The following is a 144,179-nucleotide window of genomic DNA, read 5'->3' on the forward strand; positions in this document are numbered from 1 at the left end:
ACAACCCTTGAAAATCAAATATTTCCTAAGGTAGCGGTTTCTGGAAAGTACAAGTTGTGATGCATGGATGGATATTAACCGTCGATCTCCTTGATGGGTAGTTTGGGAAAACCACCCTCGGGAGAACTCTTTAGCATAAATTCTATGTAATTTATGTTTTCGGGATTCTGTAGATCTAGACATCAAGAATATGAGCCTTTATTACTATGGCGTCTATATGAGGTATAATCTCTTCTGTATCACAAAGAGATAGAAATCATTTTGCAACCGAATTAACTTATCTCGGACCCTTCTACGTCACCATGCTTTTGAGAAATCACAAATGTGAATTTTACAAGGAAATCTCGACGTTTCCCACTAAAATTCACGATATCCTCAAGGCTTTTTACATTCTCAACGTTGGATTACAAAACCCATTTATTATATATCATGATTTGCGTCCATCCAATATATCTATGCCTTCAAGTTTCGACTCAAGGTCAGTGAGCTCATGTGGAAGTGAATTATCAGACGTGTTTTAACATCTAGTGTGCCTATACTGCATCTCCTTTCTGTGGAGTTTTTCCTAACCGTTTGCATGGAAATCACTCCCATCCATTGTTGACAATTTTTTATTTTGCGCTATCAAGGTTCATATCTCAAATGTAACTCTCTGATTAATAAGCACCCATGTTCTCATTATTGTTTCAAACGTCCTATCAGCTTCTTGGAAAAAGCACTGAGTGGTTGTGCAATATCATTATGTAGATGCATCGATCTCTATAATCTTTTATCCCGGGGAATGTGTATCATGGGAAGAATTGTGACGTTGATGCAAGAAAACTTGTGCGCAACAAATTTATATTCATCACTTGTTCTTTGTACTAACATAAAAATGATTGTTGTGACGTGCCTTGACATTGGACATGCCTACATCTACTCTTTTCATCACTAGTTCCTTGTACTAACATAAAAATGATTGTTGTGACGTGCCTTGACATTGGACATGCCTACATCTACTCTTTTATCTCACTCTAGTAATTTATAGTGTTCAAGCTTAGTGGCCCAATGAGTGTTTAGAATCCCAAAAGAAATGATTAGCTTTTCACTGTGATAGTTGAGAAAATGTCCTTGTGTTCCTCGTCCAATCATGGAGCATGAATTTTATGTCTAGCAAATACCCTGCCTGTTTCATTTTCCCGATAATATTTCCAAAAATTCATATATTTTCTCTATGCAATTTATCTCTTACAACTACGTCCCAGAGTCTTTTAAATTTTCCTCTCTGTCATCAAATTCCTCACCATTTCAGTATAATTCCACTTTCCAAATGTTGCATAAATGTTTGACACTAGCACATAATGTTCATAATTCTTTAAGTCCAACTCAAACACACATTCTTGAAGTAGTATGGTTGTTTACCTATGGAATCCCAATCCTTGAATTGTGAGGTTTCAAAGTCAACATGTGAATTAATCCTTGAGCCTAGAAACTTTTAAATGGATTCCCCTTCTTTAACATGAAGCTTGAGAGCTAAAGATTGCTTACAAAGAGCCAAGTTGGTCTCAAGTTCAAAAGCCAAGTTGGTCTCAAGTTCAAATCTAGATTACCCTCTGAAACAACATGAAAAAATAAAGTGAATCGATTGTTGGAATTAAAAGAAGAGTGTTGAGAAATAGCAACAAGAAATTCAATTTTAATTTGTCCTTGAATTAAATTAAGAATTAAAATCAAATTCTATTCTCATAGCAACTTGTAAATAGTTAATTCAGTTTAATTAATTTAATTAGCTAAGGAAATTTGAGTTGGAAGTCTTTCTGAAGTCATGCATATGTTCTCCCTAAGTTTTAGGGGTCCAGGATGAGTTTAATTATGAGTTGTAATTAGATAACTCAATTTACAGAGGTATGTTCAGTTAAATTAGTTCCAAACTATTTGTGGAACTAATAGAAAGTTAACAGCCAATTGGTGGACTAGTGCATCCACAAGTGTTACTCTAGACGTTGAGTCCGAGAAAGACCAGTTGAGACTAGAGTGCAGGGACATTGTACTATTAGTTATGTGATTTACTGAGTTGTAAATATCATTCATGCAATCAGATAAGGACCTATTTCTTGATTGCGCAATTTTAGAAGCATGAATTCCCTTTAAATATGGGCTATTCATCCTAGGAATTATACAAGAGGTTAGGGGCTTGGAGAGACACTGAATAGGCTAAGGATTTGGCTTAAGCTAGCTTGTGAGCTAAGAGTGTTGAACATACTTGTGTGGAATTGTTCCAGTGAGAACAAGTTGTGTATCTTTACTCATATTTCTGATTTAATGTAATATAGATAGGAGGGGTTTTGAGTAGTGGCTTTCCCCAGATACATCGTGTTATGTTCCATTGATTGATCTTCTTCTTGTTCATATTGTTTCCATTGATCTATTGGCTTTAGCTTATTGAAATTAGAAGTAGATTCTTGTCCTGTGCTTTAGTACATTGCATGAGCTTGTGAATCTTCAGGATTTTCTACATGTTATCAGAGCTGAGAACATTATACTAGAGGAGATTTTGAAGTTTTGAGTTTTGGGTTACAGGTGAAATTCCAATTTACAATAAATACTTCAGGATCGATAGATGGCGTTCTACAGTTTGCGGCTTGAGTATGTCTTGGAAGGCAGCTTGAATTTTATAGCCTGGAGAGACAAAATGGAGGTTGTACTAGAGGATAATGGCTTGAAGGAATACATTGATCAAGAAATTCCTAAGCCAGCAACATTGGATGCATAAAAATTTGGCTGAATGGAAGAAGTGTTTGGGGAAGGCGAGGTGGATAATCCCTGAGGAAGTTCGAGACCACATTGTCTCGAGTCTCCATGGCAAGGAAACTTTGTATGCTATGTGGAAAGCATTAACAAACTTGTATGAAAACATCAGTGACCAAAGGAAATTGGCACTGAAGGACAAACTTCGAAAAATCAAAATGGAGAAAAGTGAGACGATTCCAAAATACTCGACCAACTTCACTCAATGTCATGATAAAATTGGAAGTGTTGGAATCACGGTCGCCGCAGATGATATGGTGAGTCTTGCTCTTTTATGACTCCCAAATAGTTGGCATAGTTATCAAGACTTTGTCAATGGTCAGGAGAAGCTACTGGATTGGGAATGACTGTGATCAGATCTGATGCAGGAGGAGATCAAGAGAAACACTAGAGATGGATCTACATCAAAGACTGATGTTGAAGAGAACTCTACCTTAGCGATTAAGGTGAAGAAGGGGAAAGGGAAAGCTTCTCATTCCAAATCGGATTCTTATCATGGAGGTAAGAATAAAGACATGATGAAAGTTAAGTGCTTTCATTGTCATGAGCTAGGCCATTTTACTACAAATTGTCCACTCAAGAAGTCCAAGAAGAAGTCCTTAGGAGGAGTGGTGGGTGAGGCTTTGGCCTCTCAATTCGAATTGGAATTTTCCCTCATTGCATGCATGGTGTCATCAAATATGGGAAGTGTATTGTACTTAGACAGTGGAGCTTCATTCCACATGACTAGTGACAAAGAGTTATTCAGTGACCTGGAGGAGAAAGATCTCTAGATGCATATCGAGATGGGTAATGACGAGAAGTATAGTGTTAAAGGATTGGGTATGATTACTTTTCAGAGGGAGCATGGGGCTCCACTCACCTTGAAAATGTTATGTATGTGCTTGGGCTGAAGAAGAACTTGGTATCCATTTCCATGCTTGAGGATAGAGGCTATCATGTGGTCTTCTTGAAAGGAAAGGCGGTCCTTCGACACATAGACACAGATCAAGTAAAGAAGATAGGGATTCAGGTAAAGAATCTCTATAAGTTGGAGGTAGAGGAGTGTGTTGCTTTGAGTACAAAAGCATAAAGGGTGCAGAACCAAGACATTGGTGAGTTGTGGCACAGACGATTAGGCCACTTGCATCATGCGGCTTTGAAGATATTGCAGCATATCTCTACCGGTCTTCCCAAAGGTATGCTTGAGAAGGTTGATACATGCAAGGGATGTACATTGGGAAAATACACGAAGTCTTCCTTTTACAATAGAGATAGTTGAGCAGAGACTATTCTAGAGCGAGTCCATTAAGATGTGTGTGGACCATTCTCGACAGCATCCATGGCCAAACACAATAATTATGTTATATTTGTTGATGAATTTTCTCGCAAATGCTGGATATTTTTCATGCAGAAAAAGCATCAAACCTTCACAAAGTTTTATGAGTTTATAGTATTGGTGGAGAAAGAGTTGAGCAAGAATCTTAAATCTCTACAGAGTGATAACGGTCATGAGTATGTCTCAAATGAGTTTAAGAACTTCTGTGCAGCGGAAGGGATTAAATGAGAGTTGACGACACACCATAACCCTCAACATAATGGGGTGGCCGAGAGGAAGAACAGTAGTAGGGGCAGTGAGGGCGATGTTGCATGATTAGGACCTACCACTACACTTGTGGGTTGTGGCATGAAACACAATGTTTTATGTTCAGAACCATAGCCCACATCAGATACTTGAGATGAAGACACCAGAGGAGGCTTATTCCAGAAAGAGGCCAGATGTTGGTCACTTCAGGATTTTTGGGTCATTAGTATATTGCCATGTGACCAAAGATGCACGGAAGAAGCTTGAGATGATAGTAGAGTTGGGGATATTTGTGGGGTACACTGATACACCTCACAACTATTGGGTGTACTTATCGATGAATAGGATGACAATGGTTCATAGGGATGTTAGATTCGATGAGGAGAAGGCCATGTGAGTTTCCCTTAAGAGGGATCTTGAGCTACATATGGATGAGGAGCTTTTAGCTCGTAAGGTTGATGAGCCTCAGATTGATGTGGAGCAGCCACATGTAGAGGATCCGGGAGTGGAGACATCCACTCAGGTAGAGTCTTCTAAAGAGGGAAGAAAGTGCACCAAAAAGGTTGATAGATGGTTGGATGATGCACAGGAGAATGTGGGAGCACCCACTTCTCAACGCAAACAGAGGAGATCACCTAAGAGGTACACTAGATACATGGATCTTATGGGTGAATGTGTTGTGATAGAGCCATATTCCTTTAAGGGAGCAGTGCAACAACTAGTTTGGGTTGATGCCATGGTGGAAGAGTAATCTCCATAGTTCGTAATAGTGTTTGGGATGTGGTCCTGAGACCAGAGGACAAGTCAGTGGTGAGCGCTCGTTGGCTTTACAAGGTAAAGCAAGTTGCAGATGGTAGTGTGGAGAAGCATAAGGCTAGATTTGTGGCTCGTGGCTTTTCACAAGTAGAGGGGATTGACTATGATGAGACTTTTGCTCCTGTTGTAAGGTACTCATCGATTAGATCTATATTGGCACTATCAGCACAGATGGGTTGGATGATACATCAGATGGATGTAAAGGTAACCTTCCTTAATGGCATGATTGAGGAAGAGGTGTACATAGAGCAGCCTGAAGGTTTTGAGACCTTTGACCATTTGTCACATGTGTGCCGACTCAAGAGAGCATTATATCAACTAAGGAAAACACTCCATGCTTGGTACACTAGGATAGATAACTACTTTACCAGGTCGGGCTTCATGAAGAGTGAAGCGAATGCAAACATGTATCACATAGTGGTGGAAGGTAAATTGTTGATTATTTTACTTTATGTTGATGATCTCATACTAATATGTGATTATCAGCTGATCAAGTCTTGCAAGGAGTACCTTGCAAGAGAGTTTGAGTTGAAGGACATGGGGCTCATGCATTACTTTCTTGGCATGGAGGTATGGCAGGTAGATGGGGAGTTGTTTGTGTCTCAGGGAAAGTATGCCAACGAGATACGCAAGAGATTTTGCATAGAGAGCAACAAACCCATGGAGACTCCTCTAGTAGGTAATTGGAGGAAGGAGGATGCTACCTCAGGGGAAGTAGTGGAAGCTACTATTTACAAGTAGCTTGTGGGTTCACTCATGTAATTGGTGAGCACACAATTGGATATGTGCTATGCATTTAACCAGCTTAGTCTAGCAATGGTTAGGCCTACCAAGATGTATTAAAAGGTAGAAAAGCATGTGTTGAGATAATTCATGGGCACTTCTTAGCGTGGATTATGGTATAGACGGACAAAGGGAGTGAAGCTTCAAGGCTTCACCGATGGAGATTGGGTAGAGAGTCCATTCGGCTGGAAAAGCACATTAGGAGGGATCTTCAGTATTGGGTTAGTGGCAATTTCATGGTACAGTAGAAAACAAATATCGCTTGCATTCAGTTCGGTAGAGGCAAAGTACATGGCTACAATTCAGGCAGCATGTGAGGCCATCTGGATGAGGAAGATCTTGGTTGGTTTGTTTGGTCAATAGATGGATCCAACTGTGATTCACTATGATAATAAGAGTTGTGTCAAACTCTCTAAAAATCTAATTTTTCATGATCGGTCCAAGCATATTAATATCCAATATCATCATCTTAGAGATTGTATAATGAGGCAGATTATGTTATTAGAATACATTCCCACAGATGAGAAAGACGCTGACATTTTGACAAAGGAATTGTCAAGATGTAAATTCTAGTTTCACAAAGACATAATCAAGGTTGCTAATCCCTTTCTTGTTGAGAAGGAGTGTTGAGAAATGGCAACAAGAAATTCCAGTTTAATTTTTCCTTGAATTAAACTGAGAATTAAAATCGAATTCTATTCTCATAGCAACTTGTAAATAGTTAATTAAGTTTAATTAATTTAATTAGCTTAGGAAATTCAAGTTGGAAGTATTTTTGAAGCCATGTATATGCTGTCCCTAAGTTTTGGGGGTCTAGGATGAGTTTAATTGTGAGTTGCAATTAGATAACTTATTTTATTGAGTTATGCTCAGTTAAATTACTTCCAAACTGTTTGTGGAACCAATAGAGAATTAAAAGTCAGTTGGTGCACTAGTGCATCCAAAGTGTTACTCTAGTTAACTAAAGATTCCCTCATCAAAAACTCACGCATGTCGATTTTGAGAAAGACCCAATTGAGACTAGAGTGTAGGGTAGTGTACTATCAGTTGTGTGATTTACTGAGTTGTAAATATCATGCACGCAATCAGAGAAGGACCTATGTTTGGATTGTGCAGTTTTGGAGACATGAATTCCCTTTAAATATAGGTAATTCATCCTAGGAATTACGCAAGAGATTAGGGGCTTGGACAACTGTTGAATAGGCTACGGATTTTGCTTGAGCTAGCTTGTGAGCTAAGAGTGTTGAGAATACTTGCGCGAAATTGTTCTAGTGAGAACAAGCTTTGTATCTTCACTCATATTTTTTATTTAATGCAATACAGATAGGAGGGGTTTTGAGGAGTGGCTTTCCCCAGATACATATTGTGTTATGTGCCATTGATTTATATTCTTCTTGTTCATATTGTTTTCATCAATCTATTGGATTCCGCTGGTTGAAAGTAGAAGTAGATTCTTGCCCTGTGCTTTAGTAGATTGCATGAGCTTGTGAATCTATAGGATTTTCTACAAAGAAGAGATGTTCTCCTCGAACGGATCACTAACACCATTGGTATTGATCCAAATTGGATAATTATATTATTTTTCACCCATAAAAATGCATTTGGAGTGGAAAAAGTGGAGGAAACAACGCACGGGACATTTTTTACTAGCGGGACCCAGTTTGGCGAATCGAGGTCTAAAACTTTCGGAGAACACTTTGAAGATTCAAATAATGTTTTTTTGGGGTGAAACTTTGTTGCTTCAAGGAAGCATGTTTTCATGTTATTCTATACACATGGACCTTTCCAATGACATAATAAGTGTGTCAATCGGAGTTTGTCTACAAAAGTTATGCCACCCACAAGTTGACCTTCCTGTTTTCATTCCTATAGTTCAGGAAGACGTTGTGTTAGTGCTCATTATTTATGGAAAGGGTCTAGTTACGTGTCTGTAATGTAAAAGACTATAGAAGAGTCTATTTTTTAACTTTAATTAAGAGTTGATGTAGTCAAACTTAACCACTAGTAGGCTATCGGGTTGTGTTATAACTGGGCCATTAGGAGGAAGAGGCATATTGTTCTTTCAACAGCATTTTGTTTTATAGTTGAGCAAAGATAGCCAAGAGAGATAAGAGGAAGGGCACACAAAGAGGATATGTGCATTGTAGCAACCCACAGGCTACAAGCATTACTTCTTTGTACGTGTAGCCATATTTTCAAACAGAGAAGAGAGTGAATTGACCTCACCTTCTAGCTGGGTTTTTTCCCGAAAGAGTTTCTCAGAGAGCATATCTCGTGTCTTATGTGTGTGTGAAATTATCTTGTCATTCTCTACTTTTCTACATAATTTATATTTGCATGCTTGCACTAATTATAGTTAAACCCACAGATCTTAAAGTTTAATAAACTATACTAGTGTAAAATTTTAGTATTTTAATATATTATTATTAGATTTGTTGTGACACACTGTCTAGTGGAATATCCATGAAAGTTTACAGATCATGTATACATTGCTCTGGAAAATCTATCCACTTGTTCATGCGTGTGTTCTTAAAATTATAAAGACAATGCCCATGTCTTTCACTATTGCTTGGATCTAATCTTCAATCATTTCCAACAGAGTATTGAGCCAAAATTCACATGACATGGTGAATAATAACCCTTTTTTCAGATGGTGAATAATAACCCTAAAATATATGAGCTGTAAATTCACATGATCTCAAAAAGTACATGAAAATTCACCTTAGACGAACTGTCATTGGCTTTTTACGCAGTAAATTCTAACTTTCATATATGAGTTTCAGTGATATATATATATATAGAGCTGCCATTGACTCAGGGTTTCAAGCCAATGTTTTGCTTCTCCTTATTTTAAAAACTCGCTCAGTCAATCACGCATTATGTTGACCCTTGTGAGATGCTCCTTGTATGGGCGCAGATCGACAACCTTTTAAACAAATTAAATTTATGCCATATTTATTTAGCGATTAGATAAGTTCATATTCATATACATGAACGCCCCAAACACTTCCGATATGTTGTAAGATATTTTTTGATTTTTCTTTCGACTTAACAATCCCGTGAATGCATTGTTCACATCTAGAACATGATTTCCATTGTATCGGTGAACTTATACTCAATAGGGCTGGATATATGACTTTCTCCATCTCAATTAAATTCAAAAATGATTTGAATGTTTTACCCGAAAAATTATTTGGCAATTATGAATGCTCTCTCATCCTCGAAAGTGAACGGATTGCGTGAGGCTTGTCCGAATGGTCCTGGCCATCACTTTTTCCTGTCCATTGAACAAGATAGGGAGAAATATGGTCATTTTATTGACCTCAAACCAGTCATCCGTTGTAGCCTCACTTATAGATCCAAAAAGAACACGTGAGGAACATCTTTGTGTTTTTACACCATGAATCAAGTGCCTTTGACCATTAGGAATAATCAATATAAATAATTAGCTAATAACAATTGCATGCATATATAAATTCTTACAACATATTTCGCTTCACCCGTGTTTAGATATACCACGAAACTGATGTAGATTCACATTTCCTAATTGATATAGTTTGGCGATAATCTAAAATTGAAAATTGTATTCCAATGAAATCGTTGGACTGTTTCAACTTGGCCATCCATTATGTAGCCATATAATTCTTTGATTCCCCACATCTAGGATGGGCCAATCTAGGCATTACTCCACAAATGAGGTAGTGTATCGGTTGTAGATGCTTCCAAAAGAGACCACTGGACATAGAAAATCTGCCTTATAAGTATTAACCTTCATTGTAATTCCCAAAATATATACATGCGCTTTGTGAAATTAATTTCCCGCATGGATTTGGTAAATCCATTTATAATATATAAGAATTCATGCCTTCATTTTTCTTCGACGCATTGAGTAATACCATTTCTCTCATTGTACGACCCTCCCTTTGGCGCCTTGCATGTGCACTGATGCTAAATAGAATATGGTTGTCCTTGGCTTGATGATTTGAAGGCCAAGGGCTTATAACCCCAATGCCTTAACTTCATTTACAAAGCAATAAAACACAGCGCCATCATTCCATGAGTTTCAGTGGAAAAACCATCATTAGTTCATTTGGCCAATGTTGGGTACAACACCATGCTCGCTATTGATTTGCACCTAAGCATGGTTTATCCAACAATAGAGCAAGTTGGGGTTTCATATGTCTGGTACCCCTACTTGCTTATTTCTAGTGCTTGCTTCAAATTTGCAATTTGCACCTAAGTTTGGTCTGTCTGTTGCCTCTCTCTGCTTGGTTCTGGTGCTTTCTTCCAATTTCTTAAGAGGAGTAACAAAAGTAATAGGGTTGGGTACCCTTTCCACAAGAGAAATAAAATTTCCTAAGAGGAGTAACAAAAGTAATAGGGTTGGGAACCCTTTCCACAAGAGAAATAACATGGTTGGGCGACTGTGAAAACTGGCCATACTAAACAAGAATTATGGAAGGAAGGTATTGAAGTGGGCTAGATCTTCCACTTTCACCCTTTCCACTGCTACAAATGCTTGCTTTGATGTTGGTTCTAGAAATGAAAGATATGTTGTGTTAGGTGGTGGTTCTCCAACTAGCATAGGATCTAAGTTTGGATCTTAACCCGAAACATTCAATATAGGATTTGGAACTCAATAAGAAACTTGAAATTCCTCATCAGCTGGTAGATCAACCAGTTTCGATTAAACCTAGGTGGTGTCCCTACCTTTCCTTATGTTACTAGAGAGAAGTAATAGGGTTGGGAAGTTGTGAAAACTGGTCAGGATAACAAATGGGTTCATCTCACTTGCGACATTGATAAGGAACAAGTTGGTCTATTATTTCTGACTAAACATGAATTTCCTATGTCTTTACCCGTCATCTATATTGAACTAGATATGGGATTCCTGTCAAAGGAGTTGTATTATATTGCTTTCCAGAAATTCTAGAGGGTATATAATCAAAAGGTTATGTTACAATAAGATTCAAGTTTAGTCTGAAATAAGAGACCAAACTCATGGCACGACTTTTATATAACATATATATAGTCATCGCAATTTTGAAAATAGATGTAGTTCGTCTCAATTGTGATAATAAACAGTTGGTCTCCTATTTCAGAGTGAATTTCCTATGTCTCTACCCATCATCTATATTGAACTAGACATGGAATTTCTAATAAAGGAGTTGCATTATATTACTCCCTAGAATTTCTAGAGGTTATATGTTACCATAAGATTCAAGTTTAGTCTGAAAAAAGAGAACAAATTTGTGGTGCAAATTTTATATAACATATATTTAATCATTGAAATTTCGACAATAGATGTCATTCGTCTCAATCACGACAGAAAGGTGGTTTTTCTCACTTGTGACAAAATACGTATTTCGTCATAAGTGAGATGCCCTAAAAATAATTCATCACAATTATGACACATGAAAAATATGTCATCTTAATTGTGATGAACATGGGCACCAAAACTAAAAAGAATGACATTTTCCTTGACCTTTGCGACAATATGGTCCAAGGCATCGAACTATGTCATCTTAAATTTAATTTTATATGTAGTAGTGTAAGGGCCATAATGTGGATGTGATTTGAATTTCTAGATTTGAAATAAGGGGTTTCTAAACCATTCATCATCATAAGAGACATGGTTCACATGTGCAACATCTTCTGTATTGATGACTAGTGGATGGAATATCTACTGATGTTGAGACCAAAGTAACTTTAGAAGGTGAATCTAAAGAAACACACTCAGAGAATCCCAAAGATTCTAAATATATTGATCCCATGGATGATGATAGATAAAGAATGGGTACAAAATTGTCCATCATTTTCACATCAGGGGGAGGAATTGCACAAATGTGCCAGAAATCAACTTTTCATCGCTAGTGATGAATCTACCTAACAATAAAAAAGAAAAGGGAAAAAGACGATGTAAAATTGTACAATCTTTAGTAACACTTTCAGTTTTGCAAAAAGTGTTAGAGAAATCCTACAAAATAGTTTTGAAAACATATGCTAAAATTTTTAAGAAAGAACCCAATGGAAATAACATTAATTTTATTGATATCACCTATGGAGTAGTACATAGACTTGAGTCTGTATTGTCCTCCTTCCTGGGAGGGTCCTTTTGTATCCATACACTTCAAATAGTTTATTTCTCTCTCCTTCGGTTGCAAATGGGAAAAGAAGAAGAATGATTGAACTCAATGTGGAGAGCCCAAGAGCTGTGTGATCAGAGTGATTATGATGATAATGATCATATATGTAAGGTGAGGAAAAACCTCTCCACTTATAATAAAATACTAAGATAGATCTAGATCTAGTCAAACAATAATATATTATTAGATAAAATCAATATCTAACCATTATGAGTATTTAATCATATTTGGGAGAGGAAAAGATTAATGAAATGATTAATAATCTTTATTTTCTTAACTAGCTCAAAAATAATGATTAATTCAGTTAATTAAGAAAAGTGGGTGAAATAATTAATAAATAAAATGATTTATTAATTATTTCTATGAGATAAGGTCAAAGTAAGAAATAATTACTAAATAGTGATTTAATAATTATTTTATAGGATAAATGTGTAATGATTAAGGAATAATAAATAAATAATGATTTATTTAATTATTACTGGGCGATATAGTTAAAATGGGTTGTAAATAATTAATAAATAGTGTTTTAATAATTATTTCAAGGGAATGAAGTTAAATGATTATGGAATAATAAACAAATGGTGATGTATTTAGTTATTCTTATGTATGGGTGGAAATAATTTTAATTATTCCCACAAAATGGGTAAATATGAAAAGAACATGAAATTAATTAAATAGATTTCTAGGTTAATTTCAAGTGGGCAAACAAAAATAATTTAGGAAAAATGGTTCTCTAAAGTATTTCCTAAAGTGAAAGCTGGTTTTAATGTGTAAAACCCATACGACATGGCATAGTTTGATCATCCTAATGGAAAATGGCTAGGTGATCACTTTTAAGGTGATAATAAATTCTCCCCAAATGTATGAGTGTTAGGAGCACATCGTATGACCGAAATACATTGTAGGTTCAGTTTAACTAAATATTGAAGGGGGGAAATGGAGAGATAGAGAAAGTTGCTATAATGAAGGGAAAAACCATATGTGGAGGAGGTGAGACCAACTTGTCAAAGAGAAGTCTCCATATGGTGTGTACATTACCTCAATGAGGTAGGGGAGGCGTACCCATACTTGCTGAGATAACTTAGAACAAATAATAATGGTGTGCCCAGTAATGTGGGGTTGAGAAAAATAATATATGATACATGATGTGTTGGTATCAATGGGCCAGCTAATAATACAATGATACAGAGTCCCATATACATGTGCTTAGAATACAAAGGCTAGGACTAATACAATGAATGTGGTTGAACTGAGTACATAGGACCAAATTACCCCAAGCTTATGACAGGGGGAGATAACAATTGAAGAATCCTTGTTGAATAGGAAAGGGTTCTAAAGATCTGAATGAGCAAACTAAACGATGGGTTGCTATGGTGGGATTTACTATCAGAATAAAATGAGCCATTAAAATATACTAGACTACATCAAAGGTTGGATCATGAACTACTAACTGTCAGGCATGTGGGGGGCTACTTGAAGGGCCACCCCCTCATGAGGTCTAGGAACATATCACACACGCTCATTATATGTTGGCACAATCTACTGAATCACTCGACCATCAAGTGTACGATTCTTGATCATGTGATAACGAGCTGGAGTTAAGCACGAGAGAAACAACCAAATCGAAGGGAAATTATGGCTCCCTTTGCTTGATCTAAGGTAACCAATAATGAAAAAACTAGATCCAAGGTACACCTCCCTCTAGGCTACTCTCCTAGAATAAATGGGTTTAAATCAACAAGGGAGATCCCACTAGAGTTGAGGCAATAAGGAGTCATCAAGAAAGGTAAGAGAAACATATTAATGTGATTGATAGATACTGACACTAGAGAGGATTATGGGAATGGTAGAATAGATGGGATTATGACTTCCCTTGTTAGAGTAGAACATGCAAGGTTTACTTAGCTGCAATTGATACGATTCTAGAGGGAATGGTCAATTATTCAGATGGAGGATTTTCAAAGATATGCAAGGACATTTGGAGGTAAAATCTCAGCAATATAGGATGAATGCGACACATGTGGGGACAATATACTATAACAAGAATCAAAGGGGTTCTGAGAAAACTCCATGGAATATAAAGATGACTCATCCCTGATGCTCTGAGAAAGTGTGAGTCAATGATACTATCACATGAAATAGGTCCAAAGGGGACCCATAAAATATGAGTAAAAGATATTTACCCAGATGAATCATGACACATAAGTTCACAAGTGAAAGGACAAAGTGGTGCCATAGTACAAGTGAAAAATATGAAGATATTTGATTTAAACAAGGGAGACTTGACACTTTGTGGAAACAATGGCTTTTAGATGAGGTATAAAATCAGAAAAATTGGATGCCATGGTGTAAAGAGGGCCAACTGGGCCACAAAGATATGCCTTCATGATTCTTGGAAGGATGGTTTTGGGTGGAGAATCAAGGTAAGAAAAGAGTACGAGAATGCACTACTAGAGGAGGTCTAGAGCCATCTCTACCCACCAAGTCAAACAAGGGGTACTGGTAAATGTAGCATCACATAGAGTAGAATGTTTGAATATATGGTATCAACCATCTTCTATATGTGAAGTATAGATGGATCACTGGAGAGGCAGGTAGGACAAACTATTTAAGAAATGAGAGGATAATCGACCTTAATGATACATTTGGGGCCTAGGAAAAGACAAATGTTAATCAAGTGAGGAGATTGGCAATGGGGCCATCATGCCACAACGCATGAGATACTACCTCCAAACATATGGTGATGGGGGTGACTTGTCAATGATGCAAAGGTGGGAATGATGCCCCTAGATGGATGTGGATATGGCATGTTGGAGGTATTCATAATGTTGGATTCCAAACACATCTATGGATTATTTTGGTACATAACATGATTATGCACATTGCTTTTGTTTTCACCATTAATTGCTATGATTATCTTCTTATGGGAAAAAGGGATGGATACAATTGGTGAAAGGAGATGGTGTAGTTCCAATCTCACATGGTACTACATGTATGAGTCAAATGGACTAAACTTATGGGTTCACAAATATGGTGTCAAAATACCAAAGAGTGGCTTCAGATATAATGAGTTGATGCTCACCTAGATGAAGCTGAGGTTGAAAAACAATATTGTCTAAGGGACTGGGTTGTTGATGTAAGTTGTAGAAATGATTAAGTGGATTGTCTCCATGATGATCCTGGAGCAATATGGGACTCTAGAAGTTCTTTAAGATGGGGAATAATAGTGGCCACCAGAGTTGATACTACTAGATGGAATATGAGGGTTGGGGAGAATTTCTTATTTTAGACCCTAAAATGTAGATGCCCCCTTACCCAAACATTGTGTAGTAATGTAATGGCCGCAAGGGGGATGTGGTTCAAATTCTAAGGTTCGAAGTAAGGGGTTATTGAACCATTCATCATCATGGGAGAAATGTTTCACATGAACAACACATTTTAGTGGATACTGATAACAAGTGGATTCAAGGTCCACTGATGTTAAGATCGAAGTACCTTAGGAAAGGGAATCTAAAGAAACACACTCAGACATTCCTAAGGAGTTTGAAGATGTCAATCCCATGGATGATGAAAGTTAAGAATGGTTACATAATTGTCTATCATTTCCACATCAGGAGGAGGAATCATAATAGTTGGTTTAGTAACCTCTGACTTGGTGATAAAGTGGTGCCAAGGGTTGTAGATAGAGGATTTGAAGCTTCACTATGAGTGGCATCCATCTCATGAAAAATAGTAAGGGTATCGTGAAGGTAGTGGAGATGACGACAATGATGGGAATACTTTCCATTTGTATCACACTAATTGCATACATGATTCGTGCATAAAAATTTCTTTTATGAATGATTCAGGTAAGGTGACTTACATCTCATGGACAATAAGGCATCTTTGAATTTTTTCCTTAGAAATCACACCCTTTAAATGAGGAATATTAGGGAAACTTTTAGTGGTATGGCCATGGAGATCGCACAAAGCACATGGAATAGCATTTGGTGCTATAGATGGAGTGGATACCACTTAGGTTTCCTTAAATTTTCCTCTCTTTTTCTAGGCTTGTCCCCCGTCACCAGTTTCTTTCATGACAAGGGTAGATTCCTTTTGAGGTTATAGTGGGACTGAAGTAGTGGTAGGGGTGGTTGGAATTGGTTATATCAGCATCAAGGCCACATAAGGTTTGAGTTGATCTGGAGGGGTGTTTTGAGGAGGATCAATGTACTATACTAGCATCTCGAAGGTAAAATTCAACAAATTCAGAATAGCCATCATGGGGGTAGTGACTATTCCTGAAAAAAGGAATAAAAAATGTATTTGTCCAAATGGACGGTGTCCAAGAGGAAATCCTCGAGAGTCACTAGCTAATTTAGGAGCAACAAATTGTTGTTGAGTTGCCTATTAGGAAGAGGTATCAGGTTGTTGATCGACCTATGACCCTTGAAGTATGCAAACATTGGAAGAGATAGGCTCAATAGAAATAGGCAGTGGGCCATAATATGCCCCAAGAAATGACTAATAATTATAGACACCCAAATAGATTTTGGTTAAGGAAGGCACTAAATTATTACCCACCATCGAAGAAATGACATTATGAGGGGATGTCTTAGGATGAGGATTGTAGTAATTCAATTGATCGACAATGAAAATCTTCCCATTACAAGGGACACTCATGGTACAAAAAATAGAAGAAGTGATCACTTTCATGGCATATATGGAACTATGACTGAGTAAGAGGTTATAATACAGAGTTCCATCAATGACTTCAACATCAATCATTACTTGCTTGTCGACAAAGATGATGGGGAAATTTTGGTATAGATTCATAGGTTGTGAAGGGAAACCATTATATACATGGACAATGATAGTGGATGGAGAAATTTTGGGAGAACTAAGTTGCTTGCAAACTTGGGTAGACATGAAACAGATGGATGTGACTTCATTGGAAATACATTGTTGGACAATGACGTTCTTCATTGGGTCTAGAATCTAGAATGAAACAAAGGGGAAGGTGAGGATGATCTAATTTGTCAAAATCAAAGACAATCATGTGATTGTTTGAAGGGTCCATGATGCCCAAAGCATATAGTAGAGCCTTTATTTGATTTGGGCACATTTGGAGAACATCCAACATTAACATGGCAGCAAGATACTATACCAAGTCATCTACTATGTTGTTATCACCAAAAAATGATCACCTAGCCATTTTCAACTAGGTGGATCGAAACACACAATGTAGGATTAATTTTACCATAGTAAAATCACTTTCACCATGGGAAATAATATAATAAACAATTTTTATTAGATTATTTCTCATTAAAATTAAAAAACCCCATGTGAATAATTGAATAAATCATTATTTATTTAATTTTCTCTAGGAATAATTATTAAATCATTATTTGAAAATTATTCCTTGTCACATTTGGCTAAATCACCTAGGAAAAATAAAATAAATCACTATTTATTTATTAGTCGTTAATTCCATTATTGGAATAATTGTCAAATCACTATTTAATAATTATTTTAGTTTCACGCCATTCTTAACAAAATAATTAATAAATCATTTTATTTGTTCATTATTTCTAAATAAAGATATTTGACCATTTTGAATGTCTTTTCCCTCTCCAAAAAAATATAATAAAGTATTTCTAATGTTTAGATCTTCATTTGGTCAATATTATTTTATTATTTTACATTTTTTAGATCAACCCAATACTTTGTTGTAAATAAGAGAGTTTTCCATTCATTCTTCACCATGATCATTATCAACGTCACCACTATCGTCTTCTTTAAGTTGATCTCCCATTAGAGGTCCGCATACTTTTTGGGTTTTTCACATATTGAGAGAGAGAATCAATCACTGAAGCATTAAGGACATCAAAGGACCTATCCCATGGAGGGGGATTTGTAGACCCTTTTGTAGACCTCCTTCACCAAGTGTTATCAATAAATATTATTATTCATTTAAAAGACTTTCCATATTGGGTTATTAATTGGATTTCTATTGTTGTTTTCTATTCTGGATTGCATACATCTTTTTATTGTAGGTTTTTCTCATTTTATTATTGTAGATTTGAAGTGTAAGAAACCCCAAATTATTGTTAGGGTCACTTGTCACCAGTTACTTAAGTGAAGTGTTTTTGGTACACCCTCCAAGAAATTTAATACTAACATATGCTATAAGTGTGGGTGGCCTAGGAGCTGGTAGTGTTTCGACACTAATCCTTGAAGGAATCTCTATCTTAGGTAGAGGGATTTGTAAGGTACCATTGGGTGACTAAACAAGCTCTGTGAATAATTTTGGTTGCACCTTAGTGGATGAATTCTTATGAGGTGGATCATATTTAAGAGATTGAGTTTGAAGGTTGATTTCCTCGGAATTCATCATGGGAATTTGGTAAGGTCAATTCCTAGTTTTATGGGAGGGGGAAACATAAGGATTTTGGTCATCCTGGATGGCCACATATCCTTGGTTAGGGAAAGGATTCCTAAGCACTTTTGGCCACATAGAGGGAGGGGAAAATGAAGGCATAGGCTACTTCCCTCTAGAGGAAACTTTTGATCTTCCCATGATTTGTACATTTAAGGGAGAATGGGAGACTCATGCATATAGTGTCCATAGTTATTACAACATGCACAAGGTTTGTTCACGTGAAGGGCCTTGTTCTACTTGGTCTGTGTGCCCTATTAATGGGTTGCATTATTATATTGATCACCTTTATTGGTATTAGGCTAATGGCCTTTTTTTCCTTGGTTTCCCTTAGATTGTTGACTTTGGTTACACTTCCTCTTATTATTTCTACTGGGGTTATGAGGAGGGGGAACACCCTGTTGAGCATAAACTTTCCCTTGTGGAGGTGGTGGTTTTTGTGGCAAAGGGGGCTGAGGCATGGGAGGGTGAGGTGTTGCTATCATTAGGGCTAGAGAATTAAGCAGTTCATAAGGATAGTATGGATTCATGGTAACATTTTGGTAACCAAGATGAGTACTCATTAGCCCTAGCATCAATTGATGTTGGTTATAAAATGCATAAGATGTAATCATGCCTTGGTATGAGTTAAATTGCAAAGGGTCGGGGGGAGGATAAGTGCAGGTAAAAGATCCCCCCCAAGATTGGTCATAACCCGTAGATCGTTGTGGACATAGGGAAGGATGTTGGTAAGATATTGATCCAATTACCTAATCTACAGCATGAGATGCCCCTAGTGTAGAAGAAGCACTAGGCCAAGGGAGGCCAAGGAGAATTTTATAGACATAACCTGATTTGGCATAGATTAGATCAAAATTCAAATATTTTTGAATGGCTTCTTCTCATCTTGAGGGAAATAATATGTGAAATCTTTACAAATTGGAGTGAGGAGGGATTAAAAGAACTAATCCATGTAAACTGAGTCTTTCAATTTCAGATTTTTACACAAGCTCCTCCTTCTGCACCATTCTTGAACATTATTTGAAAGGCAGGTGTTATAGGTTTGATGAAATGAGGTCAAAATATAGGTAATGGTATTGTAATAAATAGGTAACTGGAAGTAAGATAATAAGGTACTAGTAAGGGTCACAAAAATATTATGGGATGCACGGGGTTAGTCTACATACCACTTCACAACAAAGTCAGTGAGGGTGTGTTAACAGAGGCACAAAAAAATGGAATCCTCATTATGGATTTGGAGGAACACCAAATGTGAAAAGATTAATCATGGCTAGTGGGTTCCTCTCCATAGTTCCCTTCGAAATTGAGAATATCAGATAGGAACTTCTTTGGCATGGGTGGAAAATTAGGATCATGATAAAGATGGTTGGTGAGCACCAGTATTGTAGCAATAATGCTGCAACTCCTGGGGTTTCCTACTTTACTTGTATCAACCCAGTAGTTCGTAACAAACTTGGAAGAGATGGTGCTGTATGCACAAGTACTACTTCTTACTATAGGCTGTCACTTGGTCAGCTGGCACAAGATCACTAGGAGCTCAAGCCAACTTCTATGAATTCTAGAAGAAGCTTTATATGTGATGAAAGAAAGGAAAACTTACTCTATAGAGGCTATTCTACTTGTAGAAAGAGAAAGAAGATTGAAGTGTGAAGTAAACCTAGCAAACCCTAATTTACCTAATAACCCTACTTTTGAAAAAAAAAGAGGTGAAAATCTAGGAAAGGAGTGCCATTACCTACTGAGGAAGTAACTACACCTATTCAAGCTATTTCTAGAAGGAAATAAGAAAAAAACATCTTTTTGGATTTTTATGTATTTTTAGGTGAAATTGTCATGCATGTAACTTTTCATTTGTGGATGTGGCAGCGATTAGGTGAGGATGGAGGGCGACCTTGGGATTTGCAGAGGTGCAGTGTTGGGTAACGGAAGCCCCGCACAATGGTTAGAGGACACGAAGTCGAACATTTTGGGTAAAGATAGGGTAAATACTCTGCTAAAAGCACGGAGCGCAAATTATAATAGGTTGAGTCAAAGGGTAGTCCGCTCAAAAATAATGTAACAAAACATTAATAGGGTCGGCCCGCATAGGGGTCACGGGCCAAAGAAGGGTATAAATAGAGCGAGGCTCTATGGGTAGAGGGAGTAGAGTTTTGATAATATGAAATGTAATGGGTTCTTGGAAAAGATATTTGGAAATCATCTGTAAGTCTGAGTCGAGGGATTGGGGTAGTAGATAGAGGCTCTACAGCTATGTGCACAGAGGCCTGGAAAGTCCGTAGCTGTGTGCGCAGACCCCTGTAGCTAAGAGCGTAGGGCGGATCTGGATGTATTAAGGACAAAGTCGAAACAAAGATAAGTTTATTCTAGAATTCTGTGTTTCTCTGAACTGTCATAATATCTGTTTGATCTTATCTCCTTATGGTTGGAATGAGTATAAATCTGGGTTTATTTTAATACGTGAATCAATTGTGTTGGTTAAATGTTGGCTTAAAGACCTTGGTAATTGATAACCACATCATCTAATAGAATAATGCACTAATAAGAAAGATATACTCAAGCTGGATCTGTGTGAGTACCGAGCAGTGCGGAGCTATAAACTAGTGTGCGAAACCTCCAAACCATGCCAAGACATCCCTAGGGTGTGGAAACTTGGTTCCAGCACCCTCCCTTGCTACCTCGAGTGAGACCTCAGTCTGCGCTCCGTGGGTTGTTGCCGAAAGGGTCAGTAGCTGTGGGATTTGTTTGGCTAAATGGCTCTTCCAAACCTGGATTAGGCCCATATAAGCCAACAAATGGTTCCGTTGCCAAGACCGAGATCTGCCTAAGGGGTGTCTAATGTGGGAACATTGGAATCCTACAAAAAAGAACTCGAAGATTGGTGGGATCTGAACCTTCATGAGTTCGCGGTTCAGGAAAATAGAAACTCACGGATATTAGAGGAACAATGGTTGGATCGCTATATATTCACGGATATTCACGAAATCTACTTCGTAACATTCCCGATAGAATTGTACGAGTGGATCGCGAAGTTAGCTGATAGTGTGGGAAGGTGCAGATTAGACCAGTTGAGAGTGTGGACTCCGAAACTGGTGCGCAGGCTGGAAGCTACCGAAGATAAACTTGCACACGTAGTAGACCACTGGTTAGATCGGATCATAGGGGGATTTATCACTGAATTCATGATAGATACAATCATAAGTTACAGCGAAGCAGAAAGGTAATTTCTCCAAGGACCGCGGGGTAGATACATCAAATCATTGAATACTTGGATTAAGATGCTGTTGTGCGAAAAAGCTGGGATGGTGACCACAGTCAAGTTATCGACATTTCAGGGTGTAAGGAATGAAGAGCCAAGTTGATTCTAGTTTGTGATAAAATCTGTATGGGACATGCAAGGCATAACGGATGAAAACATTAAAAAGGCCACGCTGGTCAATGCACTACAGGACCATGCGCTAACATGGTACATAAAATACTCAACTGACCATATGAATGAGGGGATAGTAGCGATACAGGATGTGCTTAATAAAGAGTTTGGCCGACCAAAATCTGAAACCTAGTCAGTCATTGGGTTCAAGGAGATAGCAATGTTGCCTGGTGAAACTTGATGGAATATGGACCAGAGATTAAAGAGTATTATTCGCGAAGCTAACATGACTTTGACAGATGAGCAGCATTGCACATGGTCTGTGGCATCCTTGACGCCCCATCCGAGGACAGCGTTGTCACAACATAAGATCTCAACCCAAGCTAAGGCACTGGAAACAACAATGAGGTTACACGCGACCCCAATACCAAACCCAGGGTTGGGAGTGCATCAAATCCATGCACAACTTCAAAACTTGAGCCTGGAAGGGCAAAGTTTGAAGCTAGGAAGAGTGTCCCAACCAGAGGTACGCCCGGAAGTAGGTTGTATTAAATGTAAGAGCCAAGCGCACGACAAGGACCATTGTCTAGTTTTCTCGAACCATCTGGTAGAAGGAGGCTCGATGCCGTTAAAAGTGGAGGTACAATCTGGGTCAAGTTCTCTACCTGTGCTCTGGTGCGCAATTTTCCAGGTAGGAGGAAAGCATGCCACAGAAAGCTGCCACCTATTGCCAAACTTATGACAACCTCAATTACGAATTACGACAACCTCAATTATGACAACCTCAATGGTCCCTGATCCAATTACGAATGGACAACTAGCAAAAGATTCTGTCTATGGGAAGGTTGCAAGGGGTTATCGTCGACATCGATGGTGCCAGCACGCAAACATATTTTGAAGTCATTGAAATCGTGGATGACAGTAACCCATATCCAGCGTTACGAGGGATAGATTGGGCAACAGACATGAATGGAATCATCAACCTTAAGAAACGAAAAATGACCTTCGAAAAGAATGCTCTTTGAGTAGTAATTCCATTGGATCCAGCTAAAGGAAAACTTTATACTAAACCTGTGCGCGACGACGATAGTGAGGGGGAAATAGACTGTATCTATCAGCTCATAGTGTGAGATCAAGTTAGGGTGAATCCAACAGCTAACTGTCGACTCTCATGGGACCATGATAGCTCTTGCACGTCGGATTCGGATGAAGAGGTTTAATGATGGCAAAACCGCCTGCACGAAGTAACCACATTAAATTGCAACAGGATGGTTGTTATGGTAGCCGCAAAACCATCCGCGGAGGAAGCCGAAAAATCGGTTGCCTCGGTGAGACTGAAACCAGGTGCATTGATAATATCTACACTAGCACCCTGAATGATCTTGGCTGTGGCAAAAAGGGTAGTTGTAATCAAGCAAAGAAGAAATCATGAAGGTTGTGGATAGGTGCAGGCACAAGTGGCCAGAAAAACTAAGGGAAGTAGCCTAAATTGACTCTGGCTGCCAGTAATCGACGACAGCATCTGCAGGGACTCAAGGGGCCACCCACATCATGGTTGTCCAATAACACAAACCCTTTGGAATTTTCAAATACAATGGCCTAGATGGGTCTGGAGTAAGTGATGGAAGAAAGCTCAAAGGAAACCAGATAGCTGCAGGCCCCGCGCTGACATCACATCCTAGGTATGGTCGAAAGACCAAAGAGCGATACGTGGGAATGGGATTAGAAGAATGTCACACCGCGCTACTCACAACAGTGTAGCCCCTTTGCACATAAGGTGCTTCAAACCGCTTAGGAATACTACTAAGAACGACCGAGATGTGACCCTGCTGGGAGGCACACATCCTCGAAACGGAAAAATAGCTACCTGAGTGACCAAGCGGTGCTCACAGCCTGGGCTGGCAGGGACATTATGACGATGCACCAACGGTGCGAACACCTGACTAATGGTCGACTCTACAATCTCACCGCCCTGAGTAGTTGAAAGAAGGCGTGGGACTATAGACAAGTCTGTAGGAAGCCGGTATGGCAAAGCACTTCCCTCCCAATTGCAGCAGCATCTGAGGAACTGCACTATTGCGCGGACTAGTCCAGAGATGACCGTTAGCACCACTATTCATGACAAGGATGTTACGGTATGGTAGAAAGGAGTGGGCGGTGGACCTTTAAGGCGAAGGTTCAGAGTTGAATCCGCTAAGATCTGCCGATGGGACGGTAGCCCTATGCTAGAAAAGGAGGGAAGAAAGTTGTTCAAAATCTCGACTATATTTTATGATCGGGGCATGACATGAACATATTGGCACTATACATTAGAGCAGAGTAGTAAGCAATCGATTCCCAGACAACCCATGAGTACCATGGCCAAAACCCAAGCACGCTTCACGGAAGAAATGCAGCTGAATCCGGAAGAGCCAGAGGGTGGGAGTCAGGCGCTGGGGTTTCCAAAATCCCCACGCACACTACGAAAGAAAAAGACTAAGCAAAAAATGGGAACAGTTCGAGCCTTACCATAGTTCACCAAGCAATCTACAGCCGATAAGGGCAAAGGCGTTTCCACCGAAACCAATGAGGATGACGATGCTCTCCAAGAATTGCTTGAACAGATAGATGCACAGGCCGAGGAAGAGGTAGATGCATTCCAACTCCCATCGTTACCTCCATATCTTTCTCCATGGCAAGGGTCAACCAAGGTACCCAAGGACTTGGATGTCACAAAGGCTAAGCTTTAGGCCCCACTTCTTCCTGATGATATAAGGTTTGAAGGCTTGCCGTTGGGGCGCATCCTGAGCCTTAAGTTTGAAGATTGGGATCTGGTCGACTATGATAAGTTCCATGAACTGGCCGAAGACATGTTATTGCCATGGGTATGGCTACTAGGTGTGGAGAAGGTGGGCATCCTCAACCTTAGATGGTTACCTCACTACCACTGTGTGACTATTACCACATTTTTAATTCGGCAACTACTCCATCTAGTACATGATGGATTCCTGTGGTTGGAAGAGTCAATCTCGATCACAGCTGAACTATTTCACCGAATAACACACCTGCCATTGAAAGGAAATGAACCCGGTGACACCGCAGGAACTAGTAACAAGGTAGGACTTGCCGAAACAACAAAAACTCGATATCAGCAGGAAAAAGGTAAGCGTGAATATGTCATAGCTAGCATCAATGACTGAGCCGTCCGAGTGGCTACCCAGCTCCTTGCTTGTAAACTTATGAGGAAATGCCATGCAGACGAAGTACCTACTTCTGTCATTGCACTGGCTAGACAATTTGCCGAAGGGGTTCAATTTAATTGGGCACAGTTCTTGTGCAACGAATTCCTGACCAACTGTCAAGAAGCACAGGACAAAGGTAAGACATTTCACTATGCATGGTTGCTTTTGTCAATCCTCTTGGTTACAGGTGAACTACCATAGGATAGCTAGTTCCCTAGCATTACAGAGGACCTCCCTGAGGCAGTGCGGTATTTGGTGCTAGGCAGTACCAGGGATGCGACAAGGGTTTATGCAATTCGCTCATTTTGGACCTTTATTAAAGGAAGCATAAGGACAAAGATTGGTCGATGACCGCGAATGTCTCCCACGATCTATAATAATTTCCAGAGCACGGCCAAGTTCAAAGCCAACATGCATCAATTGTACATCTGGGTGTGAAAGGATCTAGAACAGTCCTAGGTCACACTCTTATTCATGGCAACAGATGAGGCAATCTATGCAGTTTTGGCAGCATGGCCACTCGAATGGCATGCCCCAAATAAGGCCATCCTTGACCAACTCGTCACGCAACAATAGAAGAAGGACCACCAGTAACAGCCCATGTACCTCGCAGAAAAGACATGATAGGAACAATAGAGGGCCTTGCAGCAACAAGCGTCTAAGAATCTGCTAGCAGAAGAGATCACGACAGAGAAAATATTGGAGTCAGACTAGGAAACAAAGATAGAAGACCATGCAGACCAGGTCAAGCAATCACGCACACAAGACTCACCAACTGCCCGGAAAAAGTCCAAAATAGTGAAGGCTCTAGAGAAAGAATTCACAGTGAGTCCTACCACTACCAGTGCCTTGCCTGCTCTTTGGGCAAGGTCCTCCTCACCGATAATACAACCACAGCTGAGCAGATGGTGCATGCACCCACACCAAATACTGTACAATTGCCAGCCAATGCTATCCATGACAAAGGCACCGGTAACAACCATAGCTGGGAGTTAAATCTGGCTACCCTACCTAGGGGGTCACTCTACCAACTACAGGCCGTAATCACTAATGAACTCTAGGCTAGGGAAAGTCATGCCCTTCACACTTTAAGGGAGCAAAAAGTCGAGTTAGAATAGGTAAATCTTCAGTACGCTGCCTTGGTCGAACGTTATCAGGATGTCGAACAAGCCATGACAGAAGCATGCAGTATGGTTCTAGCGTTAGATATCCCAGTGGACCTTCCAGCTATTACCAAGGTTCAACACATGACCATAGGAGTCCACATGGCCCAAGAGGCGGACGCAAAAGCATAGGGGTAGCTTACTCAACAGATAGCAGAGCTCAGACTCCAGGCGCAACAACCTTTGGTAGACCATGAACAACGTCATGTAGAAATTCAAGCAGGCATAGAAATAATGAGGTGCGTTGTCCGAGAATATTTGGGGCTCTTAGATCAATCGATTGGTATACTTACACCTCTCCAAGAGGACCCCACCATAAAACACATAGAAGCTGAGGCGTGTGCACTGCAACAGGCCTATGATATAGTTCGCGGCGATGCCTGGATGGTCTCTCTCACACAGTGGCTGGATAAAATGCAGGATGCCCAGGCTCTCAAAGCCCAAATGGATTTTGCATGGCAATAAGAGGCAGAGCTTAAAGAACACATTCAACCTTGGCTCAATGAAGTGTTTGCCATTTCTACAATGATTGAGAGCAAGTTAGCACATATGTAGGCAGTATGTGACTCCGAGCAGGCGAATCCAACTGACACAGAGGCATCAGTGACTCAGGTGGAACAGGAACAACGGCTCACCGCATAATTTGTTGAAGAAACACACGTTGTGTAGAAGCTAGTAACCAAACTCCGTGAGAAGATTTCCCCACCAGCCGAGTGACTCAGGACGAGTCACGATGATTGTGTTGGGGGACTGTTGGGTAACGAAAGCCCCGCGCAATGGTTAGAGGATGCGAAGCCGAACATTTTGGGTAAAGATAGGGTAAAGACTCCGCTGAAAGCGCAGAGCATGAATTATAATAGGTTGAGTCAAAGGGTAGTCTGCCCAAAAATAATGTAACAAAACATAAATAGGGTCGGCCCACGCAGGGGTTGTGGGCCAAAGAAGAGTATAAATAGAGAGAGGCTTTATGGGTAGAGGGAGTAGAGTTTTGATAATATGAAATGTAATGGGTTCTTGAAAAAGATATTTGGAAAGCATCTGTAAGTACGAGTCGAGGGATTGGGGTAGTAGGTAGAGGCTCTGTAGCTATGTTTGCAGAGGCTTGGAAAGTCCAAAACTGTGTGCGTGGACCCCTGCAGATGAGTGCGCAGGGCGGATCCGGATGTATTAAGGAAAAAGTCGAAATAAAGATAAGTTTCTTCTAGAATTCTGTGTTTCTTCTGAACTGTCATAATATCTATTTAATCTTATCTAATTATGGTTGGAATGAGTATAAATCTGGGTTTATTTTAATACGTGAATCAATTGTGTTGGTTAAATGTTTGCTTAAAGACCTTGGTAATTGATAACCACATCATCTAATAGAATAGCGCACTAATAAGAAAGATATACTCAAGCTGGATCTGTGTGAGTACCGAGTAGCGCAGAGCTGTGAACCAGTGTGTGTAACCTCTAGACCACACCAAGACATCCCTATGGTGTGGAAACCTGGTTCTAGCACCCTCCCCTGCTACCTCGAGTGAGACCTCATTCCGCGCTCTGCGGGCTGTTGCTGAAAGGGTCGGTAGCTGTAGGATTTGTTTGGCTAAATAACTCTTCCAAACCTGGGTCAGGCCCATATAAGCCAACATGTAGGAAGGTGTGGAGGGGTCCTAGGAGACCTCTGGAAACCTTCTGGAGGCTTTCCTTGCAATCAGACTTCAAAAGTCAGTTATAGGAAATTCTACGGGAGGCTACAGGGGATCTACAAGAGGATCTACAGGAAGATGCCAAGGACTATTTTAGAGGTTTTAAAGGTGGAAAAATGGTGGGAAAGGGTAGTTGAAGACTAGAGGGATATGTTAAGGTGTCTCAAGTTCATCAAGGAGGATTAGGAAATAAAATGATGGTTGGATTTGTTCAAGAGTCGTGAGGAAAGTTTATGAGAAGAACACAGAAAATTAGGGCAAATTTGTGAAGGGCTGTGAATGACTTGTGAAACATCTACAAAAAGAGATGGCGATGGCTTATTTATTGACTTATTATGAGCAGAGATGTACTGCAAGAGAGTTGCAAATCAAACCCTGAAATTGAGAAAGACAAGAACTAACTGTACCAAAAAGCAAAACTATATCTCATGTTAACCTAAATTCTGATCTAGGAAAATAAAATGCTTAAAGTGCTATATGAAAAGGAAAGCATGGAAAGAGATTTATTGTAGAAACAAAAATGAGTATGGAAAAATGGATCTGAAGCAAAGCATTAAACTCTAAATCAAACTATAACACTAGAAATTGCATGGAAGAAGCAAAACTGTGTTTTGGTGGCAGCCAGAGTGTCTTGACCTCAGCTCATGGTCCCCAAGGGAGGAAAGGAGGTCAAGGCTCTGTTGATGGCCTTTTTGTATCCTTCTCCTATCACTATTTAACCTACTTCAGCAAACTGAAATGGAAACAACTATGTAAATCACCAAAAAGCAACCTATTTTACTAAGGAAGAAATCTATCTAACAACAACTAATTCATGAACTACAACAAGACATATAAATAAAAAACAAGAGGTGTTGGGCAGCTTGGGTTGGGCCCTAACCCAAGAGCTTCAGCACCCTATAATAACTCAGTGTTGGCTCAGAAAAGGTTTCATATTCGTTATCAAAATAATAGTCACATTACATGAAACTGTTCACAAAAGTAAGCTTGAAATGAGCTAAGCAAGAGCTGCAACAAAAGTGTGAAAATTTGAATAACATCCAATAACCTAATGAGGCCCTAAGCCTCTCTATTTATACAACTAGAGCCCCCAACAACTCTCCTAAAATCAAGGAGGCTTGGCTCCCAAGACTTGAGATAGACAACAATTATTCTTCACTTGCTTGGCTGCCCCTTTGATGCATTGATGTGGTTGCTTTTGCTCCGAGCCTTCTGAAGGAAGATTTGAAGTAGGGAGTCATAAATTAGGGGGGAACCCCCCTACAAATCCTCTCCCTTGTTTTCCTCGAATATTGGCTGCTAAATGCTCATTAAACCTTTGAATCTGTCTCAAAATTGACCAAAACTCTACATAAAGCACACATTAGACTTCATGGCATAATGACTAACCCAACTCACTCTATTAGCATAAATATAATAAAAAACATGCAATAAACTAATGAGAATGGTGGATTAAGCTAAGTTAGGAGGCCAAATGAGCCCATATAATTACCCATTTATGGGGCTCATCATCACCCTCTATTGAATGTGTTGCTCATCCTCTAAGAAACTAGTCCATCTCCTCATCTTTGATGGCCCTGATGGTATCCCTGACATCCCATGCTTCTGATGTGAGATCCTTTTCCTTATCATGGAATCCAGCCTTTCTGTCCACTTCATCCCACTATTGTCTTTCTTCTTCCTCTTTTGTGTCCTCTAATAGTCCTAGCAGCAGTGGAGGACTCAATTTAAGGCCAATCCAATTGACCTTCAAAATTTTCATAGAGTGCTTGTATAGTGGCACCCTCCTCAGTGCTTATTTCATCCTATTTGGGGAGTGATACTCCATGATCTGTAGGCTGTGTGGCTGTGTGTTCCACCTTCTCATACAAGCATGAATGCAATCATCTGCAAGCAATATTTCCTCAAAATGTGCAATAACCTGGGCCTGATCAGTGATGTACTTAGGGGCACTTTGAGGATCATTTGCAAGTAGCTGGTGTGTGCTAATGAGAGACATGGGGTCTTCTGGCTCAGCTCAGATCATTAAGGGTTCATTTTTTTCTTTTTCCATCAACTTTTTGATTTCTATTTCCCTTTTATCCTCATGATTCATCCATGATTCCATGGCCATCAACTGCAAGTCCCCTAGACTAGCATTGGGGTCCCATAGGTTCATATTAGTGAGGGCCAAGTTATGCAAATAAAACTCTACTACCTTTGCCTTGTCTTCTGCTGAACTTTGGTCACATAGGTCTGTAAACTATTTATAATCCTGAAAAGGCATGGTGCCTCTCCGTGCCAAGGTCTTGATCTGAAACTGTAGCCACTGGTCTTTGAGGTATACTCCATATGTTTTGATGGTTGCCTGCACTGTAGTGCCTCCGTAGAGCAGCTGGCCATGCATGCCAATTGTGTGTCCTTTTCTTGCAGCTGTTTTCTTAGCATTTCATTTTCTGCTTCCAAGTGAGATCTTCTGATTGCTTCTGTATGTCTTATAGTGCTTAACTCCTTACCCATTTCTCTTAGCTTGTTCTCCATGTGGCCAATTTCCTCCACCCCTTTTGGACTTGGAGATTTGCATCCATCTATGGTTCCTTACCCTTTCTTTTTCCAGTTCAAAGAAAAGTGGGACTGAAAATTTCTGTGGAATAATTTTTCCCCATTCAAGAAGGTTGTAATAAGAGCCTAAACTAGGTTGGGGGTCAGGTTCTGGTGTCTCTGTTGTTTCATCCTTCCCCTTGGTGTTATAGACATTTTTGTGCCTTACAGCATGAAGCATGAAATGTCAATAATCTAAGGGATCCAAAGTCCCTAAACATGTTGTTCCTACCCCTAGAGGAACAAGGTCAGCAAACCACAGCACTGAATATCAGTTCTCCACCTGAAAACACTCAAAAACAAGCTAATTCTGGATCATGTCAACTGCTCCACTGAGCATCTGCGCTGAATGTCAACTGCTCCAATGTGTACCTGCGCTGAATGTCATCTGTAAAGAAGGCTACCTGCGCTGGGCGAGTTTGGCCAAGTTGCACAGTCATTCCTCAAGGTGTCAATGCCCAGGAAGCTTCCAAAATGACACTTGGATCAAGGAATTCGCCTAGTGATGAGTAAGAGGGTCTAGATCTCCAAGTGGAAGCAAGAACCTCCAAGTGGACTCAGGAACTGAAGAATAACTGAAGTGGGAGAGGACACTAGTCAGCTTCATGCCAGCCTCAAGCTGACTCATCATTTCTCCAAAACTCCTATATATAGAGCTCTCTCATGAGGTCTAGGGAGGCTGTAATCTTGTGAATGTAAGGAAGTGTTGTTGGTTTGAGTATAGAACTATTGGGTGATTTGCTTGAAGGAGGTGAAGAGGAGATTTCTTTCTGCTGGGAGGTGTTGCTGGATTGGGCCTCTTATGGTTGTAACACTCTCAGAACTTTACTTCTTCCATTAATAAAGCATTTGAGGTTCTTCTATATGCATGTGTCTCAATGGCGTTTTGATACCTGTATATTTGATTTATTCTAATCCTTGAATCAATTATGAATGTATGCTTCTTGTAGTTTCCCTCTCTTGTGATTTTGCAGGATCTTGGTGTAGCTGGGCCAGTGAAAGAGCAAGGAGCTGGGAGCAAGCAGCAAAGAGAGAAGATTGGATCAATCATTAGCAGAAGATAACGGTTAGTGGATCTCTTTCTCCCCTCTTTCTCCCCTCTCTTACATCTCATAAAGAAGTAATCTTGAATAGCTTTGCATTCGGTTTTTGCTGAGGTACTATCACCCTTAGAGTGGGATAGGGTCATTCCGTATTGGATACTTTTCCCAACAACAAATTGGCGACTCCGCTGGGGATCGTATCTTGTTGGTTGTTTGTGTTTTTTGCTATTCATTTCATAAACACAGGGAGTACCGAATCGAACTGCATTTGGATCTTTCAAATGCAAAGTAGAGGGCAGCTACTCTAGCTCAGTTTCTGGGCAAGTTTATGATTTGAAGAGCTGATCCACAAGGACTCTGAATAGCTCTTAGTGATAGCTTTTCATCCCTTAGTGTGTACTTGACTGATAGCTTCTGATTTGGCCAAAAACTGTGAATTTTGAGCAATCTGTGACCCGGAAACTGAGAAAAACGCAAGTTTGTCTCTTCAGTGCAGGCACTGTGAAGGCAGTCTGCATTTCAGCGCAGTTCCCGAAGGGGCTACCTGCGCTAAAGGTCAAACTGCTAGTGTACTACCTGCGCTGAACCAGTTTTGCCTAGTGCTACTGGGTTCCCTCCTGTTTATTGCCCTGTTTTCACCCTTGTTTTTGCAGCCTGTTACCAGTCAATGTACCTATCTGAAACCAACTTTCCTTGTCACTATTCCGCCTCAGTTGTATAAAGAAACTGTGTTTGTTCTTCGTGTATTTCTTATATCATTTACAGTTTCCCATAACGAAAGTGAACTAGTCTTGATGTGGCCTCTTAGATCTAGACTTGTGATAAGTGTCATTTTGATCTCAAGAGTTAGTTTATTTGCTGTTCATAGTTGATTGAGCTTTTGCTTTTGTCATATGGTTTGAATTTATATATTTCTAGTGTCGAAACAAGTAAATCTTAAGGTGTCTTTTGATTTTGGACAAGCTTGTTTGCTTTCACTTGAAATTGAATTCAAAATTATACAACAGCTTTCTTTTTGTATTACACCAACATTAAGAAAGAGAAAAGAAATACCTACATTGTGCATGTGCATTATGACAGTTTGCATGTTGATTTAGGAAAAAGTGCATTAGTGTGTGCTCTATGATCTGTGTGAAAAGATGTTGTCTTTCTTTTCCCTCAGTAGTTAAGATTTTCAAAGTTGAAAGATTGAAAAGCTTGCTTATCATCTTAGACTGCATTTAGGAGTGTTACTATACATCTCGTGGTGATCCATAAAGGCAAACTGCTAAACAAGATCAACCTTAAAATAAATTGAATTTACAAAACAACGCATTGAAACATAACGCAAACACATAGAGGTCTAAGCTAGAGACGTGTTCCGGCGTCGTTAAACGTAGTGACTGTCGATCTCAAAGAAGGTGGGTGATTCCTCCTAAGAGTCGGTGGCACTAATACGGACTTGTTCTCCCACGTACCGTCGCGTATATATTGGGAGACCCCTATAGGCATATATCTTTTATCCTTAGGAAGCCGTGTCGGCCGCGCTACTGATCGCAATGCAGTGAACACAGCATTCACGAAGATCGACGACCCGTACCGTAAAACGTATTCTGTGGTTTTGCGAAAGGTTTGGCACACCCTCTGCCCAGATCTCCAGAGCAGTTTCTTTTGGCCTTTTTCAAACTCTATAACTGAAAAAGTCCATCCGAGCATTTGTCACTTCGGGCTCGTTAAAACATCGAAGGGGACTAGAGTCATCTTTAGCTTTTTCTCGACTCTTTAAAACTGAAAAAGCAAGTTGTGTCTAAAGCGTCGTTAACAATTTATTTTAAACGGAACAATCACCCTTTATTCCTGCGTTGATCTTCGAAGTTAGTCTACCTTCATCACAAAGTTCTTGTCGAATCGCTAGAAAATCTTTTGGATAGACTCAATATGTCTGAACAACCGTCGACATCTAGGACTGTGTCGTCCGACACAGCAGCAGCAGAGCCTCCTGTTGCTACTCCACCGATGTACGCCGGTATACCATCTGAGCCGGCAAGTTATCAACAACAAGCCAGAGTCCCATCAGGGACGACGACATGGTTAGTTCCTATTTCTTCATCCAGATTATCATCTGGTATTTCTTATGTTGAAACTCAACAAATTGATCCAATGTGTCTTCAAAGGCCAATTTACCCTTTAAGTACTGGATTTCCACCATATGGAGGGCAGTATGCTCTTTCATTGTTCCCTCCGAGAGAACAACCATATGGGAGTTTACAACAAAGTTCAGGTCAAACTGGAATTACAGCCAGCGGTTGGGTACCGATACTGCCTCAACAACCAGGAGTTGTATATTCAACGCAACCAGTACACCCTGTGTCGAATATTCCCACCATACCTGCTATAGTGAATGCGTCACAAGTACAAGCTCTACCTGTTGTATGTCGACCACAAGCTTCTCAGGTTGCAATATAACAGCATCTTGTCTCAATGACTCAATCACAACCTCAGGTTAGTGCCTCCTTATCTGGAGTGACTCAGGCTCAAACAAGTACTGTGACTCCTCATCTTGGTCAATCATCCAGTATTGGTCAACAACAAATGGTCCAATGACCAGAGCTGGTTCAATCTCAACAAATTCCATTCCAGCAATCATATCAAGGACCTGAGCAACAAGTCTTTGTAAGTAATGGGCAACCATACTATAATGGTTATGCCCATAAATCTTGTCAAAGTTGTCAGCATTATGCTGGTCTACAAAGACCCATTGCTCAGGCGATACCATCTTATCCTGGATATGCTTCACCTAACCTGAACCAACAGTTGCCCTTTGTAGCGACTCTAGAACTACCAGATCTAAACCGGCTGACGAATGATCCAATTGCTTATGCCCCTTGGTGGCCAGCGATTCCGCATAAACTTCCGTCAGACATTCCTAAATTTAATGGAAATCCAGGTGAAGATCCGTCGAATCATGTGATGACATTCCATCTATGGTGTTCATCAAACACCCTGAATGATGATTCGATACGACTTCGCCTCTTTCAGAGGACGTTAACGGGTCCAGCGGCAAAATGGTACATTGAATTGCCTAGAGCTTCGTTCGACAACTTCAGTACCTTAGCCACAACCTTTTTAACCCATTTTCAATTACCAATAAGGTATGAAACGGGAATAGAACTCCTTACCAACTTCAAACAGACGACTGCCACCCACATATCTGATCATATACATGAGTGGCGACGTCGTCGTAGGATGGTAAAAACGTACGTTCCCGATCAGCTATTAGCTGAATGGTTTATCAGGTCATTACTTCCTGCCATCACGGAAGATGTGGCAAAGGGGGGAGTCGTAACGGAAGAGCAGGTTATCGCTCGTGCGCAATATCTGGACTTGGTTTATACTCAGTCCGGCACGCTCTACGACAAAATACCTGACGCCCCTAGACTGGAATTCTCAATTCCTCCTCCTCCTAAATCAAACAATGACTCTCACACCGGCGATGGCGTGATTAGAAAACACAAAATTTCTAGTCAAAATGCAAATGAAGAACTTCTTGCCTCAGAAGTAAATGCCATGTCGACCGACAAGGGCAAACAACTGAAGTAGCCAGGGGGCAAGAAGAAAAAGAAAGGGAGAAAAAGGAAACCCCCGGCAGGGTGTCATATATGCGATGAGGATCATTGGACGAAAGATTGTCCACATATAGCTGAAGTTAAGAAACTCTTTAAGAGTTCAAAAACCCCAGCAGTATTGACTGATCCGTTTCCCAACCCAGGTCAAAACCTGGTTGCTAATCAAAATGCTTCCCGATCCCAAGTGCTTATGTTGTCTGTCTCGAAGCAGCAAAATGATGCTTTGACAAGGAATAAAGATTACGGGAATCCACGGCTGTCGAATAACAAGGCTAATGAGCAACCTAGTAGTTCGACAACAACTTTAACCGAAGTTGTGCCACCCATCGTTCCTGAGCTAATGATAAAGTCGAAAAAGGGAGCAGTACACAAATCGACATCTAATCCTTGTGTGAAAATAACACGGATAGAGGACCTGGCCCAATCGCCATCCGCTATGTCGACTCTTGAAGTACCGCAAAATTGCCCCTTCCAAGAGCAAGCTTTGTTATCAGCAATATGTGGGATTGACTCAATGGATTCCAATCTTGTGGCCTTTGATCATAAAGGATATGACCCTCAGTTACCAGCTCAACTAGCTTTCCTTATTCAAGTGAAAGCCCTCAACAAAATTGTTCAACGAACAATTATTGATGAGGGGGCATCTACATGTCTTATGTCGATGAGTTGCTGGAAAAATTTAGGCTCACCACCCTTGTTGAAATCGTCAACGACGTTAAAAGCATTTGATGGACGATCATATGCTCCATATGGGATTTTAAGTAACTTGCAAATTGAACTGGGGGGAAAAACAGTAGAAGTTGATGTTGAAGTAATCGATGGAAACCTCGATTACAACATCCTACTGGGAAGGCCCTGGATATATGCCATGGCCGCAGTTGTGTCGACCTACTTCAGGAAGATTGCATTTCCTTTCCAAGGAGGAATTACAATTGTCAACCAACAAACATTTCTCCCCAACAGTTCACAAGTTACGGGAAGCATTCCAATGATCCATGGAAGGAATCATTCGCTCCAAAATATCGGAGTAGGTCTCCTAAAAGACCCTGCCTTAATGGGTACTTTTGCCCTACCGCCTCCGAGTAATCTGGCGGAAATGGCCACAGTGGAATATGAAACCTTCTATTTCTAATGGATCTAAAACTCCGAGGACGGTTCTTATCTTGCGTCAACCTCATTAAAAAATGAAACAAATCCCCTTTCTCAAAGGTAAACCTTCATTCCAACCACCGAGTTGAATGCAATGAAGCTTGGGGGGCATGCACCTCGAGTTGCGTTATTATGCTGGGGGCATGCAAACTTATCATTCGAGCAGTTTTACCGCGGAATTTATGCTCGTTAAAAAATAGAAAAGCGAGATCCGAGCAGTTTTAGCACATAGTTCATGCTCGTTAAAAAATAAACATAAGATTGAGCAGTGTTTTGGCGCATTCGAGCTCTTTAAAAAATGAACCCAGTACCGGTAAATAACCTCTGTGATCGTAAATTTATCAGCCATAAAAGCCTTGGTCGTGTTTGCACCTGCCACCTCCACCGTCATTTGGCCGATCGTTCACCTCCATATGATTGTTTACCCATTTTGAGGAACAGCTGCGAAGAGTGATTTCACCTAGCCATCCTTGTGACACTGCCGTGATTGGAAAATTCCAACCTGTACCTGGAATCTGCTGCTATCCCTGTTTATCACTCATTCCTCAAAATACGAGTCTTCTTTGAGCTCTTTTCTTCTGACTCGTAAAATATGAAAAGTTTGCCGAGTTTTGGCCTTCCAGCTCGTTAAAATGACCGGAAGAGCTATCCCTCCTCTAGATTTTAATCTTTTTGGACCTGAGGGATTATTACACAAAAAGGTCGAGCGCTTGTTTTATTCGGCTCGTTAAAGTTATCGAAAACTCATCCCTTCTGTATTGTTTTATACTTTTTTGGACTTAAGGGATTAGATGACGAAAAAGGAATTTTGGAGTTAACTTTCTGTACCTTTTCAGACTCTCTAAAAATGAAAAGGACCGAGTTTTCCTTGTCATTTGACTCGTTAAAATGATTAAATAGCGACAAACTTGTCTTTAGACGAGAACGAGTTTCCCTATCGCTAGGCTCGTTAAAACATAGCGATGGGCTTGCCCGAAGGGCAGGTTATAGAACAAGCATATGTTATCCTCCTCAAGCTTGACAAAAATAAAGAGGTACTGGTCAGAAATGACTGGGGAAAAATTGGGAGAACCTCAAAGCTTTAATGGTAGCAAGTCGCTCTTGAACATGACACTTTTCCTCCGTATCACATCGGGTTGGGTTGTTTCATTCACCGGTCTCATCACCATGGTCTTCGCCAAACCATCCACATTTGGGGTAATGCTACCGATCCATCGCATCAGTGTCGTTATATGTTCAAGAGATGTTGTTCAGAAAGAGTCGACCGTGTCCCATCCACTACCATACATTATCCTTCATCCACCCATGATCGCCACCCTGAATCATATTTCACAGATTGTTTTCACCTCCGCTAAAATCATTAACTCCGTTCCGTGTCACTGATGTGGGATTCATTAAGGCCCTCCTTTGACGGATCGCTTCTTGTCGACTTCAGCTCATTATCCGAGAAGTTGATCTAGGAACACCCCCCTCAGTACTTTGAAGCTTGCATGCCTCAATGGCAAGTTTCTCACTTCCGGCGACAGGTATACATCAATGACCTTCGACCAGAAGATTTTGCGTGGTGTTCGACGCCAAGTCCTTTATTCACACCACGTGAATTGTACTGCAGTACCTTGAGGGTCATTATCATTATCGGTGATTCCTCTCGCGCTTGTTAACGATTTACATCATTGACCGGTAATCAAGCGATGTCTTTCCATGTTCGACTTCAGCGCAATTCTCACATGGATAGACTTGTACTTAGAGTGAAGATCGAACGAGTTTGAAGACCCCGGATCTAGTTTCATCCATCCGGGCTGCGATATATATTCAGGAAATATAAAGACATTTGACATGTACATCATTGCAGCAGATGATCATCCTACTCAAAGGATGATAATTTCAGCAGAGAATTATCAGTCTATCATCAGACGATCGTCTGTTCTATGTACCAAAATGAATTTATAAAGCTGAGCATGGGAATGCCCGCCTCAGCTAGATCATGAAAGCAGAATGAAAAATAATGTATTGTATTGTATTTTATTACAGGTCACCTCTCAGCGATTGAATGAACTTCGGATCCTCCTGATAAAGCATTTCACCCGATAAACGACCTCATACTTTAGGGGGCAACTGTTATAGACATTTTTGTGCCTTACAGCATGAAGCATGAAATGTCAATAATCTAAGGGATCCAAAGTCCCTAAACATGTTGTTCCTACCCCTAGAGGAACAAGGTCAGCAAACCACAGCACTGAATATCAGTTCTCCACCTGAAAACACTCAAAAACAAGCTAATTCTGGATCATGTCAACTGCTCCACTGAGCATCTGCACTGAATGTCAACTGCTCCACTGTGTACCTGCGTTGAATTTCATCTATAAAGAAGGCTACCTGCGTTGGGCGAGTTTGGCCAAGTGGCACAGTCATTCCTCAAGGTGTCAATGCCCAGGAAGCTTCCAAAATGACACTTGGATCAAGGAATTCGCCTAGTGATGAGTAAGAGGGTCTAGATCTCCAAGTGGAAGCAAGAACCTCCAAGTGGACTCAGGAACTGAAGAATAACTAAAGTGGGAGAGGACACTAGTCAACTTCATGCCAGCCTCAAGCTGACTCATCCTTTCTCCAAAACTCCTATATATAGAGCTCTCTCATGAGGTCTAGGGAGGCTGGAATCTTGTGAATGTAAGGAAGTGCTGTTGGTTTGAGTATAGAACTATTGGGTGATTTGCTTGAAGGAGGTGAAGAGGAGATTTCGTTTTCCTGGGAGGTGTTGCTGGATTGGGCCTCTTATGGTTGTAACACTCTCAGAACTTTACTTCTTCCATTAATAAAGCATTTGAGGTTCTTCTATATGCATGTGTCTCAATGGTGTTTTGATACTTGTATATTTGATTTATTCTAATCCTTGAATCAATTATGAATGTATGCTTCTTGTAGTTTCCCTCTCTTGTGATTTTACAGGATCTTGGTGTAGCTGGGCCAGTGAAAGAGCAAGGAGCTGGGAGCAAGCAGCAAAGAGAGAAGATTGGATCAATCATTAGCGGAAGATAACGGTTAGTGGATCTCTTTCTCCCCTCTTTCTCCCCTCTCTTACATCTCATAAAGAAGTAATCTTGAATAACTTTGCATTCGGTTGTTGCTGAGGTACTATCACCCTTAGAGTGGGATAGGGTCATTCCGTATTGGATACTTTTCCCAACAACACTTGGTCTGCTCTTCTACCCTTTTCTCAAGTTTCTCAATCTCCTGTAGCTTTGTTAGGGTCTCTTGTAGAGCAGTCTGTGCCTCCTGTAGGACTGTTTTTGAGTCCTATAGTTTATTCTTTCCTTCCAAGTGGAAGATCTAGGACTTCCTCCTTTATAAGTAATGGAGGTTTTGGATGGAGATTCTTCCCTTTTAATAGTAGGGGAATCTTCAATGATGATTGGCTCTTTTGAGGATGGCTGTGGCTTCCCTGTTTTTATTCTTGTGCTTTTTCGAGCCCTGAAATACATTGATGGTTGCCTTTTCCTATTTTGTTTGGGTTTAACTGGGGTGTTAAGGGTAGCAAGAATAGCTACTGCTTCCCTTTATAGTATCTTAGGAGACACTTCTATCTTCTTTGCCCCTTTTTCCTCTTCTTTTGTCTTTTCTGCCTCTACTAGCTTTGTTTCCTCTAGCTCTATTTTGGTTTCCTTCTCATCTTGTTTAGTTTCTGCCTTCTGTACTTTAGTCTTTTTCTTCTCTGGTTTAGTCTTTTTCTTTTCTATTTTAGTCTTTTTCTCTTTTGTCCTAGGTTCCTTCTTCTCTGCTTTGGTCTTTTTCTCCTCTGTTTTAGTCTCTTCCTTCCTTGTTTTGGTCTTTTCCTCATCTGTTTTGGTCTTTTGCCTTTGCCTTTTTCTTCTATGTTTTGGTTTCCTCCTCATCTTCCCCTTTTTGTTCTTCCCCCTCACTTTCAAAAGGACTAAGGTCATATGTGAGGGCTTTTATATCATCTTCTCTTGTCATATTTCTGAAGATCTCCCAAGCTATGGGGATTGTGAAGGTGTGGAGGGCTTCTTCCACTAGTAGTTTAATTAGTCCATGGTGAGCCAACTGATCTAGACCTCCTGCCTTCAATTTAATGTTGGAATTTATAAGGGACTATAGGAGAAAATAGGGAATATTGAGTTTTTGGGGTGTGGGAGTATCCATGCCATATCTCAGCTCATGCAGGAGTCTGAAATGGTAACCATAAACTATGCTATACCTCCCTTCACAAGAAATGTACTTGATAATTTGATAACTAACCTCATCCCAAGGGTAAGGTATGATTGTTCTTCTGATTCCATTTTTGTCCTCTACATGATGCTCATTTGGTTGGAAGAAGGTTTTCTTCGCAACTTTATCCAATGGCTTTTCTTCTTTGCTCCAGGGTAGTCCAAGTGGAAGACTGGTAACCCTACTTATAAAATTTGGGGTCATTTCCATGGTGATACCTCTGAAAGTAATAGCGGCATGGGTCTTTGAGTGAGGTACCAAGGAAAGGGCAAACTCTTGAGTCACTTCTTCATCATACCCTCGAATTTTTTTGAAAAATGGCATCCAATTGGCTCTGGTAAAAATGGCTACTACCTCGGGATGTTCATGGAGTATGACTAAATTTAGGGGTTCCTTCCTCATGAATCCCCCTGTCATTATGTTTATAATCTTTTGTAATACCTCAGGTGGAGAAGGAGACAACAATTTTTTGCAAAAACAGGAAACAGATAAAAAACTGTGTTTTTTTTAAGAAACAGGCAGAATTTTTTAATGCAATTCCTCTTCTTTCTCAGGCTTAATTCTTCCTTAAAATTGCATCACTCCTTGTATATATGAATATCCAAGGTGGGTTTGTACCGAGCCTACCTCTTCAAGTCCGAATTTAAGTGAAAACCCCGTGTTCTCTTTAGTGAAACTGCTTACTCGCCCTACTGTAGAAATGGTTGTAGGTTCTCCTGTAGAACCTGTCACTACTCCTATAGAACCCGATAATGCTCTTGTAGAATGCTGATAAGAGGAGAAGGGTTGAAAATGACAGATAAAGGTGGTTTCGAGGCTATGGATGTGGTATGGAGCTTGCTGCAGACACAGGGACGATGATAAAATGAAAACAAAGGTGGTGAATAAGTTCGAGGAGGAGCACTTATGTTTACTCGAGATATTTTTGGCGATGATGTGAGGTGGAAAAAAGGGTACATTGCCATTATTCGGACCGTTGGTCCCCACTATTGTGTCATCATGAGTCCTCATGACTTCTACCCACAATCACTTCCCATCATTTTCATCGGAGTTTATACACCTGCAACTACCTGTCTTTTTGGATTTTTATGTGAGTTGACTAGGCAGATGTGTGTGGGATCTCCGGATGAGCGCAGTTGAACTGGATGAGGGTGACCAGTTAACTGGCCACCTTTCTGGTTTAATCCTAACCATTTCATTTGTTCATGTGGTTTTTGAATTATAAAAATGCAATAGAGGAGAGGGTTAGACACTTATCTGTAGGCCGAATGCTCGTGTTGCGGTGCTGCTAGGTTCTGTTGCTATTGCATGCTCGGATTCCAGTGTTGCATGCATGTATCCCTTATGCTATATGCTTTTTGCTTCTTGATATGTGCTCGTTTATCTTGTATAGGTTCCCTTTAGCTGAATCTTGCTTCGGACATCCTCTACATTCCTGTGGCTGCACCTATTTTGCTGCTGGAGCTTGATTTTAAGGGGATCAACTGCTACAGGAAATCCTACAGGAGCTCCTGTAGCTGCTTCTCCCTCTAAAATTTTTAGCTGATTCTTGTGCTAGGAGCTGTGAGGATGCTACTAAAGATACTGATGGAAATGGAGAGGTATTTGGTAAGCTACAGGTGAGTTGTGGAGGTGTTTTTCTTTTTATTTCCTTATTTTTTTAAAAACTGGTTTCTGTGTTTTTTCTACAGGAAGGAAAGAAATCAATGGAAATGAGGTGGTGTAGGTGTGGGATGGATGGTTAGGATGGTGGATAGTTGTAGGATGGCCTACATGCTCTCCAGGACAGTCCCCAGCTCCTCAAACTATTGTTAAACTCCATTTCGAGCTCTTTGTGATTTCTACAGGAGGCTCCTGTAGAACACATAGGGCCTTCTGTATGATGCATAGTCTTCAGAAAAAAAAAAACATAGGGAGGTGATAAAAAAGTCAGAAATGATGGAGAAGAGTATAGAGGATGTGTAATAGGCTTTGTGGCATGTCCCCTTGCTTCCTGTGGTCCATATGTAACCTGCAATGCATTTTAAAAGTCAATTTTCTCTTCCTTTTTCTCTGGTTTTTTTTCTTTTCTTTTTTTTAAAAGACAACTAGGGTGCCTCTAGGAGGTTTTCACCCTACTTGCCTGCCCTGGGCACCTCCAAGGGAGGGTTTCACCCAGGGATCTTATTCTCTCTCTTTTTTGTCTTTGTCATCTCTGGGCCGCCTCAAAAGAGATTTTCAACCCAATGATGGGACTCAAGCGCTTCATATAGGTTTTCACTTGAGTCCTTATTATTATTATTATTATTTTCGTGAGTGGGTGGAGTGGAGGCTGAGACTTGCTCCACTACCAACACTGTCTTATTCAGATCTTCAATGAACTCTTGCTTGGAGAGGGGCTTCTTGTAAATTTTCAACCTATGCCCATTGACAAGCATGGGGATGGCTTCCTCATCAATGGTTCTAATCAGAACTGAACCATTATCATTGCATTTTTCTACAGTGTAGGGTCCCAACCATCTTGTCCTTAGCTTGCCCTTGAAATATTTATACCTTTAGTCATAGAGCAGCCCCCAATCACCTTCTTGGAATTGCTTCTCCTTGATATTTTTTTCATGCCATATCTTCCTCTGAAGCGGGACTACCTCTGTGTGAAGAAGGGCCTGCAATATTTGTTCATCCAATCCATTGAGTTGAAGTAACCTTTCCCTTTATGCATGGCTAAGGTCTAGGTCCAGCTGAGCTGCCATCCTTAGTGTATTGTATTCAAATTCTATTAATATCAAAGCCTTCTTCCCATAGATCAGTTCATAGGGTGTGAACCTAGTGGTGGTCTTCCATGTGGTGTTGTAGGCCCAGGTGGCCTCAACCTGTCTATCTGCCCAATCTTTTCTACAACTGCTCACTACCTTGGTCAAAATTCCTTCCAAAGCTCTGTTAGTGACTTCCACCTACCCATTTGCTTGTGGATGGTAAGGGGTGGAAGTCTTGTGCTTGATTTTATGATGTGTGAGCAGGTTTTCAATCAAATTGGAAGTGAACTGATTGCCTTGATCTGTAACCAGTTCTCTTGGATACCTGAACTTATAGAATTTGTTCTCTCTTAAAAACTCAGCTACTTTTTATTTTATTGCTACCTTGATTGCCTTTGTCTCTGCTCATTTTGTTAGATAATCGGTGCATGCAATGATGTATTGTTTTTGTTTTGAAGGAGGGTTGATAGGACCCAAAAAGTCCATGCCCCACTTCTCAAATGGCTCAAAAGTCACTTGAGGCTGCATGGGCATCTCATCCTTTGGAGTAGGTTTCCCCATCCTTTGGCACCGATCACATTGGCTGGTATATCTCTTCACATCTTGACGAAGAGTGGGCCAATAGTAACCTACTTGTAAAATTTCGCAGGCATTCCTCTTTGCTGCAAAATTGCCTCCACAAGGCTTGTCATGATAGGTCAGGAGAATGTCAAAAACTTCCTCCTCCCCGACACATCTTCTCAAGATCTGATCTGGGCCAAGTTTGAAGAGATTGCCCCCAATCGAGGTGAAAGGGGCACTTTCCTCACGATATTTCTCTTTTCTTTGGAGGACAGGCGTGCTGGGAACTTTGCTGAAACCAAGTAATTTTCTATATCAACAAACCATGGAGAGAGAGTACTGAGATAGAAAATAGGTGCTCGTCTAGCATTTGATCATCCACCATTCCTTCCTCACCTACAGGCAAATTTACTCTAGACAAAAAGTCAGCAACAACATTTTCCTTACCAGGCTTATCAACAATGGTTAAATCAAACTGCTGCAATAAAAGTAACCATCTAATAATGCAAGCATTTACATCTAGTTTATTCATTAAATACCTAATTGTATCATGATCAGTGTGTACAAAGGTTTGATAGCCTATGATGTAATGTCTGAACTTATTTAAGGAATGCACTACAACTACGAGTTCCTTTTTAGTTACCATGTAGTTTAACTCTGCCTTTGACAAAGTTTTACTTATAAAGTATATGGCATAAGGTAACATTTCATCAACTTTCCCTAAGGCTGCTTCTATTTCTTTGTTCGAGGCATTTGTGTGAATATGGAAAGGTAGGGCCTAGTTTTGGCCTCTCAAACTTGGGGTAGTCACAAGTTTACTTTTCAAGGTATCTAGGGCTTCTTGACAGTTGTCAGTCCATATGAACTCGACGTCTTTTCCCAAAATACCAAACAATGGAGAGGCTAACTTACTAAAATCTTTAATGAATCTTCTGAAATATCCTGCTAAACCTAGGAAACTTCGGACATATCTCACCTTTTGAGGAGGGGGGACCCTTCAGATGATGGCAATTTTTTTGGGGTCCACCTGCAATCCTTGTTGAGATATTGCATGACCTAGCATGGTCCCTTCAGTCATCAAGAATTCACATTTTTCCAGACTGAGGGACAAGTTCATTTCAATACACTTTTCCAAAACTTCTCCCAGGTTAGACAAAGCTTCCTGGAAGTTAGAACCATAAAGAGTAAAATCATCCATATATATTTCCACTGCATGATGAACCAGTTCAGAAAATATACTTAATACTGCTCTCTAGAAAGTGGTGGGAGCATTACACAAACCAAAATGAAGGACCCGATATACAAAGGTACCCCAAGGACAAGTGAAAGTGGTCTTATCTTGGTCTTCTGGGCTGATTTGGATCTGATTGTACCCATTGAACCCATCTAGGAAGGAGAAAAACTTTTTCCCCACCAGACCATCTAACACTTGATCTATGAAAGGCAAAGGAAAATGGTGCTTTTTGGTGGCCTTGTTTAGTTCCCGATAATCGACACATATCCTCCACTTACCATTTTTCTTTGGTACTAGCACCAAAGGAGAGACCCATTCACTATCAGAGATGGGGTAGATGAATCCTGCATCCAGTAACTTTTGCAATCCTTCCTTGAAAATTTCTTTAAGGGCTGAATTCATCCTCCTTTGAGGCCGCTTGACTGGTTTGCAATCTTCCTTAATGTAAATGTGATGAGTACAAACTGAAGGGTGCACTCCCTTCATCTCCTTATAGCTCCAGGCGGAGGCATCTAAATGTTTTATCAATAAGCTACATAGTTCCTTCTCCTGGGAGGTGGATAGGGATGAGTTGATTTTCAAGGTTTTGGCCTGAACTCTATATTCTTAACACAGAGAGAGGTCGAGTCGGCCACACAAAAATCAGCTAAGGGATTGTCTTGGGTTTCTTTCACTAGATCTTCTAATGGAAAAATATTGGGGGGTGATTCTGAATTAAATTTTCAATGATATCATCCTCATCCTGCGATTACCCCCCATGGTAGTTTCTACTGCACATAGTGGTGCAGAATAGACTTCATCCTCATCCTCCTCCTCCAACTAGAGAGGTAGATCATATTCTAGCAAAGGTTGGGTATGAGGGCATAGGATTAGCTGCTTGGACATATGCCTGTTCTTGATTGTCATGTTTCCAGCTCGACAACTGATGTAAGCATAGACAGTGGCCAACCAGGGTCTTCCCAGGATGAGAGGATAACTAGTGAGCTTTTATTTTGGCCGGAGAACCAAGAAATCAACAGGGTACTCCAAAGAATCAATGGAGACCATCACATCCTCCACAATCCCTTCAGGGGTCACAGTGGAGCGGTCTGCTAGCTGCAGTCATGCATGTAACTTTTTATTTGTGGATGTGGTAGCATTGAGGTGATGATGGAGGGCGACCTTTAGATTTTCAGAGGTGTAGAAAGGTGTGGAGGGGTCCTAGGAGGCCTCTGGCAACCTTCTAGAAGCTTTCCTTGCAATCAGACTTCAAAAAGTCACTTACAGGAAATTCTACAGGAGGCTGCAGGGGATCTACAGGAGGATCTTTAGGAAGATGTCGAGGGCTGTTTTAGAGGTTTCAAAGGTGGAAAAATGGTGGGAAAGGATAGTTGAAGACTAGAGGGATGTGTTAAGGTGTCTAAGGTTCATCAAGGGATTAGGCAAGAAAATAATGGTTGGATTTGTTCAAGAGTCGAGAGGAAAGTTTGTGAGAAGAACACAGAAAATTAGGGCAGATTTGTGAAGGGTTGTGAATGACCTATGAAACATGTAGCAAAAGAGATGGTGATGGCTGCTTTATTGACTTATTATGAGCAGAGAGGTACTGCAAGATAGATGCAAATCAAACCCTGAAACTAAGCAAGACAAGGACTAGCTGTACCAACAAATAGAACTATATCTCATGTTAACCTAAATCCTGATCTAGGAAAATAAAACGTTGAACAGTGTTATATGAAAAGGAAAGAATGGAAAGAGATTTATTATAGAAATAGAAATGAGTATGGAAAAATGGATCTGAAGCAAACCATTAACCTCTAAATCAAACTATAACACTAGAAATTGCATGGAGGAAGAAAAATTGTGTTTTTGTGGCAGCCAGAGTGTCTTGACCTCAGCTCATGGTCCCAAAGGGAGGAAAGGAGGTCAAAGCTCTATTGATGGACTTTTTTCGTCTTTCTCCTATCACTATTTAACCTACTTCAGCAAACTTAAATTGAAACAACTATGTAAATCACCAAAAAGCAACCTATTTTACTAAGGAAGAAATCTATCTAACATCAACTAATTCATGAACTGCAATAAGACATATAAATACAAAACAAAAGGTGTTGGGCAGCTTGGGTTGGGCCCTGACCCAAGAGCTTCAACCCCCTGGAAGAACTCAGTGTTGGCTCTGAAAAGGTTTCATCTTCATTATTAAAATAATAGTCACATTACATAAAACTGTTCAAAAAAGTAATCTAGAAATGAGCTGAGCAAGAGCTGCAACAAAAGTACAAAAAATTGACTAAAATCCAACAACCTAATGATGTCCTAAGCCTCTCTATTTATACAATTGGAGCCCCCAACAACTCTCCTTTCAAGGAGGTTTGGCTCCCAAGACTTGAGATAGACTGCAGTTATTCTTCACTTACTCGGCTGCCCCTTTGATGCATTGATGTGGATGCTTGTGCTCCAAGCATTCTGAAGGAATATTCGAAGTAGGGATTCATAAATTAGGGGACACCCCCTACAAATCCTCTCCCTTGTTTTCCTCAAATATTGGTTGCCAAATGCTCATTAAACCTTTGACTTTGTCTCAAAATTGACCAAAAATCTGCATAAAGCACACATTAGACTTCATGGCATAATGACTAACGCAACTCACTCTATTAGCATAAATATAATAAAAAAAATGCAATAAAGTAATGCGAATGGTGGATTAAGCTAAGTTAGGAGGCCAAATGAGCCCATATAATTACCCATTTATGGGGCTCATCAATGGTCATTAATGAGTTGGTTCAAATTAGGGACACTCAAATAGGATATATAGGGATGCAATGGTTGATTAAGAGTAATTCCTTGAGAGGTTCCAATGTTACCTCTAGTAGGGGGACCTTGAGTATTACTAGCATTACAACCAATATTTCCTCTACTATTGGTGGGGATGTTGGGGCCGATATTATTACTAGTGTTGAAAACAAACATATTAGTGGCTCATGGTTGAGATGACTTAGAATTTGAGGAAGAACTAGATGAATCAGAAATAATAGAGTCGAATGGTAGACTAGGGAGAGGGACCTTGACTCAACTAGTACCTATTTATGGATTTCCTAATATAAACTAAGGATGAAGACCAAAAAGTCTCCGTGAAAAATTCCTAGGGGGCACAATGATGTCAATACAAAAAGAATGCTAAAGGTTATAGGAAAAATATGAAGAAAAAGAAAAACATAGAATAGGAAAACACTAGATGAAATGGTGAAAAGTGTATTATAACTATGATGTACTACTACTTTAATTAAATAAAAATCATCCTATACTGATAAAAATGACTCCTGCCCTGATCCAGGAGGATCTCATCAGATCAGTTGCACAGGTTCATGGTCAGTGTACAATTTCATCATCAGCAATTCATTCTAGTGTCGTTCTGTTTTGACAATGTTGATGATGGTTTAGGTTGTTCAGGTGATGTTAATGGTTTTCTTGGTAATGGATTTGTATCTGGTTATCGACAAGTGTTCCTGGATAGTTCCCCTGGGGTTGATCATCAATATGGGTGTTTCGTCCATTGTAGGGGTTCGATATGGCTTGTTGTCATGGTGTTAATGACTAAATGTCATATTGTGACAAAGATGAGCAATTCATTATAGTGTCGTTCAGTTTTGACAATGTTGATTATGGTTCAGGTTATTTAGGTGATGTTAATAGTTTTCTTGGTAATGGCTTTGTATCTAGTTATCGACAAGTGTTCCTCGACAGTTTCACTAGGGTTGATCATCAACATGGGTTTTTCGTCCATTGTAAGGGTTCGATATGGGTTTTCGTCATGGTGTTAATGACTAAATGTCATATTGTGACAAAGATGTTTGTAATGGCCCTAAGCCTAAGTCTAAGTCCTAACACTAAGCTATGGTGTCAAACCCTAGTGCTAAACCTATGACATAAAACATTATTAAAACCCTAAAAACCTAAGTCTCGGACCATACTACAACACATTACAAAATATATTAACACATTAAAACCTAAACCTATGTGTTAAACCCTAAGTTCTAAACCCTCGGCCTATTGCAAAAACATTAAAACATTGAAAAAACAATATCACAGTCTTAACCATGCGGGAGAAGACCGCGGGTGGTGGTAGCATGTGAACAACATTGTGGGAACCGCTAGAGTTTACCAAAGTTCCTAACCACAGTCTTAACTATGGAGGAGACCGCATGCCATGTGAATGGTTAGTGGTTAGCACTGGGAGTTAACTGTTCAGAACAAAGCCTAAACTGTAACTGCGTTGGAGGTTGTGTTATGTGAACACACCATAACCACAAGCCGAAACCACTAGAGCATCGTCAGGCGAGACCGTCGGGGGTAAGAGTGGAGGTGGCAGCCTGTGGTTGGTCACATGTAATGACCACCCTCCTCCGCCCGTTCAACAAGCCACCAAATGTTAAAGATTTAATGTAAAGTTTATAACTAGGTTTTGTTTCATTTTTTTTGTGCAAACTAATTCCACCACCATGCAACCCTATCCTAAGGTGTCATAAAAAGTCCTTTCTGATTCAACTTCAAGCTCTTTTCTGACTCTTGAAACATGGAAAGATTGTTGAGCCCTTGTTTTTTTGAGCTCGTTAATGGTTTCAAAACATCATGTATCCAATAAGTTTTTTACTTTTTCGGACTGGAGGCACTATTTATGAAAAGTACTCCTTGATTGAAATGGTCAAGTGGTTCTCTCAATTATCATTTTCTACCTTTTCGGGCTCGAGAGACACAAATTTATGAAAAGTTACATTTGTAGTTTTCTTTTCCATGTCTTTTTCAAACTCTCTAAATATGAAAAAGACTCCGAGTTTTACCTATGTCAGACTCATTAAACCTTGACGACATTGGACTCGTCACCATGATGAGACCCGAGCTTCTCCTCCCTAGGGCTCGTTAAAATTTCACTGGGTTGTATTTGTCCGAAGGACAAACTTATATTACAAGCATATGTTATCCCCTTCAAGCTTGTGTTTCAAAAATAATCGGGGTACTCGCCAGCAATGGTGGGGGAAAATTTGGAAATATTCTATTGATTACCTATGACAATTTGTTGCTCTTGAACATCGACACTTTTTTGCTTCTCGCCGGGTTTGGGATATCCTCACTTCATCATTGGCCTTCCAAGATTTGGGTTCTTCATTTTTCCTCATTCCATTCGATCCCTGTTGTCTCCATATGACTTTCAATCCCTTGCTACCAAAATATTGCCGCATTCCAGAGTCGTGTCGCCGATATGTTCAAGAGCTTAATCCTTCTGTAGTTTTCACCCTTACATCCTCCTCTGATTCTTTGTTTCATCCATCTTCATCTTGTTCCTTTGTCTTGCATCGTTGATGCGGGAAATATTATGGCCCTCCTGCGATGGATTGCTTCCTATCAACATCAACTTATTATCCAAGAAGTTGATTTGGAGACTCCTTTCAGGTACCTTGGAGCTTGCATGCTTCAATGGCAAGTTCTTTGCATTTGATGATAGGCTTGCATCATTGGTCTTTGATTGGGTGATTTCACAAGTGTTCGACTCCAAATCATTCTTCACACTTTGTGGATTGTACTAGCAGTACCTTGAGAACCATTGACATTACTGGTGGTCTCTCTCGTTCTTGTTAATGGTTCACATCATTGGCCAGTAATCAAGTGATTTTCTAGTATGCTCGACTTCAACACATTTATTCACATATTAGAATTTGCATGATGGAAAGGTCGGGATTCAAGACCCTGGGCTCAGATTACACAAGTCCAGGTTGCGTGGATTATTTATACATGACTCTTTTGATTGGATGGCTACGACCATACTTGTGTTTTCATATGGTATTTTTGATTGGATGGTTGCGTCCATACCATAGACCAGTTCTATTTATCTTTTGGATGGCTGTGCCCATACCTTGACTACATATACTTCTTTCACAATTAGAGATATCAGTTGTAATTGCATCTGTAGGTTCTCTGCGATGGTGTTCCAGTTCATTTATGGTTTTGTAAAGCATTTCACCTCTCCCACTCTCTCATCCTTCATGCTTAAGGGGGCATCTGTTACACAGTATTTTGTCACCGACCCTGCATCCCCTGATCCTAGATAGAGTCGGTCCCTGAATGACATCTACTCTTTGTAATATACCAAAATATGTGTCCAAATCTTCCATATTACTCAAGAAGATTGCCTAAGCTCATTAATCCTAAATTTGACCCCTTTTTACCCATGTTTCAAAATCATCGCAGGTCATCAATATCCTCCATGCGATGATAGCCCAGAATGAACTAACACCTCACGATGTCATCTCTGAGTCTCAGTGTTTGACCCGCGATGACCCAGATATGGTGAATTAGTTCAAACATAATACTTCTGGGTGGTTCAGGAGTTGGTTTTTGGGTCAAAGAAGTTTGCCTCTCCTCATTTGAGATGGTGGTTCTGCCTTTTGAGTAACCTCCCATGAAGATAAGCTTCCTCTCCCCTCATTTTTGGAGGCTCCTCCTCTTATAAAATCATCCTCCACAGCTATGATCAGCTAGTTAGCTAGTTCTTGGTCTGTTAGATTGATAGCTTATAGTTTGGATTGCTGATAGCCTAGCAATAACTTGTGAGGTTTGAGAATAGCCTTTCATGTTGTGGATTGATAGTGTGAAATGGTTTTTTAAGAAGGAAGCCTTGTTTTGATTGCCTTAGTTTCATACTTTTTCTTTTGGGTGAGAGAGAGTCATCAGTCTTTCTGGGAGACCTTTGAAAGTGAACGCTTATGGAGACATACTGATCAGACCCTTCAAGGAAGCTTGCAACGTCAAGGCGTGGTTGTAATATTTACTGTTGTTTATATTAATACAATCAATAGTTATTTCCTATATCATGTATGAAATATATGTTGATAGCTTATGGTTCCTTGACTCTATAACTAGATAGTTCATTATTGTACTCTATTACATGTTTTGTCATTTTCATATGTTGTTTCAGGTGATTCATTCATTAAGGAGAAGAAAGTGATAGTTGAATCGACGTGAAGAAGACTTTATCAAACACCGGTATAAGGTAGGCCTCTTTAATGATAACTATTTAAGGAATTAGCTATTGAGTTTGTCTTGCTATGACTAGACCCACTCTAGGGTTAGAGGGGTTGTCTCTATCCGCAGAGGTAACATGTCTACATCATAGGAGGGCCAGGGCATTATGCCTACAATTGTACAAAACCAATGAGAGCATCATGTTTATATTGTACCCAATTTGATCATGAGATGGAGGACTGCCCTACACTGATAGCGAGGTTGCGCAATAAAAGAGTACTCCAGCCTCCCCCGACTCAGAACCTACAAATTATGAGAACTGAGCACTGCAAAGAGGACCTAAATGTAAACATTGTGCTTCGAAGTGGTATCATGACAGGAGATGACAAAGGTAAGCAGCCTGAAGAAAGTGCGTGGGTTCGCAAGGCTCCTACAAAGGAACTTGAATTTGATTTGGAGTGCGTGAAGGAGACATTCATGGAAGTTAAGAAGAGCTTGACGGAGGCCTCCACTTCAGGTAGTAAGGATCAACTAGAGCCGTATATGGATCCTTCAATGATAACTTCCTTTCTGGGGACATGTATGAAGCTATTGTAGGACAGCAAGGCTGTGAAAAGACTGCAGGAACTTATCACTAGGTGCGCTGGGTCAGGAGAACCACATATAGTCTAGAAGCTCAGGAAAAATACATCATGAACAGGAAGGGAAATGAGATTGACTGTGCAAATCGGGGAGTATGAAATGGATCAAGTAATTTTGGATCTAGGATCGAACACGAATGTACTACCAAAACAGACATGGGAATGTATGGGTAGGCCTGCATTGCAATGGTCCCCTATTCAATTGCAAATGGGGAACAACATAAGATCCTACCAATGGGAAGATTACAGGGGATAATAGTAGACATTGAAGGTGCGAGCGTGTTTACAAAATTTGAAGTGATAAAGATTTTCGATCACAACAATCCTTATCCCACACTACTATGAATAGAATGGGCCACTGATATGAACGGAGTGATAAATCTAAAGAAGTGCAAAATTATTTTTGAGAAAAATTCACTATGCGTAGTGGTTCCTTTAGACCCTGTGGAAGCAGCACACTACACAGAACCTGTGCATGACAATGATAGTGATGACGATCTTGACTATATCTACAAGATAAACACTTGAGAGTAGGATTGGGTGAATCCAACAGTAGATGACAGAATTTCATGGGAGCGTGAAAGCTCCTACACTTCGGATTTGGAAGAAGAAATAGAACGATGGCAGAATCGGTTACACGAGTGTTGTTGGGAAAAGTATCCAATACAGAATGACCCTATCCCACTCTAAGGGTGATAGTACCTCAGCAACAATCAAAGCAAAGCTATTCGAGATTACTTCTTTATGAGATGTAAGAGAGGGGAGAAAGGGATCCACTAACCGTTGTCTTCCGCTAATGATTGATCCAATCTTCTCTCTTTGCTGCTTGCTCCCAGCTCCTTGCTCTTTCACTGGCCCAGCTACACCAAGATCCTGCAAAATGGCAAGAGAGGGAAACTACAAGAAGCATACATTCATAATTGATTCAAGGATTAGAATAAATCAAATACACAAGTATAACAATACACCATTGAGACACATGCATATAGAAGAACCTCAAATGCTTTATTAATGGAAGAAGTAAAGTTCAGGAAGTAATACAACCATAAAAGGCCCAATCCAACTTCACCTCCCAGCAGAAATAAATCTCCTCTTCACCTCCTTCAAGCAAATCACCCAATAGTTCTATACTCAAACCAACAGCACTTCCTTACATTCACCAGATTCCCGCCTCCCTAGACCTCATGAGAGAGCTCTATATATAGGAGTTTTGGAGAAAGGATGAGTCAGCTTGAGGCTGGCATGAAGCTGACTAGTGTCCTCTCCCACTTCAGTTATTCTTCAGTTCTTGAGTCCACTTGGAGGTTCTTGCTTCCACTTGGAGATCTAGACCCTCTTACTCATCACAAGTCGAATTCCCTGATCCAAGTGTCATTTTGGAAGCTTCCTGGGAATTGACACCTTGAGGAATGACTGTGCCACTTGGCCAAACTCGCCCAGCACAGGTAGCCTTCTTTGCAGTTGACATTCAGCGCAGGTACACAGTGGAGCAGTTGACATTCAGCGCAGATGCTCAGTGGAGCAGTTGACATGATCCAGAATTAGCTTGTTTTTGAGTGTTTTCAGGTGGAGAACTGATATTCAGTGCTGTGGTTTGCTGACCTTGTTCCTCTAGGGGTAGGAACAACATGTTTAGGGACTTTGGATCCCTTAGATTATGGACATTTCATGCTTCATGATGTAAGGCACAAAAATGTCTATAACAGTTGCCCCCTAAAGTATGAGGTCGTTTATCGGGTGAAATGCTTTATCAGGAGGATCCGAAGTTCATTCAATCGCTGAGAGGTGACCTGTAATACAATACAATACAATACATTATTTTTCATTCTGCTTTCATGATCTAGCTGAGGCGGGCATTCCCATGCTCAGCTTTATAAATTCATTTTGGTACATAGAACCGACGATTGTCTGATGGTAGACTGATAATTCTCTGCTGAAATTATCATCCTTTGAGTAGGATGATCATCTGCTGTAATGATGTACATGTCAAATGTCTTTATATTTCCTGAATATATATCGCAGCCCGGATGGATGAAACTAGATCCGGGGTCTTCAAACTCGTTCGATCTTCACTCTAAGTACAAGTCGATCCATGTGAGAATTGTGCTGAAGTCGAACATGGAAAGACATCGCTTGATTACCGGTCAATGATGAAAACCGTTAACAAGCGCGAGAGGAATCACCGATAATGATAATGACCCTCAAGGTACTGTAGTACAATTCACGTGGTGTGAATAAAGGACTTGGCGTCGAACACCACGCAAAATCTTCTGGTCGAAGTTCATTGATGTATACCTGTCGCCGGAAGTGAGAAACTTGCCATTAAGGCATGCAAGCTTCAAAGTACTGAGGGGGGTGTTCCTAGATCAACTTCTTGGATAATGAGCTGAAGTCGACAAGAAGCGATCCGTCAAAGGAGGGCCTTAATGAATCCCACATCAGTGACACGGAATGGAGCTAATGATTTTAGTGGAGGTGAAAACAATCTGTGACATATGATTCAGGGTGGCGATCATGGGTGGATGAAGGATAATGTATGGCAGTGGATGGGACACGGTTGACTCTTTCTGAACAACATCTCTTGAACATATAATGACACTGATGCGATGGATCGGTAGCATTACCCCAAGTGTGGATGGTTTGGCGAAGACCATGGTGATGAGACCGGTGAATGAAACAACCCAACCCGATGTGATACGGAGGAAAAGTGTCATGTTCAAGAGCGACCTGCTACCATTAAAGCTTTGAGGTTCTCCCAAATTTTCCCCAGTCATTTCTGACCAGTACCTCTTTATTTTTGTCAAGCTTGAGGAGGATAACATATGCTTGTTCTATAACCTGCCCTTCGGGCAAGCCCATCGCTATGTTTTAACGAGCCTAGCGATAGGGAAACTCGTTCTCGTCTAAAGACAAGTTTGTCGCTATTTAATCATTTTAACGAGTCTAACGACAAGGAAAACTCGGTCCTTTTCATTTTTAGAGAGTCTGAAAAGGTACAGAAAGTTAACTCCAAAATTCCTTTTTCGTCATCTAATCCCTTAAGTCCGAAAAAGTATAAAACAATACAGAAGGGATGAGTTTTCGATAATTTTAACGAGCCGAATAAAACAAGCGCTCGACCTTTTTGTGCAATAATCCCTCAGGTCCAAAAAGATTAAAATCTACGGGAGGGATAGCTCTTCCGGTCCTTTTAACAAGCTGGAAGGCCAAAACTCGGCAAACTTTTCATATTTTACGAGTCAGATGAAAAGAGCTCAAAGAAGACTCGTCTTTTGAGGAACGAGTGATAAACAGGGATAGCAGCAGATTCCAGGTACAGGTTGGAATTCTCCAATCACGGCAGTGTCACAAGGATGGCTAGGTGAAATCACTCTTCGCAGCTGTTCCTCAAAATGGGTAAACAATCATATGGAGGTGAACGATCGGCCAAATGAAATGGAGGTGGCAGGTGCAAACACGACCAAGGCTTTTTATGGCTAATAAATTTACGATCACAATGGTTATTTACCGGGGTATGTTCATTTTTTAATGAGCTTGAATGCTCAACCTTATTTTTATTTTTTAACGAGCATGAACTATGTACTAAAACTGCTCGGATCTCGCTTTTCTATTTTTTAACGAGCATAAATTCCGCGGTAAAACTGCTCGAATATTACCAGTCATAAGATAAGAAATGTCGCCTGTGAGATAGTTATTTTTTATGGAGCTTTATCTCACGAAGCTATGCTCCTAATTTGGCAAATTTTGACCTTTGCCCCACATCCTTTCTTTATGTAAGTTAGGAAACGACTAATCCAAAAAACAGATAAATAACCGCTCTTTGCTTGCACTCCAAAAGGTTTGCATGCCCCCAGGTATAAAATACAATTTCAAGGCTGCCCCTCCTCTCCTCCACCTCTGCTTTTCTCTGGGTGTTCACAGCTACTTGTCGTCTTGCTAGTCTAATGTTAACGATACTTGTCTTCTCGTTATTTTTAAAAGGTCTTATGCGGTACTTGTCTCCCGTCAGCCTGACTTTTGACAGCTCTTTTGCAAGATCGCAAGAGAACAGCTACTTGCGACAAGAGAGCAGCTACTTGCGACAAGAGAAGAACACTACTCAAAGACAAAACATTAATGTTATTGAGGGAGGCTTGCCTCTTTCTGGTTACCCAAAGATTGTTTTGTTAACACCATCAAACGAAAACATTTCTTCGGCACTGTCTACCGAAGTAGACAATGGTGAATGACCTTTGTCAAACAAGTAACCTTGACAAAAGAATCCTGTTCTAGAACAACCCCTCTTCCATCCACGGACGGGGTACGGACTAGTCATATTCTTTCGCGGAAATTCTACCCTATACCCAAGGTTTCCTCTGCCCGAAGCAGACCAGGATGCATGCCCCCTGGGTTCCAGTCCCATCTTTCCGAATCACTCGCACTCATCGGGAAGGAGGACTGGGGGTGGAGACATTTCTTGATTGAATAGACCATTCAGGGTTGGTATTTGAGTATTTGCGATGCGTGATCTCGGAAATGAAAGTTGGTCCACGAGCTTGACCATCCTTCCTTCTTGTGGAAAACACATTACTCTAAAGAGTGAGGAGACTATAGCTCCCATGCAATATATATAGTCTCGTCCAAGGAGTAGGTTATAATCCAAGGGTCCTTGAACGACCATCACGTTCATTTGAACGGTCTTCCCTTTCAATGTAACAGGCACATTGGGGAGGATCCCTAATGGTCGACTGGTTCCTTTATCAAAACCCGAGAGATTTCTTATCTCAGGCAAAAGCGCCGGGGAACCCAGTGCTTCCCAAGCAATAGAGGAAAGGATACTCACAGATGCCCCTTCATCAATGATAGTTCCAACCATTACCATTCTGTAAATTTGGACTATGATTCTGAATGGTATACTGGCTGGCAACCGGGGTCTGCCTAGTTGGTTCCAATCAAAGGACACAACCAGGTTGCTTGGTGGTGGGACCGAATACACGGCCGGATATGACCCTGACGATGTTCCTTCCTGCGATAAAGGAATGGGCGCATTGCCCTGATGCTCATCAGAGTCGGTGTTGATGAAAAGAATCTGGATGGTGTCATCCTTATTCTCTTCAGTGAGGGTGTCATTTGAAGACGAATCTTCATTGACGGTGTCATTTGAAGATGAAACCTCTGAAGGCGGAACTGGGTCAACTGCCGTATCGACCTTTAGACTTTCGTCTGGTCTGGATTCAGTAGGTTCATTTCTAATGACTGACGCTTCAGCTGACCACTTGAGCGGGCCAGCTGTATTTTCAACCAACGAAGGACTTGGCACGCGTTTTTTGTATCTAGGAGGAAGTCTCAACGGTGAAACCGGACGATCTTCCAAAACTCTCTTCACTTCGTCTAAGAAGGGACAACGGTGGATGGCGTGATCGCCTTCACACAGTCTGCAGGGGAATCTTGCTCCCCCTCTTTGTCTTGAACCTTCACTTTCGCTGGTTGACGGTAAGCATTCAACATGGCTATCAGAGGTTGATGCTCCCGAATTGTGCAAACGAGGGGACCAGTCCCTTAGTATCCGGGGAATACAGGGACAATCTCTATGGAAGTGGTCTCCTCTACATATGACACATGGCGATTTAGGCCCGGTCTGTGCTGTGTGTGGATTTTTGTCAGATGTCTTTTGCTTGCCCCCAGTCGCCTTAGGCTCCTTCTTCTTCTTCTCTCTCTTCTTCTTCTCCTTCTTCTCTCTCTTCTTCTTCTCCTTCTTCTCCATGGGAGCTTGGCTTTTGCCGGCTCTACCTTGCGAAGATGAAGGATTGGAGGAAGAGTTATAGGAAGTAGAAGGCTGGTGAGCAGCTCTAGACTGATCTAACTGTTGACTCGACTGTTCAGGAACCATGGTGTTCTGAACTACATTGGTTGAGAATAGCCAAATTGGCAGGCCAATTGTCAGTCCTGGAAGCGACAATGTGGCCATGTGGGGCGCACCAACTTCTCCCCAAGAGGAGAAAGGACTAGGATTTCCATCATGTGGAATTCCTTGGTTGGGGCGTTCCATGTTCTCAACCTACAGATCAACGCAGGAATAGGAGGTGATTATGTTCCGTTTAAAATAAATTTTATAACGACGCTTTAGACACAACTTGCTTTTTCACTTTTTAAGAGTCGAGAAAAAGCTAAAGATGACTCTAGTCTCCTTCGATGTTTTAACGAGCCCGAAGTGACAAATGCTCGGATGGACTTTTTCAGTTATAGAGTTTGAAAAAGGCCAAAAGAAACTGCTCTGGAGATCTAGGCAGAGGGTGTGCCAAACTTTTCGCAAAACCACAGAATACGTTTTACGGTACGAGTGGTCGATCTTCGTGAATGCTGTGTTCACTGCATTGCGATCAGTAGGGCGGCCGACACGGTTTCCTATGGATAAAGGCTTTGTTCCTATAGGGGTCTCCCAATATATACGCGACGGTACGTGGGAGCACAAGTCCGTATTGATACTTATCGCTTCACCGTGGAGGAATCACCCAACCACTCAACGCTAAGATATCACGTTTAACGACGCCGGAACACGTCTCTAGCTTAGACCTCTATGTGTTTGCGTTATGTTTCAATGCATTGTTATGTAAATTCAATTTATTTTAAGGTTGATCTTGTTTAGCAGTTTGCCTTTATGGATCACCACGAGATGTATGATAACACTCCTAAATGCAGTCTAAGATGATAAGAAAGCTTTTCAATCTTTCAACTTTGAAAATCTTAACTACTGAGGGAAAAGAAAGACATCATCTTTTCACACAGATCATAGAGCACACACTAATGCACTTTTTCCTAAATCAACATGCAAGCTGTCAAAATGCACATGCACAATGCAGGTATTTCTTTTCTCTTTCTTAATGTTGGTGCAATACAAAAAGAAAGCTGTTGTATAATTTTGAATTCAATTTCAAGTGAAAGCAAACAAGCTTGTCCAAAATCAAAAGACACCTTAAGATTTACTTGTTTCGACACTAGAAATATATAAATTCAAACCATATGACGAAAGCAAAAGCTCAATCAGATATGAACAGTAAACAAACTAACTCTTAGGATCAAAACGACACTTAACACAGGTCTAGATCTAAGAGGCCACAGCAAGACTAGTTCACTTTCGTTACGGGAAACTGTAAATGATATAAGAAATACACAAAGAACAAATACAGTTTCTTTATACAACCGAGGCGGAATAGTGGCAAGGAAAGTTGGTTTCAGATAGGTACATTGACTGACAACGGGCTGCAAAAACAAGGGTGAAAACAGGGCAATAAACAACAGGGAACCCCAGTAGCACTAGGCAAAACTGGTTTAGCGCAGGTGGTACACTGTCAGTTTGACATTCAGCGCAGGTAGCCCCTTCGGGAACTGCGCTGAAATGCAGACTGCCTTCACAGTGCCTGCACTGAAGAGATAAACTTTCGTTTTTCTCAGTTTCCGGGTCACAGATTGCTAAAAAATTCACAGTTTTTGGCCAAATCAGAAGCTATCAGTCAAGTACACACTAAGGGATGAAAAGGAGGATGAAAAGCTATCACTAAGAGCTATTTAGAGTCCTTGTGGATCAGCTCTTCAAATCATAAACTTGCCCAGAAACTGAGCTAGAATAGCTGCCCTCTACTTTGCATTTGAAAGATCCAAATGCAGTTCGATTCGGTACTCCCAGTGTTTATGAAATGAATAGCAAAAACACAAACAACCAACAAGATACGTTCCCCAGCGGAGTCGCCAATTTGTTGTTGGGAAAAGTATCCAATACGGAATGACCCTATCCCACTCTAAGGGTGATAGTACCTCAGCAACAATCAAAGCAAAGCTATTCGAGATTACTTCTTTATGAGATGTAAGAGAGGGGAGAAAGGGATCCACTAACCGTTGTCTTCCGCTAATGATTGATCCAATCTTCTCTCTTTGTTGCTTGCTCCCAGCTCCTTGCTCTTTCACTGGCCCAGCTACACCAAGATCCTGCAAAATGGCAAGAGAGGGAAACTACAAGAAGCATACATTCATAATTGATTCAAGGATTAGAATAAATCAAATACACAAGTATAACAATACACCATTGAGACACATGCATATAGAAGAACCTCAAATGCTTTATTAATGGAAGAAGTAAAGTTCAGGAAGTAATACAACCATAAAAGGCCCAATCCAGCATCACCTCCCAGCAGAAAAAAATCTCCTCTTCACCTCCTTCAAGCAAATCACCCAATAGTTCTATACTCAAACCAACAGCACTTCCTTACATTCACCAGATTCCCGCCTCCCTAGACCTCATGAGAGAGCTCTATATATAGGAGTTTTCGAGAAAGGATGAGTCAGCTTGAGGCTGGCATGAAGCTGACTAGTGTCCTCTCCCACTTCAGTTATTCTTCAGTTCTTGAGTCCACTTGGAGGTTCTTGCTTCCACTTGGAGATCTAGACCCTCTTACTCATCACAAGTCGAATTCCCTGATCCAAGTGTCATTTTGGAAGCTTCCTGGGCATTGACACCTTGAGGAATGACTGTGCCACTTGGCCAAACTCGCCCAGCGCAGGTAGCCTTCTTTACAGTTGACATTCAGCACAGGTACACAGTGGAGCAGTTGACATTCAGCGCAGATGCTCAGTGGAGCAGTTGACATGATCCAGAATTAGCTTGTTTTTGAGTGTTTTCAGGTGGAGAACTGATATTCAGTGCTGTGGTTTGCTGACCTTGTTTCTCTAGGGGTAGGAACAACATGTTTAGGGACTTTGGATCCCTTAGATTATGGACATTTCATGCTTCATGCTGTAAGGCACAAAAATGTCTATAACAACGAGGTAACCATGCTTAATTGCAACATGCTGATAAGATCATTGTGTTGCATGACAACAAAGGTAAGGGATCTACCAATGTACGATGGGTTGACAACGATGGATGAATTCCTGAACAAATTTGAGAGTGAAGTTCTAGAATAACAGCATTTTGACGCTCTAAAATGGGCATTGCACGCTATGCCCGCAAAGTGGTGGGGTATGCACCAACAGAGTTTTGAGGACTGGCATGAATGTAGAAAGATGATGCACTTACAGTTTGAGGAGCCTTAGATGAGGATGAAAGCCCAGCACGATGGACAAAATAGCTTGTGCGCCCACCTTTCCAGATGGGTATAGGCATATGGTATGCAGCCTGCACAAACACACACCACTCTCACGATCGAAAATAGGAACAACACGCAGAAGCAGGAAGGACAAGTGCGTGAATGACGAATTATGATACAACCTAGTACACTCAAAACCATACACAGGGAAGCCTTTGAAAAGTTGTGTAGAGTGTTGAATAGGGTCCACCATGTAAGATGCATCGACTGGGACCTATGCGTACCAGTGATTGTATGGGCTTATAGGACCATGTGCTAAACTCTGACCGTGCAAGCACTTCCAAAGCTGAAGTATGAAGCAGGGGATGTAATTCCTGTGAGGCATGCAAAGTCAAGTCCATGCGTAACATCACCCGTAGATATAATGATTCGCGCAAACCCGAATGAAGAAATCACACAACTACATGAAGAAGAACATATAAGACTTCAGGAAGGACTTCATCGAGGAAACTTTAGGCTTCACAAACTTGAAAAAGACTGGGTACGACTAAGGGAGAAAAGTGCTTTAATGGACACAGAGGTCCAGGGGCTAGAAAATGAAATAAAGGAAGAATTTCTTATCGATAAACCAAGGATGGCAAGGCAAGGTGCATATGATCATACTGACAAATTGGAGGACTATCACCAAGAACTGGTTAGTCTGTTGCCATGGCTAGGACCGCATATCACCAAACATAGTAACCAGGGTATTGCAATGCAAGTAGTAGAGTGTGCGATGCCGATCCCCACAGTGGGAGATGAGGATTCTCTATGAACCATGCTGGAGGATGGGATGGAGCCCCACACGGATGGTGTGACCATGTTACTAGCTGTAGGAAGAACAGTCTTAGCGCTCTAGGCAGTTTGAAAGGGAGTGCGAGACTATAAAATATTTTTCCTACGAGCTGCGCAATATTGGAGATGCGCGCAGAATCAGAACGTCACAGGGTTCGCAACCGCGCATGGAGGGCTACGCTACCATGTGGGTTGGCTGGGAAGTGATCGTTGGAGTCACTATTCATGATGGGATGTCTGATTTGAGGCTAAATGGAGTGGGCGGTGGGCATTTAAGATGCGAGTTATGGGCAAGATTTGGGAAAATATACCGCCAAGAAAGCATTAATGGCATGAAATTGGGGGGAATGGTCGAATTCAAATTCGAAAGGTGCTATAAAACTCAAAGGGATGGCTAGCGAACAACACTTGGTCATTTAAGAATTGAGCAGTTGAGCAGAGCACAGAGTGTTGAGAGCTGAGTGATAATTGGGCCCCTAAGTTCATGAGAGATAGCATACAGTCTAGAGACGATGATGACCACTAAGGATGGGTTGGGAATTGAAGAGGTAACCGTTGGCGAGGCCACACAGACCCAAATAGTGGGGGATGTCCCAAAAGGCAGCGGGGTGGTGACAAAAATCCCCAAATCACCTTGAACACCATGGCCCAATAAGGATAAACCAGTAGCAGGTCCAGTATGCATGTCCCTGAGGAATCCGCTGCACAAAAAACTATCCATGGAAGAGAAGGGGAAAGTAGTCACAATAGAGGTAGACGAGGAGGAAGAAGACTTGCAGGCCCTAATTGTCGCAACAGAATAAGAAGAAGAAATGGAGGAGGATATCCAACCGTTGCACGCTGCAACAAAACTGCCAACATATGTCCCTCCGTGGAAAGGGAAAAACAAAGTGCCGAAGGACCTGGACAAAACCAAAAGCTCACTCCAGACCCCGCTCCTGCCTGATGGCATTGTATTTGAGGGCACACACCTAGGCCGCGTGCCAACCATGAAATTCGAATACTGGGACCTCGCTGACAGCGAGAAGTTCCCACACCTAGAGATTGGGAACTTAATGAAGCATAACAATGAGGGGGCGGTGATAATGTAAAAGTCGCGAAAATGGCTGCGCAGTGCGGAAAAGGCCAGGTTGCTCCACTTGTTATGGATACCACATTTCCACCGCGAACCCATCACCATATTCGTCATCAGGCAGCTACTCTACTTGGTGCATGATGGGTATCTATGGCTAGAGGAGACTATTCCCATCACGACAGACCTCATTCACCGTATCTCTCAGCTCCCCTGTAAGGGTAAGTACCTCGTGACTATAGCAGGAAAAGGTAGCGATTTGGCTCTCGCAAAAGCCATGGAGGAAAAGTATAAGCTAGAGAAAAAGAAGAGGGGCTACACCATCTCCAGCATCAAGGACAAGGTGGTGCGCATAGAAACTCAACTCCTGACCGGTAAAATTATGCGAAAATGCCACGCTCATGAGGTACTGGCACCAGTGGTTGCACTGGCCGAGCAGTGCGTGGAGGGGGTCCAGTTCAACTAGGCCGAATTCCTCTGCGAGGAATTTTTGACAAACTGTCATGAAGCCCAGGAGCAGGGTAAGACCTTCCACTACGTGTGGTTGCTCTTATCTATATTGCTGGTAGCGGGAGAACTATCAAAGGATAGACAGTTCCCCAACATTGACAGAGAGTTACCAGAGGATGCGAAGTACGCTTCACTCTAGGCCACCAAGGATGCGAAATACATTCGTGACATAAAAAATTTCTGGGTGCTCATGGAGGTGAGCATCTAGATGTGGATCAATAGGAGGCCACGTCTGTCACCTACGGTGCACTATAGTCTACAGAGATTTGCAGACTTCAAAGCTGATATGCACAACATCTATATTAGGGCGCAAAAGGATCCAGCAAATCAGTGGACGAAGCTACCATTTGTAGCAACTGACGACACGATTTTTACTGTCTTAGAGACATGGCCTCCCGAATGGTGCGCTCTAGACCTAGTAGAATTGGAGAAGGCGGTAGCCAAGAAGAAAAAGGACAATGCTAACCTACATGTCACTCAATTATTAGAAAACGCCATAACGAAAAATTAGCAGTTGAGGTAAGGGCAAGGCGTGAAGCGGCATAGAAAGCCATGAAGTAGAAGAAGGCCATAGAAGCAGCAGTAGTAGCATAGGCAGCAGAAGCAACAATAGCACAAGCAGACGAGGGCCAAGCAACGTCCTCAGGGCAGGATGCAGAGAAAACAGAAATGGCAGAAGGGAGCATGAACCCATGGGCCGTGTCCACACAGTTAAAGCAGTCACGCATCGCAGAGAGATCGGGCCCAAGAAAGAAGGTCAAGGCCTCGAAGTTGGCCATTGACCCAATTACCTTAACCGAAGGTGATCTCCATGACATCAGTGAGATAGTTCACGATGTCATTGGAGAAGTGCTTTAGGAATTCATGCAGGATGATCAAACTGTGTTGGGGGCCCATAGGGCGTAGCTGTAGGGGTTATAGGTGTGGCCCCTTAGGAACGTACCCTGTTCACACACGTCGCAGTGGGAACTTCAGCAGCAAAACAAATGTTGCGTGCAAGGATGGAAAACACAATAGTGTTTCTAGAACGAGTGCTAATGTCCTCCAATGCAATGGATCGGTTGTCTCTTAGCATGATGAAAGACCTTGGCCTTAACCTGGTTGCCCTTCCCAGGGAAATGTTGTATCAGTTATAGGATTGGATAATAGCAAAGTTGTGGGCCAAGGAGAGCCACATGATCCAGGTCCTCAACGAGTATAAAATTAACATAGAACAGCTCAACTTGCAACGCGACGAGTTGGTGTTGCAGAATCAACATTTGGTGCACATGGTAGATGATGCTTGCCGACACATCCTGGAGTTAGCCATCGCAATAGATCTACTAGTAGAAGTACAGATCCAAGTTTAGCAAGTGGAGTCCATGACACTGAAGAAGAGATGACAAAGTTTTAGCTTGAGCTAAATCTTTAGATCGTTGAGCTGCATTGAAGGTGCAACCTTCCACTCCCCCAGAAATCAAAGAATAGCACACCAGTGCTATTGCAGTAGGGAAGGAAGAAATTGGAGGTGCAGTGCATGACTATACCGACATGTTGGAACAGGCACTTGAGGTCCTCACAACTTTGCAGGAGGACCCAAACATCCAGCAGCTAGAGACAGAGGCACGTGAACTCCAGCACCAATATGACAGCATCAGAGGAATTGCACAGATAGTAGTCCTCACTTAGTAGCTTGTGTGGATGCAGCAAGACAAGGCATTAAAGGAGCAGGTGGATTTCGTGCACCATAAGGAGGCAGTTCTCAAAGAGTGTGTCCAACCATGGATTTATGAAGCCTTTACAATCATGGCAAATATTGAAGGGAAGCTCACACACATTCAAGGGATGCATGCGGAAATGCAAGACAACACACTGGCCATATAGGTCTCCGAAGAATGGATGCAGCAGGTTCAATAGGTAGCAGCTCAATGCACTGCAGATATTAGGACCGTTTGAGATCAGTTGGAGGGACTCCACGCCAAGATCGTTGCATCAACAAAGTGACTCGAGGATGAGTCATGATGTTTGTGTTGGGGGCCTGTTGGGCATGGAATCCCCCCACAACATGTTTTGGGGCTCAAAGCCCAAGTTTTGAGTGATATTATTGTAAAGCTCTGTGGATTTCAGTCGCAAAATGTATGTTAGAGTCATAGGGCTGTCCACCCTAAGTTTGAATGTAATGTCAACCTACCCATGGTCCGCGAACCATAGGGATTGTATAAATAGAGTGAGGCTCTAAGTTGTAAGAGGGCATATCATCATAGGATCTGATGGATAGAATAAGCTAGTGAAGCATAGAAGAAGAGTCTAAGTGTGTCTTGGGTTGTAGTAGTAGGAAAAGGCTCTGCAGCTGAGTGCACAGAGGCCTAATAGAGTCCGCAGTTGAGTGTGCAGACCCTTGCAGCTGAGTGCGCAGGGTAGAACAAAGTCTATAACCAAAGGAAGAGAGTAACAAAGAGAAGTTTTATCTAAATTCTGTGTATCTGTTCTTGAGTTATTACATGTTTGATCTCATTTGCAAGTATACTGTTTATTTACTACGCGCACTTATATGAATTGAGAATATTGTTAAGTATAACTGAAAGCGTACAAATAAGCTAAGTTAATCAACTAATATCGAGCTACTAAGAACTTGGGTAATAACACTATTTGGGCCCAAAGTAGGACTGCGCATAGACAGCATCTCAGGCTACAAGGTACGGGTAAGAGCGCATAGAGACGTGCACATAGAGTCGAACCACGGACCACTAGAAACCATCATACATCTCCAGGGTGCAGAAACCTGCTTCTAGCACCCTCCCATACTACCTTGAGTGAGACCTCAGTCCACGCTTCGTGGACTGTTGCCGAAAGGGCCAGTAGTACCAAGATTTGTTTGGCTAAATCACCTTTGAACCTGGATCAAGCCCTAACAAGCCAACACTGGTATATTAATCACTTGAATGATAATCTGAATGCGGGAATTGTAGATATCCAAATTGCGCTAAATAAATAATTTAGCTGGCCAAAGTTAGAAGCATAGTCAATCATTGGAGTCAAAGAGATCACAATGCTACCAGGCCAGACTCCTTGGGAGTTGGATCAGGGGTTGAAGTGTACGATTCGTGAAGTGAATATGAAGTTGACAGATGGGCAACACCACGAATGGTTTGTAGCATCGCTAACGCCACATTTGAGGAGTGCACTGTCACAACAGAAGCTAATGAATCAGGTAGAGGCCTTATAGATTGCGATGAGGTTGCATGAAACCCTAATGCAGGATCCCAAATTAGGAGTTCAACAGATCCACGTGTAGTTGAAGAACTTATGCCTTGAAATGCAAAGTTTAAAATAGGACATGACAGCTCAACCAGAAGTGCGCAAAGAGGTGTGGTGCATAAAATGTAAGGGTCAGGGTCATGATAAGGACCACTGCCCAGTGTTGGCAAATTACCTCACGAGAGGAGGACCAATACCATTAAGACCAAAAGTGCAAGTAGGACCTAGCGCGGTTCCTACTTTGTGGTGCACAATTTGTGAAATAGGTGGAAAACACGCTATGGACAATTTCCATTTGTTACAAAATTATACACAAAATTCGCAGCAATTGTTCTATAACTTGTGTAGGTTAGCGGGACACGATGAGCACACTTGTAGAAGCTATGAGTTGATGATGGATAAAACTCCCACCTATAGAGTTCAGGCCAAATCGTGGCCCCTAGACTAGAATGCAGGAGTAGCGTAAACAAGATTTCAGGGGTGCGGACAAGGCCAAGGCGGAGGAGGACCTAGAAGAGGTAGCGGTCAATTGATATGCTAAAATTACGGAGGGCCAGGACATTATGCCCATAATTGTATGAATCTGATGCACCATCATGTTTATATTGCACCTTGTTTGATCATGAGATGGATGATTTTCATACACTGATAGCTAGGATATGCGACAAAGGAGTGCTACTGCCTCCCCCAACTCAAAACCTATAGATGATGAGGTTTGAGCAGCGCAAGGAAGATCAAAATGTGAACATTGTTCTCTAAAGTGGAATCGTGATGGGAGATGACAAAGGCAAATGGCCAGAAGATAGTACTTGGGTTCGCAAAGCCCTGGCGAAAGAAGTGGAGATTAATTTGGAGCATGCTTGAGAAACATTTATGGAAGCTAAGATGAGCTTTGCTGATGCCTCCACTTCAGGAAGCAAAGATAGACCAGAGCCGGAGATGGACGCATTTATGCTTACAACTTTCCTAGAAACATGGATGAAGTTACTCCATGATAATAAGGATGTAAAAGGATTACAAGAACTTATTAACAGATGCATTGGGACCGCGCCAGGAGAACTGCGCATAGTCCAAAAGATTGGAAAGCATAAGACAAGGATAGGAAGAGAAATGAGACTTACCATGAATATTGGAGAATATGAGATGGACCAAGTAATTCTAGATTTAGGATTGGATGTGAATGTTCTACCGAAGTAGAAATGGGAGCAAATGGGGAGACCTACACTGTAGTGGTCTCCTATTCAGTTGCGAATGGCGAACCAACAGAAGATAATACCCATGGGGAGATTGGAGGGAATCACTGTGGATATTGAGGGAGCAAGTGCGCTAGCAGACTTTGAAGTGATAGAGATTGTTGATGATAGAAATACCTACCCCGCACTCTTAGGAAATGATTGGGCCTATAACATGAATGGGGTGATTAATCTAAAGAAGTACAAGATGATTTCTGAGAAGAAGTCACTACGCATAGGTATACCCCTAGACCCTGCTGAAGGATCATGTTATAAAGAGCCGATGCGCAACTATGAAAGTGACAATGACTTGGACTACATATACACGATAACTGCACGAGAGCAAGATTGGGAAAATCCCACCGCGGATGGGTGAATTTCATGGGAATGTGAGAGCTCCTGTACTTCAGATTCTAATGAGGAGATAGAGCGATGGCAGAAGCGGTTACATGACGTAATCACACTTAACTATAATATGATGACAAGATCACTGCACTGCGTATCAAAATAAGTGAGAGATCTGCCTACTCATGATGGGCTAAGTGAGGTAGATGCCTTCTTGGACAAATTTGAAAGGGACATGCTATAAAAACAACGTTTCTAGGCCTTGAACCAAGTACTACGTGCTACGCCCACAATGTGGTGGGGTACGCACAAATGGAGCTTTAAGGATTGATGCAAATGTAGGAGGATGATGCACACACTATTTAGGAAGCCTAGAGTGCGAATGGCAGATAAATACAATGGGTAGGATGGTCCACACGCACATCTAGCTAGGTGGGTGCAGGTATATGGAAAACCACCTATGTGGATGCACATGAACTCCTCGTTGAGAAGTATGGTCAACAAGCATGTGTTGGGGGGACAAATGCGCAAATGGCTCTGTATGTTGGACAGACAGTATGTGGGAAGAAAAATTGTGTAGAAGGTTATCCATGTGGAAGCATTTGACAAGGTATGCAACGCACTCAACAAGGTATGCTATGTGCAGCGAAGTGATTGGAACTTGTACATACCTGCATTATTATGGGCTTATAGGACAACATGCAAGAACCTGATAGGACAGATGCCTTTTCGATTGGTCTATGGAGTAGAAGCTGTAATGCCTATGAAGTATATCATGCATAGTCTGTGCATAGCGGCACTCACAGGTATGACACACCACGAAGCCCTAGAAGTAAGGCTCATGTAGTTGGAAGAGCTCGAAGAAGAACGGTTGGGACTCGATGAAGAGATTTAGTAGGGTGAACTTAGTCTCCAAGAACTCAAAGATGAAAGAGCTCAGTTGAGGGAGAAAAGAACCATGGTGGAAACTAAAGCTGAGAAGCTTGAGGAACGAATAAAGAAGGACGCTCTTGGTAGAAAGATTGTGGTGATAAAGTAGGATGAACTCGAATACATTGACAGACTTGGGGACTACCACCAAGTGTTTATCATTTTGATGCATTGGATGGAACCGTATGTTATTAAGGAGATCACAGATGGTCGCGCGGTGCAGTTGGTGAAGTTAAATCATGAAATCTTCCTAGGAAAGATAAATGGTAGTTGTTTGAAGCCATACACAGGTGGCTTAGCCACCTGACTAGTCGTACGAGGCACAGTCTTAGCGCTCTCGACAGCTGAAAGGAGGTACGGTATTGTGATGCGGGAAAGTGTTCCCTTTGCAGACAGAGGCAACCCCTCTAGCCCTAGAGTGGGTCTAGTCACAAACAAGGACAGATCAACAATAGCTTTCCTTAAACAGTCATAGTTGGAGGCCTACCTCAACCGGTGGTCGATGGAGTTCCGTTGCGCTACTCCAGCTTCCGCTTCCTTCTCCTAAAAAAGTGATCAACCTAAAACAATGTAAAGGAAATACAACAAAGCACGTAACCGGAAAACAATAATGATCTATTTACTCACAAAGTCAAGAAGTCATGAGCTGTCAAGTAAATTACATACAATACATAGGAAAACATCATTGATTGTATTAATAATGAAATAAGAGCAAGCTTACAACCAAAGTCTTGACATCATAAGCCTTCTCAAAGGGATACAGCCAGCATGTTCTTCAAGCATTCACTCTTTGAAGATGGATCTCCCAACATACAAAGTTCTCTCTCACTCATAAGTTTTACACAATGTTAAGGGCACTTCACAACCTTCCACAAACTATTAACAATCCCACACTTGTCACACTCACACCAACTATCTAGCAAACTCACAAACACTAACAACACTGCCCAATCCAGGAATTTACCAACTAGCCAACTATCCAACTATCCAAACTCGCATGCATAGAAATGGTGAGAGTTTAAATAGGAGGAGTCTCCATGAAAGGTGGAAGAGTGAGCTTATCCCCAAGGAAGGTAGCACAAATGACGGAACAACCACACCAGAGGAGGAAAGGAGACATAAACTATGCCAACAACCAAGTTTGGAGTCATCCAGAAGGCTGACTGTTGGAACAAATTTGCCCAATCTGGATCATCGCAGGTGCATAACTAAGCTTTAGCACTAACATCACTAGTGAGCAATGTAGCTAGTCAGATCATTGCTAAAGATAATAAGTAACGTCTTGCTGGAGCATGGAATCGGACCATCGTAGGAATCAAATGTACTTCCGCGCTGGCAGCGCGGCTAGACTGTTCATGAGCGCCCTTCAACGCGTATATTAAGTCCATAGTCATGATGAGGCAGATACCTTAGGAAAAGTGGGTCATTTGGCAACATCAGAGAGAATTTGTTCAATATGAGCATGTTTGACTTGGACACATGACACAGTAGAAGGACTGGGGTGAAGGCAGTGACAAATTACTGTGTAACAGGGACTATAAACTACTCTACCCAAGTGTTACAGGGAAAAGTGTCTACTGATAATTGCTTATCCCACTAAGGTGTGATAGCTACCTTAGAAACAAACACAGTAAAGCTACTTTCGTTTTTCCTTTATAAAGTATAGATAGAGAGGAACAAAGAAGACCAACCTCTATCTTGCGCTAATCTCCTGGTTTGATTCCTCTCTTCCTTGATAGTCTTTCACTACTTGTTCCCTTGCACGCCTAGCTTCACAGAGTACATGTAAGATCACAGTAGCATAGCACTATACAAATACATGGATCTATAATCATAAACAATCTAGGATCAAATGTAAATTGACCAAACAAATGCAGCAAACATAAATGACACAAGAGTATGGAGGAAAACTTGAATAGCTTTTATTGATAAACAAGAAAAAGCCAAGAGGAGTTACAACCAGTTGTTCTGACCCAGCATCAACCTCTCAGCAAGGAAGCCCCTCTTCACCTCATACAAAGCTTAGATCACCCAACAATTTGATGTTTGTCTCAAGAAACCAACAGCAATTCCTTACAATATGCAAAATTCCAGCCTCTAACCTCTGGATCTCTGTGATGAGAGATCTATATATAGATATTTGCAGAGGTGTGAGTCAGCTTTGGGTTTTTGATTAGTGTCTTCTCTCTGATAGTTCTTGATGCCACTTGGAGATATCATTGATCTCTTACTCATCCTTGGGCGATTCTGAGAGGCAAGTGTCCCAGGAGAAGTTTCTAGAAGATTCCATGATCATCCTTCTCGCAAACTGTCTCCGCCACTTGTCTTTTCCCATCCCTCGCACCCCATAGAAGGGCTTTTTGAAATGAAATGCACTTCCCATGTGTACAAGGTGCGATGCATCGCACCCTGGCCATGGAGCAAGTGAAATGATCTAGTTTTGACCAGTTCTGAGTAGTTTTTCATGGAGAACTTCTGGGAGAAGCTGTAATCAGTTGACCTTGTTCCTTTAGGGTTAGAACAACACTTTTGGGGACTTAGGAGCCCTTGGTTTATGGACATTTCATGCTTGGGGTTGTAGTTCCCAAAAATGTCTATAACAGTTGCCCCCTAAAGCATGAGGTCGTTAATATTTTGATGTCGGGTGAAATGCTTTATTATGAGGATCCGAAGTTCTTTCAAGCTGGGAGGAGGCCTGTAATAAGATACAATAAAATACATTATCTTCATAATATTTTCATGATCTAGCTGAGGTGGGAATTCCCATGCTTAGCTTTATAAATTCATTTTCATGTACATAGGACAGACAATCGTCTGAGTGTAGACTGATGATTCTGGTAGAGCCATCATCCCTTTGATTGGATGATTATCTGTGCAACAATGATGTACATTTGATGTCTTTATTTCCCTAAATATATATCGCAGCCCGGATGGATGAAACTAGATCCGAGGTCTTCAATCTCGTTCGATCTTCACTTGAAGTACAAGTCTTTCCATGTGAGAGATGTTCTGGAGTCGAACATGGAAAGACATCGCCTGATTACCAGCCAATGATGTAAGCTGTTAACAGGCGCAAGAGGAATCACCGATAATGATAATGACTCTCAAGTTACTGCAGTACAATTCGCATGGTGTGAATAAAGGACTTGGTGTCGAACACCATGCAAAATCTTTTGGTCAAAGGTCATTGATGTAAACCTGTCGCCGGAAGTGAGAAACTTGCCATTGAGGCATGCAAGCTTCAAAGTACTGAATGGGGTGTTCCTAGATCAACTTCCTGGATAATGAGCTGATGTCGACAAGAAGTGATCCGTCACAGGAGGGCCTTAATGAATCCCACATCAATGACACGGAACGGGCAAATGATTTTAATGGAGGTGAAAACGAGCTGGTGATATAAGGTTCAGGGTGGCAGTCATGAAAGAATGGAGTATAAATGTATTGTAGTGGGTGAGACACAGGTGAATTCTCTGAATGACTTCTCTTGAACATATCGGCGACACTGACGTGATGGATTGGTATCATTAACCCCGAATGTGGATGGTATGATGGGACCATGGTGATGTGACCGGTGAATGAAACAACCCAACCCGACTTGGATGCGGAGTGAAAGTGTCATGTTCAAGAGCGACTTGCTACCAACAAAGTTTCTTCAAGTTTTCTTCCCAATTTTTTCCCCAGTCATTGCTGACCATTACCTCTTTATTTTTATCAAGCTTGAGGAGGATAACATATGCTTGTTCTATAATTTTCCCTTCGGGCAAACCCATTGCTATGTTTTAACGAGCTTAGCGATAGTGAAACTCGTTCTCGTCTATAGACAATTTTGTTGCTATTAAAATTTTAACGAGTTTAACGACAAAGATAACTCGGTCCTTTTCAATTTTAGAGAGTCTGAAAAGGAACGTAAAGGAAACTCCAAAATTCCTTTTTCGTCATCTAATCCCTTAAGTCCGAAAAAGTATAAAACAATACAGAAGGGATGAATTTTCGATACTTTTAATGAGCCGAACAAAACAAGCGTCCGATCTTTTTGTGTAATAATCCCTCAGGTCCAAAAAGATTAAAATTTAGAGGAGGGATAGCACTTTCGGTCCCTTTAACGAGCTGGAGAGGCCAATGGCTCGGTAATCTTTTCATATTTTACGAGTCAATTGAAAAGAGCTTAAAGGAGACTCATCTTTTGAGGAACGAGTGATAAAATGGGTAACAACTGATTCCAGGTAAGGTTTGGAATTTTCCAATCATGGCAGTGTTACAAGGGTGGCTAACATGATCACTCTTCGCAACTGTTCCTCAAGATGGGTAAACAATCAAATGGAGGTGAATGATCGGCCAATGCAAAAGTGGAGGTAAAGGTGCAAACACGACCAAGGCTTTAACGGCTGAAGTATTACATTCACGATGGTTATTCACTGGAAATTGGTTCATTTTTTAATGAGCTTAAACTCTGGAGGAACATGTGCTCATTGCTTATGTTTATTTTTTAACGAGCATGAAGTCTGCGCTAAAACTGCTCGATTAATCCAGTCGTGTGATAAGAATGTCTCATATATAAAAACGCAACTTTTAGAGTTTTGCCCCACATCCTTTCTTTATGCAAGTTAGGAAACGACCAATCCTACGAGTTTAAAGGGTTAGAGGACCTACAAATTTAAAAAAATAAATAGTCGCTCTTCGCTTGCATGCCAAAAGGTTTGCATGCCCCCAGGTATAAAATAGAGTTTTAAGGTTACCCCTTCTTCTTTCCGTTAAAACATTTGTTTTACCGGGAGAGGTCTACCTCTTATAGGTTACCAAAGATTGTTCTATTTACGGGGTAAACAAAACACTTCTTCGGCAATGTTTATCAAAATAAACAAAGGTGGGTGGTGATACTTGCCAACCCACATAACTTTGACAAGAGAATCTTATTCTAGAATAACCCCCTCTTCCAATCACGGACGGGAGTACAGACTAGTCATATTTTCTCGCGGAAACCTACCCTATACCCGAAGTTTTCCTGCCGAAGCAGACCAGGGTGCATGCCCCCTAGGTTTCAGTCATGTCCCCCGGATTACTTGCGCTCATCGGGCGGATGGACTGGAGGTTGAGACATTTCTTGCATGAAAAGACCATTCAGGGATGGTATATGACTATTTTCTCTGTGTGATCTGGGAAACGAAAGCTGGTTTACGAGCTTGACCACTCTTCCTTTGTGCGGAAAACACATTACTCTAAAGGGTGAGGAGACAATCGCTCCCATTCAATAAATATAGTCTCGCCCAAGGAGTAGATTATAATCTAGGGGTCCTTGAACTACCATTACGCTCATTTGAATGGTTTTTCCTCTCAATGTTATGGGTACATTGGGAAGGATCCCTAACTGTCGACTGGTTCCTTTATCAAAGCCTATTAGATTTCTCATCTTAGGCAAAAGCGATGGCGAACCAAGTGCTTTCCAAGCAGTCGAGGAAAGGATACTCACAGAAGCCCCTTCATATATGATGGTACCAGCTATAACCATTCTATATATTTGAACAATGATTCAGAATGGTACACTAGCTGGTAAATGGGGTCTACCTAGTTGATTCTAATCAAAGGAGACAACTATTTTTCCTGGAGGTGGGACCAAATAGACGGCCGGGTATGACTCTGACGAACTTCCTTCCTGCGGTAAAGGAACGGGTAGATTGCCCCCATGTTCGTTGGAGTCTGTGCTTACGAAAAGAATTTGGATGGTGTCATCCTTGTTCTCTTCGGTGACTGTATCATCTGAAGATGGAACCTCTGAAGGCAAGACCGGGTCAACTACTGCCTCGACCTTTTGACTTTCGTCTGGTATGGGTTCAGATGCTTTGTCTTCAATGATAGATGCTTCAGCCGACCACCTGAGCAGGCAAGCCGGATTTTCAACTAGTGACGGATTCGACAAGAGTTTTTTATATCCAGGAGGAAGTCGTAACGGTGAAACTGGACGATCGTCCAAAACTCTTTTAGCCTCATCTAAGAAGGGACAACGATGGACGGCATGATTGCCTTCGTACAGTTTACAAGGAAATCTATATTTTCCTTTTTGTCCTGGGGATTCACTTTCACTAGTCGATGGTGTGTTTTCAACATGATCACCAGAGGTTGACGACACCGGGTTGTGAAAACGAGGAGACCAATCCCTTAAGATCCGAGGGATGCAAGGACAATCTCTATGATAGTGGTCTCCTTTACAAATGACACATGGCGATTTAGGCCTGGTCGGTGCAGTGTGTGGATTTTCGCTAAACGATGCTCGTTTGCCCCCATTCGCTTTTGGCTCCTTCTTCTTCTTCTCTTTCTTCTTCTTTTCCTTCTTCTTCTCAGGTACTTGGCTTTTGGCTTTACCAGCCCCATCAAGCGAAGAGGAAGGAGGAGAGGAAGAATTGGAGGAAGTAGAAGGTTGGTGGGTAACTCTGGAATCGTCTAGTTGCTGACTCGATTGTTTAGGAATTGTGGTGTTCTGAACGACAGAGGTTGAGAAGGGCCATACAGGCAAGCCGATTGTCAGTCCTGGAAGCGACAATGTGGCCATATGGGGTGCACCAACATCTCCCCAAGAGGAGAAGGGACTAGGATTTCCTCCAAGGGGAATTCCTTGGTTGGTGGATTCCATTTCCTCAACCCAAGATCAATGTAGGAAAGGGTAATGAATATTCCATTTAAAATAAATTTTAGACGCTTTGACACAACTTGTTTTTTCAATTTTTAAGAGTCGAGAAAAAACAAAAGATGGCTCTAGTCTCCTTCGATTTTTAATGAGCCTGAAGTGACAAGTGCTCATATGGACCTTTTCTGTTAAAGAGTCTGAAAAGGAACGAAAGGGACTGCTCTAGAAATCTAGGTAGAGGGATTACCAAACCAATCGCAAAACTGCAGAATACTTTTTACGGTACGACAGTCAATCTTCCCGAATGCTGTGTTCAGTGCATTGCGATCGATAGGGCACAGACATGGCTTCCTATGGATAAAGGATTAAGCCTATTGGGGTCTCCCAAAATATACTCGACGGTACGTGGGAGCACAAGTCCGTACTGGCACTTATCGTCTCAAAGTGGAGGAATCACCCAACCATCAGTGAGAACAACAGTTACCAGGCTTTACGACGCCGGAATACGTCTCTAGCCTAGACTTCTAAATGTTGTGCGTTAGGTTCCAAAGCGTTGTTAGATTCATTGAATTTATTTTATAGTTGATCTTGTTTATGAAGTTTTCCTTTCAGGTTCACCGCGAGATGTAGATGTAATTCCTAAGAGCAAAGAGCACACTCTAAATTCACTTTCCTAAATCAACCAATCAGACTGTCTAAATGCAAATGCACATGAATGTATTTGTTTTCGACTTTCTTAGTATATGAATGATAAGAAGAAAGTTGATGCACAAATCTGAATTTCTTTTCAAGCGACAAATATCAACAAGTTTCTTTTCGAAATCAAAAATGGAGACGATCACAACACCTTACGATTTTGAAATGAATACTTGTTTTGACACTAGAAAAATTACAATTCAGACCAAAAAAATAGTAACAGGATAATCGACTATCAACAGAAATCAAACTCTTTCCTATGATTGAAATCGACACTTGCGACAGTTTCAAATCAAAGGACGACAGTACGATTACGCTACTTTTGCAAAGGAGAACTGAAAATGACTCAACAAACACACAAAAACATTTACAGTTCTTTTGTACAAAGGAGGCGGAATAACAGCAAGGAAAAGGGGTTTCAAACAGACATATACTGATCAAAGGCAGCAAAATTCAGGAATAGAACTGGAAAGAATGAATCACAGAAACCAAAACTGCACAAAGCCTAGCCTGATCAGCGCACCTGTAACACAGGGAATTTGAAATGCAGCGCACCTTCCACACTCAGGAAGTGCACTGAATTTCAAATTCTTAGAACAGTACCTGCGCTGGGCCAAAAACGAGACTTTGCTTGGGTTCCGGGTCACAGTTTGCAGTTCAGTTCATGGGTTTTGGCCGAGCAAAAGGTAATCAGTAATTCAACAATCAGGGGTAGATCTAAGGAGGATCTAAGAGCTATCACAAGGGTAATCAGAGAGTTTGTGAATCAGTTGTTTAAATCATAAACAGATCCTAGAGATGGACTGAAGTGGCATTTATCTACTTTGCATTTGCTATGGAAAACGCAGTTCGAATGCTACCTGGCATGACTTCAGACTCCATCTGTAAGTTTATGAAATAGACAACAAGGAAGATAAACAAACAAACTAATTCGTCCCCAGTGGAGTCGCCATTTTGTTACAGGGAAAAGTGTCTACTCAGAACTGCTTATCCCACTAAGGTGTGATAGCTACCTTAGAAACAAGCACAGTAAAGCTACTTTCATTTTTCCTTTATAAAGTATAAATAGAGAGGAACAAAGAAGACCAACCTCTGTCTTGCGCTAATCTCCTGGTTTGATTCCTCTCTTCCTTGATAGTCTTTCGCTACTTGTTCCCTTGCACGCCCAGCTTCACAGAGTACCTGTAAGATCACAGTAGCATAACACTATACAAAGACATGGATCTATAATCATAAACAATATAGGATCAGATGTAAATTGACCATACAAATGCAGCAAACATAAATGACACAAGAGTATGGAGGAAAACTTGAATAGCTTTTATTGATAAACAAGAAAAAGCCAAGAGGAGTTACAACCAGTTGTTCTGACCCAGCATCAACCTCTAAGAAAGGAAGCCCCTCTTCACCTCATACAAAGCTTAGATCACCCAACAATCTGATGTTTGTCTCAAGAAACCAACAACAATTCCTTACAATATGAAAAATTCTAGCCTCTAACCTTTGGATCTCTGGGATGAGAGATCTATATATAGATATTTGCAGAGGTGTGAGTCAGCCCTGGGTTTTTGATTAGTGTCTTCTCTCTGATAGTTCTTGATGCCACTTGGAGATCTCATTGATCTCTTACTCATCCTTGGGCGATTCTGAGAGGAAAGTGTCCCAGGAGAAGTTTCTGGAAGATTCCATGATCATCCACCTCGCAAACTGTCTCCGCCACTTGTCTTTTCCCATCCATCGCACCCCATAGAAGGTCTTTTTGAAATGCAACGCAATTCTTGTGTGTACAAGGTGTGATGCATTGCACCCTGGCCATGGAGCAAGTGAAATGATCCAGTTTTGACTAGTTCTCAGTAGTTTTTCATGGAGAACTTCTGGGAGAAGCTGTAATCAGTTGACCTTGTTCCTTTAGGGTTAGAATAACACTTTTGGGGACTTAGGAGCCCTTGGTTTATGGAGATTTCATGCTTGGGGTTGTAGTGCCCAAAAATGCCTATAACACCAAGAGCAGCGTGATGTCAGTACTGCACATAGAAGCAAGGTTTCATAGGGTTTGTGATAGCACGAGGGTAGTTGCGCTGCTGCACGGGTTGGCTGGAAAGTGACCATTACAGTCACTATTTATAATGTGATGCTTAGCTTGAGACTAAATGGAGTGGATGTAGGCATTTAGGGAAAACGTTTTGGGTTAGATTTGGGAAAATCTACCACCAAAAGAGCATTAATGGACCAAAAGTGGGGGGAACGGTCGAATTCAAATTCAAAAGGTTTTATAAAGTGCAAATGGCTTCCTAGAAAACAACACTTAGCAATTTGAGAATTGAGCTATTGCACACCCAGAGATTCATGAACCTTGATTTATTGGATCTTTTGAAGTCGAAGGCATTGTTTGAGCACTTACCTGAGCCATTGAGAGAATTGTGGAATAACAGTATGGCCGTGCTAGAGGAAGCCCTGGATATTGGAGAGATGACCACTGAGGAGGTTGCACATGCCATAATAGTAGCAGAAGCCCAAAAAATCACCAGGATAGTCGCAAAAATCCCTAAATCACCACGCACACTGAGAACCAAGAAAGATAAGTAGCCTATGGTATAAGTGCGTGTGTCCCCCAGGAATCTGTTAAGGACGAGGCTCACCATGGAAGAAACGGGGAAGGTGATCAATTTGGAAGCTGATGAGGAGGAAGAATACTTTGAAGAAATCCTAGTAGAGGAGGAGGACGAAGAAATGGAGGAAGAAAACCAGGGTGCAGACCCTCTGACCAGGCTACCCATGTATGTTCCTTCAAGGAAGAGGAAGGCAAGGGTGCCCAAGGACCTAGATGAGAGCAAGAGCTCTCTGCAAACTCCGCTGCTCCCCGATGACATCATTTTTGATGGAGCGCACTTAGGATGGGTGTCGGTTCTAAAATTTGAAGACTTGGATCTCACGAACCATGAGAAGTTCCCACATTTGGCAATCACACAGATAATGCACCAAAAGAAAAAAACACCATTGGGAGTCGTAGATTTGGAACCGCACAAGTGGTTGTAAGGAGTAGAGAAAGCAGAATTGTTAAACCTGCTTTGGGTGCTGCATTACCATTGTGCCCCAGTGACGAAGTAGCTACTCTACCTGGTTGATGATGGGTGTTTGTGGCTGGAGGAGCCCATCCCCATCACAGATCATCTAATTCACATAATTACCCGGCTCCCTTGCAAAGGGTAGGATCCAACAAACATATATGAGGGTAAAAGTGATGATTTAGCCATCGTGGAGGCCATGAAGAAGAAGTTCAAGCTAGAGAAGTAAAAGAGAGGGTACGCGATCGCCAATATTAATAACACTGTGTTCAAAGTCGCGATGTAGATATTAGCTAAGAAAGTTATGCGGAAGTGCCACGCAGTGCGCAGAGGGGGTCCAACTTAACTAGGCGATTACTTGTGCAGAGAATTCCTGGAGAATTACCGCGAGGCATAGGAACAGGGGAAAACTTTCCACTATGCATGGCTTCTACTGTCCATAGTGCTGGTGGCTTGGGAATTCCCTGAGGATAGCCAGTTCCCAACAATCGCGTAGGATCTTCCAAAGGAAGCGAAGTATGTTTCAATATGGGCAACTAAAGATGCACTGAGGATCAAAGGCAGCAAAATATTTTGGGTGTTCATGGAGATGAACATCAGAATGGGGATTAACTACAAGCCACAGTTATTGCCCACTGTCTATAACAGTCTGCAGATCTTTGCAGAGTTCAAGGTGGACTTCCATCATGTGTATATCAGAGTGTGGAAATACCCCGCAAAGAAATGGAATGAGATACCTTACCTGGCGATGGACGATTTCATATTCGTCGTGCTTGAGTCGTGGCCACCAGAGTGGTGCGATTTATCCAACTCCGTGGTGGAAACAGAGAAGTTTGCCATACAAAGGAAGAAGGAGGAGGCAAAACTACAGATGGTGTAGTTAGTAGAAAAGTGACAGAACAAAGCAACAACAGCAAAGGCATAGGAGATGTAGGATGCTGCGAAGGCAGCAGAAGAACTGTAGAAGGAAGCAGAGAAGGAGTGCAAGGGCTAGAAGTCACCTTCACGTGAACAGGAGATAGAAATAGAGGAAGGTGGCGTGGAACCATAGACAACATCCACACAGCTAAAGCGACAGTGCCTAAGAGAGCAGGTGAGGCTGCGGAAGAAGTCAAAATCCTCCAAGATTTCTTTCGACCTAATCACCCTCACTGAGGGGGATCTCCATGACATATGGGAGACAGTGCGTGAAGTCACTGCGGAGGCCCTCCAGTAGTTCATAGAGGAAAAACGGATGGAGTTGGGGGCCTACTGGGCACAGAGACAGGAGTTGTAAGTGCGTACTCCTCAGACTGGTACTTTTTGTTAGAAAATTATATATTACGGAGAAATGGAACACATAAAATATTGCAGAAATATAAACACAGAAAACGCACAAAACAAGAGAGACACAGATATACGTGGTTCACCCAGTTTGGGCTACGTCCACCCCGAACAGCTAGTCCTTCCTTTTTATTATCCAGCAAAATGAAGAGACACAACCTACAGCAAATCCGCTGTAATATCCTCTGTTTTCTCTCACAGTCTCACCTCTCTGTTTCTCACTCACACAGAATACACATCTATCACACAGCCTCAAATACAATACCCTCATACAAAGAGAGGGGTTGCCTTCTAGGGTAAAAAACCCTAAACTAAACATAAGTTCTACTGTCAGATCATCCGCCTAATGAATGGCCCAGATTGACTAGAAATTACTATACTTTTACAAGGAAATTTTACAGCTGTTTTTAGCTTCGGGGTAGCGCCCCCGAAACCCCCCGCCAGGGGGGGGCTCCCAAAGGTCGCAGCCCCCCCCCTGGACCCCCCCTGCAGCGAACATTTTATGGGCGGTGTTGCCACCCCCATTTCGAGCTAGGGTCCTATGTGGCGATACCTTTGAATATAGAAGATAATCAGGCTCCACACCCAACACTTTTTCGACCAGCCTCGCAATAGGCATAGCCACGACTGAGGAAAAGTTTTGCGCCCGCATGACCAACATTATAGTGTTGTCAGAGGGGGCATTGGTTATAGAAAATTAGGTAAATAGGCCTATGGTTAGTGCGCTGAAGATCAACGTGGCTGAGCTCCCTCGAGAGATGCTCTATGTTCTGTAGGATGGATTGACTGCAAAACTACGGGCCAGGGAGATTTGCGTGCTCCAGGTGATGAGAGAGTAGCAAATTAATATTGAACAATCGATCCTGCAGCACAAGGAGGTCATGACATAGAATAGACAGATAGTGCAGGTGGTCGAGGAAGCCTACTAGATGGTCCCTGAGTTGGCCAGTCCAGTAGAGGAACCAGTGGAGGTGCACATCTGGAGGCTAGCAGCACGGGTTCACGAGGTGAAAGAAGAGATGGATAAGGTTTAGTTGGAGCTAAACCTTTAGATAGCCAAACTCCAATTGAAGGTGCAACCTTAAGCTCTGCCAGAGGTTAAGGAATGGTGTGCTAGCACCATTAGAGTAGGAATAGCGAAGATCAAGAGTGCAATGAAAGACTGCACCTTGCAAATTGAGGACACGAACATACAAGGTTCTCACTACTCTGCAAGAGGACCTAAACATACAACGATTAGAAATAGAGGTGTGTGAGCTGCAACAGAAGTACAAAGAAGTCAAAGGGACCATGCAGATGGTGCTTACATAGAGGCTCACACGGATGCAATAGGTAAAAGCACTCAAGGAACAGATAGATGCTACGCAACATAAGTCATTTTGAAGGCACACATACAACCATGGATTGATGAGGCATTCATCATTACCACCTTTATTGAAGTAAAGCTCATGCAGATGCAGGGAACACAGGAACAGATTCAAGGAAAGAGTTCAAATACAATGGTTTCTGAACAACGCATCCAGGAAGTGCAGCAGGTAGCCGCTCAGTGCGCTACCGATCTTGCAACAGTTCAAGCATAATTGAGAGGTCTCCACACGAAGATGTTTCCACCAACAGAGTGACTCGAGAGCGAGTCATGATGTTTGTGTTGGGGGCCTGTTAGGTGCGGGATCCCCCAAGGAAAGGTTTGGGGCTTAAAGCCCATATTTTGGCTAAAAATTGTAAATCAGATGTAAATACTGCACATTTTGTGGGCACGAAGCATGAAGTTGTAAATGAGTCATAGGGTTGTCGCCCTTAATTTTGTAATGTAATGTCGGCTTTAGAGATCTACCCATGGTTCGTGGACCATGAGATTTTATAAATAGAGCAAGGCTCTAAGTTCAAAAAGGATGAAGGGAAAAATCTAAGGATGGAGAATTGAGTCATAGTTGAAGTGTAAAGTCGAGTCTTTGGGTCGTAGAGTAGGAGAAGGCTATGCAAATGAGTGCGTAGAGTTCTAGTTGATTGCAACTGAGTGTGCAGACCCCTGTAACTGAGTGCGTAGGGTGAGTTGAGACTGCAACTGTTGAAGCATTAATAAAGAGAAGTTTTACATCAAATCTATGTATTTATTTCTTGTTTTCTATATCGAATGTATTAGGTATAAATTGTATTTCTATTGTCCATATGGTGTGCAAGCATAGATAACTATGTAGGTTAAGTGAATGTGAGTTAAAGTATCTATTTATGTGAGGTTGACTAACCTCTATAAGAGGATAAGTAAGATACACAACGTAACTTGGGGAAATAGCGTAGATTGCTACCATAGCAGCACGAAATCACCTTAGCCCCTGGTTAGGGTTGCACGAAGGACAATTATAGCAGTTCGCGAAGGTATCACAAGTCAGAACAGTGCACAAAGTAAGCTACACGAAGGTAGGCACAGTGGACTAAATCAACCCTTCAGACATCTCAAGGGTGCAGAAACTTGGTTCCAGCATCCCCCCATACGGCTTCGGGTGAGATTTTAGTCCACGCTTTGTGGGCTAATGCCGAAGGGGCCAGTATTATAGGGATTTATTTGACTAATGAACTCTGAACCTGGGTTAGACCCCATCAATCGAACATTACGTTAAGTAGTAAGGTAGAGAAAGTGTATATTTGAGATGTTGGTGAACTATGGCATATAATACTTAGTCATTTGCACCATGGCAACTTTAAAATTATGCAGCAAATAACCACTGGGTTCCCTAAAGGATCTCTTAAGAAACAAGATGTCTGTAAGGGTTGTACCTTGCGGAAGTATGTAAAATCCACATTCCATGATCAAGACAACTAATAAAATGATGTATTGGAGAGAGTCCACTCTGATGCCTATAGACCCTTCTCAATAGCCTCCACTACCACACAAAAATACAATGTTATTTTTATTGATGATTTCTCAAGAAAGTTATAGGTTTTTACTTGTAGATTCAACAACTTATGTGATATACTAAAACATAAGACAAGACTCTACTCTACTCATCAGTGGAAACACAAATTGATTGATGGAAAAACCAAGAAGAAAATGAAGAATTTCAATCACACATAACAAAATATATTTCTAGGGAAAGCAACTACTCAAAATCCTGACTATCTATATTACATTAACAAGAGGATATGAGAAGAAAATACAATTCTTCTTCAACCCTAATAATTCCCGCACAAGTAAAATCTATCTCTTTGCTTCAAAAACTAGCTCAAGCCAACACTTCGCCAAATATACTGTCTACAAAGCCCCTAATTCATTGTATAATTCCTAAGAGAATTAGGCCCTATTTAATTGGGATATTCTCTCTCCATAACTGTGCAATCCATCCATAGGCCCTCAACTAATTGCATGCACCATCTATACAACTCGAAAAATTATACAACTAATAGTACACTATGCCTAAACTCTAATATCAACTCAGTATTCCTCTAAACTGACATGTGTTGTAACATTTTTTGGTTTTGATAAGATAAAATTTTGAAAAAATGTTAAGTTAGGATATGGACATAGTAATAATGAATAAAATGTTTTTGAAAAAAAAACCTTGATGATGATGTCCATATCAAAGAAAATGTTAGGTTAGATGTCCTAAAAAATAGAGACAAAAAGTAAATGTTAGGTTAGAAAGAAAAGAAAACAAATAAACTCTGAAAGTGAGCAAGTCTAAATGCCACTACTATTTTTCTGCAAAATAATGGTTGTGTGTAGCTTGTTTTAAATTCCACAACCCATGACAGTCAAACTGTTTAATCTTGACTGCTTCATGCTTTAAATTTAATATTATAGTTAGAGAATAAAGATCTGGCCAAACTGTTTAATCTTGGTAGATCAGTAGTTAGGTAGAGAATAATAAGGTGCTCATCAGTTTAATCTGAGCCCTTGGAGGTTATAAAGGTAGATTTAGACAGTTTGTTTTTTTAAATAGAAAGAAAGGAAAAGGGTTTGCTAGCTTAAATGAACCCATTAAGTGAAGAAAAAATGATAGGATAAGCAAAGGGTAAGTAGAGAAAGGTTGCAGAATTATGATCATTGTTTGGAAAAAATTTACATTTATCATGTTTTACTATATGTTTCTATTTCCATGAGGCAATTACACAAAGCAAATGAAGGTCTACAAGATCAATTAATTAACTTCCCATTCATCTCCATTCATCCCTATATTCACTACTTTCCCCTTCCCACCTTCATACATTCATATTCATTCATTTTCCATAAAAACCCCTTTTCCCAAGGTCAAAACCCTTTTTGCCTAGGAAAAGTGAAAACTTCATGTTAAATCCCCTTTTACCCGAAAAACCCACAAAATGATGTTTACCCTAAGTATCAATGCATATATGAAAAGCAAATAACTCATAAAAAGAATGATACTTAGTATATTTCCCCTTTCCATGTGTATTTCCCCTTTTTCACTCAGATTTTATATTAACACTAACATAATGTATTAAACCCCTAAAAAGTCCCTTTTCCCGTATATATTAATTCACTTTATTAAAATAGCCCGAAACCTTTAGTTTTATTATTAAACTGTGTATTAAATAAAATATCACGTCGGTGGATTGCAAGCTTATCAACATGCATGTACACCCTCCGCCATTGCGATATGCAATGCATGATAGACCCAAACCTGACCCAAATATATATTATATTTCATGCCATATCGCATCCACCCCTCATCGCAAGTCCCAGCTAAAGCAATAACCCTCCACCGTTGCGATCTCCGATTGCAAAAGACCCGACGCAATATATATTATAATTCATACCCATATCACATCTGCTCCTCATCGCAAGTCTCACTAAAGCATTACCCTCCGCCATTGCGATCTTCGATATGCGATGGGAACCCAGACCCGATCACATATCATACATAATTTATTCCTACGTCGTGTCTGGCCCCCATTGCATTCCTTTGTGATGTGCCTTTCCTCTGCTAAACTCCGATTGCGATATGCGATGAACCTGGATCCGATATCATCTATCCATCGGAATTCATACTTTTTCAAGTCCTCCATACCATGTTTTGTTCTAGGCTTACAAGGAAAAAGCCTGTATACAATTTGAAGATAGATATGAAGATCATATCAAATTACTTTACCATGTGACATAAAAACTAAAAGGATTTACTATTGAAAAACATAGTAAAAACCTGAAATGCATAGTAAAGGTAAAAAGGAACACAGTAAAGGTTACTAAGTAGGGTCAAAGGATATTCACAAAGTTTAAAGAGTATCAAATGAAAGATCAAATGAAGGAATCTACCAGCGTAAAGAATACAAACAATCAAACAACTTAAAGGGGAAAAATATCAGACAACAAAGCCAGCACAACCTAAATAAAAGGGACAACAAGAAGTAGTTCAACAGCTACCCCTATCTTCTTGTATGGAGATCTTTCCTTTCCTAGAATAAATCTTAATCAGTTTTAGGATATTTCTTTAGTTTCATTATTGTATAAATAACACTCTTCTAGAGTTGTCATGGGTTCGAAGTTCAAGAGTCATTATTCATTACTTGTTAAGTTGTGACTGTTCATTCTACTTTGAACCTAGAAGCCACCTTTGAAGGAAGCTTCTGTAGACACTTGATGTACTCAGTTTTTCTGGAATCTTAATACAAAGTAGAGGATTCTGAATTTGGTTTTACATAGTTTGTGTTATCCTGTAAGTTTTTTCAGTTATCAATCATTATGTTTTTCTTCATATGCTTATGACTTATAGAGATATCTAGGTAGGAATGATCGTGTCTCAATTTATTCCTATAAGCTCCTAAAGTGATCATCTATTAAGAGAATGGATTAATGAACTGTCTGTTTTACAGTTTGGAAACTATGATAATCATATTATTTGTTGTCTTCTTCTCACCACTATTTTTTATCTATGTCACTGTGTAAAGCTTTGTAGTAGCCCTTTGCCGAGATATTAATATAACCCAAAGGATTAAGTATTTCAATTCTACATCTATCGTCATACATTTATCTTCCAAAACTAAAACCAAAAACCCCAAAACAATTATTTTAGATGCTCTGGCATTGGTAGCTGACCTACTACTATCTCAGAGGTACAACAACATGCATGATTTATTTATGAGTAAATCTCCAGTTAACTAGTGGAGTAGTGAAGTTGCACTGAAGTTTCTCCCCACTACTAGACCTCCTACTATTTCCTCCAACTCTTTGAACTAGTTTAACTAACTATCACTCAGTTAGACTGAGTTAATTAATTACAACTCAAAAGTACTCAACCTCGACCCCTAAAATTTTGGAATCACTCTACATGACTCTAGATAGACTTCCAACTCGAATTTACTAAGCCAACTAAGTCAAATTAATTTAGTTAACTATTACAAGTTGTTATGAGAATAGAATTTCGATTTAATTCCTAATTTAATTCAAGGACAAATTGAATTAGGATTTCTTGTTGCTATTTTTAACACTCCCTCTCAACAAGAAATTGATTATCTTCTACCCCAATCCTGCCTTTGTGAAACTCGAATTTTCATATTGACAAGGCCTTTGTCAAAATATCTACATCATGTTCCTTTATGGTAATGTACTCCAACAACATAATGCTCCTCTACACACAATCTCAAAGATGATGATACCAGATATCAATATGCTTCGACCGATCATGAAAAAATGGATTCTTAGAGAGTCTGATACAACTCTGATTGTCATAGTAAATCAATGTTGGATCCATCTACTGACCAAACAAACCAACCAAAATCTTCCTCATCCAGATAACCTTACAAGTTTCTTTACTAGCAACCATGTACCTTGCTTCTATTGAATGGAGTGTAATTTATCTTTGTTTCTTGTTGTACCAAGAAACAACTCTTGACCCAATACTAAAGATCCCACCTAATGTGCTCTTCCTTTTGGATGGACTCCCTGCCCAATCTGCATTGGTGAAGCCTTAAAGCTTCACTCCCTTTGTCCATTTGTACCAAAGGCCATACTGAGTAGTGACTCTAAGGTATCTCAACACATGTTTGGCTACCTTCCAATAGAGCTTGGTCAGTTCAACCATTTCTTGACTAAGTTGGTTAGCTACATTACACATCTATGGTCATGTGTTCACCAAATACATGAGTGTACCCACAAGCTGCCTATAAATAGTAGCATCAACTACTTCACTAGAAGTAGAATCCTCCTTCCTCAAGTTACCAGTTACAGGAGTCTCCATGGGTTTTTTGCTCTCCATGTGGAAATTATTGAGTATATCATTCAAATACTTTCCCTGATAGACAAACTTTTCCTCATCACCTTTTCGTACTTCCATCCCCATAAAGTAGTGCATGAGGCCCAAGTCCCTCAATTTGAACTCTCTTGTAAGATCCTTTTTGCAAGACTTTATCAACTTATCATCACCTGTCAGAATCAAATCGTCGACATATAAGACAATAATCAACAATTTACCTTCAACCACAATAATGTAAAATGTTCACATCTACTTCACTTTTGGTGCATCCCAACATAGCTATCTATCCTGGTGTACCAAGCACGAGGTTCTTGTTTTAGTCAATACATCGCTCGCTTGAGTCGACACACATGTGACTCTCTATTGAAGGTATCAAATCATTTTGGCTACTTAAAATACACCTTGTTGTGGGGAAAAATGCCTATGCATGACGATCCTATCCACCTAAGGTGTGACAGTGCCTTAGCAACAAACAAATACAGCTATTCTGGTTCCTTCCTTTATGAAATGTGAAAGAGGGGAGATCGATAGACTTACCGTTGTCTTCCGTTTGTCCCTCGATCTAGATCCTCTTCTCTTTGGGTGTTCACAGCTACTTGCCTCCTTGCTTGCTCAAGAGAACAACTACTTGATTCCCACGAGATCACAAGAGAACAGCTACCTGTGACAAGAGAACAGCTACTTGCGACAAGAGAAGAACACAACACAAAGGCAAATATTCATATTCATAAATGATTCAGGATTAGAAGTAAATCAAATACACTAATGCAATCATACAAATACACCAGTATATAGGAGAAAACCAAGATAGCTTTATTGATTGATAACAAGGTTCAGGAAGAGATACAACCCAGAGGGCTCCAATCCAGCATCTCCTTCCCAGCAGAATGGAATTCCTTCTTCAGCTCCCTTCAAAGAATTAAGCACCCAATGTTTCCAGTCTCAAACCAACAGCAATTCTTTGCAATAACAAAATTCCAGCCTCTAGATCTCATGGAGGTGAGATCCATATATAGATGTTTGGAGAGAGGATGAGTCAGCTTGAGATCTGACTAGTGTCCTCTCCCTCTGTCAGTTCTTGAGTCCACTTGGAGGTTCTTGCTTCCACTTGGAGATTTGGAACCTCTTACTCATCACCAGTCGAATTCCCTGAGGCAAGTGTCATTTTGGAAGCTTCCTGGCTTCTGACACCTTGAGGAATGAGTCTGCCACATGTCCAAACTCGCTCAGCGCAGGTAGCTAGTGTTGGAGTTGACATTCAACGCAGGTAGCCAGTGTAGCAGTTGACATTCAGCGCAGATGCTCAGTGGAGCAGTTGACATGATCCTGAATTGACTTGTTTTTGAGTGGTTTCAGGTGGAGAACTTCTGTGAATTGCTGTGGTTAGTTAGCCTTGTTCCTCTAGGGGTAGGAACAACATGTTTAGGGACTTTGGATCCCTTAGATTATGGACATTTCATGCTCAATGCTGTAAGGCACAAAAATGTCTATAACAGCTATCCCCTAAAGTATGAGGCCGTTTATCGGGTGAAATGCTTTATCCAGGAGGGTCCGAAGTTCATCCATTTGCTGGGAGGAGACCTGTAATAAGATACAATACAATACATTATAATTCATACTGCTTTCATGATCTAGCTGAGGCGGGCATTCCCATGTTCAGCTTTATAAATTCATTTTTGTACATAGAACAGACGATCGTCTGATGGTAGACTGATAATTTTGGCGAAATTATCATCCTTTGAGTAGGATGATCATCTGCTGCAATGATGTACATGTCAAATGTATTTATCTTTCCTGAATATATATCGCAGCCTAGATGGATGAAACTAGATCTGGGGTCTTCAAACTCGTTCGATCTTCACTCTAAGTACAGTCGATCCATGTGAGAATTGCGCTGAAGTCGAACATGGAAAGACATCGCTTGATTACCGGTCGATGATGTAAACCGTTAACAAGCGCGAGAGGAATCACCGATAATGATAATGACCCTCAAGGTACTGCAGTACAATTCACGTGGTGTGAATAAAGGCCTTGATGTCGAACACCACACAAAATCTTCTGGTCGAAGGTCATTGATGTATACCTGTCGTCGGAAGTGAGAAACTTGCCATTGAGGCATGCAAGCTTCAAAGTACTGAAGGGGTTGTTCCTAGATCAACTTCTTGGATAATGAGCTGATGTCGACAAGAAGCGATCCGTGAAAGGAGGGCCTTGATGAATCCCACATCAATGACACGGAACGGAGCTAATGATTTTAATGGAGGTGAAAACTATCTGTGACATATGATTCAGGGTGGCGGTCATGAATGGATGAAGGATAATGTATGGCAGTGGATGGGACCCGGTTGACTCTTTCTGAACGACTTCTCTTGAACATATGGCAACACTGATGCGATGGATCGGTAGCATTACCCCAATTATGGATGGTATGGCGAAACCATGGATGTGACCGGTGAATGAAACAACCCAACCCGAATGTGATACGGAGGAAAAGTGTCATGTTCAAGAGCGACTTGCTACCATCAAAGTTTTCTTTAGTTTTCTCCCAATTTTCCCCAGTCATTGCTGACCAGTACCTCTTTATTTTTGTCAAGCTTGAGGAGGATAACATATGCTTGTTCTATAACCTGCCCTTCGGGCAAGCCCATCGCTATGTTTTAACGAGCCTAGCGATAGTGAAACTCGTTCTCGTCTAAAGACAAGTTTGTCGCTATTTAATAATTTTAACGAGTCTAACGACAAGGATAACTCAGTTATTTTCATTTTTAGAGAGTCTGAAAAGATACATAAAGTCAACTCCAAAATTCCTTTTTCGTCATCTAATCCCTTAAGTCCGAAAAAGTATAAAACAATACAGAAGGGATGAGTTTTCGATAATTTTAACGAGCCGAATAAAACAAGCGCTCGATCTTTTTGTGCAATAATCCCTCAGGTCCAAAAAGATTAAAATCTAGAGGAGGGATAGCTCTTCCGGTCTCTTTAACGAGCTGGAAGGCCAAAACTCGGCAATCTTTTCATATTTTACGAGTCAGATGAAAAGAGCTTAAAGAAGACTCGTCTTTTGAGGAACGAGTGATAAACAGGGTTAGCAGCAGATTCCAGGTACAGGTTGGAATTTTCCAATCACGGCAGTGTCACAAGGATGGCTAGGTGAAATCACTCTTCGCAGCTGTTCCTCAAAATGGGTAAACAATCATATGGAGGTGAACGATCGGCCAAATGAAAAGTGGAGGTGACGGTGCGAACACGACCAAGGCTTTTATGGCAGATAAGGTTACATTCACAGTGGTTATTTACCGGGATAGTTCATTTTTTAACGAGCTTAAACACGGGTGGAAACACTTGCTCGGTCTTATGTTTATTTTTTAACGAGCATGAACTATGTGCTAAAACTGCTCAGATCTTGCGTTTATTTTTTAACGAGCATGAACTTTGTGCTAAAACTGCTCGAAATCGCTTTTCTATTTTTTAACGAGCATAAATTCCGCGTTAAAACTGCTCGATATCGCTTTTCTATTTTTTAACGAGCATAAATTCCGCGTTAAAACTGCTCGATATCGCTTTTCTATTTTTTAACGAGCATAAATTCCGCGTTAAAACTGCTCGATTACCCAGTCATAAGATAAGAGTGTCTCATCAAGATTCTATTTTTTATGGAGCTTCATCTCACTAAGCTTTGCTCCCCATCCTTTCTTTATGCAAGTTAGGAAACGGCTAACCCAAAAAACAGATAAATAACTGCTCTTTGCTTGCACTCCAAAAGGTTTGCATGCCCCCAGGTATAAAGTACAATTTCAAAGTTACCCCTACTTCAATTCCATCGAAACTTTCGTTTCACCGGGAGAGGCTTACCTCTTTCAGGTTACCCAAAGATTGTCTCGTTAATCTTTCAAACAAAACACTTCCTCGGCAATATCTACCGAAATAGACAGAGGTGAGTGACGACCCCCGCCCTCTCACATAACTTTGACAAGAGAATCTTATTCCAGAACAACCCCTCTTCCAACCATGGACGGGGTACGGACTAGTCATATTCTCCCGCGGAAACCTACCCTATACCCAAAGTTTTCTTGTCGAAGCAGGCCAGACGCATGCCCCCTGGATTCCAGTCATATCCTCCCGGATTACTCGCGCTCATCAGGAGGACGGACCATGGGTTGAGACACTTCTTGCATGAATAGACCATTTAGGGATGGTATATGACTATTTGCGATGCGTGATCTGGGAAACGAAAGTTGGTCCACGAGCTTGACCACTCTTCCTCCATGCGGAAAACACATTACTCTAAAGAGTGAGGAGACGATGGCTCCCATGCAATATATATAGTCTCGTACAAGGAGTGTGTTATAATCCAAGGGTCCTTGAACGACCATCACGTTCATTTGAACGGTCTTCCCTTTCAATGTTATAGGCACATTGGGGAGGATCCCTAAAGGTCGACTGGTTCCTTTATCAAAGCCTGATAGATTTCTCATTTCAGGCAAAAGCGCAGGCGAACCAAGCACTTTCCAAGCAATAGAGGAAAGGATACTCACAGATGCCCCCTCATCAATGATAGTGCCAGCCATTACCATTCTGTATATTTGGACAATAATTCTGAATGGTATGCTAGCTGGCAAGCGGGGTCTACCTAGTTGGTTCCAGTCAAAGGACACAACCAGGTTGCTTGGTGGTGGGACCGAGTATACGACCGGATAGCGCTCTGATGAACTTCCTTCCTGCGATAAAGGATTGGTGGCATTGCCCCCTTGATCATCAGAGTCAGTGCTGATGAAGAGAATCTGGTCGGTGTCGTCTTGATTCTCCTCTGTGATGGTGTCATTCGAAGATAGATCCTCTGAAGGCAAAACCGGGTCAACTGCCATTTCAACCTTTAGACTTTCGTCAGGTATGGATTCAGACGGTTCATCTTCAATGACAGGTGCTTCAGCTGACCACCTGGGTGGGTCAGCCGGGTTCTCAACTAGTGAGGGACTTGGCAGGAGTCTTTGATATCCAGGAGGGAGATGCACTCGTAAAATCGGGCGATCTTCCAGAACTCTTTTTGCCTCGTCTAAGAAGGGACAACGGTGGATGGCGTGATCGCCTTCACACAGTCTGCAGGGAAATTTAGCTTTCCCGCTCTGTCCTGGGGCTTCACTCCCACTAGTTGACGGTGAGCAGTCGACATGGCTATCAGAGGTCGATGCTACCGAATTGTGCAAACGGGGGGACCAGTCTCTTAGTATCCGGGGGATACAGGGACAATCTCTATGGAAGTGGTCTCCCTTGCATATGACGCATGGCGATTTAGGCCTTACGAGTGCTGTGTGTGGATTTTTGTTAGATGACACTTGTTTGCCCCCAGTCGCCTTAGTCTCCTTATTCTTCTTTTCTTTCTTCTTCTTCTCCTTCTTCTCCTTAGGAACACGGTTTTTTGATTTACCAGTTCCGTCAAGCGAAGAGGAAGGAGGAGAGGGAGATGAAGTAGAAGGCTGGGAGGCAACTCTTGTCTGATCTAACTGTTGACTCGACTGTTTAGGAATGGTGGTGTTCTGAACGACATTGGTTGAAAAGAGCCAGACTGGTAGGCCAATTGTCAGTCCTGGAAGCGACAATGTGGCCATGTGGGGCGCACCAACATCTCCCCAAGAGGAGAAGGGACTAGGATTTCCACCAAGGGGAATTCCTTGGTTGGTGTGCTCCATATTTTCAACCTAAAGATCAACGCGGGAATAAAGGGTGATTGTTCCGTTTAAAATAAATTGTTAACGACGCTGTAGACACAACTTGCTTTTTCACTTTTAAAGAGTCGAGAAAAAGCTAAAGATGACTCTAGTCTTGTTCGATGTTTTAACGAGCCCAAAGTGACAAATGCTCGGATGGACTTTTTCTGTTATAGAGTCTGAAAAAGGCCAAAAGAAACTGCTCTGGAGATCTAGGCAGAGGGTGTGCCAAACTTTTCGCAAAACCGCAGAATACTTTTTAAGGTACGGGCGGTCGATCTTCGTGAATGCTGTGTTCACTGCATTGCGATCAGTAGGGCGGCCGACACGGCTTCCTAAGGATAAAGGATATATGCCTATAGGGGTCTCCCAATATATACGCGACGGTACGTGGGAGCACAATCCGTACTAGCGCTATCGTCCCTCAGGAGGAATCACCCACCTTCCACGAGATCGACAGTCACTAGGCTTAACAACGCCGGAACACGTCTCTAGCCTAGACCTCTATGTTGTGCGTTATGTTACAAAGCATTGTTAGGTTCATTCAGTTTATTTTAGGTTGATCTTCTTAAAGTTTGCCTTTCAAGGTTCACCACGAGATGTATGATACAAATTCCTAAATGCAGTCTAAAGATGATAAGCAAGCTTTATAATCTTTTCAACTTTGAAAATCCTAGCTACTAAGGGAAAAGAAAGACACTATCTTTTCTCAAAGAGCAATCAGCACACTCTAATGCACTCTTTCCTAAATCAATCATGCAAACTTATCAAATGCAAAATGCACAATGCAGGTGTTTGTTTTCCACTGTCTTAGTATAGATGCCTATAAAGAAAGCTTTTTGTACAACTTTGAATTCGCTTTTAAATGATCAATACAAACAAGTTCACTTTTTCGAAATCAGAGAGGGTAGAAGAGATTACAACACTTAACGATTTTCGAAATAAAGACTTGTTTTGACACTTAAAAGAGACAAATTCAAACCAATAAGCAAAAGTAAATCTATAATCAATCTGCAAACAGCCAATGAACTCTCTTCTAAGATCACAATCAATCAGATCTGAATCAAAGGCTACAGGATGAGTACTTTACTCATGCAAAGGAAAACTGTAAATGACGCCACAAACACATAAAAACACTCACAGTCTTTTTGTACAAAAGGAGGTGGAATCTAAGCAAAGAAAAGGAGTTATCAGACTGGTACCTATGCTGGTTAAAGGCTGCAAAAAACAGAGATCAAAACAGGGCAATAGACAGCAAAGAACCCCAGCTGCACAAGGCTAAACTGGTTCAGCGCAAGTCCAACACTGTGGGTTTGACATTCAGCGCAGGTAGCCTTCACGGGACCTGCGTTGAAATGAAAACTGCCTTCACAGTGTCTGCGCTGAAGGAGAAACTCTCGTTTCCCTTGGGTTCTGGGTCATAAAATGCTCAAAAATCAACTGTTTCAGGCCAAATCAGAAACACAAGCAAGGTATAATCAGAGGGATGCTTTGAGAGGGTACTAAAGACTATCACAAAGGATCATCAAGTCATGTGTGAGTCCATTGTTCAGATCATAGACAAAAACCCAGTGAAGGATCAAGGCAACAATAGTCTACTTTGCAGAAGCAGTTCGATTGTTGCTGTTGAGTCTATGAAGCAAACAATGACGTAAACACAAATGAAATGACTAAAACAATTCTCCCCAGTGGAGTCGCCAATTTGTTGTGGGGAAAAATGCCTATGCAGGACGATCCTATCCACCTAAGGTGTGACAGTGCCTTAGCAACAAACAGATACAGCTATTCTGGTTCCTTCCTTTATGAAATGTGAAAGAGGGGAGATCGATAGACTTACCGTTGTCTTCCGTTTGTCCCTCGATCTAGATCCTCTTCTCTTTGGGTGTTCACAGCTACTTGCCTCCTCGCTTGCTCAAGAGAACAGCTACTTGATTCCCACGAGATCACAAGAGAACAGCTACCTGTGACAAGAGAACAGCTACTTGCGACAAGAGAAGAACACAACACAAAGGCAAATATTCATATTCATAAATGATTCAGGATTAGAAGTAAATCAAATACACTAATGCAATCATACAAATACACCAGTATATAGGAGAAAACCAAGATAGCTTTATTGATTGATAACAAGGTTCAGGAAGAGATACAACCCAGAGGGCTCCAATCCAGCATCTCCTTCCCAGCAGAATGGAATTCCTTCTTCAGCTCCCTTCAAAGCATTAAGCACCCAATGTTTCCAGTCTCAAACCAACAGCAATTCTTTGCAATAACAAAATTCCAGCCTCTAGATCTCATGGAGGTGAGATCCATATATAGATGTTTGGAGAGAGGATGAGTCAGCTTGAGATCTGACTAGTGTCCTCTCCCTCTGTCAGTTCTTGAGTCCACTTGGAGGTTCTTGCTTCCACTTGGAGATTTGGAACCTCTTACTCATCACCAGTCGAATTCCTTGAGGCAAGTGTCATTTTGGAAGCTTCCTGGCTTCTGACACCTTGAGGAATGAGTCTGCCACATGTCCAAACTGTCCGCAAGCTAGTGTTGGAGTTGACTCAACGCAGGTAGCTAGTGTAGCAGTTGACATTCAGCGCAGATGCTCAGTGGAGCAGTTGACATGATCATGAATTGACTTGTTTTTGAGTGGTTTCAGGTGGAGAACTTTTGTGAATTGCTGTGGTTAGTTAGCCTTGTTCCTCTAGGGGTAGGAACAAAATGTTTAGGGACTTTGGATCCCTTAGATTATGGACATTTCATGCTCAATGCTGTAAGGCACAAAAATGTCAATAACACACCTCTTCCTCAATCATGTCACTGAGGAATGTAGTCTTTACATACATTTGATGTATCTTCCATCCCATCTTGACAGTGCTAGAATGGACCTGATTGATGAGTACGTTGTAATAGGAGAAAAAGTATCATCGTAAGCAATCTCCTCCACCTGAGAAAACCCTCTGGCCACAAACCTAGCATTATGTTTCTCTACACTACCATCCGTTACTTTATTTACCTTGTAAAGCCATCTGGAACTCACCATTGACTTGTCTATTGGTCTTGAGACCACATCCCAAACATTGTTCCTATCAATGGATTCATACTCCTCAACCATGGAATCAACCAAAATTGGTAACTACACTACTTCCTCAAAAGAGTATGGCTCAATATCTACTCATCCACTCATCAGAGACATGTAGCAAGTGTACCTCTCTTGTGACCTCCTCTTCCTGTGTTATGATGTGGGTTCTCCCACATTCTCTCTAGCATCATGCAATAACCTATCAACCTCTCTAGTGCACTTTCTCCCATCTTTAGAAGACTCTACATGAGTGGGTGTCTCCACTCCGTGCTCCTCTACATGTGGCTAATCCACATCATCCTGAGGTTCTTCCTTAGGAACTAAAATCTCCTCAACAGCATGTAGCTGAATCTCCCTCTCAAGGGAACATCTCATAGCCTTCTCTTCATTGAATTTTACATCTCTACGAACCACTGTCATCTTGTTGGTTGGCAGGTACACCCGATAGTTGTAGGGTGTGTACCCCACAAATATGCCCAACTCTGTTGTTGGCACTAGATTTTTCTTTGCGTATTTGGTAACATGGTAGTAGACTAATGAACCAAATATCCTAAAGTGTGCCATATATGTTTTCTTCCTTGAAAAATACTCTTCTTGTGTACTCATCCCGAGAATTCGATGAGGCCTTCTTTTTTGCAAATAAACAATTGTATTGCATGATTCAACCCACAAGTGTAATGGTAGGCCCTAATCATGCAACATTGCCTATGTCACTACCACAATACTCTTGTTCTTCCTTTCAGTGACCCGATTCTATTGTGGGTTATGATGTTCTATCAAATCTCGTTGAATAACTTCTGGTGCACAAAGGTTTTTGAACTCATTCGACACATAATCTCCATCATTCTCACTTTGAGAGCTTTAACTCTCCTATCAGTATATTTCTCAAAAAGTGATTTAAATTCATAGAACTTAGTAAAAATTTGGTCTTTATAATGCATGAAGAAATCCAACACTTACCAGAAAAATCATCAACAAATATCACATAATACATGTCCTTGGTTGTGGTTGTTTTCAAGAACGGTCCACACACATATGAGTGAAATCGATCGAGGATCGCCTATGCTTGATTGTCTTTTTCATTAAAGGAATCTTTGGTGTACTTCCCTAATGTACACCCTTTTCATGTGTCTACCTTCTCTAGTGTACCCTTGGGAAGACCAGTAAAATTTTTTTGCATGATCTTCAAAGAACCATGGTGCAAGTGACCCAACCTCCTATGCCACAACGCACCAATCTCTTAGTGCCACACCTTCTTTGATTTTATGCTCAAGGCAACACAATCTTATACCTCCAAATTGTAGAGGTTCCTCACTCGAACCCCTATCCTCTTCACTTGTCTTGTCGATATGTGATGAACGAAAGACTTTCCCTTACTAAATATCACATGGAAAGGAAAACCAAGTTCTTATTCAAACTAGGAACATACATAACATGTCAAAAAGTGACGGGAGAACCAAAATCCCTCTGAAAGGTAACTGTAATGATGTCGGTTGTGCTATACCTCCCATCATCACCCATATCGATATGCATTTATATATCCTTCTCCTCCAAGTTATCGGTCATATGGAACGAAGCTCCACTGTCTAGGTACCACACACTACCCATCATTGATGACATCATAGAAGCGATGACGGTAAAGTCTAGCTCAAACTGTGAAGCAAGAGCTTCACCTGCCACTCCTTCTAAGGACTTCTTACCATCGTTCTTGAGAGGACACTTTGTGGAAAACTATCCCAGCTCGTGATAGTGAAACCATTTGACTTTTGACATGTCTTTCTTCTTACTGCCTTGACAAGAATATGATCTAGAATGAGAGGACATCCCCTTCCCTTTCTTTGCCTTACCCATTAAGGAAAAATTCTCCTCATCATAATGCTTTGACGAGGATCCATATCTGGTGTTTTGTCGAATCTCTTCTTGTACCAAGTCAGACCATAATTTCTCCCACTACAATAGCTTCTCCCTCCCATTAAATGAGTCCTGATAACTATGCCAGCTCTTGGAAAGTCCTAGAAGTGTTAGGCTCACCAGATCATCTTCAGAAATAGTAATCCTAACACTTATAAGCTCATCCCGACATTGGGTGAGATTGGTCAAGTACTTCAGAATAGAGTCTCTCTTCTCCATATTGATCTTTCTAAATTTTTCCTTCATTGCCAGCTTCCTGTGTTCACTGCTATTTTGAAACAGGTCCATCAATGACTTCCACATTTTAAATGGATTTTCCTTACCGTGGAGATTCAAGAAAATATTATCTCAAACTCCTTCTAGGATAATCCTTCTCACTTTTTCCACACACTTTCTTCATTCAGCCAAATATTTAGCATTAGACATTGTATGCTTCGAAATAGCATGATCTATGATTTCCTTGAGCCATTGTCTTCCAGAACTTCCTCCATCCTTTCCTTCCAAGCTATCTAATTTGAGCTACCCTCCAGGGCATACTCGAGTATCAAACTGTGTAATGATATATTGCTAACTCTAAAGTATGAACCTGTAAATTCGATTTCACCTGCATAACAAACTCAAACTCTCCTCTTCTATAATGTCTTTAGCTTTGATACCATGTGTAGTTTTACTTGTAGATTCAACAAGTTATGTGATATGCTAAAACATAATAGAAGAATCTACTCTATTTAACAGTGGAAACAAAAATTGATTGATGAAAACACTAAGAAGAAATAGAGTAATTCCAATCACACATAACACAATATTTTTCTAGGGAAAGCAACTTCTCAAAACCCCAAGTATCTATATTGCATTAACCAGAAGATCTGGGAATAAAATACAAAGCTTGTTCAACCTAAACAATTCGTGCACAAGTACCATCTATCTCTTTACTTCATGAACTAGCTCAAGCCAACACTTAGCCAAATCTGTTGCCTGCCAAGCCCCTACTTCCTTGCACAATTTCTAAGACAATTAGACCATATTTAATTGGGAAATTCTCTCTCCATAACTGCATAATCCATCCATAGGCCCTCAACTGATTGCAAACACCATCTATACAACTCGAAAAATTATACAACTAATAGTACATTGTCCCAGAACTCTAATGTCAACTGGGTCTTCCTATGAACTGACATGCATGAGTTATTTATGAGTGAATCTTTAGTTAACTAGTGGAGAAATGAAGCTACACTAAAGCTTCCCCCCACTAATACACCTCCTACTAGTTTCTCCAGTTGTTTGTACTATTTTAACTGATTATAACTCAGTTAGACTGAGTTAATTAATTACAAATCAAAAGAACTCAACCTGGACCCATAAAACTTAGGAATCACTCTACATGACTCTAGATAGAATTGCAACTTGAATTTAGTGAGACAACTAAGTCAAATTAGCTTAGTTAACTATTCAAGTACAAATTGAATTAGGATTTCTTGTTGCTATTTTTGACAAAAGTGATGGATCTTATTCATGCGAAAGAATGATGAGACATTCTCAAATTTTGTAGAATTCAATGCACTAGTTGAGAAAGACACTAGAAAGAATGTGAGGGCTCTCAAGACCGAAAATGGAGGTGCTTATATTTCAAAAGACTTAGAATTTTTTGCAAAAGAAGGAATTCAAAGAGAACTGATAGCTCCCCACAACCCATAAAACAATGGGGTAGCTGAGAGAAAGAACCGAAGCATTGTGGGAGATGCGAGAACTATACTACATGACTAAGGCTTGCCACTACATTTGTGGAAAAAGGAATGTAACACAACATTCTACTTGCAGAACTGTAGTCCTCATTAGATTCTTGTTATGATTACACCAAAGGAGACTTTATTAGGGAGAAATATGGATGAGTGTCATTTCAAAAATTTTGGAGCCTTTGTTTATTGTCATATCTGCAAATATTCGAGGAAGAAACTTGAGGCTAAAACAGAGTTAGGAGTTTTTGTGGGTTACACCAAAACTCCACAAAATTACCGAGTGAACTTACCTTCCCTTAGAATGATAGTTATTCGAAGGGATATAAAGTTTGATGAGGAGAAAGAAATGAGATGATCTCTTGAGAGGGAGCTTCAAATCCCAACAAAAGAGGAGATTTTATTTCCAAGGAGGAACCTTAGGAAGTTGTGGAACATTTGCAAATGGAGGAGAAAAGAAGAGGCGGAGTGGAGAGATCCACTCAAGGAAAACCATCCAGAGAAGGTAGAAAAAGAAGCAGGGAAGTTGAAAGGTTGGTGCAAGATGTGAGGGAGAATGTGGGAGCTCCTTCAAATTTGTGTAAGCATAGGAGGTTACCTGAGAGGTACACTGGCTACATGGCTCTGATTACTAAGCTTGTAGAGATTGAGCCATCCTATTTTGAGGAAGAAGTTAAGAAACTCGTTTGGGTTGATGCAACGGTGGAAGAATATGAATCCATCATAACGAACAAGGTCAGCAAAAAAATTAGCTGTGGGTTCGAAATGGATCTTCAAAGTTAAGCATGAAGTAGAAAAAAATCATAGAGAAGTATAAGGTCATATTTGTGGCCAAAGAATTCTCTCAAGCTGAGGGAATTTAGTATGAGGAAACCTTTTCTCCTGTAGTAAGTATTCATCCATTAAATCAATTTTTGCACTGGTTGCACAAATGGGTTGTAAGATCCACTAGATGGATGTAAAATTTTTTTTTTTATAAATGGTGTTATTGAGGAGGAAGTGTACATAGAGAAACAATAAGGTTTTGAGACATTTGATTGGGAGTATCATGTGTGCAGACTCAGGTGAGCATTGTATGATCTCAAACAAGCACCCCAAGCTTGGTACACTCGGATTGATAGTTATCTCACTAGATTGGGATTCACCAAAAGTGAAGTAGATGAAAAAATCTATTATATTTTGGTAGAAGATAAATTTATTATCATTATTTTATATGTTGATGATTTAATATTGACAAGTGATGAGAAGTTGATTAGCTCTTGCAAGGAGGACCTTGCAAGGGAATTTGAGATGAAATAAATGGGTCTCATATACTACTTCCTTGGGTTGGAAGTATAGCAAGGTGATGGGGAATTGTTTGTGTCTCAAGTAAAGTATGATACCAAGATACTGCAAAGATTTCACATGGAGAGTTGTAAGCCCAAGGAGACACCTCTAGTGACCAACCGGAGGAAGGATAATTCCACTTCAAGTGAAGATGTTGATGTTACCATTTACCAGCATCTAGTGGGTTCACTAATGTATCTTCTGAACACATGACTAGATATGTTCTATATAATCAACCTAAGGCAAGTTATGGTTAGGCTGACCAAATTGTATTGGATGGAAGCAAGGCATGTTTTATGGTACCTCATAGGCACTACCCAGTATGGATTATGGTACAAAAGGATAGAGGGAGTGAAGCTACATGGATTCACATATGCAGATTAGGCAGGGACTCCATCTGATTGGAAGATTACATCATGTATAATTTTCAGTGTTTGTTCTACAGCAATTTCCTGGTACATCAAGAAGCAGAGGTTCGTTGCGCTCAGCTCAATATAAGTTGAATACATGGTTGCAAGTCAAGTAGCATGTGAGGCAATATAGATGAGAAAGATACCTGTGGGATTTTTTCATCAAAATATGGATCCAATTGTGATCTATTATGATAATTAGAGTTGCGTTAAGCTCTCTAGCCATCCAATATTTCATGATCGATCCAAGCATATAAATATATGATATCATCATTTAAGGGACTTTGTGCAGAGGAGGATAATGTTGTTACAATACCTTTTGATTGAGGAATAAGATGTTGAAATCTTGACAAAGGATTTTTCAAGAGGGAATTTTTAATTCCATAGGCACGGGATATAGGTGGTTGATTATCCCTTTCTTTCTAAGAGGGAGTGCTGAGAAGTGTAGCAAGAAAGGCTCAATTTGGCTTAACCTTAGTCACATTAAGAAAATTACAAATTTCCCCATCAACAAAAAATTGGAGGTAGTTAACTGAGGTAACATGGCTCTTGTCACTTGGTTATCTTAGTAAATTTGAGTTAGAGGGCTTGGATTTGTACTCAGTTCAACTAGTTCTAACAGTTAATAGAACTAGTTGGAGGTCAGTTGTGTAGTGGGATAATAGTATAACTCAGAGATCATCCAGTTAACTAATCAATCAACCGAAAATAGTTCATGCATGCAAGGAATTCAAATTTCTCAGTTGTGGTGGATATTCCAAGGCAATGTAGCATCAATTGTAAACTAGTGTTGAGTGCATAGGTGTTGCATGCAATCAATGATCAATCCTTCAGAATTGCGCAATAATTTTGGAGAAAATACTTAAATAATAGGGGCTAATTTCCTCGGTATTTGGGAAAGGAAATAGGGGCCTTGGTGAGAAAATATTTGGCTAATAGATTTTGTTCATTGAGTAGGAGAATAATTGTTCTTTTGTAGGTTGAGCTCAGGGTTGGAGCTAGGAATTGTAATAGTTTCTCAATTCATTAATTAATGAAAACTTGTTTGAGGGGTTTTTCCCAATTGGGTACCCCTAGAAATCACTGTGTATTTGTGGTTTTTCTTATTGCATGTCTATGCATGTTGTTCTAAATTGTGGATTTAATTTTTTAGATCAATAGAGTAGAATTTTGTCTCTTGATTTTAGATTAAATTTCTTGAGTAGTTTCAACTCAATCAAATTTATACAATAATGACATAACATAATATACATTTATTTTCTAAATATGAAAAAGACTATTAAAATCTTGTCATCGCTACTACAACACCATCCAAAAATTTCACTACATTCAAATTTTGGAGCCTACTTTATTGTCATATCAAGTGTCACCTTCAACATCAAGTATCGTTTCATCTTGCTCTGTATGTTCTTGAATGTTCTCAAGTGTCGTTCCATTGATTAGAACATATTTAGGTGCATTTCATGGGTGAAACATATTTATGTTGTCAAACAACTCTTTAGGGTCCCATTTGCACACAGTTCACTAGTAGTGCTTGGGGAACGTGTATAAAGTGGTGTTTTTATGTATATTCATTATTGATCAAGCTTGTCTAATTTTTCCTGATGAGTTAGCATGCATCACACTTGGTTCTATGTCTAAAACTCATCATGTTTTTGCTTTCCCTAACACCCAAACATAGACAAATTTTGATTGGAAAATAAGCCCATTAAGGCCAAGAGTGCATGTGCGCACCCCGAAGACTTGATGGGTGATCCTTTGTTGTTCAGAAGTGCGCCCTACGCCCTCCTTGAGAGCTGGGTGCACTCCAAAATCATAAATACCCTTCCTTGTGCCACATTGCACCCTCAAATTACCAAGCCTTCCTTGAGCACACTCCTTTAGCTCAAATAAGTGTGCCCCACTTGAGCACACTAGCGCATCCTAAAGACCTAAAGCTTAACCCTTCAGCCTTCACTTATGTGCCTTGTTCCCTCCTAACTTGACTTGAGCGCACTATCATACCTTGAAGGCATGAATCCTTAGCCTTAAAACTTCAAGAGTGTGCTCTGTACTCTTGCTAAGGCCTCCTAGGCACATGAGTGCATCACGAAGGGACGAAGGCTCAACCTTCATCCTTTTGGGTTGTGCCCTCCCTCTCTACCTTGGGTGCATAGTGTTGTTGGGAAGCTCAAAACCTTCCCTTTCACCCTTTTTACTTCTGACCTTCACCCAACCACAATCTCCTACTTCTTTAAGGTGCATGAGCACATTATGAAGCCTTGAAGCTCCTCCTCCACCATCCTTTAGCCTTTTTGGGTGCACCCTTGCGCCTTGAATCTCCTTTCACCATTTTAAGTGCACCGAAAGGGCATGAGCAAGAAAACATGCATGAAACATGGTAGAGTATGAAATTTTTAGATGGATAGGTGTTTGTCATGTGTGATTGCAGAAAGAGGTACTATAGGAACCTCATGGCAAGCACACACAAGGAATATTGGGTAAAGAGGATGAACAAAGGAAGTGCAAGAAGAGCCAAGTACACACCTAAAAATTGATGATCTAAGAACCATGAAGAATCCAAAGCTTGAAGACCCTTAGGAAGGTGGATGCACCATGAGTAGATGATGATAAAAAAACAAACACAGTGGCAGCCATGTCACTGCTAAAGCAGATCCATGTCATCAGTCACTGTCATGTCCCATTCATCCATAATAGTGACATGCCTAGTTTCATCATATAATGACATGGAAGAAAAATATTATCATTGTAAACCATTGTATAATACAATTGAGTAGAATTACAAGATTCATTTGTGAACCCAAGAATCATAAAAGTCCAAAGGAAGGACATGTAATACCGAAAGTCATATGTAATTCCAAAATTCATTTGGAACTTCAAAGGTTGTAGAAGTCCAAAGGTCACTAAAAGTTAAAAAGTCAAGAGTCATGAGGACATGAAAGGTCACTCCTCAAGTTATAAATAGATCCTCATTTCTCATGTAAAGGAATTTTAACCTTGGATTATCCCATAAGGAATAAGAGAGATAAGTTAGTACTTTTGGGGAGCAAGTAGTAGCTCCAATGTTCCACTATTCGATCAAGTGATGTTCGTTGTGTTCATGGATCTTGGGACTTTTACTCAACATATAAAGCCTAATGGTCAACACGTTTTCATGCATGGATTATGAATTTTTTAAAGATATTTTTTGGATGTTTATGATTCATGTTTGGTTTCACCAATACTAAGGTAGTTGAACTATTTCAGTTATTTTAGTGATTATCCTATTGAGAATTTGTTGTAATGGTTATGACGATCATCACATCTTTGTAGACTATTGCGTTGAATGTTAGACAAAATATTCTTGTTTATGTGTGTCCTTACTAGGGTGGTACTATTACCTCTTTCTTAGAGGCTCACTTCCCCCCACTAAAGTAGAAGAACCTTGATGCACCTGCACCTGAACATTCACCAGGAACACTTACTTTCTTTTTGAAGGCATTTATGCAATTCTCTCTCTTCCTAATATCTAAATCCAAGGACTATATTTTAAGTAGATGGTAGTCAAGTTGTATTCCTGATGGGATTCCAACACCAAATGGTGTGAGGTCTAGTTGAGACCTTATATCGGGGAGATCCCCCGTATGTTGGCGATATCTAGCACCTTCAACATATTGGCACTAGAAGGAGGGCTAGATGACAATCTATGCCCATTGAGTCTATTTTGAATCTCTTATCTAAAATGGCTCATCCCAAAATCATAATCTCGGAATGTTTTTGTAACCTATCGATTGGAAAACTTTTCATCTCTGCAGAACAACTTGATAACTTGTCTCATTTCAAGTTTGATGGTGAGGGTGATACATCCATTGCTGAGCATGCATCTCTTTTCCTTAAGTTTTGTGAATACTATGAAATTCATTGTGAAGATGTGGCTTGTGTTTTATTCTGCCTCACCCTTCAAGGTTGAGTTAGCTGATAGTGTCTCACTCTACCACCTGCTTTCATTCATTCTCTTGACCATCTCGTCAAGGATCTTCATGTAGAATTTGACAGGTATGATTACCAAGATGTTTATAAAATGATCAATAAACTTAGAATGAAGCTTGATGAATCAGTTGAGGATTTATCTAATCAATTTCTTCACATTTTTTATGAATTTCCTAAAGAAGGTTAAGATTTGTATTTGTTGAAATAAAAGTTCAAGCATTTGGTTTAGATCTCTTTGAATCACTTTGAATATAAGCCTCCAAATGTTTTTGTTCTCTCAACTTTTGGAAATTGTGAGACACCTCCAATTCCAGAGGAGGAACTTACTATTCCTTTTGTTCCTTGTCCTCCTCCTTTTCTAGTACCAATGTGGGTGCTTCCCTGTGATAATGTTTAAGTTGGAAAATATACAAATCAAATTCCTAATCCATCTTCTCATCCTCCTTTTGTTTTTCATGATTCATATCCAATGGAGGAAACTTTGGAATGTTTCTTGAAGCCTATCATGGAGATTACTATTTCCATTCCTCAAGTTGGTATCGATACTCATAAATCTAGTCTCAAATCCAATTTGGGCTCTTTTCATCCTCTATCTTCTCCTTCTCATAACCCCTTTTCCATTGATACACTTAATTAGTCTCCTTCTGTAGATTATCTAGAAAATGATTGGGTGAAAGGTAGTCATTTTTCACAGGTAGAGGAGTAGGATGGTGAGAATTCTCTTGATATTTATTCTCTTTTTCAACATCCTCCATTTCAAGACCATGTTCTTCCATCCTTGTTTGATTTTGAATCCAAGAATCTCAGTAATGAATCTAATGAAGTTAAATTTCCTAATCAATATAAAATCTTAGCCTACCATCATTCTGATGGTGATGATTCTATGATTGTATGTGATGATGATTTGCAAAGTGTACTAATCAATATTTCAGTTTCTCAAGAATATTTTAATTTGGAAAATTTAGAATCGAATTCAGTTAAAGAGAGTTCTCTCATTGAAGCTTCTTCTTCAATCCTTTGTTCCTTGTGTCCTACTACTTATATGTCTTTCTCCATGGATCTCCCACTCAATAAGAACAAATATGAATTGTCACAAGGAAGTGAGGTCATCCATGATGAAGAAGAAGGTAAGCAAATTATTAAATATCCATTCCATTGCTTATCCCTTCCAACTTTGCATGAAGAAAATTCTTCTATCCAGGTTACTCATGAGATTTATTCGATTTATCCATCTTTAGATGTGTGTTTAGAATAATATTGTGAATTGGTAATATGTTTGTTGAATATGTAAATCCTGACCAAATCAATGATATGGATGGCTTCCGTTTGGATAGTAGTGATCTTGTTGCAATTATTGATGGTATTTGTCCACATACCATGCATGACCTGACTCAATATTCAAGACATAATTCTACAATTCTTGAATGTTCAAAGACTCATCAGGGAGCCGAGGCACTTCAACTTATGTTGATGGTTATGTCAGGTTCTCACAACCCTGATAAGATCCTTGAAATAATTTAGATATGGATTTTATCAAAAAATGATTTTCTTTGCATGGTTTCATTGGATATAAATCCCTTATTTAAAGATGTTGGGTACATCGGACAACTTTTTTCTAAGTTTCAAGATTTGGCCTTTGATCAGACTGAAGGTCTTATCTCAGTTAACTTATCTTCATGCAAATCTCTTGAATCTAACTTGGGTTTGGAGTGTACATCTTCCATGAATATATAAATCCATGAAACCGATCATTTTAAATATTATCATCAACCGAAATATCCATACCTATCATATACTTTTGAAAATAATCAACTCCTAGCACTTATTGTGAATGTTATAATGCTACCATATGTCCTTTTGAGCATCAATCAATGCTTATGCTTTGTGTTGAATTAAGTTCCTCTTTTTCATCCACTACATCTCGACTGGTTTTATATTCTTTCCATATTGGCATTACTATTTAATGACTATGATGTCATTCTAGTATGTAGCCAGTCACAAGTAGATGGTTTTCCACATTCAACATATGAGGAAGATAATCTGCTTGTTCAAAGAATTTGCCAAGTTGTTCAATTTGATTTATCCTTGTTGCTTACTAATCACGAATCTTGTGTTTTAATCAGTCCATCTGATCATGGTTCTTGTTCTAATAATTGTCATCCAATTTATCATTTTTCTAATATATCTCATGATGGTTGGTTTAAATCGAGTGATATTTATGATCTATATTCTCAATTGTTAGATACTTGTCAAACAGCTGAGGCACTTCAGCCTCCAATGATGGTTATGTCAAGTCCTCACTATCTTAACAAGATTTTGGAATATGATCAAGTTTACTTTCCCTCTCAATATTCTCATCTTGATTCCACACTATTAGTTGAAAATTATTTCTTTCAAGGGTTTTAGGATTATCAAGAGGATTGTTTTGAGTTTCATGATCCAATCAACATATTAATTAGCAAGCGCATTTGCTAATAGAAAGTTCTGATCTCTCTTGATGTTGGATAAGGAAGACAACACAAGCGCAAATATATCCACAAGGATCCATTAAGGTTTTTCTGCTTATGATTTTCATCCAAAAGGTAAGGTTGAAGGTTGGGTAAATTCAAGTAATATGACACATTCTTCTTTCTTTAAGAAATACCTTCTATTATATGTGTGATATTTTCAAGTTCTTATATTTTCTTTTGCGCATTATTATATTTTTGTTTTCATTGCTTGTATCTTTGTGATTGCAGGTCGGGACCAATCACAATGGCTTCACTCAAAATATCATGACACTTATCCCTGACCTTTTAGCTATTTAGGTTAGGAGTAGGCTTAGTTCTATTTAGTTTCTCTTGTGTTGCATCCACCTTCTTCCCTATTCTCCATATAGTCTCTGCATCTGTTTTGTTTTTGTATTATGTTTTTGGCTTCAGTCTCCATTTTCTTGTCTCTTGTCTTTGCTTTTGGTTTTGTATGTATTTTCTTACCTACTTTCTTAATAAGACCTTGTGTAAAGTGCATGGATCAAAAGGCTTTGTAGTGTAATAAAAGAGAAGTGTGACAACCACAACACTTGGATTTCTGTTGTTGTTCTTGTTTGTTTTGGAAATGTCAGATGTTGAGCTAAGTCGATATGGAAAATATGATTCGTCCAATAGGAGAACCTTCAGGGAACCTATTATATCTAGACCTATACTAGTATCTGAACTACTCCACTTGGTATAATTTGACTTGTGTGTTAACACTTGTCCAATCTAATAGAGAAGGGATAAGGAGAAAATATAATGCGAGAAAATTAAAATCAAAGGCCTTAATATACTTCTCTAAGGGGGAAACCTCCTCTGCTCTTAATAAGTCAGGATCCCTCTTATGCCCATGAAAATAATAAGTTTCGATGCACAGTCCTTTTGAATAAATAAAAAATAAAGGGCAAAAGAAGAGAAATTATTCTTATGTAGGGAGGTGAAGCAAGCGGCTTCGTCGGGGTACTGTCTAGGCTTGCTGGTAGCGAAGCAATGTTTGTGCTCCTGAAGTGACTCTGTCGGGGTACTATCCAAGTCTGCTGGAAATGGAGCAACACCAGAGATGAAATATCACACTATGAAAATCATAAACTCAATGTGCACATTACCCTTTCTTCTATCAAAACTATTGTGATAAAATATATCTCATGTATGTGTTTCAACCAAGCAAAGAAAAGTAAGATGCTATGTGTCAAATGGGTTGAAAGGGGAAACTCATGGAATTAATATTTCCTGAAGGTATGGCCATTAATCGAAAAAAAATTCTAGGCAGAGAAGCTGAAGTTCACCCAGTGTGTCACCAAGTGTTTTCCCTGCTACAACACCCTCCAAAAATTTCACTACATTTGAATTTTGGAGCCTACTTCATTGTCATATCAAATGTTGCCTTAGTTGTCAAGTATCTTTTCATGTTTCTCTATATGTTCTTTAATGTTCTCAAGTTTTGTCACATTGATTAGAACATATATAGGTGCATTACATGGGTGAAACATATTTGTGTTGTCAAATGACACTTTTGGTTCGCAATCACACACATTTCACTAGTAGTATTTTGGGAACATGTATAAAGTGGTGTTTTGATGTATATTCATCTTTTATCAAGCTTGTCTAAATTTTCCTGATGTGTTAGTGTGCATCATCGTAATTGGTTCTATGTCTAAAGCTCATCATATTCACCCCTTTCCCTATCACCCAGAATTAGACAAATTTTGCTTGAAAATTGAGCTCATTAAGGGAAATATCACATTTACGCACTCCAAAGCCTTGATGGGCGATCGTTCACTATTTAGAAGTGCACCTTGTGCCCTCCTTAAGAGTTTGGTGCACTCCAAAAGCATGAAGACCCATCCCTATCTTGAACTACACCCTAAAATTACCAAGTCTTCCTTGAGCACGCTCCTTCAGCTCGAAGAATTGCACCCTCCTTATGTGCACTTGCACATCACAAAGACTCAAAGCTTAGCCCTTCAGGGTTCTCTCATGTGCCATGCACCCTCTTGACCTGACTTCAGTGCACTATCTCACCCTGAAGGCATAAATTTTGGTTGAAAAGTGAGCCCATTAAGGCCAAGAGCACATGTGTGCACTCTAAATCCTTGATGGGTGATCCTTCACTATTCAAAAGTTCACCCTGCACCCTCCTTGAGAGTTGTTCACACTCCAAAAGCATGAAGACCCTTCCTTGCCTTGAACCGCACCCTCAAACTACCAAGTATTCTTTGATCATGCTCCTTCAGCTCAAAGAAGTGTGCCCTCCTTAAGTGCACTTGCACATCCCAAAGACTCAAAGATTATCCCTTCAAGGTTCCCTCATGTGCCATGGGCCCTCCTAAGTTGACTTAAGTGCACTATTGCACCGTGAAGGCACAAATCCTTGGACTTTAGCCTTGAAGAGTGTGTCATGCACCCTTCCTTAGGCCTCCTAGGCACATGAGTGCAACTCGAAGGTTTGAAGCTTTAGCCTTCAACCTTCAGGGTTGCGCCCTATGCCCTCCCTCTCTCGCTTAGGTGCATAACACACTTGGGAAGCCCAAAGCCTCCCCCTTCACCCTTTATTCTTGCGACATGCACCCTGCCTCGATCTCCTTCTTCTTTAGGGTCCATGAGCACATTCTGAAGCCTTGAAGCTCCTAATCTTCCATCGTTCAACCTTTTAGGGTACGTTGTTCCTCCCTGAAGCTCTATTCACCATTTTAAGCACACTAAAAGTGGATAAAAAATAAATATGCATTAAACATTGTAGAGTGGGATATTTTAAAACTAATATTTTCTCGTCATGAGGACTTCAGAAACAAGTAATCCAGGAACCTCATGGAAAGCACACATAAGGAAGATAATGAAAAGATGATGAACAAAGGACGCACAAGAAGAGCTAAGGACACACCTAAAACTTGATGATAAAAGCACCATGAAGAATCCAAAACTTGAAGACCCTTGGGAGGGTGGATGCACCATGAAAAAATGATGATAAAAAAATAGACATAGTAGCAGCCATGTCACCACTCAAGCAGGTCCATGTCATCAATCACTGTTATGCCCCAGTCATCCATAATATTGACATGTCTAGTTTCATCATATGCTAATATGGAAGACAAATATTATCATTGTAAATCATTGTATAAGAAAAATGAGTCGAAGTCTAAGAGTCATATGTGAACTCAGGAGTCACAAAAGTCCAAAGGACATGTAATACCAAAAGTCATATGTAACTCCAAAAGTCATTTGGAACTTCAAAGGTTGCAGAAGTCTAAAGGTCACCGGAAGTTAGAAAGTCAAGGTCCATGAGGACATGAAAGGTCACTCCTCAAGTTTTAAATAGATCCTCATTTGTCATGTAAAGGATTTTTAACCTTGGATTCTCCCATAAGGCATAAGAGAGATATGTTAGTACTTTGCGGGAGAAAGTAGTAGTTGCAATGCTCCACTATTGGACTAAGTGATGCTCATTGTATTCATGAATCTTGGAACTTTTACTTAATATTTAAAGCCTGATGGCCAACACATTTTCATAAATGGATTATGAATGTTTGTAAGACTATTTTGTGAATGTTTATGGTTCATATTTGTTTTCACCAGTACTAAGGTAGTTGAACTATTTTGGTTATTTTATTGCTTATGTTAGGGTGTATCCCTAACCCCTTTATTGATGTAATAAGCTCAAGGGGACTAGTCAGAGTTATAGTTAGTTAGTTGAGTCAATGAAGCTCGTAAGCAGTTATCCTCATTAACAATAATTATAAGTGGTTGACCGACATTATAGAAAAGGGACCACAATTAGTTTAAAAAGGGGCATTGTTAATAAATAAAATGGTTAACCTATGTTATGCAAGGGACCACTAGTAGTTAGGGTTTTGGATGTCATTAAGCTATAAATAGTCTTAGATAGTAAGGGAAGAACCAATTCATTCTTATTGTAATTGAGTTATTCTCTGTTGGAGGTTGCCCCCTAGAAGAGGAAAGTGAACAATGTATTATGGTTCTAAATAATAAAATATGTTTGTAGCTTATCTCATTTTATGTGATATTTCTGTGTTTCAGGCTATGTTGTTTTGTGTTTTTAGTATTCTAGTTTCTTGTAGGTCAAGTGCATAACAAATGGTATTAGATCACTTTCTGTGGTCAATTGTACCTCTAGTTTTTGTAGGTTTTTTTTTAGGCTAGAGATGTGTTTAGGCATCTTTAAACCATGGGATATGTCATTGAGCACATAAACCTATAGATTTGGGGAGGCATGCACATAGAAACTGTTGGGATGGGGCCCCCCAGGTCTAATTCTTTCGAAGTTTTAAATTTTGTATTATTTTAAAGTCTCCGCAATTTGAGGAGTAGAGCACGCAGAACGCTAAGACTCAAAACAATATTTTAGGAACATGAAAGCCCCTTACTTTGTAAAAGGATGCACTGTATTGATGATAAAATGAACTTTGCCCATGGTTCACAGACCATGGTAATGTAAAACATATAAAAGCAAGTCATCTAGGAGTCATTAGAAAAAAGTCTTAGTTCAAGAATGGGATTTTGAGTCTATTTTGTCTCTAATTATAAATTTTGGTGAAGGGGAAGGCTCTTGCAGTTGAGTGCATGGAGACCTTGGAAAATCTGTAGTTGAGTGTGCAAGCCTCTACAACTATGTGCGCAAGGTCAGAAGATGTGTATGTGTTGAAGGTCTAAAGTAATAAAGTGAATTTGAAGAAAATATGTGCATTCTATGTTTATTTATATGTTTTGTGTCTTTATGCTTAGTTATGATTCAATTCTTTGTTATATTTCTTTAATTGCATCACGAAGGTTCAAATCTACTTTGTTTTAGTAACTTATGCATGTTATAACACTTAAGCAAAGCTCGTAGATCTAATTAAGTAGAAATTTATTTAAGTTTGTGATTCGGAAGATAAGGACTCACAAAGGCAAGATAGGGCCCTAATTTAAGGAAATACCTTGTTGCTACATCACGTAACCTTTTGGATGCAGAAACCTAGTTCTAGCATACCCCAATACTACCTCGAGTGAGACTGAAGTATGCACTAAGTGAACTGTTGCCGAAAGGGCCAGTAGTGTAGGGTTTTGTTGGTTAGCACAACTAACTCTAAACCTAGGTCCAAGCCCCTTCAAGGTAACAAATGGTTTATTTTTTGGGACCGAGATCTATCTGAGGGATGTGTGATGTGGCGTTCGTGGATACCAAGTAGGAAAGAAATCGAGAAGTGGATAGATCAGAAGTTGCACAAGTTTGCAGGTCAAGAAAGTTGAAATCTGTGCTGGTCCAAAGAAAGGTGGTTATAGAGATATCTCTACACAAAAGAGAATGTAATTTCATTTTCATCATTCCCTTGCGAATTACATGAGTGGTTGTCTAATCTAGCAGATAATGAACCTACTTGGAAACATGATGATCCTATTGTGTGGACTCCTGAATGGATCAAGCACCTTGAAGACTCTGATTATAAGGTCACAAGGGCTGTTGACTATTGGAATGATATTATTTTGGGTGGTTTCATCACTGAAATTGTAATTGACATGTTTGTATCTTATAATGAAGCTGGACGTCAATTCTTTAAGGGTTGGAGACGTAAGTACCTGATATTGCTAAAAACTTGGATTAAAATGTTGTTGTGTGAAAAGGGTGTTATGCCTTTGAATTGATGTTTAAAAGAGGTCAAACCATATCTACATGAAGAAAAAAGAGATTCAGATCCAATTGGGACAAATACACTAAAGGCATGTACAATGCATTGTTGGGTGAATTAGATAGTGAAGAAGAAAGGACCAGCCCTAACACACCTGGAGGTGTGCCGTAGACCAAAGATCTGGGCACTTCTAGGATTCTGCATCCATCCACCCCATCTCCACCTTCATCACCACCTCATACACCTACGCCTCCACCCCCACCTCCACCTCCACCTTCATTATTCAGTATGGCAAATACAGTGAAAATGCCTATATTCAAAGGTCAGGGATCAGAGGATCTTGATTAGTTTTGGTTTGCAGCCGAAGTTATGTGGAAGGTACAGTAGATAAATAATAATGATATGAAGAAGGCACACCTTGTTATAGTGCTATAGGATAGAGAACTTGCATGGTATATAAAATATAGCACAACCAATCCAAATGCTACGTTGGTTGAGACAAAGACTACAGTGAACATAGAATTTAGAAAGTTGAAACTAGAGGCTCAATGTGTTACTAAAATAAAGGAGATCAAGTAGACAATTAATGAGTCTACATGGGATATGGATAAAAGGTTGAAGTGCTTACTGAGACAAGATAATTTGTATGTTTTAGATGAACAACATAAAGAATGGTACATAGCTTCGCTATTGCCACATTTAAGACTTCCTTTGTCTCAATAGAAGATCAGATCTTAGGTCGAAGCATTAGATATTGCGATGAAGCTAGAGGCTTCATTGATCTAGGATACAAATATAAGATTCCAATAGATCCAATCACATTTATCAAGCCTGCATATGGAGTTGCAGGATCTAAAGAAGGGAAAGGAGGTTCAATCAGGACTACACCTTGAAGTTTGGTGCACAAAGTGCAAGGTTGTCAACAACTATAAGGATCAGTGCCCTATGTACTGGGATTATATAGCTATTGGAGGTCCCAATCCACTGAAACCAGAGTCTCTTACTGGATCAAGTGCTAGTTCAAGAATTTGGTGTAGTATCTTCCAAGCACTAGGAATGCATACGATAGACAATTTTTATCTATTACAAAAGTTTGTGTAGTCACCAAAGCAACTTTTTTGCAAATTTTGTAAATCAGTTGGCCATGATGAACAAGATTTTAGAAGCTATGATTTGATGATAGAAAAAACCCCGATGTATACGATGCAGGTTGAAACCCATGCACAAAATGATCAAGGCTCACCTACAGCTTGCGGAGGATTCCAAAGACATGGAAGAGGATGCAGAGGTGGCACTAGAAGAGGTTGAGGTCAAATCATCTTGTACAAATATGGATAACCACGACATTTTGCACACGAGTGTCAGAATCCAACTTATTCTTCTTGTCAATATTGTAAGTAGTTTGATCATGTTATAGAACAGTGTCCTGTATTAATAACAAATATGCAGGAAAATAAGAACCAACAGCCAACGTAGAACATTCAGATGATTCAATCCGAACTATAGGTTTTAACCCCATGTAAAATTACATGTATACGAATTCTAAAAAACAGAAAATAAACAATGGTGAGAGCATAACACATAAAACAAATATACACAGAGATTTTCCCCTGCATCCCAAAATCGAGAGTACCAGATTGATTTTTTATTATGTTCCTTTCAATTTTAAAATACATATATATACATGCTTAAGCATCCATAAACCCCAATCCATTAACCCTCGATTAAAACATAACTGTAGTTCCCTTGACCGGATCTACAAAATACCATGGACCGAAAACCATCGTGGTGAAAACCATGTGTGAAAACCATGCACAAAACCATAGGTAGGTTTTCCCACCTAATATAGGGTCTAGTCATGGAAAGAATATAACACAACCCAACATTTTCCCACTCGTTGTTTTCTTTCCATAAGGGGCCATTGGAAAGCTTAGTTATTTATCCAGCCCTACAACACCCATTATTTCTCTATACCAAGAGAACTTCTCAGAGCTCACATATTTTGTCAATGCATCTGCAGTATTCTTCAATGTGTCCACCTTTACTAGCAACATCTTTTTGTCTTCTATCATATCCCTCACAAAGTGATACTGAACATCAATGTGCTTTGTCTTTGAATGATAAGAAGGGTTCTTTGCCAAGAAAATTGCACTTTGGCTGTCACATCTATCCTTATAGCTCCCTATACTAACCCCATAATTAAACACAATCTCTACAACCAAACTATTTCCTTGCTTGCATGAGTGGCTACCATGTATTCCGGCTCCGTAGTTTATAGTGCCACTACATACTGTTTCTTACTCATCCAACCAACTGCACCTCCAAATAGGTTAAACACATACCCACTTGTAGATTTTCTCTGATCTAGATCTCCAACCCAGTCTACATCAACAAAGCCATGGATATCCAAAACTCTGTCCAATTTTGGTCTTCCTTGGTAGCACAAACAATTATCACTAGTGCCACGCAAATATCTGAAAACTTGCTTCACTGCTATCCAATGCTCCTGCCTTGGTTTTGACATAAACCTTCATAATACTCCCACTGCATGTGCAATTTCTGGTCTAGTACAGACCATCGCATACATCAGGCTACCAACTACACTTGCATATGGAACACGGGACATGTCCTCTTCCTCTTCTTGTATCTTGGGACATTGTTCAGTAGATAACTTTACACCTACAGGAATAGGAACCTTCACCGGTTTACTATCCTGCATATTAAAACTCTATAGTATTGTCTCAACATACTTCCTCTGGTTTAACCAGAGCTTCCTCTTTGCTTGATCTCTTTTAATTTCCATGCCCAAAATATAGTTTTGCGGCACTAATATCTTTCATGCCAAATTTGGAGGACAATTGGGTCTTCAAATCCTAGATAATTTCTTTTTCATTTCCAACCAGCAACATATCATCCACATACAAGACCAGATAAATAACATGGTCACCAATTAATTTAAAATACACACAATGATATGCTTTTCTTCTGGTGAAACCAAGTCCCCGTATAAATGTATCAAATTTCTGATACCACATCCTTGGTGACTGTTTTAACCCATACATAAACTTTTTTAACTTGCATACCAGTTCTTTGTTAACCTTCACTACAAAGCCTTCAGGTTGCTTCATGTAGATCTCTTCTTCCATATCTCCATGAAGAAATCTTGTCTTCACATCCATCTGTTCTACCTCAAAATAAAAAGAAGCAACAACAGATAAAAGTAATCTAATAGAAGCTACCTTGCCAATAGGAGAAAAAATATCACCAAAATCAATTCTTGACACCTGGAAATAACCTTTTTCTACCAACCAAGCTTTGTATTTCTCCACCTTTCCTTCTGCATTTGTCTTCTTCTTGAACACCCATTTTCTGCTAATGGGTTTCCTTCTAGTTGACAACTCCACTAGATCCCAAGCCTCATTTTTGTGCAAAGATGCCATTTCATCAACCATGGCCTCTTTCAAGATTTTTCCATCCTCTGAATCTACTGCTTGCTTCCCAGTTCTGGGATCATCATCAGTAATAGATAAAGCAAAATTTGAATAGAAATCATATGGACTATACCTTTCTGGCTACCTTCTTTCTCGAACTGATCTTCTCACAACCAGAGTTTGTGGCTCTTCATCTTCTTATTCCTCTTCTTTTGTAGAGTCTGATTCTTTCTCCTTAAGCTCAAACTCTATCTTCTCAGGTTCCTTTGGTTGGAATTCATGTTTAATAACATATTTCACCTCTCTAAACACCACATCTCAGTTGTACACAACCTTCCTTGTTACTGGGTTCCAAATATTATAACCCTTTAAACCATCCTTATACCCAATAAAGATTCACTTTTCAAAGTTACTATCCAACTTTGTTCTTTTCTCCTTTGGAACATGCACATATGCATCACATACAAATACCCTCATATGTGAAAGAAAAGGTTTCTTACTAGTCCATACCTCTTGTCGAGTCTTATCCTCCAACGTTGATGAAGGTGATCTGTTGACTAGGTAACATGCAGTCTCCACCACCTCTACCCATAATTCTTGTCCTAACCCAGCAACACTAAGCATGCTTCTTGCCCTTTCCATCAACATCTTGTTCATTATTTCTGCAACTCCATTTTTCTGAGGTGTGTATGGAGTAGTCTTCTGTTGTGCTATACCACTCTTCTTACAGAACTCTTAAAATTCCTTCTTGCAAAACTCTCCACCGTTATCTGTCCTCCGCACCTTTATCTTCTTCTCTGTCTGGTTTTCCACTAGAGACTTAAATTATTTAAACTTGTCAAAGACATTAGATTTCTCCTTGAGGAAATATATCCATGTATTCCTTGAGAAGTAATTGATAAATGATACATAGTACATAGACTTACCCAGTGATAGAACCTTCACAGGTCCAAACACAACACTGTGCACAAGCTCTAATATATGTTTCACCCTCTTACCACCAGAGGGGAAGCTCACCCGATTCTGCTTTCCATATACAAAATTTTCTCAGAAATCAAAATCCAGAGAGCTATTAGTCATACCTTCTATCATACCTTTACCATAAAGTATTCAAAGGCCCTTCTCTCCCATATGACCAAGCCTTTGATGCCATAGTATGGTCTTTTCTCCAGAGACCATTGGATTTTATGCTCCACTTTCAGGAACCACAGAACTATTGCACCCATCAATAACAATGCTACCTTGCATCTTATACAAAGTTCCAATCTGAACTCCCTGCATCAATACCAGTGCTCCCTAAACCATCTTGCAGGTATCTTTCTTGAACACTGTTTTTACACCTACATCATCTAGCTTGCTTACAGAAATCAGATTTCTGGCCAATGCAGGAATATGCAGAACACTTGAAAGTGTTCTAATCCTTCCACCTTGCAACCTCAACTTTACTTTTCCGTGACCAATGATTCTAGCCTTCCTATCATCCCCTAAGAAGACATCACCACCATCGTATTTCTCATACTCGCAGAACCACTCTCTATGGGAGTGACGTGAAAGAATAAACCTGAGTCAATCAACCATACCTCATGATCTACATGTTTACTTGAAGAAGAAGCCAAGAACACATACCCACCTTCATCTGAGGTGGTTTTCACCTCTGCAGAAGGATAATCCTCAGATCCCTTTCCTTTGTCAGGAGCTTTAGATTTATAGTCCCTTTTGTAGTGTCCTTCCTTTTCGCATTTCGAGCACACCTTTATAAATTTTCCTAGAGATTTAGATCTCCCACTCAAGGACTTATTTTTGTTTCTATTCTGGGACCGTCCTTGTACAAACAAGGCATCACCATTCTGGCTCTCCATATTTTTCCATCTCATCCCCTTTGTCAACAAGGATGAGACTCTTTCATCAAACTGCAAGGTAGTTGCATTGCTACCTATTGTAATAACTAGACTATCCCATGAATCTAGTAGAGAACACAACAAACTAATGCACTTATCTTCATCTAAAATTTTAATATCAACAAACAATAACTGGCTTACCACAGTATTAAATGCATTCACATGCTTTGTCACTGAGTCTCCATCTTTCATCCTCAGGTTATACAACTTTTTTTGTAGGAACAGTTTATTCACCAGAGACTTAGATTGGTAAAAAAAATCCCTAACTTGTGCCACAAAGCCATCGCCATAGCTTCCCCTGATACATTCATCAATACTGAATCTGAGACACACAATCATGTTATGCTCTTTTCCTTCTGATCCAACTTCTTCCATTCTTCTTCGGACACTGCCGTTGGTTTAGTACATGGTTCTACTGCGATCCACAGAACTTTATCTGCCAACAGATCCTCCATCTTGAGTTTCCACAACTCAAAAATTTGACCATTAAATATCTCAATCTCTATCTTTCCACTGCTCGCTATGTTATTTCACCACCAAAATCGATCCCGTAGATCTGCCACTGAACAGGGTCTACCACAGGCCCGAGCAAAACCCCTCAGCAACAAAGGTGTCCCCTTGTAGCCAAAACAACTCTAATACCAAATGTAGGTTTTAACCCCATACAAAAATTACCTTCATATGAATTCTAAAAAATAGAAAATAAACAATGGTGAGAGCATAACACATAAAACAAATATATACATTTATTTTCCCCTGAATCCCAAAATCGAGTCTACCAGATTGATTTTTCATTATGTTCCTTTCATTGTTACAATACATATATATATACATGTCGAAGCATCCATAAACCCCAATCCATTAACCCTATATTAGAACATAACCATAGTTCCCTTGACTAGATCTACAAAATACCATGGACTGAAAACCATCGTGCCCAAAACCATGTGCGAAAACCATGCACAAAACAATAGGTAGGTTCGTCCACCTAATATATATTGGGGCTAGTCATGGAAATAATATAACACAACCCAACACTAACCACACGAAGATAATACTAGTGTCAATATAGTAACGTGAAGTGGTATATCCACTGATGAAGCCAATGTAGAAGGTAAATCTAATACATGGGTTCATAGGGCTAGTGAAAATAATGTTGGAGTTGACTTACACAGAGAAAAGGAGACATTTATGAAGGCAAGGAAAATTTTTATGGATCTAGGTGATTCTACATCTAAAACTCAGAAACCAATAGTCCCACAAAGAGTGAAATCTAAATAAAGTACTATGACAGAGAACTCTGATCCCACAGTGCTGAAATCATTTCTATAGACATGCATGAAGTTGTTGAGGGGCCAGAAGGCAATTGAAGGACTCCAAGAACTAAGAGATAGTTGTGCTAGTAAGGACAAGCTATTCCCAAAACAACACAGTAAATAAGGCGAACCCAAGAAATAATAGGATTGGTAGGTAAATGCAGTTGACATCACAAATTGGTGATTTTTATATGGACTAGATAATTCTAGGATTGGGATTTGATGCTAATTTACTGCCAAAACAGAATTGGGAACATATGGGGAAACCTAAGTTATAGTGGTCGCTAATCTAGGTGTGCATGGAAAACAAACAAAAGATAATTCTGATGGGTCGCCTACATGGAGTGACTGCAGATATTGAAGGAGCCAGTGTGCTCATAGATTTTGAAGTTATTCAATTAGTAGATGATAATAACCCATACACAACATTACTCAAGATTTATTGGGCTTTTTACATGAATGTTATTATTAATTTGAAGAAGCGAATCATGGTATTTGAAAAGAATGGCCTTAAAGTAGTTGTTCCATTGGATCCAGCTGAGGGTGCACAATACATAGAGAAAATCCATGATGACTATGAAGACAAAGACATTGATCACACATATAAGCTCACTATGTGAGACAAATACTAGATTAATCCCACTGGAGATGGACGTATCAATTGGGAGAAGGATAGTTCATGCCAATCAAACATGGATGAAGAATTAAAAAACTATAAGAATCAGTTGCATGAGGCCTCTAAACTATGATGCAATAGCCTTACTAAGTCTCTATGTTGTACATAAACTGAGGTATTAAATTACCTTATTATGGTGGGATAGATGATGTGAATACTTTTCTTGACCATTTTGAAAGAGACGTACCAAAGGAGCATAGGTTCCAGGCTTTAGATTTGGCTTTAAGAGCTACGCTTACAAGATGGTGGGGAACCCACAAGGATAAAATTGTTGATTGGAAGGAATATCGTAGGCTGATGAGATTAATATTTAGCTCTGTAACAACGCGACTCACTGAAAAGTACACAGGTAACGATGACCAACATGAACATTTGTCTCGATGGACTAAGGCGTGGGGTGAGGTACCTCAACCAAAATGGGTACATATCTTTACTCATACCTTAGACGTTATATCAACGAACTGATATTTGGAGATGGAGCCACGACACAGGACTGTTGATTGGGATGAAATGAAAGGAATTTTGTGCTTACATTTAGCTCTGAAGATGGGTTTGAATGCATTGATGGGGTGCTTCAAGTGATTAAGGCAGTGATCTTCTGAACACCAATAGAACCTATAACTTCGATACAGCCTGAATGGAGCGCGTAGCTACAACATGCACTAGACTGCTACAATGTTACTGTGGAAGAAAGCAATGAGGATCCACGAAATATAAACATTCCTAAGTCTGAAGGACTGCGCAAAGTACTAGGACCTAATGAAAAGATCCTTGATATCTCACAGCCGACAAATAAAAAACAAATAAATATTGGCTCAAAACCAGAACCAAAGTTCGCGCACATTAGCAACTATTGGGATGAAGACATGGTCGGCAAGGTTGTTGAATTATGACATGAAGATCAAGACTTATTTCTGACAAAATTTTCTGAATTGAAGGGCAGAGTAGGTGATTTGGGTGTGATGAAGATCAATTTAAAACCAGACACAAAGTTTATATTCAAGTACATTATGTCACAGTTTGGATGCCCGAAGATCTTGATGAGTGACTGAGGTTCACACTTCTTAAATGAAACAATTAAGGCATTAACAAAATTGTTTCAGATGCATTGGTTGGGACCCTATGTAATCAAGGATATTTCGGAGGGTGGCATAGTTCATCTTACGAAGTTGAATGGGAAGTTGTTTCCTAGAAGGATTAATGGAAGCAGATTGAAGGTATATAGGGACAATCTCATTCCTACAAGGTTGTGATGACTATATGATAGTAGGAAACTCTCAGTGCTTCAAGTAGCTGAAAGAAAGCATGGGACTATAAACTACTCTGCTGAGCAATGGTTCCGTTGAAGAAGGAAGGCTGCATGATGTTTAGGGAGATGGCGTAGTTGGAGAAAGTTATGACAATGTTGTTGCGCCATAAGGGAGGATCTCGCCTAGTTTGCCTAGAATATGACCGTTAGAGAAGCTATAGTTGATTTGACCTAAATTTTTCCTTTTGAGGGAGTAGGGGAAGTGCATTTATGGAGCATATCTATGGAATTTTCTACCAAATTCACATTTATGAGGAATATCTAGAGGCATTCACGAAATTCAAATTTGAATTTGGCTATAAATATTATCTCCCGCTCTACATTCGGATAGTTTTCCTATTAAAGAATTCTTCTGAGATTTTGCACCTAAGCCTAAGCTGAGAGTAGTGTTACATGTCTGGTGAGGATTGGCAGGACATCTATTCAGAATTTCTGGCATGAGGATTAACATGCATCACGACTTCTACTCCTTTGATACACACCACATCTCCTAGATGGTTGAGGCCGAAGCCCACAACTATAGGAGCAGCAACAATGGTAGTATAACTAGTAGAAGAAGCATTGGTGAATAAGCATAAGAAACCACACAAGGCACATGTGAGATAGTCACATAGGAAGATGACTACTGAGTATAGGAGCAAGGGGAAGCTAGACAAAGAGAAAAATAAATAACCAATGGAACCAATTGACTTAGAGGAGGAAGAGCTCGGGGCATGAATTGAGGATATAAATGTCGATGAAGCCGAACCAATTTCACAGTTACCTCCATATATGCCACCAAGGAAGTCGACTGCTAAGGTGACCAAGGGCCCTTATGTAGTAAAATTTTCCATTCGTACACCTTTGCTACCTAAGGATGTGCCCTTTGAAGGAGTGTTGTTGATGCATGTACCGCAATTGCGCATGGAGCATTGGGATTTGGCAGATAGGCCAAATTCCCTCATTTTGAGCCGAGTAAATACCTGAAGATGGTATATTATGACGAGGTTGGTGTACCATGCGTAGAACCAATGACATGGGTGGTGGGAATCTAGGGCATCGGGTTACTGAACATGTTGAGTGTGCCTAATTTTGGCACAATAACATCAATACCATATGTGTGTGCTAGTTGCTGACCTTGGTACACTATGGAGCTTTATGGTTGGGGGAGAGGACCCCAATTGATGCTATGATGATTAGAAGGTTCATTGTGCTTCCATGTGTAGGAGAAAACCCTGTCATCTCTTTTGTTGGCAAGTCTTAAGAAAAGAAGCTTGTATACCAAGTGAATAAGGATTTTCATGTTGTCAAGAAGGCACGAGGCTACATTGTTAGCTCAATTTCTGATCAGACTGTCACATTTTCCACGTCCATTATGGTCGGTAAAATTATGAGGAAGTGTACGGTAGACAAAGTGCTAGTCCCAATAATTTATTTGGATGTGTACTGCACACAAGGGGTACAGTTTAAATGGGTCAGCTATCTCTTCCAAGAGTTTCTGGATGATTGTCGTGAGGCCCATGAAGAGGGGAAACCATTCCACTATGCATGGTTGTTGTTGTTAATTTCTTTGACAACCTTGAGAATCTCTGATGAATTGTAGTTCCCTGATGTAGACCTAGACTTTTACGAAGCTGCGAGGTACACTTCAATATGGGCGTCCAAGGATCCAAGTTGGGTGGTAGAGAATAAACAATTTTGGGTGTTGTTTTAGATGGATCTATGCACCGTGATCAACTAGAAGCTACAACTATCACCAATATCATTTTCTCAATACCAGAAAGTCACGAACTTCAAAGCATATTTCCACAATGTACATATTATAGGAGAAGAAAGATTATGAGGGAATATGGTATGACTTAACCTATTTGGTCACAGAGCAAGACATTTTTTTCCATACTCTCTAAATGGTCAAGTGTGTGGCTGGACTCTAGCAAGGCAGCTGAAGGAGACTAGGAAGGGACCTGTTGAGCATCGGGTCCCCCACAGTAGGGTTTGGGGCTCAAAACCAAATTTTTGGTCAATCGTTTTGTAAAGTCTCTGTGGATTGAGGCGTGGAGCGCGAAGTGTACAATTGAGTCATAGGGTTGTCCACCCTACACATTGTATTGTAAACTAGTGTAAATTTGGCCTACCCATGGTCTGCGGACCATGGGATTGTATAAATAGAGCGAGGCTCTAAGTTGTAAAGAGAGCAGCAGATAGAGGAAGTAGCGAAGGAATGGTTCAAGCTTAGAGTAGGATTCCAAGTGTATTGGGTCATAATAATAGGAAGAGGCTCTGCAGCTGAGTATGAAGAGGCCTAGTAGATCTGCAGTTGAGTGCGCGAACCCCTGCAGCTGAGTGCGTAGGGTGGTGTCGAGTTTGTAAGCAATATTGAAGATTAATAAAAGAGAAGTTGATTCCTATTTCCATGTAATTTTTGTGCATTGTCTTCTTTATTTTTGTATTTGTTTATGTATTACGCGCACTAATATGATTGTTGAACATGCTATAATAACCATAAATCTTACACAAACAAGTTAAGTAATTGGTTAATTAGCAAGGAACTTGGGTATTATATGGGTCGCACCCTGAGTAGGGCTATGCGGAAGCCGCACCGCAGGTTGTGAAGAGATTGCAAGTGTGCGTAGTGATAGGTCGGACCACAGACCTCCAGAAGCCCCTCAAACATCCCAAGGGTGCGGAAACCAAGTTCTAGCACCCTCCCATACTACTTTGGGTGAGACCTCAGTCTGTGCTCCACGGACTATTGCCGAAAGGGCCAATAGTACCGGGATTTGCTTGGCTAAATCACCTTTGAACCTAGGTCAGGCCCCACTAAGCCAACAAATGGTTCCATTGCCAAGATCGGGATCTGCATGAGGGATGTCTGATGTCGTGCCACTGGAACCCAACAAAGAAGGAAATTGAAGAGTGGTTGGACAAGAAGATTCCCATGTTCGCGACATAAGAAAATACAGCTCCGCAAGTATCTAAGGAACAATGGTTGGAGCGCTACTTTTATACGGAGATCCATGAAATTTTCTTTGCATCCTTTCCTTTTGAGTTATATGAGTTGATCTCAAAGTTGGCAAATAGCTAGGGAAGGTGTAGGCTCGACAAACTAATAGTGTGGACTCTGGAATTAGTGGGCAGACTAGAAGGGTCAGAAGTTAAGATCATGCAAGTTGTGGACCATTGGCTCGACCGAATAATAGGAGGATTTATCACTGAGTTTGTGATAGACATGAGCATTAGCTACAATGACGTAGAATGATGTTTTCTTAAGGGACCGTGAGGTAAGTATATTAAATATTTGAACACTTGGATTAAGATGTTATTCTGTGAAAAGCGGGTTATACGAATAAATTAATGTTTGGAACTATGCAAAGTGGGAAGACCTTCAAAAGCAGAAGTAGTGAAGAATTAGAAAATAGTCCCTTAATTTCACCCTCATGGGAGAGTGAGGAAATCTTGCAAAAGTTTCTCCGAGAAGCGTGGTTAGTTTGACGAGGCAGTGAATTCCGCATTTACCACCTCCACCCACACCGCCACCCATTCAACCCCTCTCACCTCCATCGCCACCCACTCCACCTTCGCCACCTCCACAGTTCAGCATGGCGATTGCGATCAAACTATCAGTGTTCAGAGTAGTTGGGAATGAAGATCTGGATCAATTCAGGTTCATGGTAAGAGCAGTATGGGAAGCACAGGGCATAGTGGATGATAATATTAAAAATGCTACGATTGTGAGCACGCTACAAGACCACACATTAACGTGGTATATCAAGCATTCTAATGACCATTCGAATGCGGGAATTGTAGAGATATAGGCCACACTAAATAGGGAATTTAGCAGGCCGAAATCAGAGACACAATCAATCATCGGGTTTAAGGAGATCGCAATGCTTCCAGGTGAGACCCCCTAGGATTTGGACTAGACGCTGAAGGGTATGATTCGCGAAGCCAACATGACTTTTATAGATGGATAGCATTGTGCATGGTTTGTAGAATCATTAACACCGCACTTGAGGATGGCACTGTCACAACAAAAACTTACCACCAAGGCTGAAGCGTTGGAGATGGCAATGAGATTGCATGATAATCCTATACATGACCTTGGGTTGGGAGTCCGACCAATCCATGCACAACTGAAAAATTTGTGTCTGGAGATATAGAGTTTGAAACAAGACAGGAAGCCTCGGCCAGAGGCGTACAAGGAGGTATGGTACATAAAATGCAAAGGCCAAGGGCATGACAAGGATCATTGTCTAGTGTTCGCGAACTACTTAGCAGGAGGGGGCGAAATTCCGTTGAGACTGGAAACACAGGCAGGGCCGAGCGCGACACCTACACTATGATGTGTGATCTGTCAGATAGGAGGGAAACATGCTACGGATAATTATCATCTTTTACAGAAGTATACCCAAACATCTTAGCAAGCATTTTGTAATCTATACAGATCGGTAGGCCATGATGAATGCACCTGCAGAAGCTACGAACTAATGATGGATCGGACTCCTGCCTATAGGGTGTAGACCGAAACACAAGCCTTCGACCCGAGTGTGGGGATGGCGTGCACTGCATTTCAGGGGCACGGATGAGGATGAGGTGGAATGGGACCAAGAATGGGGCGTAGACAACTAAATTGTTACAATTACGGAGGACCAAGGCACTATGCCTGCAATTGTAGCAACCCGACAAGAATATCATGTTTGTATTATGCTCAGTTTGACCATGAGGTAGAGGATTTCCCTACCCTAATAACGAGATTGCGTGAAAAAGGGGTATTCCAGACCCCTCTGAATCAAAATATACAAATGATGAGGTTTGGGCCGCGGGAAGAAGACCCGAATGTAAACATGATGCTCAGAAGTGGTATGACCACAAGGGATGATAAGGGGAAGCAACCAGAAGAAAGTGCATGGGTCCGCAAGGTTCCTGCCAAGGAACCCGAGTTTGATTTATAACGTGTGAAGGAGACATTCATGGAAGCTAAGAAGAGCTTCACGGAGGCTTCCACTTCAGGTAGTAAGGATGAACTAGAACCCGGAATGGATCCTTCAATGTTGACTACCTTTCTCGAGACTTGCATAAAATTTCTATGTGACAGCAAGGCAATCAAAGGGCTACAGGAACTTATCACTAGGTGTGTGGGGTCAGGAGAACCGTGCATGGTCCAAAAACTGGGGAAGCATGCATTATGCACTAGAAGGGAGATGAGGTTGACTCCGCAGATTGGTGAGTATGAAATGGATCAGGCAATCCTAGATCTGGGCTCAGATGTGAATGTGTTACCAAAGCAAACATGGGAGTGCATGGGCAAACCCATGTTACAATGGTCCCCTATTCAGTTACGAATGATGAACCAATAGAAAATTTTGCCCATGGGGAGGTTGCAAGGGGTGACAGTCGATATTGAAGGTGCGAGCGTGTAGGCGAATGCTGAAGTGATAGAGATTGTCGATGACAGCAATCCCTATCCCGCGCTACTAGGAACAAATTGGGCCACTGATATGAACAAAGTCATAAATATAAAGAAGCGTAAAATGATCTTTGAGAACAAGTCACTACATGTAGTAGCACCACTGGATCCAGCCAAAGGAGCACGCTACACTGAACCAGTACGCGACGATGTTAGAGATGATGATCTTGATTGTATTTACAAGATAACTGCGTGAGACTAGGATTAGGTGAATCCGACTGCAGATGGGAGAATCTCGTGGGAGTACGAAAGCTCTTGCACTTCGAATTCAGACGAAGAAGTAGAACAATGGCAAAATCGGCTGCATAAAGTAACAACGCTTAATTGCAACATGATGGTTAGATCATTGCGTTGCGTGACGACAGAGGCAAGGGAACTGCCGACATATGATGGATTGTCAATGGTGGATGAATTTCTGAGAAAATTTGAAAGTGCAGTACCAGAACAGTAGCGGCTCGATGTGCTAAAGTGGGCACTATGCGCACCGCCTGCATGATGGTGGGGCATGCATCAAGGTAATTTTGAGGACTAGCGCGGATGTAGAAGGATGATGTCCCTACATTTTGGGAAACTCCTGCTTCAAATAAAATTCGATCAGCAAGGGCGAACAACTTGTGTGCCCACCTTTCTCGATGGGTATAGACATATGTTGTACAGCCTGCACAAGTGCACCCGAACCCTAGAATGGGAAGTCAAAGCAAATCAAAGCAGCAGGAAAGGAGACGTGCATTACAAATTTTCCATGTGGAATCATTCAATAGGGTGTGCGGAGTCCTGAACAAGGTTCATCGAGCAAGACGAACTGATTGGGACCTGCACGTGCCAGCGATTCGATGGGCCTATAGGACCATGTGAAAAAACCTAAGCGTGGAGATGATTCCAAAGATGCGGCACAGAGTCAAAACCATAATTTCGAAAGAAAGGAATCCTCACATACTCGCTCCCACATTTGGGACAGTATGCAAAGACCAGGATGAAGGAATCATATAGCTACGCGAGGATGAACATATAAGGATTCAGGAAGCCATTCGGCGAGGGAACCTTAGACTTCGCGAGCTCAAAGAAGATTGGGTACGATTGAGAAAGAAAAGCATGTTGATGGACACTGAGATTAAAAAACTAGAAAACGAGATTATGCAAGCATGTCTCATCGATAAACCAAGGATGACAGGGCAAGCTATGGACAACCATACCACTACATTAAAAGCTCGTCGCCTAGAATTTGTGACTCTACTACCATGGCTACAACCGCACCTTACCAACCAAAGTAACCAGGGGAGCGTACTGCATAATGTCGAACGCGCGACGCTGACTGTCACGAGGGTAATTGAGGAGTGCCCACAGAGTAGACTGGAAGGTGAATTGAAGTCTCACACAGGTGGTGCGACCACCTGACTAGCTGTAGGGAGCACAGTCTCAGTGCTCCAAGTAGTTTAAAGAGAGTGCGGGACTATAAAAGAGTCTATGTGGAAGCTGTGCGATAAGGTGGTTGCACGTAGGATCAACATGTCACAAGGGTTGTGCCCACGCAAGGGGGTTGCGCTGCCACACGGGTAGACTAGGAAGCAACCGTTGGTGTCACTATTCATGACGAGATGTCCAATTTAAGGCAAAAGTGAGCAGGTGACGAGCAATTAAGACACGAATTAAGAGCTAGATTTTGTACGATTTGCCGCCAAGAATGCATTAATGACTCAGAAGTGGGGGGAATGGTCAAATTCAAATTCGAAAGATTGTATAAAACTCCCAAGGCTAGCCATGAGACAACACTTGTTCATCTTAGATTTGAGCTATGACGAAGAGCACAAAGTGTTGAGTGCCAAGCGGTATTTGAGCCTCCATGTTCGCGAACCATAGACAGTTCAAACAAGATGACAACTACCAGGAGAGGTGTGGGTTTTGTAGAAAGTATCACTGAGGAAGCTACGCAGAGCCACACAGTGTTGGTGGAGGATGCACTAGAAATTCTGAAATCACCTCAAACGCTAAGGCCCAAGAAGGATAAACAGGCAGTGGGACCAGTCTGCATGTCCCCGCAAAATCTACGGTTTGGTAAACATTCCGTGGAAGAAAAGGGAAAGGCTGTCAACCTTCAGACAGATGATGAGGAGGACCTCCAGGCTCTCGTAGATGAGATAGAGGTATAGGAAGAAATGGAAGAAGACATCCAGCTGGTGTGCACTGCAGCAAAACTATCTAAGTACGTTCCTCCACGGAAATGGAAAGTTAAGGTACCCAAAGATTTGGATGCCGCTAAGAGCGCACTCCAAACCCTGCTCCTCCCAGATGGAATTCTGTTTGAGGGTTCGACCCTGGTCCACGTGCCCACAATGAAATTCGAAGATTGGGACCTCACAAACAGTGAAAAGTTCCCACATTTATAGACTGAGAACCTTATGAAATAGAGCAAGGAGGGGTCAGTTACAATGCTAGATCAACGGAAATGGTTGCACGGTGTGGAGAAGGCCGGGCTACTCCACCTACTATGGATTCTGCATTTTCACCGTGCACCTATCACAATATTTGTCATTAGGCAGCTACTTTTCCTGGTGCACAATGGGTACTTATGGTTGGAGGAGCTTATTCCCATCATGACAGAGCTTATCCATAGGATTTCTCAGCTTCCCTGTAAGGGAAAGGACCCCGCGGAGATAGCTGGCAAAAGCGGAGATTTGGCGCTCGCAGATGCCATGAAGAAGAAGTACAAATTGGAAAATAAGAAGAGAGGCTACGTAATCAGTAGTATTAAAGACGAAGGGGTGTGTATAGCCACCTAACTATTGGTCGGGAAGGTGATTAGAAAATGTCGCAGAGACAAGGTACTGGCACCGGTCGTTGCATTGGAAGAACAATGCGTGGAATGGGTCCAATTCAACTAGGCTGAATTCATCTTCAAAGAATTCCTAACCAAATGCAAGGAAGCTCACGAGTAGGGCAAGACCTTCCACTACGCGTGGTTGCTCTTGTCTATCTTACTAGTGATAGGGGAACTGCCTCAGGACAGTCAGTTCCCTCATATTGAACAGGACTTACTAGAGGCTACAAAATATTTGTCGCTCAGGGCTATGAAGGATGCCACATGGATCCGCGAGACTAAGATCTTCTGGGTGCTCATGGAGGTGAGCATCCGGATGTGGATTAACAGAAGGCCGCTCATATCTCCCATAGTGTACAACCGTCTGTGGAGCTTTGCAGACTTCAAGGTGAATATGCACAATGTGTATATCAAGGCAGGTAAGGATCCAGTGTAGAATTGGACCAAGCTTCCTTTCATCACAATTGATGATGCCATCTTCTCCGTGCTCGACTCATGGCCTCCCAAGTGGTGCACCCCGGATCTAGCAGAGTAGGATAGGACAATGGAACAAAAGCAGAAGGCTGCAACCAAGTTGCACATCACCTAGCTGGCCCAAGAAAAATGCAACGAATAGTTGGCCATGAAAGTAAGGGTTGCTCACGAGGCAGCAAAGGTAGCTGCAGCACAGGAAAAGGCCGTCGAAAAAGCAACAACAACACAGGCACCAGGGGCCACCATGACACAGGAGGAAGGGGGCCCGGACTTGACCACAGGATAAGGAGCAGAGGACACAATAGAAGGTGCGGACCCAAGCACAACATCTACACAACTAAAACGGTCGCGCGGTATGGAAAGAGTAGGCCCATGAAAGAAGACCAAGGCTTCGAAACTGGACAGTGAACCAATTACATTGACAGAGGGTGAGCTCTACGACATCAGAGACATAGTTCATGAGGTAACCATGGAAACGCTCCAGGAAGCTATGATGGAGCAACAAAATGTGTTGGGGGCCCTCAGGGCATAGCTACAAGAACTTCAGGTGCAGCCCCCACAGGAAGGAATAGTAGCTGCCTATAGTGCGGTAGGTACATCAGCAATGGAGCAACTACTGCATGCAAAAATGGTCAACACCATAGTGCTACCAGAAGGAGCGCTAACATCAAAAAGTGAGGAGGACCGAGCTGCGGTGGGCAGGATCAAGGGACTTGGCCTAAACTTGGCTGCCCTTCCACGGGATACATTATATCAGTTGCAGTACAGAGCGACAAAAGAACTCCACGCTAGGGAAGGATGCGCAGTACAGATGCGCAGCAAACAAAGAATCACCATTGAGCAGCTTACACTACAACACGATGAAGTGCTTGTGCAGAATCAACAGCTGGAACAAATGGTCGAGGAAGCATGGCACCACGTTCTAGAGCTAGAAATTGTGACAGGCCTACCAGTTGGAGTGCAAATCCACAAATTAGCCAATTGATTCCACGAGGCAAAGGAGGAAGCAACGAGGGTACAACTAGACCTCAACCTTCAAATTGTCGAGCTACGATTAAAGTTGCAGTCCTCTACACCCTCTGAAGTTAGGGAACAATGCACTGGTGCTATTCAAAAAGGGCTAGAGGAAATAAGCTAGGCAGTACAACACTACACCGCTATGTTGGAAGAATCTGCCGTGGTCCTCACTTCATTACAAGAGGAACCCAACATATAGCACCTGGTAATGGAGGTGTGAGAGCTTCAAGTGCACTACAACAGTTTGTGCAGAATGGCACAGATAGTTATCCTGACCCAATGACTTACAAAGCTACAATAGGCAAAGGCATTGAAGGAACAAGTGGATGCCACACAATAGAAAGAGGCAGTCCTTAAAGCACTCGTCCAGCCTTGGATTGATGAGGCCTTCTTCATCCTTACAAACATTGAAGGAAAGCTCACACAAATGAAGGCGATGCATGACTTAAGATATGGATTTTCCCTTGAAAGCGAGAATTCAGCCAAAAGAGTGGAGCAGATCCATCAGATGACAGAACAGTGCGCTGCGGACCTTCGCGCAGCACAGGATTGGTTGGAAGGGCTCCGTGCCAAGATTGCTGCACTAGCAGAGTGACTTGGGATGAATCACGATGATTGTTTTGGGGGCTTGTTGGGCATCGGGTCCCCACAGTAGGGTTTGGGACTCAAAGCCCAAGTTTTGGTCAAAGGTTTTGTAAAGTCTTCGTGGATTGAGGGCGTGGAGCACAAAGTGTAGAATTGAGTCATAGGGTTGTCTGCCCTAAACATTTTATTGTAAACTAGTATAAATTCGGCCTACCCATGGTCCGCGGACCTTGGGATTGTATAAATAGAGAAAGGCTCTAAGCTCTTAAGAGATCAGGTGATAGAGGAAGTAGCGAAGGAATGGTTCGAGCTTAGAGTAGGATTCTAAGTGTATTGGGTCATAATAGTAGGAATAGGCTCTACAACTAAGTGTGCAGAGGCCTAGTAGAGTCCATAGCTGAGTGTGTGGAACCCTGTAGCTGAGTGCACAGGGTGGTGTCGAGTTTGTAAGCAATATTGAAGATTAATAGAAGAGAAGTTGATTCCTATTTCTATGTAATTGTTGTGCATTATCTTCTTTATGTTTGTATTCGTTTGCCTATTACACGCACTGATATGATTGCTGAACATGTTGTAATAACCATAAATATTACACACACAAGTTAAGTAATTGGTTAACTATCAAGGAACTTGGGTATTATACGGGTCACACCCTGAGTAGGGCTGCGCAGAAGCTACACTGCAGGTTGCAAAGAGATCGCAAGTGCGTGTAGCGGCAGGTCGGACCGTGGACCTCCAAAAACCCCTCAGACATCCCAAGGGTGCGGAAACCTGGCTCTAGCACCCTCCCATACTACTTCAGGTGACACCTCAGTCTGTGCTCCGCAGACTATTGCCAAAAGGGCTAGTAGTACCAGGATTTGCTTGGCTAAATCACCTTTGAACCTAGGTCGAGCCCCACTAAGCCAACATGACCAGAAAAGCACAAGGTATGCCAAAGGAAGACCCCAAGAAGGTCGTCAGAAGGTCACTGTGGACCTTGGAAAGAATATCGCGCAGGAGCCAGAGCGCGTAGACGAGAAGAACCAAACTTGGAGGAACTAGAGCATGGTGGAGCAGACTCTTTGAATGAGGCAAAATACATTGAGTCTCCCTTCATAATAAAGAAGAGGAAGAAATCCACTAGTGGTGGTGCTCGCAAGAAGCAAAAGTCTGACAAGACTTCTAGAATTGAGTCATTGGTCCTCACTAAGGGTGATATCAATGATATTGGGCACAGTATGTGCTATGTAACTTAGGAGATGTGGGGACATTTTGAGGATTAGTTAAGTCAATACTATCGAAGGTCCAACAGGGACTCAAAGAGCTCAAAGTGAAAGCGAGCATGATTCAAGCAAGCGTGGTTTAGGCAAGCAAGAATCAAGTGAGCATGGAAACAACCAGTGCAACACCAACATTTCCTTCAATGTTGGTGGTCACCACAAAGGTCCACACAGTGCATATTCTAGGAGGGTCACTATGCTTTCCTATTATGCCAGATGAGGTAATGATGCCATATGGAAGGAACTCAGAGTTGAACTTAGCGGTGCTACCCATTCAGGCATTACATGAACTCCAGTAGGGAGTATCTGCTGAATTGAAAATCCAAGAAGAGCGAGCATTCTTTGTGATTAAGGACATAAAGAGCCATAATGAGTAGTTAGTTGAGGAAGTTGCCAGGGTGATGTAGGATAGAGAAGCAGTTGTTGCACAAAAGCAGGAGCTGGATGATGCCATCACTCAAACTTGCATTAAGTTACCAGAGCTCCTCATACAGACTGAATTAGCTTCTGAAGAGAAGCTCCAAAAGTTGGTAGCCACAGTGAAGGAGTCCAAAGTGGAGGTTGAACAATTCAAATTTCAAATGTAGATGTAGCTTACAAAGCTTCAAATGAAGCTATAGCCAAAAAAACCTCCAGAAGTTTGAGAGAAGCACAAGGCTGTTGTCAAGGCCAGTATGGAAATCCTAGAAGCTCCAGTTAAGGACTACACCAAGATTTTTGAAAACACCATGGAGATGTGGGATGCGCTGCAGGAGGACCTGCATGTAAAAATGATTGAAGTAGACATCTGGGACAAACAACTATAGTTTAATGAGATCATAACAACAACACCTGTGAAACAATTTTCCGTACTGAAGGAAGGGAATGCCCTTCAGGTTTAGATAGATGAGCTGCGATGCAAATCCTCAATCATATCAGCAAGAACACAACCTTAGGCTTATGAAGTTATTCAATACTCTTAGTCTACCGAGAATAAACTAAAAGGAATGTAATATATGCAGTATACCATTGGATTTGCATTTGAGGGGCCAACTACTCAAAAATTGGTCGACGAGCTTCAGTAGGCTGCCGCGTAGTGCACAACAAAGCTTCAAGCATTGAAGGCAGTGTTCAATGACCTCAAAGCGTACGTTGAGGATGTACCAGTAGAGTGACTCGAGATGAGTCACATCTTTGTGTTGAGGGCCTATTGGGATGGGGACCGAAAAGTCCATTTGTCTAAGTTTTGACCTTTGTATTATTGTAAAGTGTCTGTAATTTGAGGAGCGGAGCGCCGAGAACGCTAAGAGTCAAAATGGGCTTTTAGGAAGGTTAAAGCCCCTTATTTTGTAAAAGAATGGGTTGTTTTGATGATACAATGAATTTTGCCCATGGTTCGCGGACCATGGTAATGTAATGTAAAAGATATAAAAGGGAGTCATTTAAGTGTTATTAGAGAAAAGTCTTAGTTCGGGAATGGCATTTTGAGTCTATTTTGTCTCTAATTCTGTATTCTGGGGAAGGGGAAGGCTCCTGCATCTGAGTGCATGGAGATCTTGGTAAGTCCGTACCTGAGTGCATGGGCCCCTGCAACTGTGTGTGTAGGGTCAGGAGATGTGTATGTATTGAAGATCTAAAGTAATAAAGCAAATTTGAAGAAAATTTATGAATTCTATGTTATTTATATTTTTTGTGTCTTTGTGCTTAGTTATGGTTCAGTTCTCTGTTATGTTTATTTAATTGCATCACGAAGGTTCAAGTCTACTTTGGTTTAGTAACTTATGCATGTTAGAACACTTAAGCGAAGCTCGTAGATGTAATTAAGTAGAAATCCCTTTAAGTATTTGATTCAGAAGATAAGGATTCAAAAAGGCAAGATAGGGACCTAATTTAAGGAAACACCTCGTTGCTACATCACATAACCTTCTAGATGCAAAAACTTGGTTTTAGCATCCCCTAATACTGCCTCAGGTGAGACTCCAGACTGCACTAAGCGGAATATTTTCAAAAGGGCCAATAGCGTATGGTTTTTTTGGTTAGTGTAGTTATCTTTCAACCTAGGTCTAAGTCGCCTCAAGCCAACATAAACTATAAGAGGTGGTCATGCTTGTTTGTTATAGACATTTTTGTGCCTTACAGCATGAAGCATGAAATGTCAATAATCTAAGGGATCCAAAGTCCCTAAACATGTTGTTCCTCCCCCTAGAGGAACAAGGTCAGCAAACCACAGCACTAAATATCAGTTCTCCACCTGAATACACTCAAAAACAAGCAAATTCTGGATCATGTCAACTGCTACACTGGCTACCTGCACTGAATGTCAACTGCTACACTGGCTACCTGCACTGAATGTCAACTGCTACACTGGCTACCTGCACTGAATGTCAACTGCTACACTGGCTACCTGCACTGAATGTCAACTCCAACACTAGCTACCTGCGCTGAACGTGTTTGGACATGTGGCAGACTCATTCCTCAAGGTGTCAGACCCCAGGAAGCTTCCAAAGTGACACTTGCATCAAAGAATTCGACTGGTGATGAGTAAGAGGGTCTATATCTCCAAGTGGAAGCAAGAACCTCCAAGTGGACTCAAGAACTGAAGAATAACTGAAGTGGGAGAGGACACTAGTCAGCTTCATGCCAGCTACAAGCTGACTCATCCTTTCTCCAAATCTCCTATATATAGAGCTCTCTCATGAGGTCTAAGGGAGGTTGGATTCTTGTGAATGTAAGGAAGTGCTGTTGGTTTGTGTATAGAACTATTGGGTGATTGCTTTGAAGGAGGTGAAGAGGAGATTTCTTTCTGCTGGGAGGTGTTGCTGGATTGGGCCTCTTATGGTTGTAACATTCTCAGAACTTTACTTCTTCCATTAATAAAGCATTTGAGGTTCTTCTATATGCATGTGTCTTAATGGTGTATTGATGCTTGTATATTTGATTTATTCTAATCCTTGAATCAATTATGGATGTATGCTTCTTGTAGTTTCCCTTTCTTGTGCTTTTACAGGATCTTTGTGTAGCTGGGCCAGTGAAAGAGCAAGGAGCTGGGAGCAAGCAGCAAAGAGGGAAGATTGGATCAATCATTAGCGGAAGATAACGGTTAGTCGATCTTTTCCTCCTCTCTCTTACATCTCATAAAGAAGTAATCTTGAATAGCTTTGTATTCAGTTGTTGCTGAGGTACTATCACCCTTAGAGTGGGATAGGGTCATCCCGTATTGGATACTTTTCCCAACAACAAATTGGCGACTCCGCTGGGGATCGTATCTTGTTGATTGTTTGTGTTTTTTGCTATTCATTTCATAAACACAGGGAGTACCGAATCGAACTGCATTTGGATCTTTCAAATGCAAAGTAGAGGGCAGCTACTCTAGCTCAGTTTCTGGGCAAGTTTATGATTTGAAGAGCTGATCCACAAGGAATCTAAATAGCTCTTAGTGATAGCTTTTCATCCTCCTTTTCATCCCTTAGTGTGTACTTGACTGATAGCTTCTGATTTGGCCAAAAACTGTGAATTTTTGAGCAATTTGTGACCCGGAAACTGAGAAAAACGAAACTTTGAATCTTCAGTGCAGGTGCTGTGAAGGCAGTTTGCATTTCAGCGCAGTTCCCGAAGGGGCTACCTGTGCTGAATGTCAAACTGACAGTGTACCACCTGCGCTGAACCAGTTTTGCCTAGTGCTACTGGGGTTCCCTGCTGTTCATTGCCCTGTTTTCACCCTTGTTTTTGCAGCCTGTTACCAGTCAATGTACCTATCTGAAACCAACTTTCCTTGCCACTATTCCGCCTCGGTTGTATAAAGAAACTGTGTTTGTTCTTTGTGTATTTCTTGTATCATTTGCAGTTTCCCATAACGAAAGTGAACTAGTCTTGCTGTGGCCTCTTAGGTCTAGACCTGTGATTAAGTGTCGTTTTGATCTTAAGAGTTAGTTTATTTGCTGTTCATAGCTGATTGAGCTTTTGCTTTCGTCATATGGTTTGAATTTATATATTTCTAGTGTCGAAACAAGTAAATCTTAAGGTGTCTTTTGATTTTGGACAAGCTTGTTTGCTTTCACTTGAAATTGAATTCAAAGTTATACAACAGCTTTCTTTTTGTGTTACGCAAACATTAAGAAAGAGAAAAGAAATACCTGCATTTTTTGCATTTTGCATATAAGTTTGTATGTTGATTTAGGAAAAAGTGCATTAGCGAGTGCTCTTTGATCTGTGTGAAAAGATTTTGTCTCTCTTTTCCCTCAGTAGTTAAGATTTTCATAAGTCGAAAAGGTTGAAAAAGCTTGCTTCTCATCTTAGACTGCATTTAGGAATTTGTATCAATACATCTCGTGGTGAAACTTGAAAGGCAAACTTTAAAAAGATCAACTTAAAATATATTGAATGAACATAACAACGCATTGAAACATAACGCAAACACATAGAGGTCTAAGCTAGAGACGTGTTTCGGCGTCGTTAAACGTGATATCTTAGCGTTGAGTGGTTGGGTGATTCCTCCACGGTGAAGCGATAAGTATCAATACGGACTTGTGCTCCCATGTACCGTCGCGTATATATTGGGAGACCCCTATAGGAACAAAGCCTTTATCCAATAGGAAACCGTGTCGGCCACCCTACTGATCGCAATGCAGTGAACACAACATTCACGAAGATCGACCACTCGTACCGTAAAACGTATTCTGTGGTTTTGCGAAAGGTTTGGCACACCCTCTGCCTAGAACTCCAGAGCAGTTTCTTTTGGCCTTTTTCAAACTCTATAACTGAAAAAGTCCATCCGAGCATTTGTCACTTCGGGCTCGTTAAAACATTGAAGGAGACTAGAGTCATCTTTAGCTTTTTCTCGACTCTTAAAAAGTGAAAAAGCAAGTTGTGTCTAAAGCGTCGTTATAAAATTTATTTTAAACGGAACATAATCACCCTTTATTCCTGCGTTGATCTTCGAAGTTAGTCTACCTTCATCACAAAGTTCTTGTAGAATCGCTAAGAAATCTTTTGGATAGACTAGATATGTCTGAACAACCGTCGACATCTAGGACTGTGTCGTCCGACACAGCGGCAGCAGAACCTCCTGCTGCTACTCCAACGATGTTCGCTGGTATACCATCTGTCCCGGAAAATTGTCAACAACAAGCCGGAGTCCCATCAGGGACGACGACATGGTTAGTTCCTATTTCTTCATCCGGGTTATCATCTGGTATTTCTTATGTTGAAACTCAACAAATTGATCCAATGTGTCTTCAAAGGCCAATTTACCCTTTAAGTACTGGATTTCCACCATATGGAGGGCAGTATGCTCTTTCATTGTTCCCTCCGAGAGAACAACCATATGGGAGTTTACAACAAAGTTCAGGTCAAGCTGAAATTACAGCCAGCGGTTGGGTACCAATACTACCTCAACAACCAGGGGTTGTATATTCAATGCAACCAGTACACCCTGTGTCGAATATTCCCACCATACCTGCTATAGTGAATGTGTCGCAAGTACAAGCTCCACCTGTTGTATGTCAACCCCAAGTTTCTCAGGTTGCAATACAACAACCTCTTGTCTCAACGACTCAATCACAATCTCAGGGTAGTGCCTCCTTATCTGGAGTGACTCAGGCTCAAACGCGTACTGTGACTCCTCATCCCGGTCAATCATCCAGTATTGGTCAACAGCAAATGGTCCAACAACCAGAGCTGGTTCAATCTCAACAACCGCCATTCCAGCAATCATATCAAGGACCTGAGCAACAAGTCTTTGTAAGTAATGGGCAACCATACTATAATGGTTATGCCCATCAACCTTGTCAAAGTTGCCAGCATTATGCTGGTCTGCAAAGACCCATTGCTCAGGCGATACCATCTTATCCTGGATATGCTTCGCCTAACCTGAACCAACAGTTGCCCTTTGTAGCAACTCTAGAATTACCAGATCTAAACCGGCTGACGAATGATCCAATTGCTTATGCCCCTTGGTGGCCAGCGATTCCGCATAAACTTCCGTCAGATATTCCTAAATTTAATGGAAATCCGGGTGAAGATCCGTCGAATCATGTGATGACATTCCATCTATGGTGTTCATCGAACACTCTGAATGATGATTCGATAAGACTTCGCCTCTTTCAGAGGACGTTAACGGGTCCAGCGGCAAAATGGTACATTGAATTGCCTAGAGCTTCATTCGACAACTTCATTACCTTAGCCACAACCTTTTTAACCCATTTTCAATTACCGATAAGGTATGAAACGGGAACAGAACTCCTTACCAACTTCAAACAGACGACTGCCACCCACATATCTGATCATATACATGAGTGGCGACGTCATCGTAGGATGGTAAAAACGTACGTTCCCGATCAGCTATTAGCTGAATGGTTTATCAAGTCATTACTTCCTGCCATCACGGAAGATGTGGCAAAGGGGGGGGTCGTAACGGAAGAGCAGGTTATCGCTCGTGCGCAATATCTGGACTTGGTCTATACTCAGTCCGGCACGCTCTACGACAAAATACCTGACGCCCCTAGACCGGAATTCTCAATTCCTCCTCCTCCTAAATCAAACAATGACTCTCACGCCGGCGATGGCGTGATTGGCAAGCACAAAATTTATAGTCAAAATGCAAATGAAGAACTTCTTGCCTCAAAAGTAAATGCCATGTCGACCGACAAGGGCAAACAACCGAAGCAACCAGGGGGCAAGAAGAAAAAGAAAGGGAGAAAAAGGAAACCCCCAGCAGGGTGTCATATATGCGATGAGGATCATTGGACGAAAGATTGTCCACATATAGTTGAAGTTAAGAAACTCTTTAGGAGTTCAAAAACCCCAGCAGTATTGACTGATCCGTTTCCTAATCCGGGTCAAAATCTGGTTGCTAATCAAAATGCTTCCCGATCCCAAGTGCTTATGTTGTCTACCTCAAAGCAGCAAATTGATGCTTTGACAAGGAATAAAGATTACGGGAATCCACAGCTGTCGAATAACAAGGCCAATGAACAACCTAGTAGTTCGACAACAACTTTGAACGAAGTTGTGCCACCCATCGTTCCTAAGCCAATAATAAACTCGCCAAAGGGAGTAGTACACAAATCGACATTTAATCCTCGTGCAAAAGTAGCACAGAATTATAATTGCCCCTCCCAAGAGCAAGCTTTATTATCAGCAATAGGTGGGATTGGCCCAATGGATTCCAATCTTGTGGCCTTTGATCATAAAGGATATGACCCTCAGTTACCAGCTCAACTAGCTTTCCTTATTCAAGTGAAAGCCCTCAACAAAACTGTTCATCGAACAATTATTGATGAGGGGTCATCTACATGTCTTATGTCGATGAGCTGCTGGAAAGATTTAGGCTCACCACCCTTGTCGAAATCGTCAACGACGTTAAAAGCATTTGATGGACGATCATACACTCCATACGGGATTTTAAGTAACTTGCAAATTGAACTGGGGGGCAAAACAGTAGGAATTGATGTTGAAGTAATTGATGGAAACCTCGATTACAACATCCTACTCGGAAGACCATGGATCTATGCCATGGCCGCAGTTGTGTCGACCTACTTCAGGAAGATTGCATTTCCCTTCCAAGGAGGAATTACAATCGTCGACCAACAAACTTTTCTCCCCAACAGTTCACAAGTTACGGGAAGCATTCCAATGATCCATGGAAGGAATCATTCGCTCCAAAATATCGGAGTAGGTCTCCTAAAAGACCCTGCTTTAATGGGTACTTTTACCCTACTGCCTCCAAGTAATCTGGCGGAAGTGGCCACAGTGGAATATGAAACCTTCTATGTCTGATGGATTTGGACTCCGAGGACGGTTCTTATCTCGTGTCAACCTCGTTAAAAAATAAAAAAAAGAGTCAAGAGGATAGTTCTTTATTGAGTCAACCTCATTAAAAAATGAAACGACCCCCTGAAGTCTAGGGGGCATGCGCCTCGTTTGCATTATTTATGCTGGGGGCATGTAAAAAGACCGAGCAGTTTTACCGCGGAATTTATGCTCGTTAAAAAATAGAAAAGCGAGATCCGAGCAGTTTTAGCACATAGTTCATGCTCGTTAAAAAATAAACATAAGATTGAGCAAGAGTTTCCTCCAAAGTTCAAGCTCATTAAAAAATGAACCTATCCCGGTAAATAACCACTGTGATCGTAAATTTATTAGCCATAAAAAGCCTTGGTCGTGTTTACACCTGCCACCTCCATTCCATTTGGCCGATCGTTCACCCCCATATGATTGTTTACCCATTTTGAGGAACAGCTGCGAAGAGTGATTTCACTTAGCCATCCTTGTGACACTGCCGTGATTGGAAAATTCCAACCTGTACCTGGAATCTGCTGCTATCCCTGTTTATCACTCGTTCCTCAAAAGACGAGTCTTCTTTGAGCTCTTTTCTCCTGACTCGTAAAATATGAAAAGTTTGCCGAGTTTTGGCCTTCCAGCTCGTTAAAGTGACCGGAAGAGCTATCCCTCCTCTAGATTTTAATCTTTTTGGACCTGAGGGATTATTACACAAAAAGGTCGAGCGCTTGTTTTATTCGGCTCGTTAAAGTTATCAAAAACTCATCCCTTCTGTATTGTTTTATACTTTTTCGGACTTAAGGGATTAGATGACGAAAAAGGAATTTTGGAGTTAACTTTCTGTACCTTTTCAGACTCTCTAAAAATGAAAAGGACCGAGTTTTCTTTGTCGTTAGACTCGTTAAAATGATTAAATAGCGACAAACTTGTCTTTAGACGAGAACGAGTTTCCCTATCGCTAGGCTCATTAAAACATAGCGATGGGCTTGCCCGAAGGGCAGGTTATAGAACAAGCATATGTTATCCTCCTCAAGCTTGACAAAAATAAAGAGGTACTGGTCAGAAATGACTGGGGAAAAATTGGGA

This window comes from Pinus tabuliformis, chromosome J (assembly GCF_031772625.1).
Source record: "Pinus tabuliformis cultivar Carrire ecotype Pingquan chromosome J, CPIR1, whole genome shotgun sequence".
Lineage (NCBI taxonomy): Eukaryota > Viridiplantae > Streptophyta > Pinopsida > Pinales > Pinaceae > Pinus > Pinus tabuliformis.